The 109,090-nt window shown below is 38.7% G+C and overlaps 3 protein-coding genes and 1 pseudogene across 5 annotated transcripts; 3 read left to right on the top strand and 1 right to left on the bottom strand.

Annotated features, from left to right (window-relative positions):
• Positions 1-37,100: 37,100 nt before the first annotated feature.
• On the top strand, positions 37,101-37,480 carry LOC129045602 (small ribosomal subunit protein uS10-like; annotated as a pseudogene).
• Positions 37,481-43,263: 5,783 nt separating this feature from the next.
• CDNF (cerebral dopamine neurotrophic factor) lies at positions 43,264-64,297 on the bottom strand. The gene is made up of 4 exons (XM_045874382.3): positions 64,047-64,297; positions 50,743-50,870; positions 49,543-49,684; positions 43,264-44,791 (listed from the first exon to the last, which is right to left on the bottom strand). The coding sequence occupies exons 1-4, from the start codon at positions 64,159-64,161 to the stop codon at positions 44,613-44,615; spliced, it is 564 nt and encodes a 187-aa protein (XP_045730338.1). The 5' UTR covers positions 64,162-64,297; the 3' UTR covers positions 43,264-44,612.
• A 241-nt stretch (positions 64,298-64,538) lies between these two features.
• Positions 64,539-103,480, top strand: HSPA14 (heat shock protein family A (Hsp70) member 14). Of its 3 annotated transcripts, none has more exons than XM_064592032.1 (15): positions 64,539-64,705; positions 66,014-66,094; positions 66,168-66,250; positions 69,722-69,823; positions 74,775-74,823; positions 74,958-75,063; positions 76,084-76,174; positions 76,935-77,039; positions 78,326-78,487; positions 80,202-80,357; positions 82,277-82,379; positions 97,960-98,172; positions 98,594-98,767; positions 100,911-100,981; positions 101,826-103,480. In XM_064592032.1, exons 1-15 carry the CDS (start codon positions 64,649-64,651, stop codon positions 101,902-101,904), a joined length of 1,632 nt encoding a protein of 543 aa, XP_064448102.1. In that variant the 5' UTR covers positions 64,539-64,648; the 3' UTR covers positions 101,905-103,480. The 3 variants fall into 3 exon arrangements, with proteins under 3 accessions (XP_064448102.1, XP_064448103.1, XP_045730333.1); XM_064592033.1 differs by lacking the exon at positions 69,722-69,823 and adding an exon at positions 68,047-68,121 and having other exon boundaries at positions 64,540-64,705; XM_045874377.3 differs by lacking the exon at positions 69,722-69,823 and having other exon boundaries at positions 64,542-64,705.
• Positions 69,802-74,823, top strand: MSANTD7 (Myb/SANT DNA binding domain containing 7). The gene has a single exon (XM_064592035.1). It carries the CDS (start codon positions 69,802-69,804, stop codon positions 70,243-70,245), a length of 444 nt encoding a protein of 147 aa, XP_064448105.1. The 3' UTR covers positions 70,246-74,823.
• Positions 103,481-109,090: the final 5,610 nt, after the last annotated feature.

The raw sequence follows: 109,090 nt of genomic DNA, 5'->3' as shown, positions 1-109,090 counted from the left end.
CGTGGGCAACAGGTACAATGTAATTTAAGAAAAGGTCTGAAAATGTGGAATTAATTGAAGGTCTGACTATGAAAGTCAAGTTTCCTATACCTTCCTATACCAGCAAACAGGCTACAAAATGAGTGGGTGAAAAATTAAATTAATAAATGAATGAATGAATAAATTAAATAAGTAAGCATGAATAAATAAGTAAAATAAAAGTTAAGGTGTAGGGTCAGGGTCTTATTTAAATGTATCTTTAAAAACTGTCTAATTTTGGGGCACCTGGGTGCCTCAGTGGGTTAAGCATCTGCCTTCAGCTCAGGTCATGATCTCAGGGTCCTGGGATCGAGCCCCACATTGAGCTCCCTGCTCAGCAGGGAGTCTGCTTCTCTCTCTGCCCCTCTGCCCCTCTCCCACTCATGCTCACGTGTGTGCTCTCTCTCTCTCAAATAAATAAATTTTTTAAAAACTGTCTAATCAGTTCTTATCTAAACGATTTGATGAACTGTCTAAAGAACTAACAAGGGTAACTAGTGTGGATGTCAATATCCGTGAGTAAAGGCCTTCTGCTTCTTTATTTCAGCTCCGACATAATAGCTGAGAGTTCTCTGCCTATCCATTTAAGGTGAACCCATAAGTTAATGAGTCTCACCAACATTTACAGAGCTCCTCCCAATCTTCAAACTCTTCCCTCATGTGAAAATACAAATAGATCATAAGACATCACAAGACATTTGAGAACTGCCAACATCAGTGACAATAAGCAAAGAAAAAGGAAAGATCCTAGCGAGGAAGAATGAGGGAATGGCAGTGGAGTAAGCAGCAATATCTGCCATTCTAAGTATGGTAGAGTATGCAGTAAACTATAGCACAGCTGGATTCTGAGTGATGGGAGGAGAGTAAGGGGGGGAAATCTTTGCAACTTAATACCAGGAACATTCTCTTTGGGTGCCACATAAGTCATGACAGGAGTCCTAGAGAATTTGAAAACCTTAATTTGCTTTGCTATAAAAACTGTTTACACAGCTATAATAATATAAACACTATTCCCATTTTTTCAGTTTTCAGTATTAATATACAGAACAAGAGTTGCATACTGGTGTCTCTGAAGCAAAATTAGGCCTGAAGATGTGTTTTGTTTGGCTAATGACATTCTAAAAAATTTAGCGCATCACTTAGATCACAGAAACTACCACTCTCTGTATCTTTTACTGAGTCATTTCACAAGTTTATATAAATAGAACACTACAGACATTACAGTTTGTGATCTAGGGTGAGTATTTGTTATCGTTGGTACCCAGCATCCTTTCCTCCTTTCTTTTGGTAACAGCACCCTGATTTCCTTTTGGGGAACTCATTCTGTCCTTTGGGTAGAACTTTAGGCCTGGCTCCAGAGGTGGGAGTTAGGTAATCAACATCCCCAAAGCCCCTGATCACAGTGATGGGTTCAAGGATGTACATGAGAACACACTATTCCAATTGGAATAAATCCCAAAATTTGACTTGGAAGAAACTTTCTCTTCTTTCCACTGGACTAACTCAATTTCAACTTGGGAAGGTATAAGACTGGAGCAGCTGCCAACATCTCGTATTCTTGAGGGGAGAGCTTTCCCAGAATGGAACCAGCACAAGGCAGAATTTAAGAGATGGAGAGAAAGAAACTGGTCCTGAAAATACTAAGCTTTTCATAGGCTGTGTTTTTCCCTGGATATCCTTTCCTGTTTCATTTGCATGAGTTGAGTTTTCTGTCACTTGCTACTAAAAGAGTCCTAATCAATATATGACTCACAGGTACCAGCAAATCACAGAAGACTTCATTATGGTTACAGAATAGGGTGAAAACATTATCAACTTAAGGGGCGCCTGGGTGGCTCAGTCGGGTAAGCGGCTGCCTTCGGCTCAGGTCATGATCCTGGAGTCCCGGGACCGAGTCCTGCATCGGGCTCCCTGCTCAGCAGGGGGTCTGCTTCTCCCTCTGACCCTCCCCCTCTCATGCTCTTTCTCTATCTCATTCTCTCTCAAATAAATAAATAAATAAAATCTTTAAAAAAAAACATTATCAACTTGACAGCAGCAAAGTAAGGGGAGAGCTGAGAGATTCTGAAAAACGAACAAGTTGTGAAGTGGTGATGTATGTGGAGAGAAGGATAGGTTTGCTAATATTCTTACATTTCAGAGTCAGAAGATCTCCCTATGATTGATGCAAAAAGAAACAGTTATGTGTGGTGTCTGAGGCTGCAGAGGTGACCAGATGGGGAATTGAAATAGAGGTGGAGCCATATCGGGAAGATATAAGGCAGAGTAAGTAGCTAAATGCTCACCTGTCTTATTAGAAAATTCATGGTAGGGGCGCCTGGGTGGCTCAGTTGTTTAAGCGACTGCCTTCGGCTCAGGTCATGATCCTGGAGTCCCGGGATCGAGTCCCGCATCGGACTCCCTGCTCGGCGGGGAGTCTGCCTCTCCCTCTGACTCTCCCCCTCTCATGCTCTCTCTCTATCACTATCTCTCTCAATAAATAAATAAAAATCTTTTAAAAAAAAAAAAAAAAGAAAATTCATGGTAATGTCTAGAATTGATAAATAAAGACAAAACCGTATTAGTGGGATAGATGGTTCATCTATCATAGCTGAATGTCAATAGATAATATTTCAACTCAATAAATTAAGCAACAGAAGCATAAACATGTTATTTATATTATGGTGCTATCCATCAGAAAACCAAAGACAAACAGGTAAAAGAGGTTGCCTTTAAAGGAACAGAGATAGAGGTGAGGATATGAGGCAGATGATTTTCTTCCACTAAATCTTTATATATGGCTTAAACTTAAATCATATGTGAGTATTATTCTAATACGATTTTTAAAAGAAAGGAATGTGGTTAATTTAAATTACATATGACAACATGGAATATCTCCAAGATATGTTTTAAATGGCAAAAGCAAATTGAAAAACAAGTTATATGGTATGCTTCAGATTGTATTAAATACGTACACACATCTATAAATATGCCTATATAAATATATACATGTATGTGTTTATACTTATATAGAAAACTTCTGAAAATATGCCTAAGAAGTATCTGCCTCTGGAGAGGAGCACTAAACACCTGGACTGGGAAGAAGACACTTCTCATGGTATGTCTTGTTGTTTGACTTTTTTTTAACCATATGCAAATATTAATTTTTCAATTTAAAAAAGCTACCATAAAATATTCCAAGGTAACATGGCAGCAACATAATTATTTCTAAGCAGGGTCACAAATAAAAGTCAAAGTTTTGGCTCAAATGATCTCTCCAAAGAGAAGACTAACAAAGCTGATCTAAGACCTAAGAGTGAGTGAAGTCATTTGGTGCCATTGTCAGAATGCCTTAAGAATATTAGTCATTTTCCATATAGAATTCATAGGTGAAACACTAACAGTGGGACTCATTTATTCAAACAATATTTACTGAGAGCCCATGACATAGCAGATTCTGAGTTAGGGGCTACTATGGGGATATGAGCAAACAAGACAGGATTCTTGCTTTCTTAGAGCTCAGGGGCCAGTGGGGTGTATGAGCAAGTATGCTAAGTACAATAAGGGAAACCTACTGGCCTCCAGAAATGAAATAACTTGTGTGGGGAAGGATGGCTGCCCTCACAGCCCATGTCCTTATCTGCTGACATTCACTTTCTCCTTGGGGATCCCAGTCATCACTGTCCTACCACAGTAACCTTGGGAGGCACTGCCTTCCCCTTTACACATCCAGCCCAAGAAAAGCCACACCTGTCCCTTCTCCTCCACAGTTCAGCTGATACTAGTATGTGGTTGTGATGGGTGACTTTATGTGTCAAGTTGACTGGGTGAAGGGATGCCCAAGTAGCTGGTAAAACAGTATTTTTGGACTTGTCTATGAGGTTGTCTCTGGAAGAGATTAGCATTATTAGCATTTGAAGTGGGGGATTGAGTAAAGACCACCTTTCCCAAAATGGGTGGCCATCAGCCAAACCACTAAGGGCCGAAATAGCACAAACGGGCAGAGGAGGGGCAAATTTGCTCTCTCTGCTTGAGGTGAGACATCCGTCTTCAACTACCCTTGAGTATCGGTGCTCCTGCCTCTTGACTTTGAGATTTATTTAGGGATTTACACATCAGCTCCCAGATTCTCAGGCCTTGGGACTAAGACTGAATTATACCACCAGCTTTCCTAGTTCTCTACCTTGCAGACAGCAGATCATGGGATCTCTCAGCCTCCATAACTGTGTGGGCCAATTCCTATAGTAACTCTCCCCTTATGTCTATCTATCTGTGTGTCTAGTAATGACCATTTTATCCCCTCATGCTCATCTAGACACCTTAGAGACCAGGTTCAAGAGACAAGACCCTGAGAGAAAGAAAGGAGCTCTCTCTCCTTCCTAAGAGCCGCCTGTCTAGGCACTTCCTGTCTCAGTGTGATTGACACTGGGAATATCCCCTGCCCTGAGGGAAGACTTCCCTTCCCCCAGCCGGTAGCCCACAACCCAGCAAGACAATCACAACAGAATTCAGGGGTCCGTATCAGTCCTTGAAAGTAGCAGGAGGGGCCAACCTCCTTGTAAGTGCTGAGAAAGGAAGGTGACCCAACCAACAGAGGAATGGCAAGAAGATGCAGGAAACAGGTCACTCAGGTGTAAGACCCACAAACACAGCCATAGTTCTAGATCAGGCCAATAACAGTGTCATTGTTTGATTTCACATCCTCCCCCTTTCCTCATATTTGTTTAAAAATCAAAAGGAATTAAAATGGGGTTATACTTCCTTCTTGTTGTTGTTGTTATTATTAAAAATGTCTCAAACATTTCTGAGACTGTTGAAAATGCCCTAAATGTTGCAAAACTAGATTTGACTGTCACAGATGTGCCTCAAACTAAGACTGGCTTATTCTCACATTTCCAGAATTCTCTTTACCCCTCTTTTTAATCCTCACACAGAAATCCCACCTAATTACCTAATTAAATGTGATCTTCCTTAGAGAGCATAAGCAAAAGCTTCTCTGCTTTCCACTCAAAAGCACAGGTGATGGGGCACCTGGGTGGCTCAGTCGTTAAGCGTCTGCCTTCAGCTCAGGTCATGATCTCAGAGTCCTGGGATTGAGTCCCGCCTCGGGCTCACTACTCAGCGGGAAGCCTGCTTCTCCCTCTCCCAGCTGCTCATGCTCTATCTCTTGCTATCTCTCTCTCTATCTCTCTCTGTCTCATAAATAAAATCTTTAAAAAAAAAAAGCACAGCTGAAATTCAAAGGGCTGATGTGTCAGGTAGACAAAAAAGCAGACGTTCTCTGTTCAAGGCTCAGCAAATCTCTAAGCTTCAGGATTATATTTATACCATTATAGTTTCCGCCAGTATTTCTGAGGTAATACTGATCTATCAGGTTCCTAATTAGCTTCCTTCAATGGGCCCCTAATCTTTGGGTGGATTCAGAGATTTTCCACATGGGCCCATTTCCCAGCCCAGTTCACCATTCTTCCTGCTCCACAGCCTGCCACTCAGGGGTGTTTTCACACACACACACACCCCGGGGCGGCCATAAGAACAGGCAGTGGGTATTTGAGGGCAGTCTGGTGAGTGAATAAAGGCAGATAGAATTATATCCTTATGAGAGTGACTAGTCATTAGGATGTCTTACCCATAGATAGTATCTAGATATCTATAAGGTTTTGCTCCAGCAGTTTTAGAGTAAAAAGGCATCTTCGCTAAAGCACATGTGTTATGTCCTTTCCCAGTAGCTGCACCTTGACAATGGTTCATCCTATGCTCACATCCCTCCTTACTTAAAACTTACAGCCTCTTGCAATTCCCCTTCTCTTTGGGGGTGGATGTGGTAACCATACCTGTTTTCCTACATGGTATACTGCAGGCAGGTGGTGACAAAGGAATGAGGAGGGTGGGTCCCCTGGTAGGCTGACCACAAACTAAAAATATTTATACTGTACTAATTTTTAAAAAAGATTATAAAGCATCATATATAATCTAATTTGTTAAAGAGACACTGAATTTGAAATAAAAAGTGAATATATTTCCTGACATGGTTCAAAGCTCTACTGCAAGCTCTAAACAACTAAAGAATAGTAAAATAACAGTAAAAAATTTTAACTAAAATAACAGTAAGATAATGTCTTAGCTCTGGCTGCTCTAACAAAATAACATCGACTGTGTTTGTGGCTTAAACAGCAGACATTTACTGTCTCACAGTTCTGGAGGCTGGGAGGTCCAAGATAAAGGCGCCAGCCGACTCAGTTCCTAGCTTGCAGATGGCTGCCTTCTCACTGTGTCCTCACATAGCAGAAAGAGAGAGAGCGTGTGTGAGACAGTGAGCTCTGGTCTCTCTTCCAGTTCTTTCAAGGACACTAATCTCATCATGGGGGATCCCCTCATGACTTCACCTAAACCTAAATGGCTCCCACATGTGGGGCCCCACCTCCAATACCGTCATTGGTATGGGTCAGGGGTTTGGGAGGAATTGGTATGGGTCAGGGGTTTGGGAGAACACAAATATTCAGTCCACAACAATAATTTAAAGGGTTTAAATCCTTAAGGACAAAAAGGACAGAAAAAGAGAACAGAAGACAAGAGATATAAGAGGAAACTAGAGGGAGAGTGGTAATTGTCTTCACTGACTGAAACCCACACGTCCAAGGATACAAGATGGTAAACAAGCTAATCTCCACTGAACTGCCCTTCTACCGCTTCTCCCCACTTCCTCACCTCTCTCAAAGGTTTAGAAATTGGGAACACAAAGTAATCTGGAGGTTGGGAGGAGTGGGGGATTATTTGGAAATTTGTTAAAGAACACTTAGACATGATTCCTTTCTCTAGTCCAGGCAGCCAAGTTGCTGTTCTCCCCCACCCCCACCCTCCACCCCCAGAGAAGACTGACTGTTACTCTCTAGAGGAATTGAATCACCAAGTTTCTGGGCTTGGGTCTAGGGAAAGAGGAAAGCATGGGAATGAAGATAAGAGAGAAGACAGGAAAAAAATGAAATCAACCCATGAGGTTCACTATCTAGTGAGTAGAAATTCCAGAGAGAACACTGAAAATAATGGGTAAGAATTTACTAAGAAAGGAAGAACAAAAGGAGGAAAGAAGGAAAAAGAAAAAAATTAATCACTATCAGCCTGTCATTGTCCTTCTCCAAGTCATTGATTTTCTCCAGCAATAGCTATATAATTCCATATTCCTTATCATTAATAATTCCCACTTTTCAAAAATGCCTAAAACACTGCACTCATACCTACCTCCAGTGCCATCCTTCACTAGCTCTGATCCTTAGTCCGGGCTAGTAAAGAGTTTAGCAATGGTAATATGGCTGCGCACCAGGGGTTATCACTGCTCTACCATCACCAATTATGCAGCTGTTACCAGATGGCTGGTAGGTGACCCCCATCAAAATTCAGTTCCAGAGTCCGTTTTCTAGAACCACAACTCCAACCAACTCTTCAGGTTGGGTTCATCGGCAAGCAGTCTGAGTTGGAGATTGATGTGAGGAAAGCTTATCAAGGAGTACTCTTGGGATTGATTTCTGTCGGGAATAGGATTGGGCAAAGGGAGAAGATGAAGTACAATGCAGTAACATTGAAGACCTCAGCTGGTCTGATAAGGAACTCTGGAGCTGGGATGGCTTTTCAGAGTTGTCCCAAATGAAGGCAAAAGGGGCCGGGTCTTGATACTACCACATTGACCAGCCACTGAATATGGCTGCTCCAGAGAGGGGGCATGGCTTTGGACAAGGCAGCTCTTCAGCGGAGGGCAATTCTGGGAAAGACACTCATCTGAGAGCTCTAAGCCACCAGCACTCCTGGCAGTTGGGGGAACGAGTCTTTCAATCCTGAAGGATGTGGTGCATAACTTTATTCATATGTACTCCCAGCAGCTCTTGGAATGGCTTGAGTAATTTGAGGGAGAGAAGGTTGAAGCTGCTATAAAATGTGTGGTAGGGGTACAGAGAAATATTATGTGGGTACCATTGTTACCCTATTCTTATAGCCTAAGAAACAAATATTACATATGATTTGTTATTCACCCTTCCTTGCACAAAAACTCTGAGACTAATAGTTGAGAGAAAATGGAAAGCATAAAATCCTCTATCTCTCAAGCTCAAAGTTTAGATTTGGCTGCATAAGAAACAAGCAATTGATTGTACAGAAAGACACATCTCACTCCAAATTACACTGGTTCTGTTTCTGGTGGACTCTGGTCTCACCAAAATATTTAGTAATAATGCTCTATAAATATCATGAAAATGACCTGAGGTTGAGCTACAGCTTAGACTAACATCTTTCAGGTCTCTGGTCATCAAAACGTGAAACTTTCTACTTTTTACTCTATAAACTTGGGCACAGTTGTGAATTCAAACTGTCACATTAACTTCTCCTTAGGACCAGATGCCTTATTAATTTAAAACAAATGAGGGGCACCTGGGTGCCTCAGCTGGTTAAGCATCTGACTCTTAATTTTGACTCAGGTCATGATCTCAAGGTCGTGAGTTCAAGCCCCATGTAGGGCTCTGTGCTGAGCATGGAGCCTGCTTGAGATTCTCCCTCTTCCTCTGCTCCACCCCACCAATCACTCTCTCTCTCTCTCTCAAATAAACAAACAAACAAAACCATCAGGAATAAGCAGTAAGGCTCATGCTGGAATACAGAGCAAGAATCTAGGGCTTGGAAGTTCCCTACCACTGAATACCACATGATAAGATGAGAATTTCATTTGTGTGTGTCAGAGTTGGGGAGAGGTGTTGCTATAAAACTGAAATGAAATTTTCATTCTTCTTATTGTTGCTGACTTATTTTCCTAAGAGAGTAGAAGTTGAAATAGTGCTAAAGTGGCATCCATCTCCCGTGGACATCCTACCACATCTACCCGAGTAAAGGCACTCCAGCTCACGCCACACCGGGGCCTCCGTTCCTGTTTCTCTATAGCTATTAGCCCTGTAATCTTGTACTTCATTTACTCATATCCTTTCATCTTAATCAGTTTCACCAGAGTTCTTTCCATCTTATTAATCTATTCAAAGAATTCATTTTTTATTTTATCTTCTCATTATTGTTGATTTTGCCCTTACCTCTATGAGATAAGGCATGTGCTTCTTCCAACTCTACTTTAGCCCAATTCTTTCAGCCTTTTTAATTTTCTCATAAGAAAATTTGAAGATATAAATTTCCCTCTGACTCTGTGTGCTGTGTAATATGGTAGCCACTTGCCACAAGTAGCTATTTAACTTTAACTTGAAGTTAATTAAAATTAATTTTAATTTATTAAAAGAGAGAGAGTGGGTGGTGGGGTGGGGTGGAGGAAGAGGGAGAATCTCAAGCAGGCTCCATGCTCAGCACAGAGCCCTGGGCACCTGGGTGGCTCAGTCGGTTAAGCATCCAACTCTTGATTTCAGATCAGGTCATGATCTCAGGGTTGTGAGATCAAGCCCTGTGTGAGATTCCACACTGGTGTGAAGCCTGCTTAAGATTCTCTCACACGCGCAGGGCGCCTGGGTGGCTTAGTCGGGTAAGCATCTGCCTTTGGATCAGGTCATGATCTCAGGGTCCTGGGATTAAGCCCCACATCAGGCTCTCTGCTCATCGGGGATCCTACTTCTCCCTCTCCCTCTGCCACTGCCCCTGCTTGTGCTCTCTCTCTCTGTCAAATAAATAAATAAAATCTTAAAAAAAAAAAAAGATTCCCTCTCTCTCCCTCTGCCCCTCCCCCTCCACTCACATCTCTCTCTCTAAAAAAATTTTAAATTAAATTTAGTTTAAAATTTCAGTTTCTTTGTCACACTAACCATATTTCAAATACTGGAGAGTGACTTGGCCAAGTGGCTGCCATATTGAACAAAGTACATACAGAACATTTCCATCATCACAGAAGTTCTATCAGACAGCACTATTCTAACTATTGTTTTAGATGTGGCCCTAACATTTTTTAACATATGGTATTGTCATTGTTTTTTCAGTTCTAAGTATTTCATAATTTCCTAGACATGGAATGCTTGTTTTAAATATCTTTTTGTTATTAATTTCCAACCATTTTTAATAATAATCAGAGCACAAGATTTATATGATAGTGGTTCTTTGGAATCTAATGAAGTTTCTTTTTAGGTATGTGTTCACTTTTGTATACACTCTGTGTGCTTGGAAAAGGTGTGTATTCTCTGCTTGGTGTCAAGTTTTAATTCTCTATGTTAGGCTGAATAAGCAGTGCACAAAGATATCCATGTCCCATCCCCAGAACCTGTGAATATTACCCTATATGACAAGAGGGACTTTGCAGGTGTGATTAAGTTAAGGACCTTGAGATGGGGAGGTTATCCTGGATTGTTTTGGTGGGTCCTACATGCAATCACAAGTGTCTTCCTGAGAGGGAGGCCAGGGAGATTTGAGTACAGAGGAGGGTGAGGGCATGTGATAATGGAAGCAGAGGCTGGAGGACACAAGGGGCCAATTCTCCCTCTCAAGAGTCTAGAAGGAAGAAGGTTAAAGACATCTTGGCGTCAACTTCCTAAACTCATTTTTGACTTGGGGCCTCTGGAACTATAAGAGAATAAGTCTGTGTTGTTTTATACCACTAGGTTTGTAGTAATTTTTACACCACCTAATAACTTAAGTTTCTTAATTACATTATTCTGATCTGTATCTTTCCTTACTTTTAGTCTGTTTGTTTTATAAATTTCTAAGATAATTATATTAAAACCTTCAATTACATGTGTTGCCTTATATATTTCTCCCTTGTGTACTGTCAGTTGCTTTTTATACTTTTAGGTGCATATATGCTCATGACAATTATATCTTCTTGCTCTATTTATTCCTTTTCTCAAGATATAACATCCCTCTTTGTTCCTTAATATATTTCTTGCTTGTAGTACTATTTTACTGGATATTAAAATTGCTTCCCATGTTAAAATTATGATGTCTTTGGCTACCTTCACTAGAATAAATTTGAGGTAGTATCTAATTCCTTACCCTACCTCCTTCCAATTCATACTCATGGTTTTCCATATATATCTTGAATACACATTCAAAGTCTTATTTTAAGGGAGCTTAATGAGGGACTGTGTACAGGCATGTGAGCAGGTGAACCAATAAGGAAAGGCAAAACGTCCAAGCCATGGGTCTGAAAAGTCAAGGGGAGGGTACCACAGACCCACTGGGAGATGGGGCCCTGGAAGCAGGGTTGCCTGACAGGATTTATAGTTATAGGGAAATGAAGCCACTGCCAAAACTGCAGTGATACAAGCAGGGGGTGGCAAAAATTAATATCCAACCTCTCCCTCTCCTGCCCTCTGATCTCCTCCAGTGCTTCCCATTGACCAAACCAAAAAGAAGCCAAAATGCAGGTAGCTTACAGAGCTCAGCCTCCTATAACTCATAATAGAGCAAGAAGCACAGAGAATTATTCTGGGAGGACAAGTGGAGAGTATGTTTACATAGATCAGGAAAAAAATCACAACTTTTAATTCCTTAATAAGTTTTGTAGGTTGAATTGTGTCCCCCAAAAAGATATGTTGAATTCCTAACCCCCAATACCTCAGAATGCAACCTGATTTGGAAATGAGGCTATTGCATATGTAATTAGTTATGACGAGGTCATACTGGAGCAGAGTTGTCCCTTAATCCAATATGACTGGTGTCTCTAAAAAGAAAAAAGAGAGGAGACACAGAAACAGACAGACAGGGAAACCCATGTGACCACAGAGGTGGAGATTGAGTGATGTCTACAAACCAAGGAACACCAAGGATTGCCAGCAAATACCAGAAGCTAGAAGAGGCAAGGAAGGATTCTCTGCACAAGGTTTCAGAGGGAACATTACCCTGACAACACCTTGATTTTGGACTTCAGCCTCCAGAAGTTAGACAACACATTTCTGTTGTATTTAAACTACCAGTTTGTAGTACTTTGCATTATCAGCCCTAGGAAATAAATATAATATTTTTACATGAATTGGAGGGAAAATCATGAATTTTAATTTCTGTCACATAGAAAACTTTTGATCCAGTGAAACCCACAACATTCCTGACAGTCTTTGTATTTTACTTTTGGATTGCAACATCGAAAAAAATAAACAAATGATTTTAAGGATTTCTTTTTAAATTATATGATCTCCTAGGTCTTGCATGTACCTCATCAGTGCTATACAATGAGAATTGATATTGACATAGACTGCTAAAAAATCCTTTGCTTCAAAGAGCAAGCTATCATTCATGTACTTCATTTACAGAAAGTGGACTGATAACACATTAAAAATTTCAACAACTAAGATCATAATAGAATGGCTTTTTACATTTACCCGCAATTAACTAGTAAATTACAAATTTTAAAACAATTTTGCAAGCAAAAGTTAGTAATTATTATATCATAGTTATCCTCACCCTTTCTTTGATGAGATGTTACTTTTACTACCCCACACATCATATGATATCTGAGAGCATAGCTGAAAGACAGCAATCTGTTGAGGGAGACCTGAGACAACCAGGCTGTGTCTGCTATCCATCAGGAAGAATCTAGGAACGGCAAACTGCAAATCAAGAAGGGAGACCAACTATGTTTTTAAGATTTCTCAATAAATTGTCATCTGCTGGTTGGAGATTACATCTGTGCATGAACTTGTTTTCTTTTACTATGCCAATGAAGGATAAAACAGGTGTGTTTGGACAAATGTCAGATGGTAGTGGGCTATAAGTCAGAGGTCTCACATTCTAGTCCCAACACTGTCACTATACAACAACGCAACCATGAACGAATCATAGTCTCTCTTCGGGTGGAAAATAAAGATTTAGAGTTACTTCTGCTATGGGACCATTCTGGAAGGGTTTTTCTGTCAGAGACCAATGAGGTAAGGTCCATTATTAAATCATTTTAATTAATAAGTGATATGTAAATCTGATCTTTAAACACACCGCCCCTCAATTGTTGTAACACATGAGGAGTTCAGGGAATTATGATGTGTGTGGATTCAGATGCTTAAGAAATGATTTAGATGGACCAACAGTCCTACCCTGGGTGTAGGGTCACTGAGAGTGTCTTGTCAGGGGCAGTTGTGAGTTTTTCCAGGAGCTCTTTCTCTGTGAAGCTTTACCTTGGAGGTTCCCAGTTTCCCCCCGCCTTTAGGAGCAGGCTGTCAACTGATAAGTCTGCTTTTCTAAGATCATATCACCTTTACTAGTGAGCTCAGAATACAGTAATAAAAGCCCTTTGAGTCTTGATATCCTTGGCTTTTTCTTCTTCCCCCTGAATTAATTGTACTAACCAGAGGCATATTCAGGAGGCTTCAAGCCTCTTAGGCTAGCCTGAGGCTAGCTAACAGAAACTGTAAGTGGATGCAACCAGCATCTATTAAATTTCCTCCCCGTTCACATTACTGTATTTCAAAGTCCCCTTCTCCACTGTTTGTAAATGTGTTTCCTCTGCATATTGGAAAGCCATGGCATCAGTTCTTATAACCATGGTTTAGTAGCAAAAGACAACTCAAGATAAAATGGTTTTAGCAAAGTAAGACATTTGTTGTCTCACATAAGAGTGTACACTGGCTTCGGGCAAGGCTCTACATAGAGCTCAAATAGTATTTTCAGATCTTGGGGGCACGAAGAGTGTCACAGAAGCACCTAAGAGAAACATCTAATATAACTCTGAGGGGTCAAGCTTCCTAGAGCAGGTAACATCTATACTAAATCCTGAAAAACGAGTAGGATGAATTATACAGGAAAAGAAGGAAATTGGGGGAAGGTAAAAAGGACATTCCTGGTAGATGTGGAAGCACATGGTGACATCTGGAAGCAAGAGAAAGCAAAGTTCCCTTAGGGCATGGCCAGTCCTACAAATGGCTGAAAGGCAAGAGAGGTGAGAAATAATGCTGTAACAGTAAGCAGAGTACAGATGAAGTTGGTCTTCTGTCACCCTGAAAATATGAGCCTTATCCCGAAGGCTCCAGGGAAGCACTGAATAAATAAGGACAGCTTCAAAAATAAAAGGTGTCATGAAAACTGAGCCCAGAGAAATGTGAAATGAAGAACAGGCAGCCCTATCCCTATCATCTGGTCTAATGGTTGTGATGGTTTAAGGTAAAAGTGGATATATAAGTACCTAGTCCTGAGAACTGCTTTCCCCAGTCACTTTCCAGTTAAATACTTCTATAGCATTCACCAAATCCTAGACTACTAGTTGAATATTTTTAAATTGCTATAATAGGAGTAATAGTAATAAACAGAAGACTTTTATTTGTGCCAAACAAGAATCCCCATGTGACAAATAGGAATTAACCATCCAATTTCATGGTCTCACACACACACACACACAAAAGAATTTATGGATAACCATGCAATGTATCATCCAAACTGTGACAGCTTTTTAAAAATCAGATTTCTTGAGTTACGATTTACGTACCATAAAATTTTCTAACTTCAAGTGTTTTTGTTGAGTGATGATAAATGGCTCAAGAGATGTAACCACCACCATAGTCAAGACATAGAGCATTACCAGTACTCCTAAAACTTCCCTATGCCCCTTTTCAGTGAACCTCCTCATCTTATCCTTTTCTTATCCTCATCTTATCTTTTCTCTGTCACAATAATCTGGACTTTTCTAGAATTTCATATAAATGGAATCATCTAAATATAGTCTTTTGTGCTTGGCTTCTTTCATTTAGTTTTTGAGATTCTTCCATGTTGTTAATTTCAGTAGTTTCTTTCTTTTTATTGGTGAGTAATATTTCATTGTTTGGAAATATCGCCAGTTAATGTTTATTTTTTCTACATGGGTAACTAATTGTGCCAGCACAGTCTATTTTAAAGACTATTTTTTTTCTCTGTTGAAATATTTCAGCCTTTTTGTGGAAAATCTGTTATTTATGCATGGTTGGGTCTATTTTGTTCCATTGATCTATATGTCTAAATTTATGCCATTACCTCACTGTTAGAGTTTTATACTTAATAAGCATGTCATCTTTTGAATTAAAAAAAAGTTTACTTCAGGGGCGCCTGGGTGGCTGTCGTTAAGCGTCTGCCTTCGGCTCCTGGGATCCCAGGGTCCTGGGATCAAGCCCCACATCAGGCTCTCTGCTCAGGGGGAAGCCTGCTTCTCCCTCTCCCACTCCCCCTGCTTATGTTTCCTCTCTCGCTGTGTCTCTCTCTGTCAAATAAATAAATAAAATCTTTAAAGAAAAAAAAATTTACTTCTTTCTCTCCAATTGATATGCCTTTTCGTGCCCCTTACTCCTTATTGCTTGGCTAGGAACTATAGTATAACATTAAATGGAAGTGTCAAATGGATATTCTGATCTCAGAGGGGTGTGCATCCAGACCTGTACTATATTATATCATGTTAGCTTCAAGTTTTCTATAGATGCTTCTATCAGGATGAGGAAGTTCCCTTCTATTTGTAGTTTGCTCAGAGTTTTTATCATGTCTGTGTTGAATTTTGTCAAATCTTTTTTTTTTTTGTATGTATGTATTGAAATAATCTAATCATCCTTTTTTGTAGTCTATTAATATGGTGGATAATGTTGACTTTTGAATGGGAAATTAACCTTGCATTCCTGGAATAAACCCCAAGTGGTCAAGATGTATTATCTATTTTATAATCTGCTAAATTTGACTTGCTAAAATTTTGCCAGGGTTTTTTGTCTCTGTTCATGAAGACTATGGGTCTATGATCTCTTTTTCTTGTAATGTTGATCAGGCTTTACAAGAAGACTATAAAGATTGAAGATTTCTAACTCTTGGCCAATACTCTAATTAAATATTTTTTAAAATTTTATGAAGCATAATATACATACAGAAAAGGGATATACCATAAATGTACAGTTTAATCTATTTTTATAAATTGCACACATCCTTGTAACTGGCACCAGATCAAAAAAATATTACTAATATCCCAGAAGATCCCTTTGTGCCCCCTTTTTACTACCCCCCCAAAGATAAACACTGTCTGACCAACAGCAGAGATGAGTGCTGCCTTTTTTTTTTAACTTTATGTAAATGTAATTGAATAGTCTGGCTTATTTCACTCAACATCATGCTGTTGGATTCATCCATCTTGTTATGTGTAACCATAGGTTGCTCATTCTCATTAGTGTGTAGTGAGTATCCTGTGGTGTCAATACAATAAAATATCTACTGGGAATTTGGGTAGCTCCTAGTTTGGGTTTTTAGAAATAGTTATGCTATGAACATTCTAGTATGTGTAGCCATTTCTGTTGGGCATAACCAAACATTGCATTATGTCATAAATTGTCACTAATGTAGAAAAAATGAGCATGAATGTTAAAGTTAAAATTTTAAACACAACTAAAAAATGAAACAAATTAACCAACTTGCTTTAAATACTAAGTAAATCAAAACGCCACCCATCCTTTCTTTACTATCTCTTTCATAATATAGTAATATAGTGGTGCCCCCCACCAGCCCCTTCTACCTGTATTGCTGTGTCTCCTCAAACCTATCACTCTATCCATGTTCTCCTCACCCTGCCACTCCTCTCCTCTCACACTCCACTGGCCATTTCCTACCACCATTTAAAAGCTCTCAAGTTGGGATGCTTGGGTGGCTCAGGCAGTTAAGCATCTGACTCTTCATATCAGCTCAGGTCTTGATCTCAGGGTTGTGAGTTCATGCCCATGCTTGGCATAAAGCCTGCTTAAAAAAAAAGAAAAGAAAAGTTCTCAAGACATTCCCATAAGTGAATGAACTCAAAATCTTGGCCTAAAAGGGCCAATATCTCATGGGTATCCAGGATTTAAAGATATTATTTTTGTGTCTGAAATTCACTCATAGAGCATTCTATTGGTTTAGACTTTTTAGATCTTGGTCATCATCTTGGTTAGGTTAGAATAATTTATCTTTGCTTGCACATTAGCAGACCTGATTTCAGATGTTACCTATTGTGACCAAGATCATAAGTACCTCCATGTATTTAAAACTATTATTTGAGAAGGGAAAGAATAATCAAGTCAAAGGAAGGCTGGCAACTCCCAGCTTAATTCTCATCCATGCTAAGAAACTGTACTCAAAATACAAAAAAAATCTTAAACTCTTTAGCAGTTAATGTGAAGAAGCAGCCCTCTGTTCTCTGATTCTGAAATACTAAACTAATTTTTAAAAGATTTTATTTACTTATTTATTTGAGAGAGAGAGAGGGAGTGTGTGAGAGAGAGCATGAGCAGGCGGAGGGGCAGAGGGAGAAGCAGACTCCCCACTGAGTAGGGAGCCTGGCTGGGAGCCCCCGGGGGCTTTCCATCCCAGGGATCATGACCTGGGCCGAAGATAATGCTTAACCAACTGAGCTACCCAGGTGTCCCAACACTAACCTAATTTTAAAAATATATACATATTCTTATTTTAAGTATATAAGTACGTATATATTTTATATGTAAATTTAAAATTTATATTTTTAAGTTTTAAAATATATTTTTATTTTTACATGCTAATATAGAGAATATTCTGAAATACTTAGAACCAAAACACAACAGACATAGGTCAGTAAAGTTTCCTGAAATTGTTCCTATTCCCTTGTGACATGATGCCGTCTAAAATGTTAACAGGAACACTCAAATTAAGGCCATGAAAACACCCCACTCAGGTACAGTGGTTTTGCTACCTGATTTATAACAGCACCCTCGCTTCTTAAAACTTCCCACTTTCTTTTTTTTTTTTTTTTAAGATTTTATTTATTTATTTGAGAGAGAGAGATAGAGAAAGGGAGCACGAGCAGGGGGAGTGGCAGAGGGAGAAGCAGACTCCTGGCTGAGCAATGCTAGGGAGCCCAATGCTAGGCTCTATCCCAGGCCCCTGGGATCAGGATCTGAACTGAAGACAAGCTTAGCCAACTGAGCCACCCAGGTGCCCCAAAGCTCCACACTTTCTTAAAGAATTAGTTATTTCTAATAAATTTTTAAATTATTGATTATGTATTTAATGTTACACAATCTAGGGAAATAGATATTGAAAACTTTTATAATTTCACCTCCCTAAGACTAATATAATGTCTAGTCTTTTTATTTATGTTTTCCTATATCATAGAGTATATACAATTTAATAATCCTATTTTCTTCACTTATTATAGCATATGTATTTCATACTGCCAAGAAGTCTTCACCTCTTATTTCCAGTAGCTGTCTGTTCTATGTTGTATGACTACTTTCTGTTTTTCACTACAATAAACATACTGGGAGAATTTTCATGAATACACTCTTTTCTTTATATTTTAGATTATCCTACTAAGAGAAGAGCACAAATAATATAAATATTTTCATAGTTCTTGAAATTGTTAAATCTTCTCCTGAAAGATGAATTTATTTCTTCTTAACAGTAGTCACAGGACTCCCTGGTTAAGAAAGATGCAGTAAGTGGAAGGTTGCATGCATACATATAAAGGGAGACCTAAAGGGAGAAATAAACAGCACTACAATAATAGTAGGGGACTTCATATCCCTTTTACATCAATTGATAGATCATCCAGACAGAAAATCAATAAGGAAATATTGGCCTTACATGATACATTAGATCAGATGGATTTAACAGGAATATACAAAACATTCCATCCAAAAGCAACAGAATGCACATTCTTCTCAAAAGCACATGGAATATTGTCCAGGATGGATCATGTGTTAGGCCACAAAACAAGTCTTACTAAATTTAAGAGGATTGAAATCATATTAAGCATCTTTTCCAACACAAAGTTATTAAAGTACAAATTAATTACTTGAAGAAACTGGAAAATTAACAAATATGTGGAGATTAAACAATGTGCTGCTGAACAACCAATGGATTAAAGAAGAAATCAAAAAGAGAAAAACATAAATGGGTATATAACATACCACAAATTGTGGGATGCAGCAAAAGTAGTTCTAAGATGGAAGTTCATGGATAAATGCCTACTTCAGAAAACAAGAAAAGTCTCAAGTAAACAACCTAACTTTAAACCTAAAGGAATAGAAAAAGAAGAGACAGCAAAGTCCAAAGTTAGTAGAAGGAAGGAAATAAAGATTAGAGCAGAAAAAAATGAAATAGAGACTAAAGGATGATACAGAAGGTCAATGAAACTAAGAGCTGGTTCATTGAAAAAATAAACAAAATTGATAAGCCTTTAGTCAGATTTGCCAAGAAAAAATGAGAAGACTCATATAAATAAAATCAGAAATGAAAGAGGCAGTGTTACAACTGATACCATAGAAATATAAAGGATCACAAGAGACAGCTATGAACAATTATATGCCAACAAAAGGACAACACAGAAGAAATAGATAAATTCCTAGAAACATACAACCTACAAAGAATGAATTATGATGAAATAGAAAATCTGAACATACCAATTACTAATAAGGAGATTGAATCTATAATCAAAAACCTCCCAACAAACAAAAGTCCAAGACCAGACAGCTTCACTGGTAAATTCTAACATTCAAAGAAAAATGAATACCAATCCTCCCAATCACTTCCAAAAAAAAACAAAGAACAAGAGGAAACTCTTCCAAAATCATTTTATGAAGCTAGCATTACCCTGATACCAAAACCAGACAAGAATGCCAGAAGAAAAAAAATTACAGGCCAATATCCTTGATGAACATAAATGCAAAAATCATCAACAAAATATTAAGAAAACTGAATTCAACAATATATTAAAAGGATCACACTCTATGATCAAGTGGGATTTATTCCAGGGATGCAAGGATAGTTCAAGATCTGCAAATCAGCCAATGTGATGTAACATATTAACTAAATGAAGGATAAAAAATCATATGAGCATCTCAATAGATGCAGAAAAAGCATTTGACAAAATTCAACATCCATTTATAATAAAAACTAGACAAATTGGGTATATAGGGAACATACCTCAACATAATAAAGACCATATATGGCAAGCCCACAGCAAACATCATACTCGATGGTGAAAGCTGAAAGTATTTCCTTTGAAATCAGGAACTAGACAAGGATGCCCACTCTTGCCACCTTTTTTCAACATATTAATGAAAGAAATTGAAGACACAAATAAATAGAAAGATATTCTATGCTCATGGATTAGAAGAATCAATATTGTTAAAATGGCCATACTACCCAAATCAATCTACAGATTCAGTGCAACCCCTATCTAAATTCCAGTGGCATTTTTCAAAGAAATAGAACAAATAATCCTAAAATTTGTATGGACACACACACACACACACATAATCCAAATAGCCACAGTAATCTTGAGAAAGAACAAAGCTGGAGGCATAATGCTCCCTGATTTCAAACTATATTACAAAGCTTTAGTAATTAAAACACTATCATATTGGCATAAAAAGACACATAGATCAGGGGCCCCTGGTTGGCTCAGTCAGTTAAGTGTCTGCCTTCAACTCAGGTCACAATCCCTGCTCAGTGGGGAGCCTGCTAGTCCCTCTCTCTCCTGCTCATGCTCTGTCTCTTGTTATCTCTCTCTCTCTCTCTCTCTCAAATAAATAAAATCTAAATCTTAAAAAAAAAAAGACACATAGATCAGTGGAACAGAATAGAGAGACTAGAACTAAACCCACACATGTATGGTCAATTAATTTACAACAAAGGAGCCAGGAATATGTAGTTGGGAAAGGCTAGTCTCGTCAATAAATAGCGTTGAGAAAACTGGACAGCCACATGCAAAAGAATGAAACTCAACTTCTTTCTTACACTATACACAAAAATTAACTGAAAATGGATTAAATACTTGAAAGTAAGACCTGAAATTCCTAAGAGAACACATAGGCAGTAAGCTCCTTGACATAGGTCTTGGCAATTATTTTTTTATTCTGACCCCAAAAGCAAAAACAAATAAATGAACTACATCATACTAAAAAGCTTCTTCACAGCAAAGGAAACAATCAACAAAATGAAAAGGCAATCTACTGAATGAAAGAAAATATTCTGCAAATCATATATCTGATAAGGTACTTATACCACAAATATATAAAGAACTCATATGATTTCACTTAAGTGTGGAATTTAAAAAACAAAACAAACAAAACAAAAACAGACTCATAAATACATGAGAAAAAAACTAGCACCTGTCAGAGGAGAAGGTTGAGGGGGATGGGCAAAATAGTGCAGGATATTAACAGGTACAAACCTCCAGAATAAATAAATAAATAAAATAAAATAAAATAAAATAAAATGGACTCAAAATTATAAGGGATAAAGCCCTAGGAATTAACCTAGCAAAAGCTATGCAAACAATAATAAATTAAATGTTTAAAAAGCTATGCAAAACATTTAGGCAGAATATAACAAACTATTACCATGGAACTTAATGAGGAGATCCTTAAATTCACATAGAATGGAAAAGGACAAAGAAAAGCCATGCAAATATTTTTTAAAGTAATAGTGATAACAATAAGTATATTCCCATATCAGATTTTATGATTGGACAGTAGCAGTTATTAAAATAGTAGGATTTAACCCATGGAAGAAAATAGAAGCCTAAAAATAGACCCAGACAGATGTATATCATAAAGGAACATTATAAAGTAGTAGAGAAAGAAAAAACTGTCCAGAAAATAATGGAGAAAAAGATAAAAATTAAATCCCTACCTCACATCATTAAAAATTTTCTGTTTAGGGGGTGGAGGAAAATGGCGGAGGAGTAGGAGACCTGGATTTCGTCCCCTCTCAGGAATTCAGCTGGATAGGGATCAAACCATTCTGAACACCTACAAACTCAACAGGAGATTGAAGAAAAGAAGAGCAACAACTCTCTCATCAGAAAAGCAACCACTTTCTGGAAGGTAGGACGTGTGGAGAAGTGAATCCCAGGCGATATTCAGGAGGATAGACGGCGGGGGAGGGGCCTCCTTCAGCCACTTCTGGCAAGTGATAGAGCCGCGGAGCACAAAATGGGAACTTTTAGAAGTCGGCTCTGCTGAGGGACGTCACTCCAGTGGCTAAGCGGGGGGTGGAACCCTCGTGGGACAGTGTGGTCTCAGGATGCTCAGGGTCACAGAAAGACCGGGGATGCCTGAGTGCGGCAGAGCTCCCAGGTAACGGAGCAGGGAAGCCGGCTGCAGAGGCGGAGCCCAGGCACGGGCTCTCAGCTCGGGGTGGCCATAAGCTGTGATCTGCGGCACAGTCGGGCCCCTGCTCCTCCAGCAGGGACCCAACAAGCGGCAGATCCAGGGAGACTCACCTTCCTCCCCTGAGAGTAACGGCGCGGGAGTGCACCGCAGGGATCTGCTGGGTTTGGAGACTCCACCCAGGGTCGGGTGCCAGAGATAGAAACGCCGGTCACAGGCCGGGTGAGCACAGAGTGCGGCCAGAGACTGGGGAGATGGGAGTGACTGACTGCTTTACTCTGGGGGCACACTGAGGAGTGGGGCCCCGAGTTCTTGGATCCTCTGGGGCAGAGATTGGGAGGCCACCATTTTGACTCTCCGCCTCCAAAGCTGTATGGAAAGCTTGCAGGGAAAAAGCTCCAGAGAGCAAACCTGAGCAGATTACTTAGCCCCTGACCCAGCAACGACATTTGGGAACCATGGCAACAGGCCCCTCCCCCAGAAGATCAGCAAGAACAGCCAGCCAAGACCAAGTTTACCGATCAATGAGAACGGCAGAACTCCAGCACTAGGGGAATACCACACATAGAATTCATGACTTTTTTACTATGATTCTTTAGTCTTTCTTTTTTTTTTTTTTTTAAAGATTTTATTTATTTATTTGAGAGAGAGAGAATGAGAGAGAGCACATCAGAGGGGGGAGGGCCAGAGGGAGAAGCAGACTCCCTGCCGAGCAGGGAGCTCGATGCGGGACTCGATCCAGGGACTCCAGGATCATGACCTGAGCCGAAGGCAGTCGCTTAACCAACTGAGCCACCCAGGCGCCCCAGATTCTTTAGTCTTTCAAAGTTAATTTTTTATGTCTTTTTTTTTTATTTTTCTTTTTCCCTTTTTCAACCAACATCTTATCAATCCCTTTTTTTAAAAAAAACATTTTTATTTTTCATTTTTAGAGTCATATTCTATGAAGTAGTTACCCTTATTTTTGGCATATGTATATAAGTTGTTCTCTCTTTAAAATTTTGAGATACAGTTTCTTCTAACAGATCAAAATATACCCTAAATCTCTAGTGTATGGCTTTTTTCTAGTCTCCTGCCTGATCACATTCTCTCCTTTTTTTTTTAATCTTCTTCTTTCTTTTTTCAAACAACTTCTTATCAATTATTTTTATAAAATTTTGTATAATTTTCATCTTTACAGTCATATTCCATCCCTCATCGTATTAACCCTAATTTTTGTACTTATATAAGTTTTTGTTTCTTTAAAATTTTAGGAGGCACTTTCTTCTAACAGACCAAAATACATCCAAAATCTAGTGTGTGGCACTGATCTATGCACCAGCCTGATCACATTTGATCATATTCTGTTTTTTTTTGTTTTGTTTTGTTCTGTTTTTGTTTGTTTTTATCTTTTTCTTTTTCTTTCTTTTTTTTTTTCTTTTTTCTTTCTTTCCCTTTCTTTCCCTCTGGTTTCAGGACTTTTCTGATTTGTTTAGAGTATATTTTCTGGGGACGTTGGTACCCTGTTAGCATTTTGTTCTCTCATTCATCTATTCTCCTCTGGACAGAATGACAAGATGGAAAAAATCACCTCAAAAAAAGGACAAGAGGCAGTACCGACTGCCAGGGACCTACTCAATACGGACATTAGTACGATGTCAGAACTAGAGTTCAGAATGATGATTTTAAAGATACTAGCTGGGCTTGAAAAAAGCATGGAAGTTATTAGAGAAACCCTTTCTGGAGAAATAAAAGAACTAAAATCTAACCAAGTCGAACTCAAAAAGGCTATTAATGAGGTGCAATCAAATATGGGGGCACTAACTGCTAGGATAAATGAGGCAGAAGAGAGAATCAGTGATATAGAAGACCAAATGATGGAAAATAAAGAAGCTGAGAAAAAGAGAGATAACTACTGGATCACGAGGGCAGAATTCGAGAGATAAGCAATACCATAAGACAAAACAACATTAGGATAATTGGGATCCCAGAAGAAGAAGAAAGAGAGAGAGGGGTAGAAGGTATATTGGAGCAAATTATAGCAGAGAACTTCTCTAATTTGGGGAAGGAAACAGGCATCAAAATCCAGGAGGCACAGAGAACCCCCCTCAAAATCAATAAAAATAGGTCAACACTCTGACATCTAATAGTAAAACTTACGAGTCTCATAGACAAAGAGAAAATCCTGAAAGAAGCTCGGGACAAGAGGTCTGTAACCTACAATGGTAGAAACATTAGATTGGCAACAGACCTATCCACAGAGACCTGGCAGGCCAGAAAGGACTGGCAGGATATATTCAGAGCAATAAATGAGAAAAATATGCAGCCAAGAATACTATATCCAGCTAGGCTGTCATTGAAAATAGAAGGAGAGATCAAAAGCTTCCAGGACAAACAAAAACTAAAGGAATTTGCAAACACAAAACCAGCCCTACAAGAAATATTGAAAGGGGTCCTCTAAGCAAAGAGAGAGCCTAAAAGCAACATAGACCAGAAAAGAACACAGACAATATACAGTAACAGTCACCTTACAGGCAATACAATGGCACTAAATTCCTATCTTTCAATAGTTACCCTGAATGTAAATGGGCTAAATGCCCCAATCAAAAGACACAGGCTATCAGATTGGATTAAAAAACAAGACCCATCAATATGCTGTCTGCAAGAGACTCATTTTAGACCCAAAGACACCCCCAGATTGAAAGTGAGGGGGTGGAAAACCATTCACCATGCTAATGGACACCAAAAGAAAGCTGGGGTGGCAACCCTTATATCAGACAAATCAGATTTTAAACCAAAGACTGTAATAAGAGATGAGGAAGGACACTATATCCTACTTAAAGGGTCTATCGAACAAGAAGATCTAACAATTGTAAATATCTATGCCCCTAACATGGGAGCAGCCAATTATATAAGCCAATTAATAACAAAAGCAAAGAAACACATTGACAACAATACAATAATAGTGGGGGACTTTAACAGCCCCCTCACTGAAATGGACAGATCATCTAAACAAAAGATCAACAAGGAAATAAAGACTTTAAATGACACACCAGACCAAATGGACTTCACAGATATATTCAGAACATTCCATCCCAAAGCAACAGAATACACATTCTTCTCTAGTGCCCATGGAACAGTCTCCAGAATAGATCACATTCTAGGTCACATATCAGGTCGCAACCAGTACCAAAAGATTGGGATCATTCCCTGCCTATTTTCAGACCACAATGCTTTGAAACTAGAACTCAATCGCAAGAGGAAAGTCGGAAAGAACTCAAATACAGGAGGCTAAAGAGCATCCTACTAAAGAATGAATGGGTCAACCAGGAAATTAATGAAGAATTAAAAAAAATTCATGGAAACAAATGAAAATGAAAACACAACTGTTCAAAATCTTTGGGATGCAGCAAAGGCAGTCCTAAGAGGAAAGTATATAGCAACACAAGCCTTTCTCAAGAAACAAGAAAGGTCTCAAATACACAACCTAACCCTACACCTAAAGGAGCTGGAGAAAGAACAGCAAATAAAGCCTAAACCCAGCAGCAGAAGAAAAATAATAAAGATCAGAGCAGAAGTCAATGAAATAGAAACCAAAAAAACAGTAGAACAGATCAACAAAACTAGGAGGTGGTTCTTTGAAAGAATTAGTAAGATTGATAAACCCCTGGCCAGACTTATCAAAAAGAAAAGAGAAATGACCCAAATCAACAAAATCATGAATGAAAGAGGAGAGATCACAACCAACACCAAAGAAATACAAACAATTATAATAACATATTATGAACAACTCTATGCCAGCAAATTAGATAACCTGGAAGAAATGGATGCATTCCTAGAGATGTATCAACTACCAAAACTGAACCAGGAAGAAATAGAAACCTGAACAGACCTATAACCACTAAGGAAATTGAAGCAGTCATCAGCCCAGGGCCAGATGGCTTCCCAGGGGAATTCTACCAAACCTTTCAAGAAGAATTAAAACCTATTCTTCTGAAACTGTTCCAAAAAATAGAAACAGAAGGAAAACTTCCAAACTCATTTTATGAGGCCACCATTACCTTGATCCCAAAACCAGACAAAGACCCCATCAAAAAGGAGAATTACAGACCAATATCCTTGATGAACATGGTTGCAAAAATTCTCACCAAAATACTAGCCAATAGGATACAAGAGTACATTAAAAGGATTATTCACCACGACCAAGTGGAATTTATCCCTGGGCTGCAAGTTTGGTTCAACATCCGCAAATCAATCAACGTGATACAATACATTAACAAAAGAAAGAACAAGAATCATATGATCCTCTCAATAGATGCAGAAAAAGCTTTTGACAAAGTACAGCATCCTTTCTTGATCAAAAGTCTTCAGAGTATAGGGATAGAGGGTACATACCTCAATATCATAAAAGCCATCTATGAAAAACCCACAGTGAATATCATTCTCAATGGGGAGAAACTGAGAACTTTCCCCCTAAGGTCAGGAACATGGCAGGGATGTCCACTATCACCACTGCTATTCAACATAGTATTAGAAGTCCTAGCCACAGCAGTCAGACAACAAAAAGAAATAAAGGGCATCCAAATTGGCAAAGAAGAAGTCAAACTCTCACTGTTTGCAGATGATATGCTACTTTATGTGGAAAACCCAAAAGACTCCACCCCAAAGCTGCTAGAACTCATACAGGAATTCAGTCAAGTGGCAGGATAGAAAATCAATGCACAGAAGTCAGTGGCATTCCTATACACCAACAAGACAGAAGAAAGAGAAATTAAGGAATCGATCCCATTTACAATTGCACCCAAAAGCATAAGATACCTAGGAATAAATCTAACCAAAGAGGCAAAGGATCTGTACTCAGAAAACTATAAAATACTCATGAAAGAAATTGAGAAAGACACAAAGAAATGGAAAAACGTTCCATGCTCATGGATTGGAAGAACAAATATTGTGACGATGTCAATCCTACCTAGAGCAATCTACACATTCAATGATCTCACTATCAAAATACCATCCACTTTTTTCAAAAAAATGGAACAAATAATCCTAAAATTTGTATGGAACCAGAAAAGACCCCGAATAGCCAGAGGAATGTTGAAAAAGAAAAGCAAAGCTGGCGGCATCACAATTCCGGACTTCCAGCTCTATTACAAAGCTGTCATCATCAAGACAGTATGGTACTGGCACAAAAACAGACACATAGATCAATGGAACCAAATAGAGAGCCCAGAAATGGACCCTCTACTCTACAGTCAAGTAATCTTTGACAAAGCAGGAAAGAATGTCCAATGGAAAAAAGACAGTCTCTTCAACAAATGGTGTTGGGGAAATTGAACAGCCACATGCAGAAGAATGAAACTGGACCATTTCCTTACACCACACACAAAAATATACTCCAAATGGTTGAAAGACCTCAATGTGAGACAGGAGTCCATCCAAATCCTAAAGGAGAACACAGGCAGCAACCTCTTTGACCTCAGCCGAAGCAACTTCTTTCTAGAAACATCACCAAAGGCAAGGGAAGCAAGGGCAAAAATGAACTATTGGGACTTCATCAAGATAAAAAGCTTTTGCACAGCAAAAGAAACAGTCAACAAAACCAAGAGAAAACCAACAGAATGGGAGAAGATATTTGCAAATGAGATAAAGGGCTAGTATCCAAAATCTATAAAGAACTTCTTAAACTCAACACCCAAAGAACAAATGATCCATCAAGAAATGGGCAGAAGACATGAACAGACATTTTTTCAAAGAAGACATCCAAATGGCCAACAGACACATGAAAAAGTGCTCAACAACGCTCGACATCAGGGAAATCCAAATCAAAACCTCAATGAGATACCACACCAGTCAGAATGGCTAAAATTAACAAGTCAGGAAATGACAGATGTTGGCGGGGATGCTGAGAAAGGGGAACCCTCCTACACTGTTGGTGGGAATGCAAACTGGTGCAGCCACTCTGGAAAACAATATGGAGGTTCCTCAAAAAGTTGAAAATAGAGCTACCATATGATCCAGCAATTGCACTACTGGGCTTTACCCCAAAGATACAAAGGTAGGGATCCAAAGGGATACGTGCACCCCGATGTTTATAGCAGCAATGTCCACAATAGCCAAACTGTGGAAAGAGCCAAGATGTCCATCAACAGATGAATGGATAAAGAAGATGTGGCATATATATATACAATGGAATATTATACAGCCATCAAAAGGAATGAGATCTTGCCATTTGCAAGATCTGGATGGAACTGGAGGGTATTATGCTGAGTGAAATAAGTCAATCAGAGAAAGACATGTATCATATGACCTCACTGATATGAGGAATTCTTAATCTCAGGAAACAAACTGAGGGTTGCTGGAGTGGTGGGGGATGGGAGGGATGGGTGGCTGGGTGATAGACATTGGGGAGGGTATGTGCTATGGTGAGTGCTGTGAAGTGTGCAAGACTGTTGAATCACAGATCTGTACCTCTGAAACAAATAATATAATATATGTTAAAAAAAAAAAAGATATCAGGAGGGGAAGAAGGAAGGGGGAAATAGGAGGGGGAGACGAACCATGAGAGACAATGGACTCTGAAAAACAAAATGAGGGTTCTAGAGGGGAGGGGGGTGGGAGGATGGGTTAGCCTGGTGATGGGTATTAAAGAGGGCATGTTCTGCATGGAGCACTGGGTGTTATACACAAACAACGAATCATGGAACACTACATCAAAAACTAATGATGTAATGTATGGTGATTAATATAACAATAAAAAAATTTTTTTAATTTCTGTTTATTATGTAATTTTATGTAAAAGAACTTTAATTCTTCTAGAATAATAGGAGAATATTTGTATGATATTACAGCAGGAAAGAATTTCTTTAATATGATAGGAAATGCATAAATATTAAAGGAAACCATTGCTAAATGTGATTACATTAAAAGGAAAGATTTTCTGCATAGCAAAAGGCAACACAATGACAAAAGCAAAGTTACAGATCAGGAAAGAAAATTACCTGTAATGTATATAACTGACAAATAAATAAATTTTCAATTATGTAAAGAACTCCCCAGATCACTTAAGAAATGAAAAACAGGAAAAGAGACAAATGGACAAAAGATAAAACGAAGAAATTCACAGAATAGGACACATAACAGAAGAAAAGATATTCAGCCTACTAGACAATACAAATTAAAATAATAATAACAGTCCATAAAACACTCAAGCATACTGAAAAAATTTTTCAAATCCAATAAAACCAAGTGTTGGTGAATAATGATTTACATAGATATGGACCTAAATAAAAAAGATTCCCACAGCTAGGAGCCAGTGATTAGAACCCCAAGGGCATAGGATGGTATCCTGGTCCATATGAGGCAGGAGGCTAGCCCTGAGGCCAGCTTGAAAACAGTGTGCTCTACGAGACCCAGAAGAATTCCTCTCACAGGCCAATAAGCTCAAGGCATCACTGCCAAGGATTCTGGGTGAGGATAAAACCCAATCCTGTACCACATTTAGGTTTGGACACAAATTTTGCATATTTATTATTAGGGTGCAAAACTCCAAGTAAATGCACAAAAAAATCCTGTACAAAGAGAAGGAAAAATAAAATAAGATGAAAACAGAGAGGGATGCAAATGGTAAGAGACTCTTAACTCTAGGAAACAAACTGAGGTTTGCTGGAGGGGAGGGGGGTGGGGGGATGGGGTAACTGGGTGATGGGCATTAAGGAGGGCACTTGATGTAATGAGCCCTGGGTGTTATATGCAACTGATGAATCACTGAATTCTATCCCTGAAACTAATATACACTATATGTTAACTAAATTGAATTTAAATTTAAAAAATTTAAAAATCCTGTACACAAGTGTTCATAGCAGCATTCTTCATGAGAGCCTAAAGATTATAACAAAGAAGTGGTATATCTGTACAGTGTAATATTACAAAAGGAATTCAGTACTGATTCATGTTACAACATAAATAAATCTTGAAAACAGTATGCCAAGTGACAGAAGCCATACCAAAGGCCATATATGGTATGATTCCATTTGTATGAAATGTTCAGAATAGGCAATCCACAGAGACAGAGATGAAACTAGCGTTTGCTGGGCTTGGTAGTCAAGGGGAAAGGGAAATGACTACTAATGGGTACAGGGTTTCTTTTGGGGGTGGAGAAAATGTTTTAAGATGAGGTAGTGGTGATGGTTATCTAACTCCATGATACGCTACAAGCACTGAATTGTATACTTAAACAGGTTACATTTTGTGAGATGTGAGTTATATCTCAATAAGGCTGTTATTTAAATACATATGTAGTTTTTACAATTTTAAAACATAATTGATGGATTGAACAGCATAATAGGTAGATCAGATATAGTTGAGGAAAGAAAGAATGTACTGAAAGACAGAGCTGGGATGCCTGGGTGGCTCAGTTGGTTAAGCGTCTGCCTTCAGCTCAGGTCATGATCCCAGGGTCCTGGGATCGAGCCCCCCATCGGGCTCCCTGCTAGGTGGGGAGCCTGCTTCTCCCTCTCCCTGCTGCTCCCCCTGCTTGTGTTCCCTCTCTCTTTCTCTCTGACAAATAAATAAATAAAATCTTAAAAAAAAAAAAAAAAAGACAGAGCTGTGGAAAATTATCCAAACTCACCACAGAGAAACACAATGTGAAACGTAGGTTATGAGAAGTGGAGACTAGAAAGTAAATTCCAACATGATGGTAAGATTTATAGAATAAATAATAAAGAGAGGTAGAAAAGACATATTTTAAAATATAATATTTTTGTGAATTAGTTTTTTCAAAATACAAGTTTATGCACAATCTTTGCTCATATAACCTTCCAATATACATTTTCCTTATCCCTTTGCATTTCTTCAATGACTCGTTGCTTCTAAAGTGATGTGCTTTGCAATTATTGCATATTTAAAAATACAGTATGTATCATCAGTCTAGATTTACGTAAACAATAGGTACCATCAGCATATATTTACATCTTCACTCAGCAAAATAGAATTATTATCTACTTAATATGAATGATTTTTTAGGAACAATATCTGTCTTCTTTTTCAGTTCCATACTAATTGTTTTGGTTCCATTTGTAACCCCTTAATAAGAAATAATTTTGCTCGGGGCGCCTGGGTGGCTCAGATGGTTAAGCGTCTGCCTTCGGCTCAGGGTCCTGGGATTGAGCCCCGCATCAGGCTCCCTGCTTGGCGGGGAGCCTGCTTCTTCCTCTCCCTCTACTGTTTCCCCTGCTTCTGCTCTCTTGCTTTCTCTGTCAAATAAATAAATAAAATCTTTAAAAAATAATAATAATAACTTTGCTTGTCATCAAAAAGTATCAAACATACAATTTCTTGAATTTAGTCCTTCTGTAGATGGTTTCACAAAATTTCATTCTATCGGGAATAGTTCCTGTTATTATCTTCTCAAGGTTTGCCATGGCTCTGGAAGCTGGCCCCTGTGAGGGTGTGAAGGCAGATCCAAGAATGCATGTCTTTGCTTACACAGCATAAAAGCCAAAGAACCCATGAGAGCCTCTTTCACATTCATTCCCTGGATCAGAGTCCTATCCATTTCCTCAGAAATTACCATCAGCTGTCCCGGGATTCCCAAAATGTGCCATTCCTCCCAGAACTATTCCTTCAACAGATACAGTGAATACTGTTAATATGAAGTGTCATGATTGAGCCCATTCCTCTGAGAGTCAAAAAAGAAAAGAAAAAAAAAGGAAAAGAAATGAGCTACATCCAGATGCTCGCTAAATGATGAAATCAGCAAACTCCTCATACGTCCTGACATGCTACTTGTCTGTAGGACCTCCTAGGTCCCTTGTTGCCATCTCCCTTGGTATGTTCCTCTCCCTCTTCCCTTACAGAGCTTGTATCAACCAACACACAGCAGCGCATTCACTGAAACAGCTCAGGGGTTACTTATGTTTTAGTCAGACTCTTTCTTTTTGGTGAATAAAGTCTTTCAGACACAAAGGTCTCAAATCTCTAAGGGTGAGATTCCAAACCACTGACAGGAAGTGAGGAACAAAGTTTGGGCCGAATACCTAGCACATATTAGTATGTGTATTAAATGACAGAAAATATTAAGATGGCGGTGCCAGAACAGCATCCCAGACTGGTGAGTGTTGGTGGACATAACTGACAGGAAGATCAGTGAGTCATTTAGAGGAACTACTCGAAAGTTCCACAGAGCCAACTTGAACTCAGACTAGTATCCTTTCATTGGTTATGTGGTAAAACTTCTGAGGGGGAAAAAAAAAAGGCTAACTTTTACATATTCTTCTTCCTCCCATTTATCCCTAGGCACAAACATAGTGTTATGTAATGTTTGAGGAAATGTTTGCAAAATGGCCAAGCATATGGTCAGTGGATCAGCCAGATATGCTGACACCAACATCAAAGGAAGGACAGGAGGGGTGGAAAGGTTATGAGTCAGTGTGTGCACATCTCCTGGCGAGATGATCCCCCACATCCTCTGAATCTCTTCTAGAGCCACATTCGCTCTCCCAAACACCTCAGCCCAAAGAGCCTACAAGGGAGTAGCACTTGAATAGAAAATGCTTATGCTATTTCCTCCAGAATCTGGACTGCAGCCAGCTTCCGCAGTAGACAAGTCATTATGATCAAAGAGTGAGGGAACCTGTTCCTTGGCCTTCTGCACCTGGGACGGAAGAAGAACTTCATCGGAGGATGCTGCCACAGACAGAAGTGCCCACCAGGAGGAGTGCACGGTGCATCGTCCACAGGGTGCACGCATGGACCTGGGCCTGCTTGCCCTCTGCTTTATAGAGTACTGTACTGCTGGGTCCAGCCAGCAAGAGGCTTAGGAGAATTAGGAAGTGGTACCTGGAGAGAATCTGGTCTCACCTCACACAGGGAGAAGAGACGACAGAAGAGGAGAGGAGAGGAGGGGAGGGGAGGGGAGGGGAGGAGAGGAAAGGAGAGGAGAGAGGAGAGGAGAGGAGAGGAGAGGAGAGGAGAGGAGAGGAGAGGAGAGGAGGGAAGGGAAGGGAAGGGAAGGGAAGGGAAGAGAGAAGAGGGGAGGGGAGGGGAGGAGAGGTGGGGAGGAGAAGGGAAATCTCCATGTTAGTGACTTAGACGTGATGTGCCTAGAAATAAGACTGGGGGGACCCATCCCCAAATGTAAACAGTTGGTATCTTTGCCTGATGGGATTATCGGTGATAGCGATTGTTTTTGCTTAGATGAGTTTTCTAAATTGCCTACAGTGAATATGTATTATTTTTAGAAGGGGGCAGGGGGTGGAAAATATTCTCTAAATGTCTCCCACTTCACTCACTGGAAAACATTAGCTCAGCTGACCCTTACACAACAATACTCTAAGGTAGGTTAACCCACATCACCATCTTTAGTTTGCAAATAAAGAAACTGAAGCCTGGATTTCATCATTCTTCACTGGGTTATACTGATCCCAAGTGAGCTGATGTCATAGGCAAGCCCCTTTTTTGATGGCTGATACAGCCACCCACTCCCCTGAAGCCCTCTCATGCTCTCCACCCCAGCCCCTGTGGCCTGCTGAAGGTTGCTGCTCATTCTTCGATCACTGGCTACTTGACCAGAGAAGACAGCACCCTTTATTCTGAGACTCAGGATCTATACCCAATGAAAGAAAAGTAGTAAGGTGGCTTGCTTTCTCCTGTTTATGGCCTCCCTTTGGAGAGAGGAATCTTAGAGACTAGAAGAGGTTAACTCGTTTGCCCGAGTTCACACAGCTAGCAAGTGGCATATCTACTATGTAGACCTGACATTCTGACTGTGGAGACCTCACACTTAACCCCTAGATTATAGCCAGCCCCTCAATAAAATAGTCAAGATTCATTCAAAACATAGATTTGGAACCCTCAGCTGGCGTACCACCAGAGTTGGGGGGAATCACTTTGCTCTTGACCTGCACTGGCCAATGTGAGTGAGAAGCACTAGAGATAAGAAGACAGTCAACATGAATGGGAGATTGGTCACATGCAAAAGAATTAATCACATACCTTAAAGATAATGTAAGCCAGTCTTCTCACTGTTGAGGAAGGGAGGCACAAACATGGAAAAGGCAAGACTCATGTGATATTGGATTGTAATCAGGAGCATTAGCATGAACACAGGGTATCTAAAATAGAGAAATATGGCTACCGAGGTAGATAGCATATGTGTATGTGTACATGTATGTATAGCTCTACCCACTGAGAGGACCCAGAATTGATGACACTCTGATAGCACTGAGCACTTTTAATGCCTAAACCCTGATTTCTAAATAACATTCTCAACTAAAAGAACTAGGGCTCCTTGCAGACATAGCTGACTCCAGGGCTAGGGCAGGGAAAGTATCAGATCAGCCTGAAATCTTATGGCAGAAATAAGGAAGTTCTCCAAGAATCATGGTAACTGTCAAAAGTCACAGGAGCTTGAAAAGGCTCTCACTGGCTAAATCTGGGTCAGCTTGAGCATCATAGTAAATAATGCTAGTAATGGATTATAACTCATTCAATAAAACAGGAATCCATGGATCCAGACCGATATAAATAAATAAGAGGAAGCTCTACCTTATGCCAACAAAATATGTGTAGAAGAAATGGTAGCATTATGTAATTACTTATCCACAGTGTTAATAATAATTGGGTCAGGAGTAGCATCTGTGGATGCCACAAATAATGGGTAAAGGTTTAATAAGGAACCAGGTATTAATACAGTCTTGAGGTATCTCCCCACAAAATACTTACTAACGTCTTAATGAATACTTGTCAATACTTATTAATACCCCATCACAAAGTACTCATTAATTAACTGTACTATGGAGAAACCTGACAGACAGCATTTTAACCAAATGATAAAAGTCAGTGTCGCCAGTAATAGGTTAAATCAACATCATGTACCTGCTGATAATATGCACTGAGAACATGTGGTCATTTCTGTGATATTCTCAAGATACACTTGAATCTAATTATGACAAAACATGAGACCACTCCAAATTAGGGACATTCTTCAAAGTAACTGATTTGGGCACTTCAAAAATGTCAAGGTCATGAAAGATAAAGACTAAATAGCTTGTTCCAGATTAAAGACAACTGAAGAGACATGCTAACTACATGCAGTGTGCGGTTCTGGAAGTTTAAGCACCAGAACAATCAGGGAAATTTGAGCAGGGATCTGTGGAGTAGAAGACAGTACAATATCTGTGTCAATTTCCTGATTTTGATGGGTATCCTGTGGCTATGTAGGGAATTTTGTTGTTGTTTTTTTTAAAGATTTTATTTATTTATTTGACAGAGAGAGACAGCGAGAGAGGGAACACAAGCAAGGGGAGTGGGAGAGGGAGAAGCAGGCTCCTGGCCGAGCAGGGAGCCCGATGTGGGGCTCGATCCCAGGACCCCAGGATCATGACCTGAGCTGAAGGCAGACACCCAATGACTGAGCCACCCAGGCGCCCCAGGAATGTTCTTGTTTTAAGGAAATGCACATTGAAGCATTTAGAGGTAATGGAACATTGCACCATTTGCAACATAATTCCAAATGGTTGAGAAAAAATATGTGTATATAGAGAGAGAGATGAAAAATATGGTAGAATATCAACAATTGGTGAATCTGGGGAAGGATATATAGGACTTCTGTGTTCTGTTCTTGAAATTGAAATTTTTCTACAGGTTTAAATTTATTTCAAAGTAAAATTCCCCCAAAAAGTATATGATAAAACTCAATACCAACTTTTAGGTTAGCAAAGTAAGCAAATACTACATACCTAGAGAGAGAAACAGACCAAGACATACTGAAAGACAGACACAGAGAGATGGGGGAAGGGAGAAAGTCATTATCTGAGACAGTTTTCTATATTTATGTACATAGGAACTTTGTTGCTGTTTTTAAAAATAGGATCATACTGTACAAATACAACTTGCTTTTTTTACTTAAAAATATAACTTAGCAATCTTTCCAGATCAGTAAGCTAAATCTACCTCAATCTTTTTTAATTACTGCATAGAATTGCCTTATATTGCTAGTCCATCATTTTTAAACCAATTACCCATCAGAAGATATTTAAGTTGCTACCTAATATCCTCTAAAACATTTATTTTCATTTTACAGTTTTACTACCAAATCGTATGCCTAAAGTCAGCATGTGAACTACTGCATGTCACAGGGGGGAAAAAATCCTCGGACTTGGGTCACATAAATATTCAAAAGTAATGATGAGTTCAAGGCAAGGTTAGTGCCAATGGACAAATCAATAAGATTCTTCAGTGGGGCCTAAATTTCTCATATGCCCACTGTCTAGCAGAGCAACTGGCAAATTTTCAAGGGTCTCATCATCTTTTTCTTTCTAATAGTCTACTTGCTTTTAGAACTCTACTTTATTTTGATTTAGGAGGCCTCTTTGTCAGTCTACTTAGGAATGGGCATTGCAATTTCTACGCTTATCCTACAGCTATTAGCATTTTCCAGAATGCCCGCACATGTGAAATTATTCAGGCACATTGATAATCAGCAAACACAGAATCAGAGGAACCATTTTATCCTCTGTGTTTGTTGCTAAAGAACCATTCTCCCTTGATGTATTCATTGGGGATGGCAGAGTTTCTGCATACATGTCATTATTCTGTAATTAGAAGAGGGAAGTGGGAGGGGCCATCCATGAAAGAATGTAAGCTTCCCAAAGCAAGATAGGGCTGCGTCAGAGGTATCTACAGCGCCACACCCTGCCAACATCCCAAGGGGGACATTAAGGACAGTAGAAGCAGAGGTTGGCCCTGGACAAGCATTCAAAGCCTTGGACATTTCTCTTGCAAAACTGACCCCCAAAACACTGGGGAATTGCTAGAAATACAAGGTAGGATTTCTATGCATAAACAGAAAATAAGCTAGTGTGTGGTTATTTTTGTGAGGCTTTTGATTTTGTTCAATGGGACCAGTGAAGCTAAGAGAATGGGTAACCTAGGAGTTACCTTCCTGCTTGCCTCCATTTCCTAGTAAGTGTCACAGTCATCAAAGACTCAAGATCTGCCCTCTTTGGGGAAGACACGGTCACGGAGCCTGGGACACCAGCTCCTGCTCCTGACTCATCACTGTTTGCTCTCACCGAAGAACAAGTCGGTCAGGAAGCCGCGCCACAGCCATCCATGGCTTTTAAAGACACCGGGAAGACATCCGTGGAACCAGAGGTAGCGAGTCACCGGATTAGAGTTACTCTTACCAGCCGCAACATAAAATCTTTAGAGAAGGTATGTGCTGGCTTGATCAGAGGCCCAAAGGAAAAGAATCTCAAAGTGAAAGGACTAATTTGGGTGCCTACCAAGACTATTGAGAATCACTACAAGAAAAACTCCTTGTGGTGAAGATTCTAAGACTTGGGATCATTTTCAGATGAGGATCCACATGCGTCTCATTGATTGGCACCGTCCTTCTGAGATTGTTAAGCAGATTACTTCCATCAGTATTGAGCAAGGAGTTGAGGTTGAAGTCACCATTGCAGATGCTTAAATCAACCTTTTTAATAAATAAATTATTAGTTGTTAAAAAAAAGACTCAAAATCTTAGGAGTGAAGAGTTTATAAACGCCACTGCCACAATCACCCTTCCACTTAAACCACACATGATAGTCACTTTAAAAATATTAAATTTTCAATTCATCATCATTCTTACAGCTGGGGAGAAAAATCCATTCGAGTTAACTACAATGATTAATAAAAGCACGTAAGTGTCCTTTTGTCTTTTTAAATATAGTATTTATTCATGAAGGTCTAGGTTTAAAATTAAGGCACAAGTAGGTTTTTAACCAAAGCACATTCATAGATATGCATTGATTTTTTTTTAAAGATTTTATTTATTTATTTGACAGAGAAAGACACAGCGAGAGAGGGAACACAAACAGGGAGTGGGAGAGGGAGAAGCAGACTCCCCGCCGAGCAGGGAGCCAGATGCGGGACTCGATCCCGGGACTCCAGGATCATGACCTGAGCCGAAGGCAGTCGCTTAACCAACTGAGCCACCCAGGCGCCTGATATGCATTGATTTTTCCCAAGCACTATATTACCTATTTCCCCCACCCCCAGGAAAGAGTTACATAAATTGGAGTGTGTTCTGATAAGCATAGGTTAGATGAAAATAATTGATACTACTATGAATACAGGAAAAGAAAATCAACCTTATATTTTCTAACAATTGAAACAAGTGAGAAGCAACTCTTCAACACAGAACAATAAAGTATCACATTATAATATATTATCTTTTTTGTCTAATAGAAAAGGGAAGACAGACAAGAAAATTACTAATAGTCAAACTAGTTCAAATAAAGCACAATTCAAAAGTGCTTCATCTGAGATTGTGGAGTTTCAAGAGTTTTAAAAGGCATTCCAGAGACATGCTGATGGATACATTTCTCAGGCATTTCCAGACAACTGGTATATGAGGCTGCAATAAAAAGATCCAGGAACATACTCATCATGTTTTTGTTGTTGGACAAGACAGTTGACCTAAATTCTTCTGCATTTCACATGAAGCAATAGCATCATGGAGGTGTGTAGAATTACAGGATGCTCCAGAAATATCGAGCCACCCCACATAAAAGAGGTAGCCCACTACTGATCACAGGTGACCTTCTAGAGCACATTATGGTCATGACTTACCAAATTCCAATCACTTCAGGTAATTTCTTTTGATTATTTCTTGCAATATCATTAAAACCCAAAAGCATGTCATGTGAATGTGCCTACTTCCCAAAGATCACTTTAAAGTCCTAGTTTCCAAATCATCAAATTCTCTCACCCCTGAATTTCTCAGCCTATAAGTTTACATCCAATCCAGAAATCAAGTGACCTGATTTCATTTCCTGGCTTCAGTGGGCAAGTCACTAAATGTCTCCTTTGCCTTACTTCCTCATCAATAAAATGGGCCAATGCTCATCATACGTTTGTGTAGGACGTTGTGACAATAAATGAACTCTTTTTTTTTTTTTTTTTTTGCGAGAGAGAGAATGAGAGACAGAGAGAGGGGAAGGGTCAGAGGGAGAAGCAGACCCCCCACTGAGCAGGGAGCCCGATGCGGGACTCGATCCCGGGACTCCAGGATCATGACCTGAACCGAAGGCAGTTGCTTAACCAACTGAGCCACCCAGGCGCCCAATAAATGAACTCTTGAGAAGAAAAATTCCATTCAGATTCAACTGCTATCTATTGAGGTGTCTACCCTGAGCTGGGCACTCTGTTACGTATTTTACTTATATTTTTCCATTTAATGGAATAGCCCAATTAGGTAGACATTATTAGCTACAGCCTAAGACAAAAAACTGAGGGCCAGAAAAGGTGAATTACTTTTCTCAGGACAACTAGCCACAGGCAAACACAGGATTCAAATTTCAATCTGGTGCTCTTTCTTATTATTTCTACTTCCATCTTTGTATAGTCAAAATGATATTACAGTAATAAGATTTTCCAGTAGAATGAAATTTTTAGCAAACACCAATAAACTACTAGAGAAAGCAAAGAAGACTGCAAAGATCATTTGTAAAGTTTGGGTCTGAACCAGACTCTTGAGCACATACATCCCGAGGTCAAGGAGCTGTGACACTGAACTTTCTGGGGAGGCAAATATAAATACATATAAATATAATCTGGAAAGGAGAAAACTCCAGACTCCTTTCAGAAAGAAACAAGGAATTTATTAATTTAGGACTGAGGAAGAGTAGAAATATATGAGAGGTAAATATTTGACTAGCAGTGGGAGACTCAGAAATGAGGGGAACACCTGAATTCCTGGGATAGACAGTCTTTAGATAATATCCAGCAAGTGAGAAAGTTTACTGCCTGCTAGGAACTGCAAAGCCCAAGATTCCTTGGAATGTATTTATAGCTGCTCCATCACTAAGGCGCCAACATCTGATCTGTTCTTTCCAAAATCGGTTTTTAAAAATTCAAAAGGAAAAAGGCAAGAGCCCTGTAAACAACGTCTTCTGCGGCCGATTGTAAACATTACCGCCAAAGAGAATAGCAGACAGTTGCTTGCAAAGTCTGAACAGACCTTCAGTCTGATGAGAGAGAAGTCTTCAGGGTGGGGGCTGCAGAAAGGAAGAGCAGCTGCTCCTCTCGGCTTCTTGGCTCTCTTGACCTGAGGAGAAGAAACCCCAGCTGACCCACCTGTTTAGAAGGAAGACAACACGGTGAGCAAATTTCCTCGATGGGTATTGAATGCAGACCCTGTTCCGTGCTTCTTTTGGCCAAGGTGTGTGGCCAAAAGAAGGAAGTGAGGAGCCCGGAGTCCTAATCTTCTGAGAGTCTCAGGTGCTTTTCAACTCCTTCCCGGGAGAAAGAAGTTCTGTCTATGGGAGACTAGTCTATGGGAGCTCGAGGTTTTATCAAAGAAGACCCAAAGTCTTAATTAATGATTGATAACACCTAGATGGGGGTTACCACAGAATTACAGTGGCACAATCTCTCATCCAAGATTCAGAAATCCAAAGGGCTATGAAAATAAAAGTTTCTTTTTTTGTAACTCATTTGACAAGCAAAACCTGATCCAGCTTCTTCCGGTGACCAAACCTGACCTAGATTTAAGAGAAGGTGTTAGGGGGTGCTGCCCCAAGCCCCTAGATGATTATGAAATATTTAGTATATCCACCATCCTGTCTTTCCAAAATATGAAATATTATGAGTTCCAAGAATACCTAGCTCCAAATGTCTTGGTAATGGATTGTGGACCTGTATTATATATCTTTAAATGTTCTTTTTTCTTTCTTCTTTTGTTCTAAATGCAGGTTAAGTTATGTCTCACACAATATAAGCAACTAAGTCACAGTTTCTTTTCTTTTTTTTTTTAAGATTTTATTTATTTATTTGAGACAGAGAGAATGAGAGACAGAGAGCATGAGAGGGAGGAGGGTCAGAGGGAGAAGCAGACTCCCCGCTGAGCAGGGAGCCCGATGCGGGACTCGATCCCGGGACTCCAGGATCACGACCTGAGCCAAAGGCAGTCGCCTAACCAACTGAGCCACCCAGGCGCCCCTAATTCACAGTTTCTTAGTAAGCAGCTACGTGTTCCCAGAAAATGCACAATTTGCCAGACCATGTATGTTAGCTTGCAAGGTCAGCCGCCAAACTTCGGAAGAGCCCACAAGGTGAGCTTCCCACACCAGGAAACTACCACGGCCAGGAAGGAACTGCCAGAATCATATGTAGACTACCTACGGCAGCCTCACACACAAAGAAATCACCTGAGAATCTTTAAAAAATACTGCCCTAAAAGGGATCCACTTCAGTGACAATTAACAACCTTACCTCTGTGAACTCTCACATTTAAATTTTTAATTTATCTGTCTCACACATTAACGTTTTCATTTCAATCTTGGTGAGCTTTAGAAACTCAGCACCAGCTATACCTGCACAATCCCAAATTCTGAAAATTTTTATCAGTGAAAAGCATACCCCAAAACAAACTAAAAACTTAATATATACTGCTCATCCCCTTTTCCATTTCATATTTGGTGGAATCGTTTTATTTCAAACACACCATGAAAGAATAGGCACTTTACAATCATTTCTTCTGGATGAATCTGGGAGGTAAAAACTCAGCTATCTGTCTAGAAAAACACTTACTAAGAGCTCAAACCCATAGGTGGAGCCTCTGGGATCTCAAAATGCTCTGCTTGTTTTTAAGGATTTGATAATCAAATATTTTCTTGTCCTATATGCCAAGCTAATTTGTTCTAAATGTAACACTCTTTAGTGGAATGTGGATGACAAATATGCATACTCAAGGATCTACAGCTTTTAAATGTTATATCTAGTCTCCCATGTATATTTAGGCACCAAATTAAAGGATCATCTGCTTGGACTTTTTGAAATCTAAAATAGATCAGGAATAATGTTTGCCCCAGACTGCTGCTGTTTAAATGAAAGTGTTTAGCCCAGAGTTCTGTCACGTCTGTCAGAATATCTGACTTGTAAATTTTGTGTGCTTATAGATTTTGGGTAAAAATACAACAAAAGTTGCATACACACACGCGCATGCATACACACAATGAGAGAGGAAGCAATTTAAAATGAAAATAAAATAGAAAACCAGTATCTACTTCTTGTCAAACCAAAAAAAGAAAGAAAGACATAATTGCCTACATTTACAAAAGAAGCCAACAGTAAGGAGGAAGAAGAGTTATTTAGGGTAAAACAGCCAGGAATTATAACTAAGATTCATGGGAATGAAAAATTGGAGCTCTGTGGCAGAGATGGTTTGTGGCCACAAACTATTTCTCCATTCTTCCTCAGTTAAAAAAAAAATTTAATTAATTAACTAAATAAATAATCCTGATTTTATTTGGGCAGCAATGAACTTAACCAAAAGATGTTCTTTCCCAAACTCCCTTGCAGCTGGGTTTGGCATGGGATTAAGTTCTGATCAATAATCTGTAAGCAGAATGTGGGGGAGGAGTAACAGCCAGGGAAGGGGGGAAGGCTGCCCTAAAGAGGCGGGTGCCTTGTCCCTTCTGGAATAAGGAGCTCCAGGGTCCACTTGGACCATGAGTTAAGAATGGAACACGCCCCTGATGTAAAGCAAAAAGATAAGAACTCCATCCCTGATAATTTGTGGAGCTGCCGTATTCACTTCTGCCGGGCTACCTGACTTCTTCTACATGAGAGAAGCAACCCTTGTGTGTTTATTGTTGTTTGTTGTTGTTGTTGTTACATTCAGCTCTAGTGAAAACCTGACTGAGATGGGAAGTTGGAGAAAATAAATCAACTGCGGGGTCCAGGGCTCAGGACCCTGCCACTCCAAGTGTGGTGCCTGCAAGAGCCGCACGGGCATCACTCAGGGGCTTGTTAGGAAAGCAGTCTCGGGCCCCACCCAGGCCTCCTGGATCAAAATCCAAACTTTAACAAGGTCCCCGGGTCCCTTGTACGCACTGTTTGAAAAGTTTCAGTGGCACTGACAGAGCGAATGCTCTATGAAAACCAGACCAAACATCATGGATTTGAATGAACTGCTGGGCAGTGTTCTTATGACCTAGATTTCTATCCTGTCAAAAAAAAAAAAACCCAAAAAAAACAAAGAACACACAACACTGAGAAAATATGACCTGATTTTGAGATCAGACATCAGACATACTTTCAAATGTTAAGTTTCTCAATAGGTTCAAAATGTACTAAAGGAAAACAAATACAAAGGTTACAAAAAGTAAAAAAAAAAAAAAACCCACTAAATATGGACTTTTAAAGATATAATTCATAATAAACTAGAGTGCTTTACACATAATGATCAAGCTGCCCAAACCCAGAAACAATAACCTTTTGGTCATTTATTACACCAAAGCTTTTTTATTCTCATTTTTAAGTTACTAACCACCAATTCTCTGACAAGTTTGGTAACATCCCAACTGTCCAACTGAAAATTCATTTACCTGCACAGCATTGAAACATGAAAATTATACTTTCAGTGTACACATTCAGTCTGGAAAATTTCTCCTCCACTCCCCCAAAGGACTCCCAGTCAGTAAATGCAATTCTCTACACGAACGAGATGTTTTGAATTAACGAAGTTCAGTTAATTTTCAAATAATTTTTCTACAGCAGTATTTTAGATAAAATGTATATACAAAAAAAAAAGACCAGATTTTAGTTGTACTACTACATGAGTTTCACAACCCTATCCAACCATGTAACCACCACCCCAGTCAAGATATACGACATTCCCATCCCCCCAGAAAGTTCCCTTGAGCTGCTCTGTAGGCCTTCCCCACCTCTGCCTTCCCCCCAGAGGCAGTCACTTGCCCAGGGGGGGTTCTTACTCTGATGTGGCCAGAAAATGGAGCCAAGAATGATTTTACAATTTAAAGCTGATAAAATAGTATTAAGAACCATAGAGCTCTATGTTGCCTGCAGGTGCTTTTACCATGCTTTAATCCTCTATCAAAAGCTCGTCTAATGTGTGGTAGCAAGGAATACAGAACACCTTGAGCTTAGTTCAGTCAACAGTGTGAGTGTTGCTACAATTTGCTAAAACACTGACTCTATTTAAGTGGAGTCTTGATCTGTTTTCTTTAAGTAGGTATAAATAGGTTTTAAATAGGTATTCCTTCTTTGGGGAAATCCTAATTTCAAATACTGCCTCCTGCCCTCCCATATCAGATACCAAAAAGAGCCAGAACATAGAGTGATTTGCAGTTGAATGTACAAAGTTTACTTTTTAAAACCTTTGATTATGCCATGTTATTGTTTTGGATTGAAGGTGGGAGTTAGGTAGGCCAAACTTTGTTTCTTTTATCCTAAACCAATATATTTAACTAAAACTTAATACACAGAGAGCAGCCTCTGAGCACTGTCTTCCTTCTTTGAATCGACTACTCCATCAATTTTTCAGTAGTTCACATTTCCCACTTTTAAGGAAATGGGCAAAGACAATATATATAATCCTTACAAAAATGATAAGAAAAGCACTGTTAGGTTTGGGTACCCTGCAAATAGAAGAGACCACTAATATTAGCAGTTTTCATCGTAAATCCAAGTAACCAATTCTTGGTTGGTTGTGTTACCAAAGCAAAAAGTATGAGACCACATACAGCGCAACTCCCAGTTACTCTTAACCAACAAGTCCATATCCTGGAGAGTCACTGTGTCTCTCCTTGATGGCATATCGGCATCGGAGGGTCACAGCTCTGTTTTGGGGCGGGCTGCTGCATACTTGGGTGCCAGTTCAGTGATGAGATTCACATAGTCAGTTTTTTCTGCACAGGCTCTGCACCCCTCTCCCCAGCTGTGCAGTATCTGTTTCAGCTCTGCTACCCTCATCTTTGACAGGTCCACTGATGCCAGGTCCAATTTCTTTTCTAAACAACAAAAAGGAAAAGCACGGTTTTTAAAAAAACCAAAACAACCGTGAAACACTTAGAAAGGCCAGTGGTGTTTCCTATCTTGGTGCCGACTACCCTGTGTTCCAAAGTGGGGAACAGTTCCAATTTCTATGGAAACCAAGACATACCTAAGGAAAATGTGTTATGTACAAAGCTATTGGGATCATTAGTGTTCTATTCAACTTGCTTTCCATGGAATTATACTTGCTTCAAAACAGGGGCCTGGGTAGCTTTGCAGAATTTTGTGACCACTCCACGGCTTCTCAAGACCATAATTACTAAAATGACTACATTGCATCCTAATTGCTGCTCCTAAGATACAAAGAAGAGAATTGATAAATGGCAGTGCCTTGGGATGGTCTTGAGTGTGGCCAGATGAAAGTCTTAGATTGTAATTAACTAGAAAGTGATGGTTCGCTTTCTATACGAAGACATGTCTGCATTAAAACAGATGGACATACCTATTACAAAGCATTATCGAGTTTTTAAATACAAATTTAAGACACCAAAACACATGAATAAAATTAAGAGCATTCTCATTGGTCCTTAATTGTTTGGGATCTCTGCTTGAACTCACCTGATCCTCTGTCCCTACTGGGATTACAAAATCATCACAGCATTCATTGACAGTCTTTTGGGATATACCCACTTCTCTAATGCTGGCGCTTTGGTGCCAACCAATCTGGCTCCTAGCCTTCTTGCCAGTAACCGGCAGGAACACTTGTCATTAACATCCAACTCCTCTAGAAAGACTACTGTTTCCATTTACTACCTGCAGACAATGTGAAGAACTCAGCTACTTCTCTATTGTCAGACCCAAAAATAGGAAAAACAAACAAACAAAGCTCATCTATAACATACTCATGATTATAATTTCCCTGTCAGAATGGGGAAATTCTTTTCTTTCCCCCTCCCCCATGACCAGGTGTGTCCTTGAACATGGATACAACATTGAAGTTTGCTTATTAGTGGCAGCCCAGGACTTTTGCAGCTTGACTTCTCTTGAGGAACCCTTTCCTTTTTTCCCTTGCATAATAAAACACAGCATTTGACAGCCTGTTATCAACCTAACATAGTGGTCAAGTGACTTATCAAAAATTTCCAATTAGTGTGCTTAAATCTAAAAGTTGGATTTTATACTTAGGAATAAATTTAACCAAAGAGGTGAAAGATCTATACACTGAAAACTACCGGACTAAACTGAAGAGAACACAAATGGAAAAACATTCTGTGTTCATGGACTGGAAGATTAATATTGCTAAAATGCCATCCTACCCAAAGCCATCTACAGCTTCAATGCAATCCCCATCGAAATTCCAATGGCATTTTTCACAAAAAAACAGAAAAAATAACCCCAATTTGTATGGAACCACTAAAGACCCTGAATAACCAAAGCAATCCTCAGAAAGAACTAAGCTGGAAGCATTGCACTCCCTGATTTCAAACTATACTATAAAACTATAATAAAACAGTGTGGTACTGGCATAAAAACAGACACAGATACTAATGGAGTAGAATCAAAAGCCCAGAAATTAACCCTTGCCTATAAGGTCAACTAATATTTGACAGAGGAACCAAGAATATTCAATGGGGAAAGAACAGTCTCTTCAATAACTGGTGTTTGCAAAACTGGATAACCACATGTGGAAAAAATGAAACTGGACCCCTGTCTTATATCACTTAGGAAAATTAACTTGAAATGGATTAAAAAGTTAAACATAAAGCCTGAAACCATAAAAATCCAAGAAGAAAACATAGGGAAAGTCTCCTTGACATTGGTTCTGGCAACGATTTTTTGGATATGACACCAGAGCAAACAAAAACAAAAATCAGTAAGTGGGACTACATCAAACTAAAAAGTTTCTGCACAGCAAAGAAGCCATCAACAAAATAAATGGCAAGTTATGGGATGTGAGAAAATATTTGAAAATTACATATCTAATAAGGAGTTAATATCCAAAATATATTTAAAAACTCACACAACCCAATAGCAAAAAAATCCCAAACAATCTGACTAAAAAAATAGGCAGAGGAACTGAATAGATATTCTTCCAAAGAAGACATACAAATGGCCAACAGGTCCCTGATAAGGTACTCAGCATCACTGACCATAGGGAAATGCAAAACAGCACTACAATGAGGTATCACCTCACATTTGTTAGAATGGCTGTCATCAAAAGCCTAAGAGATAGCAAGTATTGGAAACAATTTAGAAAAAAAATCACTCTTGCTGGCAGTATAAGTTAGTACAGCCACTATGGAAAAGAGTATGGAAGTTCCTTTAAAAATTAAAAGTAGAACTACCAAATGATCTAGCAATCCCACTTCTGGGTATATATCAAAAGGAAATGAAAATAGGATATCAAAGAGATGTCTGCACTTCCATGTTCATTGCAGCATTATTCACAATAGGCAAGATATGAAAACAACCTAAGTATCTATCAACAGATGAATGAATAAAGAAGATGTGATGTATGTGTGTGTGTGTGTGTGTGTGATGCACATGTATACACATACAACGGAATGTTATTCAGCCATGAGAAAGGAAACCTTGCCACTTGCGACAAGAATGGACTAAGTGAAATAAGTCAGAGAAAGATAAATACTGTATGATGTCACTTATACATGGAATCTAAAAAAGCCAAACTAATAGAAACAGAGCGTAGGATGGTGTTTACCAGGGTCGGGTGGGTGGAGAAATTAAGATGCTGGCAAAAGGGTATGAACTTCCAGTTACAAGTTCTGGGAATCTAATGTACACCATGGTAGTTATGGTTAATACTATATTATATACTTGAATGTTGCTAAGAGGGTAGACCTTAAATGTTCTCATCACAGAAAAGATATGGTAATTATAAGACATGATGGAGGTGTTAGCCAACACGATGGTGATAATATTGCAATATATAAGTGTATCAAGTCAACATGTTGTGCACCTTAAACGTGCACAATGTTTTATGTCAATTATATCTTAATAAATCTGAAAAAAATAAATAAAAGTTAAATTTTAAAGCCTTTTTTTATTTGGATGGTCAGCTATACCCTGTGCTCAGGGGACCCTTCAATTTTTATAGTGACCCCCATCCTTTAAAAAAAAATAGATCTAGCAAAAACATACTTTCAGGTCAAAAGCCAAATGACACCCTCCTAAATGAAAACATAATCCCACTCTACACTTACCTTGTTTGTTCATTTCATGGCTGACTTAATAAAAGACCTTTAAACATAGACGCTTTTATAGCGCAAATTATTAATATCCCACCATTTGAAGCCCTGTTCAATCTCAACTTTCCTGCCAACCATAAGCTGGGAAGGAGAATTTAGAACTGCTGGTCTATTCAAGATAAATTATTGAAGGAAAAAGAAAACACTTTCTTGCGAGTGTCAGTAGTGTCTTTGAGTTTTTCTAGAGAACTTGGCATCTGACATTCATTTTAAAAGAGGAAAAACTCTGTAACCCTAAAACTATAAGGAAAACGTTGATCCCAAAATTAAAACTAGTTCATGGCTCCCCAAGGGCCTCTAGTGGCCAGCATTGCCAAAAGATTAGTAACAATGCATTTCTTTTCAATAATATCTGAATAATTTTTCTATTATTCAAGGAGCCAAGTAAGATCCCTTGTATATAGCAGATGTTATTCCAAGTACATTTGTCAAATGAAAGAATCAAGACAGGTTTGTCCCTTTTGTGAATATTGTTTATATGAACTCAATGATTCCTGCCTCTACTTCATTACCTGGAAGCCAATAAAAACAGATGCCTTCCCCATAATCACCACCTTGGAGATTAGGGCTTGCCCTTGGCAAATTAAGAAGTAGGTTGTCTTTGGTATCTTCTGACCTTAAACCTATTTAAAGCCAGCTTTGTCGCTATGGTGCATAGGCATATTACACAGCTATGTTGGAAAATAAGACTAAAATAATTCAGAGTTGGGTGCTAATTACTTAGGTAGTTTATAATACTACAGTGGGTCTGTAACATAAAACAATGACTTAAGCAAAAGAAGTGAGTCTTTCCTGGTAAAATCTCAGGTGTTAAGGACAGGCTAAGGGAGGGATGCCCCAGGCTTTCAACACACCTATTCAGTGTATCCAAAAGGCTGACCCAGATACAAATCCTCAGTACTGTATAAGAATAGATCTATATCTGTGAAATTCATAAGGCCAAGGATAATGTTTTAAATAGGACATCTCCTCCCTTTCCTCACTGTTTACTTTAGGCACCCTCGATAAGCTTACTTCATAAAACACAACCCGACTTGATGTGAATAACCTATTTCCTAAAATTTAAAACTGGCAAGATGGTAGACAAATCTAGGGGGAAAAGATACAGTCCATGTTTAAAACTTCAAAGTCCCGACATGGCCTTTGAATAGATGAAACTTTTGTCTTAAAAGGTTACCAAGAGCTAAATCACCATGAATAGCTGCTCCCTTTACATTTGGAATTTTTCCTTGACACACATAGTTGACATTGCCTTGGTGATTTAAGAGTTTAAACCTGGCTATCCGGGTTGGCAGTTTTACTGAATGCTGATTGTGCAGTCTTCGTTTCTCTTCCCCAAAGGAGCTCAGATGGTGCTAGGCACCATTCAGCAGCCCAGCAACCTACTGGCGAGTGGAGATTGCCTTCCCTTCTCCCACCGACTTTTTAGAAACAGGGACCTTGGTTTGGAGAATGCGCAATGCTCTGGACATATTAGAAAAATACATTTGTCTCCATTATACCATATTTCAGTTCACAGATCTGGCTGTCCATCTTCTTGAGTTTCTCGCAAATCTTTGGTGCAGGCATATGCACACTCATTGGGCGAGCGACTTCATTGAGGATCTTTGTGGCTGCATCCTTCGTTGCACCTAGATAATAGCACTGAAGGAGTACAAAGAGAATTTAGTGTCCTGGGTGATGAAAAAAAGTAGTTAATATAGTTTGGAGAAGTGAGAAAGAGGTTAACCTAGTTTTCATGGCCCAGCTATTAAATTTTAACCCCTGCTGACTAAGGCACCAGAAAACAAATGATTCCATCCCCGTGATCATGTTAATTAGAAGTGCCCTACAATTCACACGATGCTCAAAGACTAATAAGAGCCAACGTTTGCTAAGTGTTTTCTCTGTGCCAGGCACTGCTCTCGGGGCTTTAAAGGTCTTAACTTATTGAATTCTCACAACAATCCTGTGAAGTAAGTACTATAATTATCCCCATTTTACACCCAAGTCACCTGAAGGTCACCAGCTGGTAAGCAGAAGAGACGGAATTTAAACATCTAGCATTTTGGCTCTAGAGTCCATGTCCTTCTCCATCATGCTATGCTGCCTTTCCAGCTGCCTAACTGAGACAATTTACATTTAAAAATATGAAACTTAATGGCACAAATAAATGTTGAGAGTTTTACAATGTGTCAGTGTTGAACAGTCAACAATGCAGATTTAACTGACAAATTGAACATGAAAATTTTAGGCAAAATGAATTGGCCTGCAATGATCTGTAGTGAAATAAAACACTTTAATGAAAAGTCATCTGTGTAAACCCAGGAAACACCATTATAAGAGAATATAAATACTTCATTAGTTATGTATAAATGATGTGATAAAAATGTTTGGACAGGTTTAACTAATAGTCTTGGTAACAAATAAAGAGTCTACCCACTGTTAACCCAGGACAGAAAATTCTCATGAGGAATCTGTGTAACTTTACTTAAAACATGGAATTGCTTGTCTATTCAGAAAGCAAAATGAAACCAGATACATTCTAAATGAAAATACATAGGACTACATTTCACTGGATGATCAATTTCTGCCTGCTGTCTACAATGAACATGCTTGAGGCAAGCATTTAAGCAGGAGAACATTAAGACTAAGATGAGAAATGAAACTATTAACAGTTTCTTCAAGCATAAGGGAAAATGAACAGGGAAAATTTACTATACCAGGCGGTTTTCTTTTCCTTTGACATCCAAGCAAAAGCTGACCAATTCCTTTTCTATGGTGTCCAGGGAAAAGTTGACTCCTCTGGCTATCAAGGAGTTATAGAATCGGTTCAAGAATTCTTTACATACTAGAAGGATCAAAGAAATTATGTAGTTATGTACAAAATAACCATGACCACACCTATGTGTATGCCCCGCTCACCAAATAAAAAAGATAAATATGATTCAACACATTGTGACAATGGATTCAAATTATAAGTAAGAATTGTTTGGGGTCTATAGCTATTTGCTTAGAATTGGGCCTTGAATAATTTATCGAAGCAATCAATCTTTGGAACCAACTTGAACCTAAAATGAGACTTTTCCCACAAAAGTTAACCCTAAAAGAGAATATAGCTTTATATAGGATACGATTCTTGGGACAGCTTTGTTTAAAGCACAGAGAAAAACCTGATTACATATCTTAAATGAAACCCCTTGGTAGTCTGCCTAGGTCTGTAAGTTCTATCATCATGAACCTAAGTGAAACTCCAATTTGAACAATCATATTCAATCCCAGCATCCAAAGCCTGATCTGGCTGCTAAGAAGTGGCACAGGCAATAACCATAGTTAACATTTGTTGGGTGCTTAAAGGTGCTGGCGCCGTTCTAATGTATGTTATTAACTCATTCAAGTCTCAGAACAAAGCTATGCTACTATCCTTATTTTATAGGTGAGGTAACTGAGTCAAAGAGAGGCCAGTTAACTTGCCTAATAAGTGCTAGAGAGGGAATTAGATCCCAGGCCATTGGACACTGGCCCTACACACTTATCCATTAGGTACCTCTGCAGTAGGAGGATACTGCTTTTCCCATGTTGCTTTTCCAGATGGGGCAAGTGTCTGGCCCTAGCAAGCAGAGAGGGAAATGGAGGCCAGAAGCTTATGCTGGAAAACAGTGGCCCTTAGTATTAGAGACAGAATTCTAGAGAAACATACTAAGGAAGAGTGGAGAGTGCCCCAGCCCTTGGTTCTATCCCTACTCTTGATTCATGGTATTAACTAAAACCAGGTAATGTGCTGCCATCCCCAATATTCAAGTGTCTTATCTATCTGTCTGGTAAATGAGGCAAGATCCACCGATCACCCTAATACACAAACTAGACACCTACTGTAGTTTAAACTATGTTCATCTGATTAAATTACTTTATTTAATAAACATTTATTGACTACTTCCTATGTATAAAACACCTTAGGAAGCCCTACTAACAGATAAACTTCAGGAAGGAGGCAAGATCCAGAAAGGAGAATCAGGTTGCAAGAAGTAATATGAGAAGAAAAAATGGCAAGTGGGAGAGAAATCTAAATCAAGATTAACTGTGTAACAATAATAATAAACATGTAGGGGAATAAGCATAAGGTAAAACCCCAAAACAGGACAATCCTAACACATAAGATGAGAAATACAAGAAAATTCACTTGAAACTTCCTAAGATCCTTTATCATCCAGAAGAGGGTGGAGAAACATTACTGTTAAGTCATAATAATTTTTAGCCAATTACTCATGTTAACAACGTAAGGGTAGTAACTAAAAAATATAAACAGATTGCTTTCAGATCCGTATTGATGCAGGGTATGGGAAGGGATTGTTCAAACATTATCAGTCCACTGGAAGACAGAAAAGTTTAAAAAAAAAAAAGAAAGAAAGCACAATACATTTTTTTTTAAAAAAACATGAAATTAAGTGGGAAAAATAAACCCAAATATATCATTAATTACAATAAGCATGAATATTAAACTTACAGTTATAGAACAGGATTTTTCAGAGCAGAACTATCAAAAATTCAATTATCTGCTGTTTATAAGAGTCACATAAAAAGTATGAGACTACAACAAAAGGTTGAAAAAACAAAAAACAACAACAAAATTGAGGAGATTTTAAAAATAATAAGATATGCCTAGAAAATGCTAACCAAAATCTGCTTTAGTCCTATAAAGCATTTTTGAGAATAACAACAGTCACTACTAACCATAAAATGAACCATTTACCAGAAAAACCAAAATAAATGTTCTAAACTAATGTACAGCCATTAACATAGCTTAATAATACAGAAAATCCTGATAGAATCATAAGAAGAAATTGACAAATTCACAATAACAGTAGATGGTTGAACATCTTCACAGCAATCATTTGATCAAATTGACCAAAAGTTAATAAGGACATTAAATATGTGAGCACTATTCACAAGTTTGACCTTATACCATATGGAACCCTTTTCCCCCAAATTAGAGAACCCACATTCTTTTCAAGAAAATATGTAATATTTACATTAATTTGCCAGGTAGTAGGCCAAAAAGCAGTTCTCAACAAGCACCAAAAAACCCATACTAAGCAGGCCACATTCCCCGAATATAATTAGAAATCAGTAACAAAAATATGATCCAACTGAGTGTCTGCCCTCCTTATGCCTAGAAATTTTTAAAACACATACTTCTAACTAATCCATGGGTCAAAGAAAAAGTAGTAAGTAACAGAAATGTACAATTTTCAGTACTTAATTCCAGTAAAAATACTATATATAAAACTTAAGGATTACAGTTAAGCAGTACTTACAAAGAAATTCATAACATTATTATCTTTCAAAAGAAAAAAATGAAAAAGAGTAAGCATTCAACTTAAGTTTTTAAAAGTATAACTATATAAACCAAAAGAATATAGAAACTACTGATAATAAAACCACATAAATTAAGCAGAAAAAATAAAAATAAATGAAACTAATGGTCAGTAAAGATAGATAAGTTCTTAGCAAGGAAAAAAGTGATAAAGAATTTTTTTAAGTGGTAAATCAAATAATATTCAGACAACCAAATAACAAGTAAGAACTCTTGGTAATTAAAATATGATTGCTAAATTAAAGAAAAAAGTTGACCAGATTTATTTAGGGGATCAAGTTGGGGGGAAAAATCACCAGGAAGTAGACCAAAAGACAAAGAGGTGGAAAATGATTAATGAAATTTAAGAAATTCAGGAAGACAAATACCTAAATAATATGACCTTCAAAAAGATAGAAGAGGGAATTGTCAAAGAACCAATATAGGGAATATTCTCATTAGTGGAAGACACAAATATCTGGATTGACAGACCCACAAAATTGAAAAAGATCTATACCAACACATAAAAGTCAAGAAACTTTAGAACACTGGTAAAAAAGAAAAGATTCTATAATTCTGCTGAAATCTAAAATAGCTCTAATAACAATTATGAAAGAGTGTCATTAGATTTCTTAACCTTGGAAACTATAAGAAAATAGCTTAATGTCATTAAAATTCTACAGAAAATATGTTTTTGACCTAGAATTCTATAAAGAGTCAAGCTATTCATTAAAATGTCAAAGTAAATAAAGTCATTTTCAACACTCAAGATCTCAAAATTATATTATCATGTGCTGTTTTTAAGGACAGTAGGCTTCACCAAAACATAAGAGTGAACCAATCAAAGGAATGCCTTGGGTTCCAGGAAACAAAGGTCAAACACAACAAAGAGACCAAGGAAATTCCCAGGAGGGGAGGGAGTCTTAGCACAACAGTGGTGTAGCTGGCTGGAGAGATGCCTATCCAGGTTAAAGCAGGACAGAGAGTCCCAGGAATGATGCCACCAAGCAGAAGATCAAACTAATAGACTACCTGATGTGGTTAATTTGTTCAAAGATGATTTTCAGTTCTGTCGGGGGAGGGGGAGAATATATATATATTTTTTTAATTTATTAAAATTATTTATTTAATTTTATTGATCATTTAATAATTATTATTTAATAATTATTATTTAATAAATGTATTAATCATATGTAATTATTATTTAATAAATTTATTAATTTATCATATATATGATAAATTAATGATTGGAACAAAAATTAACCAAAGAAAATTGAGGCAAGTTTTAATTCAAGGGGAGAAAGATATACATGAAAGATGAAATTCTGGTGCATTAGATAACTAACTTTTGAATAATATTTACATGACACAACAATATAAACCCTGAGATTTATTTTTACCCCAAGTGGTGATATAAATGTATGTAAAATGGGGGAATGGGTGTGCAAGAGACAAATGTGGGTGGGTGTAATAGATCTAAAACTTCATTTTTAAAAGATAATAAAAGTGCCAAACTTTTAGAACATTTTAAGCAGTTTATTTAGATTAATAAAGATATGTTTCAGATGAAGTAGCTAAACTACTTGGAAGTAGCTGCAGAGGAAAGCACTATCTAGAGAAGAATGGATAGGTGCTTAACATTTTTCAATATAGGCCCAGGAAAAAAAAATTTACATTTTAAACTTCTGCATATACATAACTATTTGATAATAAAAAAGGAGACATACCTAGAGAGAGAATAGAGACTTTAAAATAATAAGAAAACACCATAAGAAAAGCTTTATTTCAATAAATTCGGAAACAGCATAGACAACATCCTAGAAAAGTATAACAAAAATAAACTTACGTAGAAATAAGAACCTGAACCGACCTAAAAGCCATTTTAAAAAATTGAGGCAGTAATTAAAAATCTACCAGGGAAAAAAAGAACCCAGCTATCAGAACTATTTTATATAAACTATCACAGAGACAAGAATAGCAAAGGAAAAGAAAGGAAAGAAAACCTCCCAAATTTTAATGAGATTGGCCAAACCTTGACATCAAAACCAGGCAAGGACAATATGAGACAAAAATGACTGGCCAATTTCACGTTTTGAAAATAAAACGCACATTAAAAAAATCATAATTGGGGCGCCTGGGTGGCTCAGTTGGTTAAGCGACTGCCTTCGGCTCAGGTCATGATCCTGGAGTCCCGGGATCGAGTCCCGCATCGGGCTCCCTGCTCAGTGGAGAGCCTGCTTCTGCCTCTCTCTCTGCCTGTCTCTCTGCCCACTTGTGCTTTCTCTCTGTGTGTCAAATAAATAAATAAAATCTTTAAAAAAAAAAAATCATAATTAAGGAAGAATCACGTCAGTGACCAAGATGTTTTAAAATTAGAAAAGCTAATAATTCAATTATAGGATCATCTCAATAGATGTATATGTATTTAATAAAATCGAATTTCTGTTCATGATTAAAGCAAGCATCCATATTAAGACACTTAGCAAACTCGTATAGAAAAGAACTGCATTGACTTGATAGAGGATATCTACGAAAGCTCTACAGCAAATGTCCTACATTAACAATAAAATGATCCTTTGTCACCACTTGTATTCAATACAGAACCAGATGTGTTAGCTAGTGGAAGAGATGTTTGTTAGAAAGGAAAAAGTGGGGTGCCTAGGTGGCTCCATCGGTTAAGCATCTAACTCTTGATTTCGGGCTCAGGTCATGATCTCAGGGTCATGAGATCGAGCCCCACATCAGGCTCCATGCTCAGCATGGAGTCTGGTTAAAATTCTCTCTCTCTCCCTCCGACCCTCCCCACCCAGGACACAATCTCTCAAAAAAAAAAAAAAAGGAAAAAAAGAAAAGAAAAGAAGGAAGGAAAAAGCAAAATTTTTATCATTTGCAGACTATATGATTGCCTAGGTAGAAAAACATTCTTAATAAGGACAGCATTATGCAAAATTGCTGAATATCAGATTAATACAAAGAAACAATGAGGAACCTGCAAATTTAAAATAAGAAATCATTTACAATCGTGACAAAAATTCCAGTGTAACTAGGAGTAAATTTAATGAACTATATCAAGACTTTGAAAGAAAAAAGTATAAAACTTGATCAAAAGATCTCAAAGTAGACTTCAGAAATGGAAAAATAAACCATGTTCATGGATGGGAAGAGTCAATATTATGGATTATAATTATTTTTAAGTAAATCTATACATTTAATGTTATTCCAGGGGCACTTGGGTGGCTCACTCGGCTAAGCTCCGGCTAAGCTCCGCCATGATCCCAGGTCATGATCCCAGGTCATGATCCTAGGCTCCCTGCTCAGCAAGGAGTCTGCTTCTCCTCCTGCCTCTCCCCTTGGCTTGTGCTCACTCTCTCAAATAAATAATGTTGTTCCAATCAAAATCTCAATAGGACTTTTATAGATTTTACAACCTGGTCCAAAAATACATACGAAGAAACAAGAGCAAATGAAAGTCAAGAAACGTTTGAAGAAGAAGAAAAAAAAGAGGGGGGGGGGCGCCTGGGTGGCTCAGTCGTTAAGCGTCTGTCTTTGGCTCAGGTCATGATCCCAGGGTCCTGGGATCGAGTCCCGCATCGGGCTCCTTGCTCAGCGGGGAGCCTGCTTCTCCCTCTCCCTCTACCTCTCCCTCTGCTTGTGCTCTCTGTCTCTCTCTCTCTCAAAATGAATAAATAAAATATTTTTTAAAAAAAAAGGAGTTTGAGGAGTAGACGTTATCATCTATCAAGATTTAGTTCTAGAGCTACAGCATTGAAAACACTGTGGGAATGGCACAGAAATAGACCAGGAGACCTAGTCTAGAAACAAATGCACAAATAGAGTCTAGAAACAAATGCACAAATCTAGAGAAGGTTGGTAAAGGATGAAAGTGATGCTAAAAATCAATGGAGGATAAAAATTTACTAGTCAATAAATGGTACTAAGACAACTCACCACTGAAAAAGATAAACTTAGATCTCTATCTAAAACTACATGCAAACATAAATCCCAGGTGAATAAAGATTTATATGGGAAGAGCAGCACTACAAAACTTTTAGAAGAAAACCCAGGAAAGCATCTTCATGACATCAGGATAGAGAAGAAATATTTCTTTTTTTTTTTAAAGATTTTATTTATTTGACAGAGAGACACAGTGCAAGAGAGAACATAAGCAGGGAGAGTGGGAGAGGGAGAAGAAGGCTTCCCGCTGAGCAGGGAGCCCGATGCGGAGCCCTATGCGGGGCTCGATCCCAGGACCCTGGGATCATGACCTGAGCCGAAGGCAGACGCTTAACGACTGAGCCACCCAGGCGCCTCAAGAAGAAATATTTCTTAAAGAAGTTACCAAAACACAGATCATACATTGGATTACAGCAAAATTAAACACTTTTGTAATGTCAAAGAAATCATAAACAAAAGATAAGACAAGTCACAGACTGGAGGAAGATATTTAAAACTTACATAACTGACTAAAGATTAATATCTAGAATACATGAAAAATTGCTATGGTCTTACCCTTGGGTCCAGTCATTACCAATGACTATAATCTCTCTATAATTTTAGTTGAAACATCCCATTGTCTGACCATCACCTCCTATCTCTCCAGCTCATGTCCTCTAACACCCAACGCCCAATATCTCCGACCCCACCAGGTCATACAATCCATTGATTTTCCCACCTTTTTCACCATGCTTCCTTACTCAGTTTAGATTCCATGTTCTACAGTATAGTCACTTCTTTGCACATAAATTCAATTCTCTTGCATCTCCCTCCCTCATTGTATGCACCTGGAAAAACCCTAGCCCTAGTTAAAACCAACTCTCCACCCAGTTTGTACCTACACTCACTGAACATAACTGGAGGAAATAACACAGTGGTGCTCACTGGCCTCACTTTAAATTCATGACACTAATTTCCAGTAAGCCATCAGGGCTGTTCAACAACCCTACTCCATTGGCCATACTCACACTGTATCCAACTCCCCAAATGACAATTGCAAAGTTGCTCTCTCTTCAAAGCTTGTCTAGCACCTCCACCCCATCCTCACTCCCACCTCATGATCCTGCATCCTATTTTTCTGAGGAACAAAAAGCAACAGGAGAGAAGTCTCTCCTGCTTCTGCTGTCACATCAACCACACCTGTACCTGCATATTCTGCCTTAATTCTATGAACAAACTTTGACAACCCCTCCACCTGCTATAGAGATCCTATCAACTCCCTACTCCTGCACTTCTGCGCTCTCCCTCCTGTCTGGTTCCCCATTAGCCTGCAACATGATGTGTTACTTCTCATATTTTAGAAGCAACAGAAAGATCTCTCAACACCACATTCCCCCCCTCACCACCACCAAATACCACCACATTTGCCCATTCCTCTTTAAGAAAAACAAAGAATTTTTATGCTGTGGTTTCCAAGTCTCTCCTCTCTTCCTCTCCCTCACTCCTCCCACACCTAGTTTAAAGTCAGTGAGTTATAAAAGGTTTGTTGTGAAAGACAGGGTCCTTCGCCTCCCCTTATTACCTGATTATTTGGTTTTTTGTCTACTTCCTTGTTTTGTCCTGCATGATACTTATAGTCACTTGAAATGTATTTGTGGAGATTATTTGAGGCATAAAATTATGATGTCTTATTTCCATAAAGGATTTATGTCTGTATTTATCAGGCTTAGGAGCTACTAGCCAGGGACTACTTTAAACTAAATTGACAGCTTGATATTTTCTTGGACCCCTTATGTGAAATTTAGCTGCAAATCCAAGTGAGGACATCTTGTGGTTATAATCTCTCAGAAATGTGTTTATTCTTTCTTCAATTCTGCTCAGTGTCAAGGAAATTTTCCTTAGAGACCTCTGTGGGTAGGGATGGGTTAGCTTTATTGCTCGTTCAACCTTACACTGAGGGAGTAACACTTTGGGAATCCCAGATTAACAGAGAAGAGTGTCTTAGTAGATTCCTTACCTAAAACAAGTCTTAGGCTTTGCCTTCCATCTCCCTCACACCAAAGATCATCTTTGACTGGCCACTGTTATCTGGGCAGAATGAGTGTAAACTCAGTTTACCATTCAGGACTGCTTCTTCCCCTTCAATTTTGCCCTAGTAAATCTTTCTATCTTGTCAGCTCTTGGTTCCTTTATGACGTTTTCATATTTTCTCCTGCAGCATTAGGATTTCTTGGCCAGAGGATTGCTGTAATCTGACCCACTAAGTTCCCAACATTCTGACCAGAGTCTTTAAAAATGAAAGATTATGCTACTTCATAGCTCAACACCCTCCTGTGGTTTTCCATATCACTCAGAGTCTAATCCAGTCTCTAGATTGTCCCACAGTCCCGGATGACCTGACTTTCCACTGCCTCTCACACCTCAGGGTCTGTCACCTCTCCCACTTAAGCCACATTGCTCTGTCCTCAACAAAGTACCTAGATTGGGTGTGAAATGTATTTTTTGGCTGAAGAAAAGAGATCCTGCATATCTGTAAGAAAATTGCAGTCCAATAGGGAAAAATTAAGTTGAAAGTGCATATAATCTATCACCCAGAAATTCTTGCTCTATGACCTAGAGAAATCATCACCAATGTGCTCTAGGAGACATGTATAAGAATATTCAGAGGACCATTGTTTAAAGTTATGTAAAAGTGGGAAGAACCTAACCGAACCTCCAAGAGAGAATAGTTACATACACTGTATTTCACTCAGAAAGTGGAATTCTAGAGGCAAGTTAAAAAGAATGAACTATGTCTGTAGTTATCAACGTATAAAATGCCCCAATATAATGTTGAATGAAAAAGGTTGCAAATGAATATGTACAATGTACAATTATATACAACTAAGATCAAAAAAATTACATAGATTATTTGTGGATACACACATTTATAGTAAGAGTTCTTTAAAAATGGAAAAGAAGCACACATTAACTTTAGAACAGACATTTCTCCTGGAAAGGGAGAGAAAACAGTGGCTACAAGTGTGTTATTTTATTTTTTAAAGACAGAATGGTAGCAAATGTAGCAAAATATTAACAATGAATCTAGATGCTAGGTATAGGTCATATAAAAATTTTCCTGTATGTTTAAAGTAGTTGCTAATTGATGTTAAAAACTCACCACAATATCTTTGACTGTCACAGAAATCCCCCATATGCTCAATAAAATATTTGGTAATGTTAGTGAAATTGAATTTAAAATTTTAAGGTGAAATCACATATCAATTAAGCAATTATTAGCCAGAGCCCAAAAGGGGAAAACAGTATTTGGAAAATATAATAATGCCACCTGCAGGAAAAGAGCTATAAGCTTTTCAAAAAGATAATGATAAATGCTCAAAATCAGGTTGGTGGAATAATTAAACTGGCAGTGGACTAGAAACATTATTTTCAACAGTTCCATCCACACCTTCTAAAACTGAAGTCAGTCCCACATTATCTACTTGATTTTGGAGGAAAAATTTAAAAAGACACCAGATTAATCTGGGTGATACCAGGACTAGGGGAGAATTGCTACCTAAGAATATTCATACGTTATAAGGAGTTAAGAGTTTAGAAATAGCCAGAACTTCTTGAATAATTTGTGTACTACTTCATTGTTCCGATTTTATTTTTAATATTCCCTTAAATAATTTAGTTCCCAGCAGTATACTCAGAAGCGGTATAGTTAGTTATTCAGTGCTTGGGCTCTGAAGGCAGACTCTCTGGGTCCAAATCCTGGCTTTATTGATTACTAACTGTGTGACTTTGGGCCTTTCACTGTTGAATCATCTGACAGTCTAACTTGAAGTCCATCAGTATTTTTTCTCTGGTTACGTTTAAGATTTTCTCTTTGTTTCTTCTTCTTTCTCTCTAGTGATTCATTCTTGACAATTTCTTCGATCTTCTTAGTTATTATTTTATCAGCTGTATCTAATCTTCTATTAATCCCATTAATTTCTATTTGTAGCCATTTAATCTGGTCCTTTTCCAAATATGGTTGGACATTTTTAAGAGTCTTTGCCCTTTATTTATATTTTCAATCCCTTCCTTTATTTCTTAAAACAAAATAAATGTATTTTCTACCCTGTGCCTGATAATTCCAGTACCTGAAGCCTTTCCACTAGTTTCTGCCACTAGTCGAAACTTGCTGTCACTCATGGTGCCCTTCTTCCTCATGGGTGCAAGACTTTTCTGAATGTAAGCTTTATTTCTTAGACTTTAACTATGAGAATTATTTGCAGGCTGGGCTAAAGGTGGATTCCTACAGGTAAGATCAATATTTGCTGATGTCTAAAACCCCATTAAACTAAAATTTCAGTTTGAGATGTTTTGGACCATCCAGGTTGTGTGCATTTGGGCCTCAATGCGTAAGTGGGCTATCTTGTGATTAGGAGTTATCTGGAGACATTTTTGTTTTCCCTTTTGGTACAAAGTTCAAGTACCACAATTGCTTTTAGTCTCTAAGGATGGGGGTAGCGTTGTGGTTATTTCCAGGTCACCTTTTATAATGGAGGTCTAGCTCTTTGGGATTTCAGATTAATTGGAGGAAGACCTTATATTAAACTCCTAACTTGGGAAGGTCCTGGGCTTTGTCTTTATTCTCTTTATTCTACCAAAGCCAGGAAAACCTAAATGCAGAGTGCCGGGGTAACAAATGCCCTCAAGGCAAAAGCCACCTTCCCATTTCTTTTACCTCTTTTAGTTTCCACTTTCACCTTGATTTTTGGCCTCTGGTTATACCTTACTAACTTACTCTTAAAATTATTTTTAGGAGCGCCTGGGGGGCTCATTGGTTGAGCATGACTTTTGATTTCTGCTCAGGTCATGATCTCAGGAGTCCCAGGATAGAGCCCTGAGGCAGGCTCCTCACTCAGCAGGGAGTTTGCTTGTCTCCCTTTCCCTGTGCCCCTCCCCCATCCCTCGCACGCACACGCACAAAGTCTCTCAAATAAGTAAATAAATCTTTAAAAATATTTTTACATTTTTTTTTATTTTATCCAGTGTTTTTAGTTGTTTTCAGCTAGAGGATCAGTCATGTTGTCTTTTAGAGCTCCACGTCCTATTCATTCCTAATGCTATTAATAGGAACAGAACATTAAATATAACAGCCTGTCATTTGTATTTTTAACATTCACCGAGCAATTAGTAAGTACCAGACAGTGTTCTAGTGGTTGAAAAACAAAGTCCATACCCTCAAGGATTACATGCTAGGGAATAAATAAAAGTATCTTGTGGCTGTGAAGAAAAAGAAACATGGTAATGGGGGTAGAGAGTGACAAGGTAAGTAGTAGTATTCTAAATGGAGTGGTCAAGGAAAACCTCTTGGATAAAGTGGTATTTGAGCAGCAACCTTAAGAAAGGGAGAGAAAACCATAAGTGGACTACTTGGGGTAGAACTCTCCGGGCAAAGGGAAGAAGTGCAAAGGCTCTAGTGCAGGAGTGTCCTTGGCGGGTCCAAAAAACAGTCAGGGCACCAGAGTTATGGAAGCAGAGTGACCAAGGGGAGGGAGGACCGTAGAAAATGAGGTCTAGTCCAACACGCAATAATCACCATATGCTGTAATAAATCTAGGAAAGATGGCATACGCTTTACATTCAACTAATCCAGGGGCTCTGGCTTTTCTGAAATGTTTTCAGATAAATGCTCCAGAAATTAAATTACTAATGAGTAATCAGATCAATTGTTTGTGTCTCACAAATTCTGCTTTAAATGCATAGGATGCAGTTATAAGATTCTTTAAACAAAATTATAACTTAGCTGAACAAATATATCTATAGAAAATTTTAAAATGACATCGTGTAGATATTTTCAATTTCTGGAGAGAAGTTTAATTACCGCAGGGCTGGTAGAAAACTGGACTCCCAATTCCTAACACCTCATTAAGTTGTTATACAAACTACACTCATCCAGTTATTCAATGCATACTGTGAATCTACAGTTTCCTGTTAAGTAGGGATAGAGTCCCAAGGTTACAGAAGGGTGAGGAGGAGATCCACTTTATATAAATTATTTTGGTCAATGAAAAATGGTTGTTACAGCAGTCCAGGAGGAAGGGCCTAGCATAGCCAATTATCTTCTCTAATCTTGTTAACAACCCTCTGAAGTAGGTACTATCACGCAGATTTTGCAAGGAAGGGGCATGGGGGCTCCGAGCAGAAGGTTGGCGGAACCTAGTCGCACGTGTTCTGATTGCAGTGCCTAGCCTAGGTTCTGCGAGCAGAAGAGGAATCATCCCTGGGCATTCCTCCTAAAGAGTTAATATACTCCTCTATAAATCAACTTTACTCGGTAAGTCCTAACAAACGTTACTTTTGTTCTCTGGTTTAAGCCACCTCGACTCAATTACAGACCACTTGTTTTATTTTTCTTCTGGGAGTCAAACAAATTTAAATTGGAAAGACCTCGCCTGGCCAGGGAGGGGCCAGACTCGCTCATCAGCAGCAGACGCAGCGCCAGGGTCTTCTGAAGCTGGTTGCGTCTACACAACATCTCATCCAAATCCCAAATAGCCCAAGACCAGAACGCGGCCTCAAGGTGTCACTGGGCCGGGATCGAGCTTTTGCCTAGGCTTGGGCGAAGGCGATGGGAAACCAGGGACGGGGACCTGCATTTCCTGAGTTAAATGTTATTTATAGCCAGGGCCGGGGGAAGCCAAAGCCGACAACAGCTGCGGGGCAGCGCGGTGCCATCGCCAAGCAAGCAGGTCTCACGCCGCTCACCTTCACAGTCGGCCCCTGGCCGTTCCCCGGCCTCCTGGCCCAGCGCCGGCCCCGGGTTAGAGACCCAAAGCCCGGCAAAAAAGGCCACCGCTGCGGCTGGGCCCGTGCACCACATGCCGAGCCAGCCGCTCCAAACGCCTCGCCACCCGCGTCCACCGCCAGCCACGGTGCTACCGCCCGGGGCCGTTACAGGACGCCGAGGAGCCGAGCGAGTGGTCGGGGAAAAATCTGCCGGGAGTTGCTAGGCCAAATGACGCAATTCAATCATGAGTTTCCATTGGCTTTCAGGTAAGGACCTAGAAGGGGCGGGACGAAGAAATCCCTTCCAGGCACTCCCCGACTGGCGCGTGCGCACTCTCGCACACGCGCTGCAGCGCCGGCAGGGCGGGGTGGGAGGACGCACTAAAGCTATTCGTCGGCAGTCCGAGAGGAAAGGCGAAACCTTCACGCTGATTGGTGGCGACGCGGGAGGCCGCGGCGGACGGACCGGTGGGCGGGCGGGAACGTGAAGTTTCCGCGGTGCCTGATGGGGCTGTTCCGAGGCCCGAAGCTCTTGCCACAGCAGGACCACTCGTTACTGCTGCCGCCTTCTCTGCCGCCTCATGGCGGCCATCGGAGTTCACCTTGGCTGCACATCAGCCTGTGTGGCCGTCTATAAGGTGAGAGACTGGGGGATCTGGGCTCCGGGTGATGGCCCCCCAGTTCTCCGGGTGCGGGGCTAAGTCCTTTGGTCTCCTCTGGGATTGTGAACACGCTTGTCGCCGGCCTAGGAATGTCGTGCGGAAAGGCATTATTGCGGGGAAGTTTGGAGGCAAAGGGCCGGGCGGACCCAGCCTGGTTCTCCGCAGCTCCTCCGGAAAGCCTGCTGTGCTCGGACGGAGGGTCGTGACGACGCGGGCCGGCGGGGTCCGGGAACGTCCGGGCCGCAGGGAGCCTGGAGGGGGGCGGTCCTGGGGACGTCAGGGCCTCTGGAGGCCCAGAGGGATCTCGGAGATGTCGTGGGCACTGGAGGCTCGGAGTCGGGCGGTCCCGGGGACGTCAGGGCAGCAGGAGGCCTGGAGGGTCTCGGGGACATCAGGGCCGCGGGAGGCCCGGAGAGGTCTCGAGGACCTCGTGGGCGCTGGACGCCCGAAGAGGGGCGGTCCGGGGGATGTCAGGGCAGCAGGAGGCCTGGGAGGTCTCGGGGACGTCAGAGCTACAGGAGGGCTGGAGGGGCCTCGAGGACCTCGTGGGCGCTGGACGCCGGGAGGGGGCGGTCCCGGGGAACGGCAGGGCCGCTGGAGGCGGGGAGGTGGGCCGGAACGTCCCGACCCGGAGGTTTTTGAATGTTTGCCAGGGAAGGACCTGGTGGTCGAGATCTGGAACTGGAGTTGTTAATCCCGCGAAGCGCGTGAAGCGAGTTGGTGGTGCACGCTCTTACTGACTTGACCTTTCTTGAATGCAAGAGCTTAACAAGGAATTGTAGTCTGCTCATCAGGAGGGAGGCGGAAGGAACAATAATAATGAACTCCCCTGATATTAGTCTTGCATTTAAATGTCAAGTGATTTGGAAGGAAAAACCAAAGGGATTTAATGCTACTTCATCATACGTAGAAAAAGGAAGAAAGAAAGATGTATTTGTCAGGGAAGAAAGAAAACTGGAAAGGGTGATGTAATAAGTGTTATTATTGTATACAGGAAGGTTTTTATGTTTGATCCAATTATTGACTATGCAGAGCAGATTGAAAAAATGAGGCAGTTTGTGGATTGTTGACCTTATATAAAATCTAGGAAATTAATAATGGCAATTAAATCTGCAAGTTTAAAATACTGATAAAGTGGTTTTCTTACAGGTATGGCAAGGTAACACTGGCCCACATGTCTGATGAGACTGTATATCTGTGTGTGTGTTTGTGTGTGGATACGTATTTTTTTTTCTTTTTTTTTTTTCTCAAGAGACCTAATATAGTTGTGTATTTTTTTTCCAGGATGGCCGGGCTGATGTGGTTGCAAATGATGCAGGTGACAGAGTTACTCCAGCTGTTGTTGCTTACACAGAAAATGAAGAGGTACTATTCCCCTCATTTTTATATTTTGAAATAAGTAAAATTACATGCATTGTAATATGCTGCTGTTTTTCAGGTTGTTGGATTGGCAGCAAAACAAAGTAGAATAAGAAATATTTCAAATACAGTAATGAAAGTAAAGCAGATCCTTGGCAGAAGGTATGGAATAAAATAACACTTTTACATATGGAAATAAAGTGTGTTCATATATTCTAAGCATAATGTGAAATGAAGCTAGGAAGATCAGTTTGGTCTTTTTGTTGTTGTTGCTTTTTATGATTGAATCATTTCAGAGATTATCCCAATAGGCTCTTTCTTTTGATGATTAGTGTTGTATCTTCTCAAGGATGGGATTCACTCAGATAATTTGTTTTTTGCTCAGAGGTCTGTTTTTATTGATAAATGCCAACATTCATATAGTTTGATAATGTTTCATTTGGAAGTGGTAATTTGGACTTTTCACCTTTTTATATGACAGAGGGAACTTGAAGATTTTGTGGGAATTTGAAGATTTTTCTGCACTATAGTTGAATTTTGCAAAATCTGCTGCAATTGGTCATAATTTATATAGAAGCTATTGATTTTCTTCCTCAGGTCCTTTTGTGACACTTTCTGGGAACTAACTTTTCCAGTTGGCTTACAAATTTAATCATTAGAGAAACAGCTTAATTAACATCTTAAGTAAGAATCAGGTTAATCATCTGTTGTAACTTTAATTAAAAGATTAAAGAGGCTTCCTTTTCCAGACTTCTGTCTCCTCAAATTATAGATTACCATAATAATTAGAGGTTTTCATTTTCACTGAAGTAGTAATACTTGATACAGTGTTTTTAAATTTTCAAAGTGCTTTCACATCTATTATTTAATCCTCTCAAATCCCTAAAAGATTTGTAGGGCAGGTTTTATTCCTCCCCATTTGTAGATGAGCAGATTGAGGCACATAGAAGTTACGGAATTGCTCAGTTAGTTGGGGTGAGCTAGATAGGACTATAGTTCAGGACTTCTAACCTTTAGCCCCACGTTCTTCCCTTTTTGCTTTGTTCAGTTGAGAATTTAAGTATAAATGTCCCATGTTGATCTTAGGATTTGGGGGTTATGGATTAAATCTAATATTGATTTCTTTTATACTTACATATATTTTTTATTATCCCTTACCTGTATTTAGTTAAACTGAACTTGATTTATTTTTTTTCCTTAGGGTATTTATGCACTAAGTCAAAAATGATAGTATTTTGGAGAGAATTTAAATTTTTATGATGATAAATATACTCCCCTATCCATTTATGTTAACAAACTGAGTATTGAGCATGTTGAAAATAAATTAGTTGGTGTCAAAAATTTGCAAGTTTTAAGATCTCTAATAAAGCAGGGAGCTCTAGATGGGCTTTGAACTATATTCACTATAAGCGGCCAATAATACAAGGTTTTTTCAATTAAACTTTTTATTTTGGGATCAGTGTAAATTTACATACTGTTATAAGAAATAATACAGAGAGATCCAATATACTACTGGATTTACCACCTTCTCTGGATGGTAACATCTTGCGAAACTACAGTATCACAACCAGGATACTGACATTGATACAATCAAAATACAGAACATTGCCATAGATCTATCTCCTGGGAGCCTGTTTTATGTTGCTGTTTTAGGGCAGATGATCAGAGTGATGATATGGTTGTGTTCTGCCATATCATACAAAATCTTTGTATTATCAGGAACAACTTAAGCTTACTTTTCTGGCCCCAAAAGTTACCTTTTAACAAAGTGCAGTGGTGGCAGTCAGATGGTAATATGTAGCCACAGCAAGCTGCTGAGGCCAAGGCTGTTAAAGGATGAGCGCTCTTCAGACCTGCTGTTCCACCATGGTCCTGCTGACACTTCTCTAGAGTGAGCTGTCTCATGGCCTAGATATTCCCCCCTCAGTCTACTTACAAGACAATGGTGATTTTTACAGATACAGTTGTACCAGGTCTTGGCCTCAGAAGCACTCTCTCTTTTGTGGAGGAGCCAGTCCCCTTTTACTGAGCCGGTAAGGCCCTTTTGAGCCCTTGGTCCAGTACCTATCCTGGGCGAACTCTCATGGTTGGGCTTTCTTAGTCTTGGCATCCTACTCACAGGTAGCACCACTTAACTTGCTGCCACAATTATCCTTACACCCTCCCTGTAACTCTCATTCCCCTGTGGCCTTCCAGCCAGAAATGCGGTCCTTGGACCTGGCTTCTCAACAATTAGCCCCGAGAGGGAAGAATCGGCTGGCTCCTGGAAGTACACTGAGAGCACACAGAGCCTCCCCACACCTTCAGACTTGCACCTTGCTGCCCAGGAGCTTCCTGCAGCTAGCCTTCCTTCCCAGTCCACTATGGCCAGTTCCAATAGCAGTGCGGGCATCCGGTGGTCCAGACAGGAGACTCGAACTCTTCTCTCCATACTAGGCGAGGCAGAGTATATCCAGCGCCTCCAGACTGTGCATCATAATGCAGATGTCTATCAGGCTGTGTCTAAGCGAATGCAGCAGGAAGGCTTCCGCCGCACCGAACGTCAGTGCCGCTCCAAGTTTAAAGTTCTGAAGGCGTTATATTTAAAGGCGTATGTTGCCCATGCCACGAGTATGGGTGATCCACCACACTGTCCATTTTATGATACGTTGGATCAGCTTCTCCGAAATCAGGTAGTGACTGACCCAGACAACTTAATGGAGGATGCTGCTTGGGCCAAGCACTGTGATCAGAACTTAGTGGTCTCTGACACCCCAGGGGAAGGGGGAGCCAACATTCTCAGAGCAAACAGGACTCAGGCAGCACATCATCAGCCTGTCTCGAAAACAGTTAAGGAATCAGATGAGGATTGTCAACTGAGAATCAGTGACCAGATGCGAGAAACCAGTGACCTTGAGGACTCCTGGGATGAATCCTCGGGTGCAGGTAACTCCCAAGCATGTGAAGGACTGGGGTGCCAGAGTCACTTGGTTCTAAACAGCAGTATGTGTTTAGATGGTGTTCTCTTCAACATTGTCTCTGTTTCTGCCCCATGCCCTCTGTTTTCTGAGCCTGCTGCTAAGAAAGCGCTCCAGGTCTTCAAAAGCAATGACCCTAGGTATATAAGGTATTAGAACTTCTTAAATGTGGAAGACGTAGTCTTTTTTTTTTTAAGGTTTTTTTTTTTTTTTTTTTTTTTGACAGAGAGACAGCAGAGAGCAGGAACACAAGCAGGGGGAGTGGGAGAGGGAGAAGCAGGCTTCCCACCAAGCAGGGAGCCCGACCCTGGGATCATGACCTGAGCCGAAGGCAGACGCTTAACAACTGAGCCACCCAGGCGCTCCAAGAAGTACTCTTTAGAACCAAACTCGTTTTGGCATTATTTTTAGTGGGTTCTTAGGAATGTGTGAATAGAGATTGGGTTGGTGGCCACATGGAAACGGGTTCAGGAAGGCAGCGGGGAGGTTTTGGAGGTAAGATTACAGTCGGCTGAAGTGTCCAGATCAAGGAATTGAAATCTTCCCAGCCCCTTGTGGAAAGAGGGCTTTCCAGGAACTACCAGAATTTTGTGATTGTCTCTCAGCTCCGCTGCTGGCTCCAAGCATTCCCTTGGCAGGAATGTCCTCTTTGCAACATTGTTGCTTTGTTTTTCAGGGTGCTCTCAAGGGACCCCCAGCTACAGCAGTTCCCACCACCTTTTCAGAGGTGCAGTTGCTCCCTGTCAGAGCAGTCCCATGACCAGACTGGCTGTGTCCGGTGAGCCCAGTCCCTGCGCCAGTACCAGCCGAAACACTCCTGGGGTGGCCTCCACACAGCGGCCTCCGGTCGTCTCCTCCAGAGTTCCTTTTGTTTCTGGTGGGGATAGGCCTTTGACCAGTGAGCCCCCTCCAAGGTGGGCAAGGCGAAGAAGGCGGTCAGTGGCCAGGACTATTGCAGCTGAGTTGGCAGAAAACAGGAGGTTGGCACGAGAACTTTCAAAGCGTGAGGAAGAAAAGTTGGACAGGCTGATTGCTATTGGTGAGGAGGCCAGTGCTCAGCAAGACACTGCCAACGAGCTCCGCAGGGATGCTGTGATCGCAGTCAGACGCTTGGCAACAGCAGTCGAAGAGGCCACCGGTGCTTTTCAGCTAGGGCTTGAAAAATTGCTTCAGAGGCTAATTTCAAATACCAAAAGTTAGGAATTGATTACAAAAGAGTCTCCTTCCTAAACTGGTAGAAGCCCAGTTCCAACACCTGCCTCTTGGCACCCTGGCTCCTTTTACAGGTCCTTCGGGAAAAAAGAGTGGATGAACCGTTAATACGCAGAGTGGCAGGAAGATCCGTGCTAGTTGCTTTTCCCAAGCTTCTCCACTAATGGAAAGACCTCTGGGATGTGTGAGGAGTGGTCTAATAGAAAACAGGTGGAGCCGAGTCCAGAGAGCTGAGCTGTGGCTTTCCCACTGAAGCGAGGCAGTTGAGTTTCCCTCTACACCGGTTTCCTCATCTGTAAAATGGGGGCTAGGTGGTAACTCCTGACCTGCCTACCTCACAGGGTTGTTGTGAGGATCAAATGGCTAATAGATGTGAAAGGGTTTAGAAGTTTGAAAGCACTACACACTGTACCCGTGTAAGTTATTAATGTATACGACCTTGGCCAAGGTAAGGCTAGGGTGAGGCACATTAGTTGACAAGATAGAGAATTGTGGTGTATACGATGACCTCATTGCTTGAATCTTCACTAGTTTAACTTGACTGCTTCTTGTAAGATCTTCATTTTTTTAATTCCTCTATATAGCTCATTAGACTAAGGTAGATCCACGGATTTGTACTTTTATCTCTTATGTTTTCACTGCTGTGTCTATGACACACCTACTAGTAAGCACTCAATGGTCAAACCGTCATTCTCTCCATTTTACTAGTTCTTGGTGTCTTATCACTATAAGGATATAATTCAGAACGGACAGGGAGCCACAGTTGTGTGTTTTGATTCATATTGATAATCTTCAATATAATGAGGTATTGGCTGTTTTATAAAATATTAAATGTAAGCAAATTCTTTGCATTCCATATCATTTGGGTCCCTTTATATGCATAATTACATATCTTTAGGTTGGGTGTCATTTGAACAACACGTGGAAACAATTTAGAATCTGTTTTCCAAATGCTTTTAGCTACTTTCTTTTCTGTTAGCCTTTTTTTTCTGTCTCGTATGTTACAGAAGGCAAGCCTTAGAAAACTTTCCTTCTAGGGAACTTTCTGAAGTCACTTTTTCCTCATATTCTGTAGACAGATGTTCACTTTGTTAATGGCACATGGTGGAAGAGGACAGCTTTGGGAACGATTGAGGATGTTGTGGATAAAGACGGCCTGCAGTAGATAACTCCTTTTAAGCACAAAGCCCTCAACAAACACACCCCCTTTCCCCCCAAAATATACACACTTCCTCTAGGAGATACGAAGGTGTTGAGCCATACTTTCAGTTTACTTTAGAAGGAATGCCATTACTGGCCATCTTAAACTAACTTAAAGCTTTTAAGTGGTTTACTTAGTACTTTCAGGAAATACAAATAGGAGCCTTGGAATTTAAAAGGCTTTCCTCCAGTCTACAGGCTAAAAAAAATAAATAAAACAAGTGCGGGCATGTTTAAGGAGATTTTGTTTTACATTTTGTAGGCTTGGGTGCTTACCTAAAAGCCGGCAATATAGATAGGTAGAGAAGTAGTCAAAACACCAGTGGGAATATACCTGGAACCATGAATAGATGGCAAGCACGCAAGCTGCCCTGATGAACGGGTGGTGAATGTAGAGAGCAGCTGGTTTGGTAGAACACACTGGACTCCAGTTAGAACTGGGTTCTATCCCTGTCGCAGTTTGTTACGTCGGGCAGATGACTTGCCCTTTTTGTGCCTCAGTTTCTTTAAAATGAGAGATTTGTACTAGATGACTTTTCTAATACCTTCCAGTTCTAAAAAAAAATTCTGTGATAAGCATAACACAGGCAAAGTGAAATTTTAATTGCAATGTTTTCAGTCACAGCCACACACTGTATGTTTGAATTAGTGGTAACAATTGTATTTTAAGGAAGCATTCTGTGGTATTAATATTTATTAATATACTCAGCTTAAATAAGCACCACACCATACAAAGGTTCCTTGCTTTAAAGAAGCATATATTAAGGCAGTGAAATGGATATATATCTATATATGTGCATTTTCTCAATTGTTTTAGGCCTTTATATGGAGGGATCTGTGTCATTTATAACTGGATAACACTAATGTAGATACGTAGACTTTCTGGAAAAACAGGGAAGTACTTGAAGAAGAGTTAGACCTGTACTATATTCTATTAAGGGTAGCAAAGTGCATAGGCAGGGATTTATTTGAGATAGGAGAAGTGCTAAAAGAACAAAAGTGGAGTTAAACTCGGAAGGTAGTATTGCGAAAATCTTTTGGGTGAAATAACGTTAATGTGAGAATAAAATTAAAGGGAAAGTTCCTAATGAAATAAACAGATAAAGAGGCGAAATATTGTTAAGAGGAGGCCATGTGAGTGAGAACAAGCTCAGAAATCCTGCCTAAGCTCTAGGCCCAGCCATTTGTCCCTGCCCGTCCTTTGGCAGGTCATTTTACCATTCTGTGACTCAGGTCCTCACCTCACCACCTAAACCAGTAACGCTCCTACCTACCTCCCAGGAATGTTGTGAGGGCCAAATGAACAGATGAATGTAAAAATACTTTCAGACACGGAAGGCACTGTGTTGTGACAGGAACGGGGAAGAAGACCCTGGGGCACGTTAGTGCTGCCGTGTGCCAGGTCCCACAGCCTGCTTTCGGTACAAGAGACCTTTAAGGAAGGACGAGGAAGAGGAAGTAGCGTTGCTTGTAGAGGTGGTGATACAGTGGTGGGATTAACACTGCCTCCTAACGACCATGATGTAAATGAGGTGCTGTGTATGCCAACTTCCCACCGTCCTTTGTGTTTCTGTTACATGATTTAATCCTGGTGTGAACAAATAAAGTTTTTACTTGTATGTACTTGTGGGTCAGTCCACTGCTTTCTGGCGATATCTATGACCATTTGTCGTCACCTCCACACTCTGCTTGCTTTTTCTTACTAGCTAATCTCCAGGGTCCTGCCTGTATATGGCCCTAAGAGCTTTGTGTGCTTCCTGTCCTTACATGAGAAGGGCCCCTTTGCAGGGCAGTTGAGAAATAATTCTCCATTTCTAAAAGTTATTTAAATTCCCTAATACAGGCTTTCCTGGCAAATTATCTGGTCTTAGATAGCTCACAGATAGTTTGTAGATAACAGGGTAAATTGTCCTGGTTGACTAAAATTCTGTTCTGAAGAAAACAACTGGTAAGTGTCATGCTGAAATTATATTGGTGCAAAAAAATTACTATGGGCAGACTTCATCTTTTTTCTTACTCTTAAAATAGTTGTGCAGGATGTAGTCTATAGATTGGATTTAGAGACAGGAAGGAAGGGGGGGAAAGCTTAGGTGAAAAGAATACTGCACTTTGTATTAAAGATCTGGATTCCAATCCATTCTGCCATGAATTAACCATGTGACTTTGGGCAAGCTCCTTACCTGTTTGCCTATCAATTATTAGGTAATGGAGAAGGAAGTATGAGGAATCCTCAAGTGTTCTAGACAGATTTCTGAGCCGCATTAGTTCATCTTAAACTCCTTTTGTCTTCCTCTTATTTACACAGGTTAGGGTCCTCAGATGTTCAGTAACTGCAGCAGATAGTCACTATTAATTTTCAACTCCTCTTATTAAAACTGATCTCTGAATGAAATAGCTATTTCACCTTGGAAGAAGAGTTGACCGGAAGGGTTTACTTTAATTTCTAGATGAAATTAAGCCAAGGATCAAAGACTCCTATCACTGCTCAAAGGGGCAGAAGTACTTTAGTTGTTTACCTTCTTACTGGGAGGCAGCTGGTAAAATGCAAAAAACACTACCCTGCTAGAGAAGACTGGGTACTGACCCTGCCCCTTGTTAGCTTATAAATCATTGATTCTCTATGAACCCCTTATCTCTAAAATAATAACCTGCCAAATTAACCCCACTTAGCAGTTGTGAAGATTGAGGTAATAATAGATAAGAACATTTTGTAGTCTGTGCAAATTGGTATTTTGAGCAACATTACACCCATTGTTAATTTTTTCATTGCCATACACATTTACTACTTTGATATAGGACATTATAGATCCATCGATCTGCAGTATATTGCACCTTTCCATATATAACATACGTACTTCTCAGTTTTTTTGACTTCGGGTGTTGGTTCATGTTCAGAAGCCAAGAAACAAAGATGGTGTTAGGTATTCTGGTTTGCCCTTACTTTGGAATCTTTTTTTTTTGCCCTTTTCATCTCAGTGATTGGGTCTTCAAGATCATAGATGAGAGAGAACATGACATAAAATCACTGATACTAGGAAAAATGACCCCCCAGATGTATGGCATCTCTTAATAGCAAGATCAGAACAAATAAGAGCTATTTACTTTTCAAATGTGAAGATTAACACTTTAATAGAATCACTATAACCATTGTAAATACTGTATCCATTTAATTCTATTCTCTATATCATGATTTATTAATATTAAGCAACTTAATAATTGTATTTTTACATTTGTTTAGTGGTATTGAAAAATATAGTCTTTATTACACATCAACAATACTGATTTTAATATTTAACTATCTTTATCTTTATGGACAGCTCTGATGATCCACAGGCTCAGAAATACATCACGGAAAGTAAATGTTTAGTGAGTATGATTCTATTATTACCTCTTCATTACACAAAGTAATTGCCAAGGTCATAACCTATTCTATTATTTTGAAACTTTGTATTTTTATTAAAATTATTCCTCATTTAACACACTTACAATTTCCTTTATAGGTCATTGAAAAAAATGGAAAGTTACGATACGAAGTAGATACTGGAGAAGGAACAAAGTTTGTTAACCCAGAAGATGTTGCCAGACTGATATTTAGTAAGATGAAAGGTATTGAGCAACAGATCTTTTAAAAGTTGACCTTAAAAGAAAGTTAGAGGTGAGGGTGCCTGGGTGGCTCAGTTGGTTAAGCGACTGCCTTCGGCTCAGGTCATGATCCTGGAATCCTGGGATCGAGTCCCACATCGGGCTCCTGGCTCAGCGGGGAGCCTGCTTCTCCCCCTGATCCTCTCCCCTCTCATGCTGTTTCTCTCTTAAATAAATAAATAAATAAATAAATAAATAAATAAATAAATAAATAAATAAAATCTTTTTAAAAAAAAAGAGGTGTTTCTTGATCTGGAGAGAAGCAGGGTGAATTGTCTAATACTAGACCTGACTGGGCCGCTACCCGGCCGTGTGACCTTAACTGACTTCCTTCCCGACTTTGGTTTCCTTAGAAGAAATGTTAATGAGTTGGGCCAGGTTAGCATTTTCACAGCTTCTCAAATTGAAGTGGCCAAATAAGTTTGATGAAGAGTGAATATTTTATCTCTCTGCTCAAGATTAGCAGTGCTCTTTGAACAGTTATTTAGGCAGATTAAGCAGGTCTGGCTTATCACCACTTCCGATGAAGGCTCGAAGCTGAGTGGCATGCTGTGGAACAGTTTGGGAAATTCTGGAGTAGATTATCTATAAGGCTTACTTCAGTTCTGGAATTATGTTAATGAATTTGTGGGATGGAAGGCAGCCTTTTAATGTGCCTGAACTAACATGCTTCTTGTCTTCACATTGATGCATTAGAAGCTCATTCTTAATGGAACCAGTCTAGTTTGGGAGGTAGTTGAAGTTTTGAAGCCTAAGAGCCAGGCTTTTTGGAAAGTACCTAGTTCCATGTCCACAAACTTCCAAAACCACAAAAAGTTCTGCATGATTTAAGAGAGCCAGAGAAGAAAATGAGTGGGGTGGGCAATCAGGTAAACTGGAAAATCTTTACAGTGAGAAGATCACTGGCACAAATTAATAAACTGCAAAATATCACAATATTTTTTTTTGTCATTGGAATTTATATTTATATTTTTTTATACACAGAAACAGCACATTCTGTATTGGGCTCAGATGCAAATGATGTAGTTATTACTGTTCCATTTGATTTTGGAGAAAAGCAAAAAAATGCTCTTGGGTAAGTTTATCTTATTTGCTTAAAGGAAATATAGATTTCATAATATTATAATGTAGTAAAAGGTAAAATTGTATTTGAAGATACCTTAGGCAATAAAGTTGTATTTGTAAACATGTATATATTTACATATGTAAGTAGTATGGTAAAAAAGTCTAGTAATGATCATTAATGTTTCCTGTCTTTTATGAAATGCCAAGAGAACATAAAATTATATCTACCTTATTAGCTGTTTCGATTGGAAATGTTTTTAATTACCAGGTTAAGTTGATGTTTATAGATTGTTTTGCCTTAGTTTCATGCAATCAAGGTTTATGTGGGAATTATATAAAAATATACAGTTTTTTGCAATGAAAATATTTGCAATAATTTCTTCACCTTAGATCTTCACATCTAAACAAAAAGTTGGGTTTAGTTTTTATGGGTCATTATGCAAATGTAATTCACGAGCATGCATGCCTTTGCCTTGAGGGTAGAGTTTCACATGGGACTTTGGCAAGTATCTGAGTTGCTTCTGGGACAGATAATTGCATTATTTACTTGAACTTGTGAGATGTTAAAACTGTGACCCTGAGTTAAAGAAACCGGAAAGTTCCAAAATGTATTATAAGTTTGTTTTAATATCTTTCTGAAGTTTATAAGCACGGACATTTTTGAGAGCTTTCCTTTTCCTTACTTAGTATATGCACACGTTATTTTCTTTGTCAAGAAAATACTTGAACATGTTGTGATAGTAAATTCATTGAAAGCAAATCGTCCACAGGGAAGCAGCCAGAGCTGCTGGGTTTAATGTTTTGCGGTTAATCCATGAACCATCTGCAGCTCTTCTGGCTTATGGAATTGGACAAGACTGCCCCACTGGAAAAAGGTAAAAACCATATTTGTAGCTTTAAGGTTTTCGGTGCAGAAAACATTGTAGATTACCACACTTACATCAGTAGGGATTGTTATATAAGGCCTTTATGAATAAAAAGATGCTGAAACTCACCTGGAGATTTTCAAATAGTTGAAAAAGACATCCTGGGAGAGCAGAGAAAGGACATAAGGAGAGGGAAGATTGAGCTTCCCTGCCCTTCTCTTATCACTCATGTTACCTTTCTTTCTTGGAGGAAGATTTGAAATTTACAAGCCTGACCAAATTCTAGCTCAGGCTAGGGCACTGTTAATTTTTCTATCAATTCCAATTATTAAACATGTTTAGAAATAGTACTTTTTTTTAATTTTTTTTTTTAAAGATTTTATTTATTTATTTATTGGAGAGCAAGCGAGAGAGAAACAGCATGAGAGAGGAGAGGGTCAGAGGGAGAAGCAGGCTCCCTGCTGAGCTGGGAGCCCGATGCGGGACTCAATCCCGGGACTCCAGGATCATGACCTGAGCCGAAGGCAGTCGCTTAACCAACTGAGCCACCCAGGCGCCCTAGAAATAGTACTTTTATATACATTTTTCTTGTCAGGAGATGGGGGAAAGTCCAGCATAGGATTTAAGACATCTTTTGATAATGAAATAGTAAGACATACTCCTAATTTAGTTGTCAAAACTTGTCTTAGTAGAGCTGACACAGGCACTTTTAGGGAGATTAATACAGATGTGTTAATTTCCCCTAGTTTCCCTTGTTCATATCTCACAGCTTAAAAAAAACTAATATGTTTAAATCAGTCGGAAATCAGTTTTAGGTGAACTAGATAAATGTAGAAATCAGAAATTAGCTTCTAGTTTTGCATATGTTTGATTTTTATAGAATGTGTTATTGTAGTACTTTGTTAATATTAGCATATAAAATTTCTATGTTTAATTCTCTTATGATTCGTTATAATCATAATCTACTTGGAAAGGTTAGTGTCTTGCACTGTATGTTAATTATACTGGAATTAAAAAAGAAAAGAAAAGTTAGTGTTTTGAACTCTGCTTACTCAGAAAAATCCAATTTTACCAGTACAACTAAGTAAAAACAAACTTTGACTTCGAATCAGAAGATCTGGGTTCTAGGCTTAATTCAGCACTAAGTGATGACCATGGACAACTAAGTTGACTCATGTGAGATTTTCAGATTCCTTATTATGATTAGGGGTTAAACTAAGTTACTTCTAATGTCCAACCTACCTTTAAAACAGTGTGATTCCCTTATAACTTACTCATGTTATTTTTCTTTTAAGCAATATCTTGGTGTTTAAACTTGGAGGAACATCCTTATCTGTCAGCGTCATGGAAGTGAACAGTGGAATATATCGTGTTCTTTCGACAAACACTGATGATAACATCGGAGGTACACATTTCACAGAGACGTTAGCAGAGTATCTAGCTTCAGAGTTTCAGAGGTGAGTACTAATGGACTTGATGTTTCGATTGAAGTTTCTCTTCAGGGTTTGTTTTTTCGTTTTTTGGTTTTTTTCCTATTTCAAATTGCTCTGCTTTGAAAAAGGACATGTTTTTTGTTTTTATTTTCCAGTGCATTGGACGTTTTCATGTCTAGAGTTACAATGTCCTCCGCGAGCATTTGCATGGAAACAGGCTAAGCTGCGCAGCGCAGTGTGCTCAGATTTTTCACTTAGCCTGAGGGCCCACCAGACATTGAATTGTGTAAACTTGGGTCTCAAGTTCGAATTCTTAATTCCTCAGGAGCTGCTGTTACGTCTAGATAAAGGAGGGTACGGGCACTGAGGGCTCACTACCTTCTAAACAAATTTTAAAAGTTTAGATGTGATAAAGATTACATTACATTATAAGTCACATCCTAGTGAATTAGTGTCTTCGGAGTGTTTATTCAGTTACTAATCTGCTATCACAAGGAGTATTTCAGTTTTGTTGCTAGGTGTAATTATTCTATTCAAAATCATGAGTCACATAGATAAAGGTTAGATTTTGAACATTGCCACTCTTAAAAAAAAATTTTTTTTTTTTTTTGCCAAAACAGTATTTTCATCAGTTTGATTAAACCGACTGGGTAAAAAAAGTCTTGAAAAAGAAGTAAGTTCTCACGTGTTTCATAAAGACCTGTACTGTTTTTTGTTATGAAGGTGCTTCAACTCAAGGATAAGACATTGTTAATTTGACTACCAATTCCAGTTATTAGATATGTTTAGAAACAGAGCCAAGCAATTTTAACAATTAACTCGTCTTGGAGATAGAGAAATTGTGATTTTGCATATTTTGTGTGTGTCAGATTTCTTTAAAGAAGCCCTTTTCCAGGGTGCCTGGGTGGCTCAGTCGGTTAAGCATCTGCCTTCAGTTCAGGTCATGGTCCCAGGGTCCTGGGATCGAGCCCCAAGTCAGGCTACCTGCTTGGTGGGAAGCCTGCTTCTCTCTCTTCCACTCCCCCTGCTTGTGCTCTCTATCTCTCTCTCTGTGTTAAATAGGTAAATAAAATCTTAAAAAAAAAAAAAATGAAGCCCTTTTAGTTTTGTTTTTTAGTGCTGGACAGATCATTTTATACCATTAAACCATGATTGTGCTACATTTATAAAGGGAGAGAGAGGAGACATGACCTCGTCACGTAGATCTCCTTCACCCTCCATTTGTTGCGTCTGCAGAAAGATGGCAGCTACTCTACTTTCTTAAAGGACAGTCTGTTATTACGGTCACAGAATTTAGCAATGCCAAGTATCAAAAATATTCGTTACTCATTTTTCTTTTTTTTTTTTTAAGATTTTATTCATTTATTTGAGAGAGAGTGAGATAGAGAGAGCATGAGAGGGGGGAGGGTCAGCAGGAGAAGCAGACTCCCCGCCGAGCAGGGAGCCCGATGCGGGACTCGATCCCAGGACTCCAGGATCATGACCTGAGCCGAAGGCAGTCGCTTAACCAACTGAGCCACCCAGGCGCCCTCGTTACTCATTTTTCTTGAGGAGACCCTTGTAATTGCAAAGAATTTCTTCAGAAAGTTCGGAGGGTTTGAAGCTCGTTACTAAAATCTGATATTAATATTAATTTATGGGATTTATTATCCGAGTAGGCATTATCCAGATTTGAGTTTTTATAAATTCTAAATGGCCTAGGAATTACTAAGCTCCAAAGACTATATTCTTGATTTAGATCCTTCAGACATGACGTGAGAGGGAACGCCCGAGCCATGATGAAGTTGATGAGCAGTGCTGACATCGCAAAGCATTCTTTGTCAACCTTGGGAAGCGCCAATTGTTTCCTTGACTCACTATATGAAGGTCAAGATTTTGACTGCAACGTGTCCAGGTAAAACTGAAATTCAGGGAACTTACAAAAGTCCAAATACATTCATATTTTTAGGTTCTCACTTAGGGCTTTTTGTTTGTTCTTTTGAGATTTATTAACCGTCAGTACAAGGAGAGCTTTCCTGTCTTTATTGTGAGGTCCAGTTCTTATCAGACTAAGTAACTGCTCCCAGAGTACTGACATCAATTGTGATTGCTTGCCCTGTTATTGACAGCTACAGAGGGCAGTGTGTGAAAAAGGCATCCTAGATCTTTGAAAGAAAGGCTTGTTGTTGGTTAAGTTAGTGGTACTTACTCTAAATAGTTAACACAGCATGGCTGGCTGTAATCTAAGTGGTAATCTGTATTAACTCATCAAATTCCCATAACAACCCAATGAGGTAAGTAGTGTTGTTTTCCTTATTTTACACATGAGGAAGCTGAAACAGAGAAGTTTCATTCTTGCCCAGGGCTACACGGTAAGTATGTGTAATCTTAGCGATGGACAGGGTTTCCAACCCCACAAGTTTGACCCCAGAGTTCATACTCTATCACATTCTACCTTAGTTTCATATCTGTCTTGGTTTTGTTGCCTCTGTCATCCATTGTCAACATTTTAAATTTTGATAGTGTTTATTTAGTAAACACAGGTTTAATGTGCATAAAATTGTTTTAAATTCCCTTATCTTTTGCATAATCCAAAACGTTGGTTGCAGGTGATTACACGTGTACCCAAAGAATCCAAAGGGAAGACATTGCCCTCTCATTTTGCCTTGCATATTATTAACAGTAATAATAGCTACCAGTGGTTCACTATTTAAACCTCCCAACAACCAACAGGTGACTTGGAAACATAGTAAAAATTTCCGGAATTACAGTATTATTTTTAGGATTCTACTCACTATATTTGGTTAAATTCACTCTTCATTTGGTCCTTGTAGTTTAGCTTCCTTATTTCCCTGGGCTTTCCTGAAGACTCTAGCTCTGCGTGCCCAGTACAATAGCCACTAGCCACCTGTAGCTATTAAATTATAATTAATTAGAAATAAATAACATAAAAAATTCAATTCCTCAGTAGCACCAGCCACAGTTCAAGTGCTCAGTAGTCTGGTGGCTCACAGAAAATTCTATTAGCACTGCACCAGCTCTTCAAAGAGAGATTTCAAACTATAATCCAAAAGATTGAAAGGTTGGGGGCAGAGTGTTGTGTATTTTTTCTGTTTCTAGAATTCCTAATTTAGTGCTGAGTTTGTCCAAGTACCAGTATATGCTTGCGTATTATTGCTTAGTTATTAGGAATGAAATAGAATTTGTAATTTTTCATTAAGGAAATTTTGTCTTTATTACAAAGATTTCAACTATTAGGTATATATAGATAGCACAAATAAATTTAAAAATCAGGCATCTGCATTTAAGTTTAGTAGAAATTAGGGAGTACATTTTTCATAAACACAGATCTTTCTTAAAATTATATGCTGGCATTCAAGCTTCTCAGAGCAAGAGAACTAAACTTATGTACTGCATAGACTCAGATTATAAAGAAAAAATAATTTTTTAAACTTCGAACATATAAAAATAGCAGAAGCTTCCAAATGATGGTTTGATTTGAATCTGTGGCTTTGTTGGGAATGCCATACACTGTGTATTTATTTTTAGGTTTTTTGAAAGCTTACAAGTAAGCCATGGGTAAGAATCTTCTGAATTTGACGTTGAATGTCTTCATATATTTATAGGTGAATAACTTAGATGTCCCCTCCCCCCGTGGTGTTACACTGTTGGGTGTTAAATGTCTTGTTCTGATCATAAACCTATTTTTAAGAGAACTGTCACATTAGGTTTTGGCATTACTTACTCTTCACAAGAAAAATTGTCTTAATTGTACTGAGCCTTTTCTCTATGTTTTTTCTTCTGTGTGTGTGTGTGTGTGTGTGTGTTATACAGAGCAAGATTTGAACTTCTCTGTTCTCCACTTTTTAATAAATGTATAGAAGCAATCAGAGAACTCTTAGAACAAAGTGGATTTACAGCAGATGATATCAATAAGGTAATACTTTTATATTTTTCTTATTTATTTTAGGAGTAGTATCAGACTTGGAATTTAGAAAATAGCCCCTTGGTACTGAAATAATATTTTTATTAATTTGAATATTTTCTGAGCTTGTGTTGATGAATAAGGAAAATTGAATTATTACTGGTTCCATTGATACATGTTTATCAGTTTCCTAGCAAAAAAGAATAGTTCCTTTCCAGTATATTTTTTAAGATGTAAGCAAAAGCTAAGTGGTAACACAAGCAAGGGGAGTGGGAGAGAGAGAAGCAGGCTTCCGCTGAGCAGGGAGCCCGATGCGGGGCTCGATCCTAGGACCCTGGGATCATGACCTGAAACTGAAGGCAGATACTTAATGACTGAGCCACCTAGGCTTCCCCCTTCAGTTACCTTCTAAAAGAGTTGCACTAACTAATACTCATATCAGCAATACTTAAAAATACGTATTTTATCTTCCCGACTCTGAGTCTTACTCAAAGATAAATTTTCCATTGAATTGTTGAAAAATTGATATTTTTGTATATTATTGATACTTAGAGGATTATCTCTTAAATGTTTATTCAATTTTGTATTTCCTTGTTTCCTACTTATTTCATATTCTTTGCCTATGTAATGATCAAATCTTCCTATTTTAAAAAAATTATTTTGTACAAATGCTTTACATAATCAGTACATTAATTGTGATTTACTGCAATCTTCTTCTGGGGCGTGTAGTTTACTGTTTAATTTTGGTCCTCTGAGGGAAGGATGGTACTTGACATACAGAAATTTCATTTATTTATTTATATCTATTGGTCTGTCACTCTGATTTCTTCAGCTGCTTCTAAGTTTATAAATTCCATCTCTGTTCAGATGTATGACAGATATTTAATACTGTTTTCTGTTAAATTGTCTATAGTTTGAAAATTTTTATATTTTAACTATTTTGGTGTACACTGTATAGTAGAAATTGGGGTATTTTTGTTTTTTGGGTGGTTTTCTTTGCAGTTTAGTTCAGAAGTTGTTTTTTGAACACTTATAACATGCCAGGCATTGTGCTAGGTGCTTGAGGGCTGGGGGGGGGGGTGGATCGTGGAGAATAAGACATAGTATAATGGTAGCGAGGCTGTGATGGGAAGTGAATGGGTTTGGAGACAGACCCACCTGAACTGGAAGGTTCATGGTGCTAATGGTTCCAGAGTAGACTTAATTTCAAACCACTTAATTTCCTGAGCCTTCTCTATCTCTTTTTTTAAAATTTTATTTATTATGTTATGTTAGTCATCATATATTACATCATTAGTTTTTTTTTTAATTTTATTATGTTATGTTAATCACCATACATTACATTATTAGTTTTTGATTTGGTGTTCCATGATTCATTGTTTACATATAACTATCTTTTATTAGGGGGGTGAAAATACTTACCTTTTAAGTGAGTATTATAACTTATTCTACAGGGTTGTTACAAGGATTAAGTGAAATACCATGTGTAGCATATTAATAGTAAGTGATAATTAATATAAGTTCTCTTCCTTCATTAACTGGTCATAGAACCCTGATATTTAGATATCACAAATGGTACAGTTCTCAATTGCTTGAATTCAAGTTGAATATACTTAGGATTAAGAATGTCATTAAAGGGACGCCTGGGTGGCTCAGTCGGTTAAGCGTCTGCCTTCAGCTCAGGTCATGATCCCAGGGTCCTGGGATCGAGTCCCGCATCGGGCTCCCTGCTCCGCGGGGAGTCTGCTTCTCCCTCTGCCTCTGCCTCTCTCTCTCTATCTCTCATGAATAAATAAATAAAATCTTTAAAAAAAAAAAAAAAAAGAATGTCATTAAAGATTCACTCCCCAGATATTTCTAAAATATACACTTTTGAGAATTTAAAAACAGAGTTGTCTTTGTAGTTTGTTGACCTTTTTACAGTAACAAACGAGCCCCAAATTTCAGTGGTTTTGTACAGTAAACAGTTCTGAAGGTGGCTGCAGGTCAATTGCTCTGGCTCTCTTCTCCGTGCTTCCCATTCTAGGACCCAGGCTTAAGGAGCAGCTCTCTGGGACATGCATTTCTCATGGCAGAGGGGAAAGAAGGAGAGAGCTTGCATGGCTTTAAAAAGCTTTTGCTTCAATATGGTGTGCCTCAGCGTTATTCACATGCGGTTGGCCAAAACTAGACCAACCTGACAGTGGGGCAGGGAAGTCACCTCCACCTGCAGAGAGGCAAAGACAGGGCAGTGGCTGTGGGTGGGGGTGTGTCATCCTCTTATAGGGAAGGAGGAGGGAATAATTGGACTTTTACTTGCCTTAAAATATTTAATCCCCACAACAGCACCATGAGGTAGGCACCATGATCTCCATTTTCAGGTGAGGAAACTAAGAGGCTTCCAAAGAGGTGAAGCGCATAAGTGGTGGAGCTGGTACTGGAGCTCGGGCAGTCTGCCTCCAGAACCCAAGCTTGCTCTTCACCCATGGCTATGCCCACTGCCTCTCTCTCCTTAGTGTCTGGATTTCGTGTTTTTTGGGGGGGTTTTTTGTTTGTTTTTTTCCAGAAGAAATCCTCTGATCTCTTGCTCGAGAAGGACACGTCTGGTTTCTGGCCTTCTGAGAGCAGGAGCGTCAGGGTTCCTGTTCCTGTGTGCACTTTCCCTATTCCACCTGCTTTCAGCACCATGCCCACTCCTGCCCCGTGCTGTAGCATTGTGCCCACATCCCATAACTGGTCCAAACCTCCAACCCTGAGTGTGGGAGAAGGTGCTGCTGGCCCCCTGTCTGGGTGAGGGGAGGGCTCTGGGGAGTCCAGTCACTCTGTATATCCTCTCTTCCAGTCACCCTGCTTTCACGTCTCAGCTTCAGCCTCCTTTCCTGTGGTGCTTGGTGCTTCCAAGGCCTGAGCCACCCTGGGATTCTGTGTATGTCAGACCACCTTGCTTTCTCTTTGGTTATCTCAAACTTCATCTGCCTTAAGACAGTTACCTCTCTTTTCCAGAATTTGTTGAAATCTCAAACTCAAGATCTCATTCCCATTTATTTTGCCCTCATGCACTTATATCTTAAATTTCTTTACTGTCAGTTTAGCAGGCTTATTATGGAAGAGCACATAGATAAGTTGATGTGATTAATCCCTCCGTTTTAACCAAGCTCCCAGACTCTACAGCTGTAGTTTTAATAGCTGCATGGTATTTGATTGTATTGACATACCATAATTAATAAAACCAATTATTTTAATTGTATAGGTTGTTTTGGTTTTATAAAAAGCAGTCTTGGGGCACCTGGGTGGCTCAGTCATTAAGCGTCTGCCTTCGGCTCAGGGCATGATCCCAGGGTCCTGGGATCGAGCCCTCCGTCAGGCTCCCTGCTCAGCGGGAAGACTGCTTCTCCCTTTCCCACTCCCCCTGCTTGTGTTCCTGCTCTCGCTGTCTCTCTCTCTGTCAAATAAAATAAATAAAATCTTTAAAAAAAAAAATCAGTCTTTGTGGCTTTGTGAACATCCTTAATTTCCTTAGAATAAAATTTAGGAGTAAATCCCAGATTTCAAAACTTTTAATATTTATTGCCATATTGCTCACCAGAAAACAATTTACTTTCTGAGTAGGTGTAAACCTTCATTATTAACATAGCAATTTTTAAAAATTCTCTTTATTCATTCTTCTTTTTCCAGAGAGCTTTAGAATTATTTCTTCAACTTCTTACATAAAATCCCATTGTAATTTTGTTAGTTGCATTAAGACTGTAAAATAATTTGGGATGGTGTAGTAACTTTACAGTATTTTGTTTTCCTGACCATGAAGTTGATAATCTCTCTCTGTTCAGATCTTCTTTAATACTTTTAGTTACGTGTTTTTTTAGTATTTACATTAAATTATTGCTATATGTGCTGTCAAATTTATGGCTGTTGTGAATGAGATGTCATTTATACTTTTATTTTCTAATTTGTTTTCACCGATAAATGGAATACTTACAGAATTTTGCTTATTTATCTTATATTTTGCCATTTTTTTAAATATTTTATTTATTAATCTGAGAGAGAGAGAGAGCACAAGCAGGGTGAGGGGCAGAGAGAGGGAGAAGCTGACTCCATGCCAACCAAGGAGCCCAATGAAGGGCTTGATCCCAGGACCCTTGGACCCTGGGTTAAGGCAGACTGAGCCACCCAGGCGCCCCTATATTTTTGCCATTTCAGGAATTCTTGGTATTAATAAGTTTTCATGGAGTCTTCTGAATTTCCTAGGAATGCATTTGAATTAATTTACTAGTTAATCCACAACTAATTATTGAGCACGCCTGTTCCTGTGCAAGCAGGTTCTAGGCACTTGGGATACAACACTGAATGTAACGAAGCCTTGGCCTTCATAGAACTTGCGTTCCAGTAGGGATATTCAGATAATGTATAAAGGAACATAAAAAGAAAATAAGGCCCAGTTATGATAACTGTTATGAAGAAAACTAAAGCAGGATAAGGTCATAGCTAGTGACAGAGGGTGATTTTTCCAATAAGAGACCCATGTAAGGAGGTGGCTTTTGATGAGAGACCTGAAAGAAGTAGAGGAACCGGCTGTGTGCTGTCTGCCAGTTTTCCAGGCGGAGGGAACAGTGACGTTCAAGAAGCTTGCTGTGTTTGAGGGGCAGCAGGGAGGGTAGTGGGTGGGACTGAGTGGACCATGGAGAGAGTGGTAAGGGAGCTAGGGACCGGATCAGAGCACAGCGTGGATGCCTCTGGCTGCAGGGGCAGGAGTACAGTGTGGTTGGGCACGTGAGTCCGGATTGTAGGAGAGAGTTCTGAGCTGGAGGTCTACGGTCGTCAGTGCCTGTGTGCCCCGTAGAGCCATGCCTGCATGAAAGAGAGCCACAACAGAGAATAGGCCTCAGGACGGGGCGCAGGGCCTCTGCGCACTTACAGGCCGGTTTGGGACTAGCCAGTGAGGAAACGTGAGAACCAGGAGACAAGGAAAACTGTGCTTAGGGAGGGCAAGATCACCTGCCCTGTGATCATCAGCAGGTGAGACCCGAGGACTGACCGCTGGGCTTGGCAAGGTGCAGGTGCCTGCCCATAGCGGTGTTAGTGGAGTTACGGAGAGAACGCGCTACTGGAGTGAATTTAATAAATTGAATAGAAGGTAGGATCATGGACACAACGAGTACAGAGAACTGTCTCGAGAAGCAGCAGGAGAATCGGGTGGTAGTTGGGGTGGGCCGTGAGGGTTATACATGAGTGGTCTCAAATATGTATTCCTCACTTTTTTATATGTATTTGGTTGCCTTGGTCAGAACTTCCTTCTTCTGTTCTCTTTTTTAGAGGAATATGTTATTAGTCTTTTAACAAAAAATGTGATTACTGCTAATTGGGTTGAAATAGTTTGGGCGCCTGGGTGGCTCAGTCGGCTAAGCGTCTGCCTTCAACTCAGGTCATGATCCCAGGGTCCTGGGATCAAGTCCCACATCGGGCTCCCTGCTCAGTGGGGAGCCTGCTTCTCCCTCTGCCTGCTCCCCCTGCTTGTGCTTGCTCAGTCTCTCTCTCTCTGACAAATAAAATCTTAAAAAAAAACGAGAGATTCTCTTTCCCATATTGAGCATTCTCTTTTCCTAACATTTCCTGTGTTAATATGAAATAGGTGCTGAGTCTTTACAGCTGTATTTTCTGGACACCTGCAAGGCAGTCTTAGGGTTTCCTTTATATTTGTCTTAAAGTTGTGTGATAAATTATTGATAATTTCCTGATGTGGAACAGTATTCCTGAGATAGACCTCATTTGGTTATGAAGAATTATTTTTTTAATATATTAATTTTCTGTGATAATTTATTTATTGTTTTCACCTTATTTACGTGGGTTAGCAGGAAGGAGTAGATGGTGTATTTCAGGCTTCTCTACCTTAACCATATTGTCTGAACAAAGTAACCCCTTTTGATATCAGATGCTTTAAAAGAGAATGGTTCTGCTTTTTGGTTTCGTTGGTCTAAGAAGTGCCTTAGTGGGACACCTAGGTGGCTTGGTTGGTTAAACGTCTGCCTTCGGCTCAGGTCATGATCTCAGGGTCCTGGGATCAAGCCCCATGTCGGGCTCCCTGCTCAGTGGGTAGTCTGCTTCTCACTCTTCCTCTCCCACTGCCCCTCTCCCCCTGCTTGTGTTCTCTCTCTCTGTCTCAAATAAATAAAATCTTAAAAAAAAAGATAAGAAAAAAGAAGTGCCTTAGCTACTGGCCTTCCAACTCATTCTCTCATCCCTGCGTGATAAGTTGTCCGTGGCATTTCCTGAACCATTGCTTATCAGTAGGGCCCCAACGCTTCTATTTAGGGACAGTGAGAAGCATATGGGTGAGTCTCAAGCATTGTTCAAATAAGAAGCATATTATAAGCTGGAAGCACAGCTTGGTCCTTTTCTCATCTTTCCTGCTCCTACCTCCCTTCTTTTTCAGTCTAGGAGCATGACCTGCTCCTTCCTTAATAGTCTACCTTGTCCAAGGTTGTAACTTTATAAGCAGAGGCTACTTCTCTCTCTCTCTTTAAAAAAAAAACTCCTGAGACATGCTCAAAGAAATAAGAGCATTATTCCTTTTTGACTCAAATGCTTGAACTTAGAATGACAAAGTATCACAATATATCTGATTCATTTACTCAGAATAATACCTTCTAAACCAAAACTTCCAGTACTCTACTTTATTCCAACATAATATAATCATACACAGTGTACCTCAGAAAGAGGTTAATATTACCTTCCTTTTCTTCATAGCCTGAGGCACCGTGTGGGAGAAGTTACACGCTCTAGCAGTTAGTTATAGGGGCCAGGCGTGAACGTGAGTAAAGTTGTCAGGTATAGGAAAACACAGCTGTCAAAAAATATCAATCTGGGGTGCCTGGATGGCTCAGTCATTAAGTGTCTGCCTTTCACTCAGGTCATGGTCCCAGGGCCCTGGGATCGAGCCCCACATCAGGCTCCCTGCTTGGCGGGAAGCCTGCTTCTCCCTCTCCCACTTCCCTGCTTGTGTTCCCTCTCTCACTGTCTGTCTCTGTCAAATAAATAAATAAAATCTAAAAAACAAAATATCAGTCTTAACCCAGTATAAAAATACAAATATCTGATAGTGGAGGTTACATTTTAAATTCCAGCTTGAAAAAAATAGCAAATTGACAAATAGAAATATTTAATAATTAATGTTTCTTTCACAACTAATTTCTCCAGATTTGGAACCTGAAACCCCTTTTCTTCTGTTCCACAATGTCAGTGTCAGATCATACATTTTGAGTTGTTTGGCGTAGAATTCAGCCTTAAATCCTTTAGAGGGACGCCTGGGTGGCTCAGTCTGTTAAGTGTCTGCCTTTGGCTCAGGTCATGATCCCACGGTCCTGGGATCAAGCCCTGTGTTGGGCTCCCCACTCAGCAGGGAGTCTGCCTCTCACTCTGCTCCTCCCCTGCTCATGTTCACTGTCTCTCTCTCAAATAAAATCTTTTTAAAGAAATTTATTTAAAACCCTTAAACTAGAAGTAATATTTCATTTTTTTTCATTTTCATCATGAAAAATATCTACTCACAAAATAGGTTTCTCTAGGGGTGCCTGAATGGCTTGGTTGGTTAAGCATCTGACTTCAGCTCAGGACATGATCTCAGCAGGGATCTGCTTGTCCCTCTCCCTGTCCCTCTGCCCCTCCCCCAATTTGTGCTCATGCGCATGCTTTCTCTCTCTGCCAGATAAATAAGACCTTTAAAAAAATAGGTTTCTCTAAACAAGGACAGAACCTTCGTACAGTGGTTTTTAAATATATATTCAACATAACTACTCCAAAGACACATGTAGAATTCTAAAATGAATCTTTAACCACATAATGTGGGAATATGATTTTAGATATGATTTACATGTCTGTAAATTAAGTTCAACATAAGAAAATGTGCCAGATCCCTTGTCAAGTGAGTTTCCAAAGTATTCATTTCATTTCTCTAGAAGTGAGCAGGTCACATCTTTTACAGGGACAGACTATTGGTAGTATTTACGCAGAATATAATGTCAGTCAGAAAGAGCATTTGATCCACCACACCTGATGCACCACTGCTGAGATTTTTCCCACAGATGATGTGAAAAAAAGTCCGTTTCTTTCTACACATAAACTATATGAATATTTTAAGTACCACACCACAGTTATGCTGCCAGGCAGCCACGTAAGACAGCAGGTTGAGTGTACCGTGCCATTCTTCAAAAAGGAAATAGATTCCCCATTTTCCCTGAAACACATAATTCTTTTGGTCTTTCTCTCATTTTCCTACTAGATTGAGAGATGGGTTTAGAGAGTTTGAAAAGTTTCACATTAAAATCTCTGCTGTAAGCAAAGCAAGAGTAAATATGTGATTATAAATGGCAAGTGACCACTGGCTGGTGTGAGGGGCACAGGAGGTAGTGGTGGGCCTGCCACGTACAGACAGGAGCCGTCCTAGTCCAAAAGGGGTAGCAGCTGCCCACTTAAACTGCCTTTCAGGGATGCAGGCTAGTGCTACTGAAGCCTTTGACTTTTTAAGAGACTCTCAAATAGGGACTTGGAATAAAACTTTTTACTGTTTATTTTGAATTGGTTTTATATTTGCATAATTCAAAATGCAAAAGCTTCCCCCCCCACCCAGTCTTTTTCCCTCCCTGGAGGTAACTAATATTACTGATTTTCTGTGAGTCCTTCTAGAGATATTTTTACATAGTGTTTGATTTTTTTCTTTTTTTAATTTACTGTTTAAATGTTAGTAACTAATTCAGAACTTGTAAGATTTCTGTGTAAGGAGACAAAACATTTTGCATGAAAAAAAAACATTTTGCATGATAAAATTTGCAAGTTGCTACTTTGCAACCTTTGTTCCAGAGGGTTTTGTTTTATTGGTGTTTGTTTTTGTGGTTTTGTCCCTGGGTTATCAGATGCTTATAAGATGAATTTAATATCTTTTCATCTTCTTAAGTATTCTGTGGATATTCTCTGTTCCTCAGAAGTTCTAAAGAAACTTTCATGATTTCTCTTTACTGCTTCAATCTTGAATTTAAGTATTTTGTAGACCTATTCCATGATGATTTCTTAAATTCTTAACAGTTGACTTTGTATAATCTTATAATTTTTAATTTTGTGTCTCTTTTGATATTAAAATTTACAAGTACAGAGAAATTTTTGAAATCTGGACAGTTTCTCTTATTTATTTTTTGCTTTTTGAATTTCCTTTTCCTTTCCTAGGTTTGACAGTTTTTTGTGTGTGTGTTTGTTTTTTTGCTCCAACTCCTGCCACTACTGTCCCCCAAAAAACTTTTTAAATTTTTTTTTAAGTCATGTTTTTTTTCTTTTCTAATTGGTTTATTTCTGATTTTCTCCTTATTTCTTCCAGTCTTTCCAGGACACTTCCATTATTTTTCTAAATTCTTACATTGAATGCCAATTTATTTTTTCATTTATTTTTTGCCCTAGTAAAAAAATTGACTAGTTTCACTTCTTAATAGCTTTGGTTTTATTCCATAAGCTTTGACAGATTTTATTGTTTTCTTTATTTTTAAAATAATCTGTAATTGTTTTTCCTTTTTGTTGTTTAGATTCATGTTTTTCATACCCAACTAGTTAGGTGATTTGATTTTTTTAACAACAGTTTTATGAAATTACTGTGAAAGTTATATTTGAAAAGCCTTTGTAAGACAAGTTATTTATATTCAAAATATGTATATTCTATTAAAATTTAAATCACAAAAGAAATCTCATACTACAGACTAGACCGTTTAAAGAATTTATTTAAATTAAAACTTGGTGGTTACTGTCAGCATTAATGGTAACACATTGTTAGTATTTTTTTTACTTTTTTAAATGAAAATTCCAAAAGCCAAGATTTTCTAGTTTTTTATTTTTTTGTTTTGTTTGTTTTGCATAGCATCACTTAATTGCTTCTTAATAAAGCTTTTTGATGTTGAATATGAGAAATTTGAAAGGGCATATTCTACTTTTTTCTCATACTTACATAGGATCATAAAATTTTAAAGAAGACTTTTAGTTTTACTTACCTCCAAAACAGACCTTTTAGGGAGTAGTCTTAGGGAACTTTGCCAGGGCAACCTGCTTTTCTTTTTTTCTTTGTTTCACTCAGCTGATGTTCCTCATGCTCTCACCTGAAGATCGGTATGGTATTACTCCTCATTTCACACCTAATGTTAAAGGGGCCTGGTTTTCATCAGCTGATCCTTTTCTCTAACATATTGAGCTTTGAGAACATCCATAAAGAGACTGTAAAATAAGAAGTAATTACTGATGATTTCCCTTCCTGGGCTACCTATTTATTCAATATTCTGTGTACCTATGGAGATGTAAGTGTTAAATGTATGAATTAGGACATTAAGGTCTTCATAAAGGAGCAGTTTTATTCAGCTTTATTCAGTTGTAATTGACAAATACAATTGTAAGATATTTATAGTGTACAGGTAAGATTTGATATATGTATACATTGTGATAGGATTCCCACCATGGAGTTAATTAACATATCTGTCACCCCATATTTTTACCTTTTTGGATCAGAGGTGAAAACACTTAAGTTTGCTTTCTTAGCAAATCTCAATTACACAGTATAATATTATCAACTATAGTCACCATGTTATACTTTAGATCCTCAGACCTTATTCACTTAACAGCTGAAATTTTGTACGCTTTTACCAACCTCTCCCTATTTTCCCCACCGCTTAGCTCCAAACACTTTTCTACTTTCTGTTTCTATGAGTTTGACATTTTTTTTTTTTTTTTAGATTCCACATATAAGTGACACCATGCAGTATTTGTCTTTCTCTGTCTAGCTTATTTCACCTTGCATAATGCCTTCCGGATTCATTCATGTTGTTGCAAATGACGGGATTTCCTTCTTTTTTAAGACTGAATAATACTGCATTGTGTTTATATATATGCCACATCTTTATTCATTCATCCATCAACAGACACAGGATATTTCCATATGTTGGGTATTGTGAATAATGCTGTAATGAACATGAGAGTACACATATTTCTTGAGATAGTGACTTCATTTCCTTTGAATATATACTCAGAAGTGGGACTGCTGGATCATATGGCAATTCTATTTTTAATTTCTTGAGGGATTTCCGTACTGTTTTCCACAGTGGCTCTATCATTTTACATTCCCAACGGTATACAAGGGTTCCCTTTTGTCTGTATTTTTGCCAGTACATGTTATCTCTTGTGTTTTTGATGAGAGCCACCCTAACGAGTGTGAGGCAATATTTCATTGTGGTTTTGATTTGCATTTGCCTTATGATTAGTGATGATGAGCATCTTTTCATGTGTCTGTTAGCCACCTGTATATCTTCTTCAAAAAAATGTCTATTTAAGTCCTTCATCCATTTTTTAATTATGTTGTTTGGTTTTTGGCTTTTGAGTTAATGGCTTCCTTGTATATTTTGCATATTAACCCCTTTTCAGATATGTAGTTTGCAAATATTTTTTCCCTTTTTACAGGTTGCCTTTTCATTTTGTTGATGGTTTCCTTTGTTATTCAGTAGCTTTTTAGTTTGATGTTATTTATTTTTGGTTTTATTGTCTTTGTTTCAGGTGTCAAATCCAAAAAATCACTACTAAGACCAATGTCAAGGAGCTTGCAATCCTATGTTTTCTTCTACGAGTTTTACAGTTTCAGGTCTTAATCCAAGTCTTCAATTTGAGTTGATTTTTGTATATGGTATAACATAATGGTACAGTTTTATTCTTTTCCCTGTGAATATCCACTTTTCCCCACACCACTTACTTACTGTTGTATATTCTTGGTTCCTTTGTTGAAAATTAATTGACCATTTATGTGTGGGCTCTTTTCTGGCCTCTCTATTCTGTTGATCTGTGTGTCTGCTTCTATGTCAATACCATTCTGTTCTGATTACTATGGCTTTGTAATATATTTTGAAATCAGGAAGTGTGATGCTCCAACCTTCTTCTTTCTTAGGATTGCTTTGGCTATTTTGGGTCTTCTGTGGTTCCATATGGATTTTAGGGTTGTCTTTTCTATTTCTATGGAAAATGCCATTGGAATTTTGATAGGATTGCATTGAATCTCTAGATCTCACTTTAGGTAGTGTTTTAACAATATTAATTCTTCCAGTCCATGAACATGGGGTATCTTTCAACTTATTCATGTCTTCTTCAATTTCTTTTATCAATATGTTTATAGTTTTCAGTGTATAAATCGTTCACCTCCTTGGTTAAATTTATTCCTAAGTATTTTATTCTTTTTATTGCTATTGTGAATAGATTGTCTTCTAATTTCTCTTTCCAATAATTTGTTGTTAGTGTACAAAAAATAATTTAAAGTAATTTTTGATAAGTATGAACTTAACTCTTACCATTTTGCTAATTTTGTTTTGTAGTTCATGTGTTCCTTTCTTCCTTCTTCCTTTGTGATTTGATGGGTTTTTTGTATAGTAATGTGCTTTGATATCTTTATCTTTTGTTGTATATACTATTGGTTTTTGCTTTATGGTTACATGAAGCTTATATAAAACATGTTATAGTTATAATAGCCTATTTGAGACATAACAGCTTAACTTTGAACACATACAGAAGCTCTACATTTTTATACTCCTCCTCTCCACACTTTATGTTTTTGATGTCAAAATTTACATCTTTTTGTATTCTGTTTTCATTCGTTAATTATTGTAGTTATTTTTAATATTTTTTTCTTTTAACCTTTATACTAAAGTTATAAGTGACTCAACCCCCACCATTACAATATTAGAGTATGCTGAATTTAACCACAGTTGACCTGTGAACAACACAAGTTGAATTGAGCAGATCTGCTCATAAATGGATTTTTTATCAATAAATACAATAAAGTGCTGTAAATGGATTTTCTGTTCTTCATGATTTTCTTTTTTTTTTTAAGATTTTATTTATTTATTTGACAGAGAGAGACAAAGCGAGAGAAGCAACACAAGCAGGGGGAGTGGGAGAGGGAGAAGCAGGCTTCCCGCCGAGCAGGGAGCCTGATGCGGGGCTCGATCCTAGCACCCCAGGATCATGACCTGAGCCAAAGGCAGATGCTTAACGACTGAGCCACCCAAGCGCCCCTTCATGATTTTCGTAATAACACTTTTTTCTCAAGCTTACTCTATTGTAAGAATACAGTATATAATATAACATGTAAAATATGTGTTTATTGATTGTGTTATTGGTAACACAATAACTGGTCAACAGTAAGTTATTAGTAGTTAAGTTTTGGGGTAGTCAGAACTTATACATGGATTTTCAACCGTGCAGGGAATCAGTGTTCCTGACCTTTGAATTATTCAAGGGTCAGCTGTATATATTTACGTTTACCAGTGTGTTTTATAGTTTCATACGTTTTCAGGTTATTAATTAGCATCCTTTTGTTTCAACTTGAAGAACTCCCTTGAACATTGTTTATAAGGCTAGTCTGGTAAACTCCATCAGCTTTCGTTTGTCTGTGAAACACGTTCTCTCTCCATCAGTTTTTCAGGACAGTATTCTTGGCTGACAGGTTTTTTCTTTCAGCACTTAGAATATCTCACATCTGGTTTGCAAGATTGCTGTTGAAATATCTGCTCATCATCTTATGAGAGGGTCCCTTGTATGTAACAGGTTGCTTTTCTCTTGCTGCCTTTAAGATTCTCTCTGTCTTTAACTTTTGACACATTTTTGGGGGGAGGGCAGGAGGGTGGGCAGGGGGAAAGGGAGAGAGAGAATCTTAAGCAGGCTCCATGCCCAGTGATGAGCCTGATGCAGGGCTCAGTCTCATGACCCTGAGATCATGACCTGAGCTGAAATCAAGAGGGATGCTTAACCAACTGAACCACCCGTGTGCCCCATTGACACTTTAATTATAATGTGTCTCAGTGTCGGTCTCTTTATTCATCTTACTTGGTAATTTTGGGGCTTACTAGATCTGGATTTCTGTTTCTTTCCCCAGGTTAGGTAAGTTTTCAGGCATTATTTCTTTTAATATACTTTCTGCCCCTTTTTTTCTTTCTCTTCTTCTGCTAGGACCTCTATAATATGTATATTAGTATACTTACTGTTGTCCTATAAGTCCCTAAAGCTATCTTAATTCTTTTTCATTCTTTCTTCTTTTTGCTCCTCTGTTTAGATGAATTCCTCTGTCCTGTCTCTCAGTTCACGAATCCTTTCTTTTCCTTCATTTAATGTGCTGTTTAACCTCTGTGCTGAATTTTTCAGTTCAGTTATTACATTCTTCAGTTCTGTGATTTCTGTTTGGTAGTTTTTTATATTTTCTATCTCTTTGTTGAAATTCTCACTTTATTCACACATTACTCTCCTGACTTCAGCAAGCAGCTTTATTACTGTTACTTTAAACTGTATTGGGAAAATCACTTATCTTTGTCTCATTAAGATCGGTTTTTGAGGATTTATTTTGTTATTTTTGTTTGGAACATATATATATGTGCATATATATATGTATATATGTTCCAAACAAAATTATATATATTCCAAACAAATATATAGAGAGAGAGAGAGAGAAAGAGAGAGACTCTCCATGTTGATTTCTGTGCATTACATATAACTGCCACATCTTCCAGTCCTGACACACTGGTCTTACATAAGAAATTAACTTTGTCAATCACCCCAGTCCCAAGCTCCTGGTTGCCTCTCAAACCTTTATGCCTAAGCTGCCATCTTTGTTCTTAGTGGCTCTCAGTAGTTGAGAGTGTGCCAAGACCATCAGTGTCCCAAAGAGGAGGATTGCAGTCAGCACCTAGATACAAGCTGATTGGAAGCCAGACTCTCAAGCAGCAGCTGGGAAAGTATGCAGTCAAACCTCTTCCAGGGATAAACTGGGAAATGGGCATTTTTGCCTGGCTCCCTCTATGCTGAGACTAGGTGTATAGCCACTGGGCAGGGGATGCTCCTTAACCATTTAAAAACTGCCTCTTTGTTTGTGATAGTCCTATGGGACTCATGAATGCCAGTCCCTTTGATCATCAGAGCCAGGTGAGCCCCATTCCCTCAGGTGGCAGCCATAAATGCTGGGGCACTTGGGTGGACAGGCTCATAAAGGAGCAGTTTTATACGAAAATCTTCAGAGACAACATATTTAACCAGATGGACCAAGAGCTTAAAATGTAGTTTTGTAAAACATCTTTTTCCTCAGAAAATTCAGTGTTCTTCCATGGTAAAGACAAAAATCTGTGGCACAGTTTTCACATAGATGGCTTATATTCATTTTGTCACAAAAATGCTGTACGATTTATGTAATCGTTTCTTTTACAAGTGCTGGAATAGGACAAAGTATTAATATATTATTTCCTATTCAAATGCCTATTTATGGTTAAGCCTCCTATGCCCAGTATTAATCACAAGCCACATTGTGGCTATATTGTATTTTCTACTGTGTGGTGAGATCTCTTCATTTTAAGTTTTGTTTTTATGAGTAAAGAATATGTTAAATACTTAAAATGTGTTAAATATATATTTATATATATATGGTAACTACAACATAAAATAATATGTTAAAATGGGGCTTCCTATATTTTACCATTACATGCGGTAAGGATGGCTGAACTTATAACACTTAATTTTGAGAAATGGCCATTGTTCTAAAAGTAAAAAACTGAAAATTATTTTTATTTTCTAGGTTGTCCTTTGTGGAGGGTCTTCTCGAATCCCAAGGCTACAGCAACTGATTAAAGATCTTTTCCCAACTGTTGAGCTTCTGAATTCTATCCCTCCTGATGAGGTCATCCCTATTGGTGCAGCTATAGAAGCAGGGATTCTTATTGGGAAGGAAAACCTTTTAGTGGAAAACTCCCTTAAGATAGAGTGTTCAGCCAAAGATATTTTAGTTAAGGTAGGCTTAGCTTTTCTTTACTTTTCCGTAAAAGTAGCATAGACTTATTGCCATAAGTTCTTATATGTACCATGGTTTTACAGTGAAACTTTATATATTGGTAAAAATTTTAAATTTTTACATTTACATATAGATTTATAATTTTACATTTAATGAGTTTCTCATTTTCTTTCAGTAAGTATTTATCTAACATGTTAATTTCTTATAATTTTAATCATAAGCTTCAAATAGAGATAGAGAGATACATGTTTCAATTTATTTTTAAATGAAGTAGGTTGGGATTAAGGATCACTTCTGTTTTCTTCTCTTTGCCTATCTAGTTTCTAGATTATCAACAAGGATTAAGTATTATATTTATTATAGGAGTAACTTTGTAATGATAGATATCAAAGGATATGCATATTATTTTTCTGCTTATTAGGAAGTCGATGAATCAGGAGCCAACAGTTTCACAGTACTGTTCCCATCAGGAACTCCTTTGCCAGCTCGAAGACAACACACGTTACAAGCCCCCGCAAGTATATCTTCAGTATGCCTTGAACTCTATGAGTCTGAGGGGAAAAACTCTGCAAAAGAAGAAGACAAATTTGCACAGGTGAATACATAAATTTGGCAATGAACTAGTCATGTGAAACTGTTTAGCTTTTCCTTCTTCATTAGACTCAGTTTAATATCAATTAATATAAATGTATATAAGACATCTATCTAACACATTTTTATGAATGGATTACTTCTACTTACTTTTAAAAAAGAAAAGAATAAGCAATTTTAATTTGAAAGAGTTACAGGAAAATAAAAACAAAATACAATATGTATTTTTTTCTGTTTGTCTTTGTGCTCTCTACCCTCCTTGGTAAAATGTAAGTGGCAGGGAAAATGACGTTTTTTGGTTTTATGCCAAGTGCTATACCAGACAACTTACAAATATCTCAAAATGCCATGAGATAGACAGTATTAGGTTCATTTCATAGATAATTGAGAAACAGGCTCATGGTAGTAAACACCTTATTTTCCTTGAGCTAAGATTTATCCTCAGTTGGTTTTACTCCTGGGCCCTTGCCGCCTCTCATACAGGATACCTTTACTTTTTCAAAATACCACATTTCTATTTCATACTATAGGGTCCTTTGCATCCTTTAAAAGGAATGAAGTGGAGCCACTTTATTTGCTTAGAAACATGCCCAAGAAATATAATTACAGTAAAACACATATACAGGGACTACAGAGCCGTATTTACAGTATGATGTCATTTGTGTTTAAATAAAAAGTTTGAAGAGCATGGGTGTGTGTGAGGGAGGTAGTGTTTGGGTAGGTGTGTATATAAATATCCATGCATGGATACAGAAAATATCTATAAGTATTAGCACTATATTTAGAAAACTTAACATTGGGTTGATTTGAAGGTACCAAGAGGGTTTTTGGGGGGTTTTTTTGTTGTTGTTGTTTTGATTTTTTTTTACTTTTTAACACTTTGTACTGAATTTCTAACAAAGAGCACAGGACATGAGCATGAAATACTTTTATAGTGAAAATAAAACAAATGTAGGTCACCAAAGGGAATGCATAGTATCTTCAGCTTTATATCTGTTTTCTAATTCAACAAAAGAATAATGAAAACACACACATAGAACCTATCTGGGCTCCACCTCAAACATCTTAGAATCTAGGGGAGTAGGGCTCCTTCAACTACTAAAGTTGAAGATGTTTCTGTCGTGGATTACTATATAAGCACTTTTTTGTGTACTCTATTCCTAAACTCACTTGGCTGCCTTAGCATTCCCTTAGCTTCTCTCTCTTGTACATTTATCACCTTTTCTCTTTGTACACTACTCCGAAACTCTGCAGCTACTGTCACCATATCCTAACTTACAGGTGCCAGAAGGAGAAGAGTTAGTCACCTAATACTGCATTTAGAAGATACTCTTTTAGAGATCCCATCTGTTCTAATCTCTGTGTTTTACAATGTGTAAACCAAGGTACTTAGTGCTTGCCTAAGATCATAAGACTTGATACTGGCAAAATCTGAAAAGTCACTTCTAAACTTGGTTTATTGGTATACCTTTCTTTAGGAAACTAAAGAATTTTTTGGTAAATTCATTAGTATCTCTTTTTTTCTTTTTTTAAGATTTTATTTATTTGACAGAGACAGCAAGAGAGGGAACACAAGCAGGGGGCTGGGAGAGGGAGAAGCAGGCTTCCCGCCGAGCAGGGAGCCCGATGTGGGGCTCTTTCCCAGGACCCTGAGATCATGACCTGAGCCGAAGGCATACACTTAATGACTGAGCCACCCAGGCACCCCTCATTAGTATCTCTTACGTACAAATGTAATCTTAGTTGTACAAAAGAATTTGTCATCATGTGTTTCTTTAAATTGGTTTTCCAAGTGTATTTAAAATATTGGAGTTTTTAAAAGTATATATAGAAGTATATGCCAAAATGTAATTTACATGTTACTGGTAATGGCTTAATTACCAAAAAGAAAAGCAGTCTTTATTTTCTGAGACAAAGTATACTTCATAATCTACGATATGTTTAAGAGGAACAAATCTATTAGTTATATGCTCTCCTAGAGGAGACAGTTCCATTAAGAAAGCTTAATCCTATTCTCTGAAAACTGCCCTATTTTAAAAGATTTGTTTCAGTGATAAGTAAGATTTGGTGCATTGGAATAACTGTTGCATCAGTTTATTAATATATCAAAGTACTGAATCATCTTTATATTATTTTTGCATAAACAGGTTGTACTCCAGGATCTAGATAAAAAAGAAAATGGATTACGTGATATATTAGCTGTTCTTACTATGAAAAGGTACAAAATTAAACTACTTCTGATGTTCAGAAAATTCACTGTGAGGCTTGACCTTTTTTGTCAGTTTATTGATTTCTTCACACATTGCCATTCTAGGAAAATCGTGTATTAAAGCTTGCAAAGATTTTATCAGTGAGTTACATTTTTTGCCCTACAAAATTGCTATATTTTACAAAGAAAGTGTATCTCAAATCATTTGCATTCTGAATTTTTTATGAACTCTAATTGTGTGGTCAGCCTAAAAAACTGGTCCATGAAGTTTGAGATATAATTTTTATCAATCTTAAATAAAATCTTCTAAGGTTTACATGACTGATATTATTTGTCCTATGAAAGGATAAGTTTATTTCAGTATTGCTACAGAAAATCTTTAGGAAATAAATTACTAATTAAATCCAGCTATTACCACTCCACTAATAACCGGCCATCTATAGGACTATGTCTTGCAAGTAAATCATTTCCAAATTAACTTTAGGGACAATTCATTCCATAACCATACTTAGCAAGAATGTCAAATTCATTAGAGTAGTTTTGCCTTGGCCTAGGCTTGAAGATGGCATGATGCATCTTCAGTGTGCATAAGGTCTTAAACTTGAGATCTTGATCGTCATGGTTTTCAAGGAATACAACTTTTGTGTCACTGGTCTAGGAAGAAATTTTTAAGAATAGCTACCTAATTATAGCACATGATACTTAAGTTTAGACACTGAAATTGTGTTACTTCTTTATCTTAATACTCTCAAAAATTAAAATTATCTTGTTACTCAAAGTCCTCAAATAATTTCTTAAGAACTTTCTGCTTTTATGAAATGAGCTTATGAAATGTTATTGTTTGTTTGTTTAGGGATGGATCTTTACATGTGACGTGCACAGATCAAGAGACTGGAAAATGTGAAGCAATTACTATTGAAGTGGCATCTTAGTGTTCTAGAGAAACCAGGAATTTTTTGGAACTAGACTGTCAATATTATTTGGTTTTGTTTACAAGTGATGTTTATATTAAAACTTTTTGAATGAATTGTATATGTTTCTATTAAAATACAATATATTGGTAAGTGTTGCAACCTTTTTTTGTTTTCCATTTAAGATGGGAAATATAAGGTCCTTTATTAGTGGGAATTATAAGGAACTTTTTCTATCATGAAGCTATTTAGAATTAAATTGAGTGCATTGAAGGAAATTTTACTGGAAATTTAACAGTGTGTTTTTAAAAAATTTCTGTTCTGTAACTTCAAATTTAAAGAAATCTTTTATTAAATAGAAACTAGGAACAATTTACAAGTTTTTGATATTAAATGAAGAAAATTGGAGAACCATGTGCAAAGTAAGATACCATTTTTGCTTAAAAGAAAAAAGTAAATTCATAAACTCAACAATTGTATATAGATATGTGTGTGACAAGCATAGAAAATAAAAGCCTAGAAGGCTGCCCACCAAACTTGTAACAGTGGCCTTTTTGTGGACAGAAATATAGGGTGGCACTTTCACTTTTCCTTTTTACAATTTTTTTTAGTGTGATTTTTTTTTCCAACAAACATATTTTATCTTTTGAAATTAAAAGGTCTTTTTTATTTTGAAGAGAGGGCTAGCCACATTCTGTTCATCAGAGGACACTCACCAGTGCATTGAGATACTCAGTGGATTACTAATGAAAAGCTTATTCACTAGCTAACACAAGACAACTAATCTGTGTATATTGAAAAGAGAGCTGGAAGGTGAGCAGTGCATATCAGGTTCTGTTATCAAGAGAGGATTTTTCATTCATTTCTCTCCTTGGTTCCCAGAAGACTGGAGAAGAGGAAATACCTTTACCAATGGTAAAATTAAAACTTGTACTGTTTTTATCTTGTTCAGGCTTTGTGGATGTGCTTTATTCATTATAGTTTATTTTTATGGAGCTAGGTGGCAGTAATATTCTATTTCTAAAGATACAGAAGCCAAACTTACATTTTTTCATGATTATTCTGTACCACATTGACAGAATCAAAAAGAATTCATATATGATTCTGAGTCCACAAAGGAGCAGACTCAAAGTCATACCCTTTTGATTAAGGCTGAGTACTTAGTTTTTTTTTAGGTTCTTTTCCAGTTATAAAAACTTTGAAATCAATTAAATAAATATAAATTAAATGTTTTCAGAAAATAGGAAAGTAGCATCTGAACTAGTTGAACTGCTTTCATTTGTGCTTTGGAAAGTGCTTTAGGATTTTATTTCGTAGTTACTATTAGCTCTTTAAACTAGATCAGGCACTGGAAAACTCTAGCCAGTGTGTCAGTTCTATGCCATTCCTATTTTTGTAAATAAAATTTAATTAGAATATAGCCAGGCTCACTGGTATCTATTGTTTGTGGCTGTTTTCACACTGTAATGGCAGTGAGTAGTTGCAACAGAGACTCTGTGGCCCACAAACTTTAAAATATTTACTGTCTGGCTCTTTACAGAAAATGTCAACCCCTGAAGTAGATCAATGAAACCTGTAGAATAAAATATCAAAAGGATTTATTCAAGAGTTTTCTTTTGTTCCATGTCTATGTAATAATTTACTTACTTGACTGCCTTTTCCAGTAGATTAGTAAATATTGTGAGAGCAGAGACGCTGTTAGTCACCATTATGTCCCAGGCCCCAGAACATTACCTGATCATAGGTGTTCAGTCAGTGTCTATCAAATTAAGTGCATTACATGGAAGAAAAAATAAGTCATCTTTGTATTCTACGGAACAATGGCCAGTAAGTACATCTTTTGCATATTTTGTGATTTCTTTAGAAACACAATAAAGAAGGAAAGGAATACCACTGCTTCTGGCTTTATTAGTCAGCTTTGCATGATTTTTTCCCCAAACATATCAAATCTGAAATTGTCACCAAAGGTGCTCTGTTGCCTAATGAAATGTTCTCCAAATTGTCTTGCATCCTCATGTGACAAGTTTTTTTCTTCTGAATTTGGGGAGGGTTTGCCAATTAACTTTTCTTGTGTTTTACTTTTTCAAGGTAAAAACAGCTTCAACATTCTTCTAATTATAAAATGATACACATTCTTTATAAAATTAAAATTGCAAAAGAAAGGGGTGCCTGGGTGGCTCAGTCGGTTAATCATCCAACTCTTGATTTCGACTCAGGTCATGATCTTAAGGGCCGTGAGATTGAGCCCCATGTTAGGCTCTGAGCTCAGTGGGGAGTCTGCTTGAGATTCTCTTTCTCCTTCTCCTTCTCCCTCTGCCCTTCCCCTGCTCAGCATGCATGTGCACCCTCCTTTCTCTCTCTCTCAAATCTTTTTAAAATTAAAAAAAAAAAATTACAAAAGAAGAAAATCTAAAACATCCTATATTCTACCACCTAGAGTAAGAACTTAAGATATTTTTGATGAACATCTTGATGATCTTTTCATACACTTACCAATTATCTTTGCAGTGTCCAAATACTTAAAAGAGGGGTGCCTGGGTGGCCCAGTCGGTTAAGCGTCTGCTGTTGGCTCAGGTCGTGATCCCAGGGTCCTGGGATCAAGCTCCACATCAGGCAAGCAGGGAGCCTGTTTCTCCCTCTCCCACTGCCCCTCTCCCTGCTTGTGCTCTCTCTAGCTCTTTAAAAAAATTTTTTAAAACATTTGCACTTTTACCAGTAAAGGAAGAGATTATGTCAAACTATAATTTTGCCTATCTACATGTCTGATACTGTCCAAAGGACAGAGCCAAATACACAGATAGAAATAAATTCCTATATATAATACTGTGAAAGTCTTGGGAGGACACAACATACTTGTCATCACAAAGCTGTTATATAAGAGCGTTTAAAGATTAAAAAAAAATGTAGCAGCACAAAACAAATTCTGTGGGAAAATGTCAGGATTTCTAAAGTAACAGTGAGTAACCATGTAACATTTATAACAATACCACTGTTTGCTTTAATTCTTTATCTCATTTTAAATTGTAACGTCACCATAACTCTCTGAGTAGTTGCAATATGCAAAGAGTAATCTAGCCTCTATTATTTGTGTTCTACATGTAAAAACAGAAATAGATTCAGAGAAGTTAAATAGTTTATCCAAGAACTGACAGTGTGAATTTTGAACTAATACTCATATGCTTTTTTTGTAAACAATTTTTCTTAATTGCTTACTATTCTAAACACTTTGCATTATTTCATTTAAATTCACATTGTCCATTCTATTCCCTGCCTCTTGAAGAACATTCAAATGAAACAGGAGACACTCCAGGGGTCTCCAGAAATCATATTTGCAGAGGTCTTTATGGGGAAAAAACGGGGGTGGAGGCATTTCTGTATGTTTCCCTTGAGGCCAGTGATGTATGCGTCTGGCTTTTGATTTCCTTCTCCATTTATAGCCAGGATTTACCAAGATCCTCAAACTTTTTAGTCTCAGGACTCTTTTACACTCTTAAAAATTATTGAGAACCTAAAGAGCTTTTATTTATATTGGGTTTTGTTTTTGTTTTTTTAGATTTTATTTATTTGAGATAGAATGAGACAGAGCAAACACGAGTGGGGGTGGGGAGAGACAGAGGGAGAGGGAGAAGCAGGCTCTCCACTGAGCAGGGAGCCCGACGTGGGGCTCAATCCCAGGACCCTGGGATCATGACCTGAGCCGAAGGCAGATGCTTAACCAACTGAGCCACCCAGGTGCCCCTATATTGGTTTTATATATATACATACATAGTTACAGTTATTTACCATATAGAAGTTAAAACCAACACATTTTTTTTTTTCTGCCACAGACACTTTCTGTTGTTGGCTATACAAAGGTGCATATTGGTTGGGTATGTGTGTGGGGTGAATTTGGGTTCCCCCCAGGAGTCATAGCTGTTGCAGTAAATATTTTGCCTCTGGTTTCCCTATCACTCTTCACCTCCTCATCCGTTGAACCATCCTCCTTCCTTTTGTAACTTGTAGTCCCTTTGACTCATATTTTCCCTTCCTCCTTCCTATGTGAAATTTCGCTATCAGTCTCAAGCTCTTGTTACTGGGCATGTTGGGGAGATCCAAGGATAACTTGGGGCCAAGGGCCTGGCATGGATCTGGTTTTTCACAGAAGATCAGAACCATCCTCAGAAGCCAGGCCATGGAGAAGATGGGAGGGAACTTTCTAGAACAAACTTCCCTGAGTTACAGGTGAGGATTACAGTAGTATGTTTCCCCCTTGTCTCCTGAATGTTTTGAAAAATGTTACCCTACCCTGGGTTAGACCTAAAACCAAGGGATTTTTAAAATCACTCGCTTTTTAAATAAAAAAAATTACATGTTAAGTAACATTTTTATGAAAGATAACTTTTCAAAAACAAAAAAAGATTTAGTAGTAAGTGTGGTATTATGTTTTTTCAAATCTCTTTAATGTCTGTCTTGAGAAGACAGCTCTGTTCTGTTTCTTCATTCAATCTATTACAATATCCAAGTTGTGTATCCTCTGAAAAACTTCACTCTATACTTGTGAGAGGAGAGTAAAGAAGTCAGAAAACATCTTGATATTATTATGTAAAGTTTTGAACTTATGAGCCTCCTGAAAGGTCTCGGGGTCCCTATACCATACTTTGAGAGCTGCTGGTTTAGATAGTTACACAGTGTACCTGTTGAAGAGACAAGATCTCCTCCATCCCCTGGAATTAATGGGGTTGAAGACGAAAGACAACGGAAACAGTTGATTTACAAGAGTCTAATTCATTCTGTAAATTTTTACTGAAACTGATCAAGACCCAAAAAACAGACAAGATAAATACAAATGTTGGGATGTGCATTTAGTGCCAAGGAGAGAGAATGGAAGACAGGAGTTACCTTCTTTAGATAGGGTGACCAGGAGAGGCCTCTGAGGAAGTGGAAGAAGCGGAGACCCAAGCAGTAAGAATATAGCCATGTGAAGAGAGAGCAGCTTCTCCTCTAGGAAGTAATTACAGTTGCCTTCAGATATTTATGTACTTGCTCGTTTATTATCTGCTTCTTCCACTAGGATATGAGTTCTATGCGGATGGGGTCTTTCTTTCCTGTCTACTTTTAGCACCTCATACATTGCCTGGCACATACGAGATACACCATAAAAGATTTCTGAATGGGTGGAAAAGATCCTAGAGAACAGTGAGGAAAGAGGAGAGTGGCACAAAGTAAGGTCAGGGTGGCAGGGTTCTAATCACTTAAGGCCTAGCAAGGTATCAGGAGGTTTGGATTTTATTCTAGGTACTCTGGGAAGTATTTAAAGCAAGAGAAGGACATGTCCCATTTTATGTGTTAAGGTCACTCAGTTGTATGGAAAATGGATTGGAGGGGAAGCTATAGTGGAAGTGAAACCAGGTAGGCTTTTGTAGGACTGCAGGTGAGAAATGGCAGCCTCTACTAAGGGCATAGCAGCCGCAATGGAGAAAAGAGGCAGAATCAAGGTATATTTTGAACATAGCATTGACACAACTTGCTAATGAAATTACGGAATGAGGAGAGGGTAAATCAAGATGACACCTAGATTTCCTTCTTGGACCCCTGAGTAGATGGTAGAGGCAGTGTATTGAGATGAGGAAGTTTGGGGATGCTTGCAGGGGAGAGGACCAGGTCTGGAGGCAAAAATCAAGGGCACTCTTATGAGTGTGTTCAATTTGAGATGTTTGTGCAACACCTAAGAGGATATGTCAGCTAGGCACTATGGATATTCAAATCTGGAATTCAGGGAAGAGGTCAAGGCTGGAGACAAAAAGTTGGGAACCTTAAGCATAATGATGATATATAAATCCATGGGAACTGAGGCAGTCATTTAGGGAGAGAGCCTAAGAGAGATGTCTTGGGGCCAAGCCCTGAGGAACCCCAGCATTTAGGCTAGATAAAGGGAACCAAAAAGGGGAGTGAAGAGAGGTCAATGAGGTAGAAGAAAAACCAAGAAAGAAACTAAGGATGGGTGCTCCTGGGTTCTAAGAACATACAGGACTGGCAGTGAATACACTTGGGGAGGGGAGGAAGGCAGTGAAGCTGCATCTAAGTCTTAAAGGGTCTCTAGGAGTAATCCTGGCAAAGATGGGGGAAAGTAGGCATTTTCTAGCAGCAAGAGCAGAATTGAAGAAGTCCTAGGGACAGGGAGCAGGAATATTCGAGGAAGTCACAAATTAGGAGGGAATGATGAGCAGTGAGGCTTGTGAAGTGGACAGGACCGACCATATCACAAAGGGGCTTCCATGTGATAGGGATGGATAGGACCTTTTATTCCTTATTACCAAGGTAATAAGACGCTCATTATAGAAAATGGTTAAATATGTAAAAAGGAGATATCAAAAAGGAAATCACTCCCCAGAGATTTTACATTTATCTTCCTATACTTTTTTATGTAGTTGAAACTTTTATAGGTTTTTGTTGTTGCTTTTTTTGCTTAACATATTTAACACTTCCGCCATGATACTAAAGGCTTCATAAACATCTTTTTAAGTGGCTAGACAGTACTTCACAATGGAATCAAGCAAATTAATTTCTTCAATGTTCCGTGTATACAGTATTTCAAATTTATACATGATGTTTTGAAAGATTTTTGTAATTTTGACAAATTTCTTTTAAAAATCCTTGGTCGGTGTCAAACGGCTTTCTACCCAAATTTTCCCAACTGACTCTTTTTAAGATTTCGGCGTTAGACTGTTCAGAACAATCACCATGGAAGCGGTGTAAAGAATGGATGGGGGCGTGGCGGTGGGGGGGGTGGGGAGCCCCGTTAGGAGCTGCTACAGTTGTCCAGCAGAGAAGACCTGGCGTCCTGCAGCCATGCTAGCAAGCTGTGCACACCCTTCCCTTCGACCCCCTCCCTCCACCAGAAGCATCAGGCGGAGAGTTCGTTAGAAACGGCAGAACCTCAGGTCCCAGCCCAGACCTACCTAATTTGAATCTGCATTTTAACAGGATCCTCAGATGATCCCTATGGCCATTCAAGTGAGAGAAGCACAGATGGAGACGACCGGTGGTTTCAAACTGCTTCGCACTACAATCACCTGGGGAGCTCTAAAAAATTCCAAAGCTCAGGTCACACCCCATACCAATTAAATCAATCTCAGCGAGTGGGACCAAAAAACAAAACCTTTCCAAGTAATCCCACCATGTAGCCAATTTTGAGAACCTTTGATCTAGGGGTGTAGCGTGGAAGGAA

The sequence above is a fragment of the Mirounga angustirostris genome, unplaced genomic scaffold (genome assembly GCF_029215605.1).
Source record: "Mirounga angustirostris isolate CCGP_5_RB_7025 unplaced genomic scaffold, mMirAng1.0.hap1 SCAF_5, whole genome shotgun sequence".
Lineage (NCBI taxonomy): Eukaryota > Metazoa > Chordata > Mammalia > Carnivora > Phocidae > Mirounga > Mirounga angustirostris.
Note: the sequence above shows the minus strand (reverse complement) of the source record. Positions and strands in the feature narration are given on the sequence as shown.

What these genes read in the sequence shown, in the direction of transcription:
- HSPA14 (XM_064592032.1), top strand. Translation starts at nt 64,649, where the DNA reads ATGGCGGCCATCGGAGTTCACCTTGGCTGCACATCAGCCTGTGTGGCC. An exon ending in CTTACACAGAAAATGAAGAG is followed by an intron (nt 66,095 to 66,167) that starts GTACTATTCCCC and finishes GCTGTTTTTCAG; the next exon opens with GTTGTTGGATTGGCAGCAAA. An exon ending in AAGCAGATCCTTGGCAGAAG is followed by an intron (nt 66,251 to 69,721) that starts GTATGGAATAAA and finishes TTTGTTTTTCAG; the next exon opens with GGTGCTCTCAAGGGACCCCC.
- CDNF (XM_045874382.3), bottom strand. Translation starts at nt 64,161, where the DNA reads ATGTGGTGCACGGGCCCAGCCGCAGCGGTGGCCTTTTTTGCCGGGCTT. An exon ending in GCCAGGGGCCGACTGTGAAG is followed by an intron (nt 50,871 to 64,046) that starts GTGAGCGGCGTG and finishes TGATCCTTCTAG; the next exon opens with TATGTAAAGAATTCTTGAAC. An exon ending in AAGGAAAAGAAAACCGCCTG is followed by an intron (nt 49,685 to 50,742) that starts GTATAGTAAATT and finishes GTACTCCTTCAG; the next exon opens with TGCTATTATCTAGGTGCAAC.
- MSANTD7 (XM_064592035.1), top strand. Translation starts at nt 69,802, where the DNA reads ATGACCAGACTGGCTGTGTCCGGTGAGCCCAGTCCCTGCGCCAGTACC.